The sequence below is a fragment of the Sorex fumeus genome, unplaced genomic scaffold, assembly GCF_029834395.1.
Source record: "Sorex fumeus unplaced genomic scaffold, SorFum_2.1 ptg000072l, whole genome shotgun sequence".
Classification (NCBI taxonomy): Eukaryota; Metazoa; Chordata; class Mammalia; order Eulipotyphla; family Soricidae; genus Sorex; species Sorex fumeus.
In genome coordinates, this window is record NW_026606129.1 from 40,675,299 (window position 1) to 40,793,043 (window position 117,745).

The window sequence follows — 117,745 nt, forward strand, 5'->3', positions numbered from 1 at the left end:
CTTTTAAGGCACCTGCCTTACATGTGACCTCTTCAGCCCTCATTGATCCCCTGTAGCATTTATGACCTAGCACAATCCTAGAAGTAAGCCCTGAGCACAGATGGGTGTGGCCCAAAAGCAAACAAAAAAAAGGATCATTTTCAAGGAATTGAGTTTGGGGGGCAGGGAGAAGAGTTTGGGGGGCAGGACGAATGATAGAGGGACCAGAGCAAGTAGGGGCATTTACCTTGAATGTGAGTTGGATTCCCAGAATCCCATATGTTCCCTTGAGTGCCACTAGGAGTGATTCCTGAGTGCAAAGCCAAGGGTAACCCCTGAACATCGCTTGGTGTGGCCAAAAACAAACAAAAAAAAATGATAGAGCTAAATATCCAACAACACAAATTATGAGACCCAAACTTTTAACAACCAAACTTAAAAAAGGTGTCTATCAATATGATAGGCTGCAGGTGGGAGGGTAGGAGAGGGTACCTGGCAACACTGGGTGACACTTGTGGGATCCGTGCAGGAACATTGTCTAAAACTCAATGATGAATCACTTTGTAAATCAGTGTTTTAATACAATTAAAAATTATATCATTTGTTCATCATTCAGGCTGGAGCGATAGCACAGCAGTAGGGCGTTTGCCTTGCACGCAGCCAACATGGCTGACCTGAGTTTGATTCCTCCGCCCCTCTCGGAGAGCCCGGCAAGCTACCGAGAGTATCTCGCCCGCACGGCAGAGCCTGGCAAGCTACCCGATATGCCAAACACAGTAACAACAAAGTCTCCAATGGAGACGTTACTGGGCCCGCTCAAGCAAATCGATGAACAACGGGAGGACCGTTTACCATTCACTCAAGAAAATGTGGGAAATATAAAGAAAAAAATGCCAACAAGCCTATTCTAAGAGATAAGTATCAGTGATCAGTTATCAGTGACCAGCTTCTCTTTGGTTTCATTGCTGTGGCCTGGTAGAGCCTCCAAGAGGCCACAGGCCTTGCCTCTGCACTTTAGGGACTCTGGGATGGCGCGTGTATTCAGAGCAGAGCACAGAGAGCCATAGAGAACACAGCTGCAGTGTGGCTCCAGGGTCTGCACGGCATAGTCCTTGTGCCACACACAGCTGGGGAGACAGACCTAGGATCTGCTTCTCCTCATGGGGACTCTCTGGGAATCACCAAACCAGTTACGAGTAAAGCTGATCATTCTCTCAGGGCAGGTTGGAGGCGTGTGTCTCCTCACCTTCACCTGATTTGGGTTTTGTGGTGTTCAGGGACTTACTTCTCCAGGGACTGTGAGGCAGGAGGGGAGATGGGTGTGTTGACTGGGAGTACGCAGTCTTGATAATGGTCTCTGTCCCCAGTCAGCTGGGCTATTTTGCTAGAAGTAGGTGGAGTTCTTTCAAGGACTCACCCTTAGGTCTGTTACCCATAGGACTGGTGCTGGGGGGACTGTGGGACCCAGGCCTCCCACAGGCAAAGCAGCATTCCAACCCTCTGAGCCACCTTTTGGCCCCTGAGCCTACATCTGAACCCCATAGCCCGTTATCTGCCTTTCTTTGGACCCATCTCCCCCTCCACATAACTGGGTTCTCAGGTGCAGTGAACGCTTCCTCTTCTTTATGGTTTAGTTTTCTTGGAACCATTACTAGAGAAACCCTCATCTTTCACTGTTGGAATTAGTAAGAACAAAACAGAGGACTGTAACAAAAATAAAATACAAAACGGTAAGTATTAAAGAATTAAAGTAACAGATTTTAATTCTGCTATAAATCAATGGCAAGGAAGAGAAGGAAGGTGATTTCCTCCAGATTAGACAATAAAATACATTAGTATGAGGAACTTGTTAGAGCCTGGTTTAGACAGACCAGCTGTAAGAAGACATTCAACTCAACTACTATTCAACTACAGCAAAATTAAAAATATACATGGAATTTAAATAGGCAATTCTGAAAAAAAGATACGCAAGTGACTAATAAGCATATTGAAAGATGGTAAACATCAATCATTAGGGAAATGCAAATAAAAAATCATAATGAGATACCATCTCATATTCATTAGGATGGCTCCTATTAAAACAGCACTAACAGGCCCAGGAGGATGTACTGTGTTAGGGCTCAGGCCTAGCAAGTGCCCAACTGAGGTTCAGTTCCTGGCATCACATGGTACCCTGAGCATCATCAGGTACAGTCTAGGAGTCCCATGAGCACCACAGCATTGCCTGGGTATCCGTGGTAACATGGGTCCTGAGCAGCATCACATCCTTTGCCTTTGCACTGCACTGCTGGCCAGTTAGATGAGAATAGCTGTGGGGCCACAGAACTTCCTGAACACTACTTGGGAGTACCCTGACCACCCCCAAACAGCAACAACTGTGAAACCAAGATGATGAAATAGGTAGAAACTGTGTTTATCTCCTCATGCATTGACACAAAAATCTGGATTAATTTTTACAGAAACTGACCTAAAACCCTAATGAACCAAACTCTCACAGCAAGGGACAGAAGAGGAGAAGAACCTAGACAAATTGAAGATGGGAACTACCACTGCCATGGAAGAAAGCCCACAGCAGGATGACAAATATAGTGGGGAAGAGAATTCCAAGGTGTGGAACCCAACCCTGGAGTCCGGCAAAGGGGCAACATCCCACACACGGCCACCATCTACTTAAGCTCCCACACGGCCATGATCCAGAGATCACCACTTGATCACTTAACATCCTGTTACTCATCGATTCGCTCAAGCGAGCGCCAGTAACGTCTCCATTCATCCCTGTTGCATGCTAATGTAGCCCAATGACAAGGAACACAAAGAGTCTCAAATCGATTGTTCAGAATCTTGACGAAAAAGACTGACCATCTTATAGGTGGGTGGCCATGTGATCTTTTGACTTCCCGTGGAATCCAGTCGGTAATGGCTCTAGTCCAGCAGTCATCTCCAAATCTCATTACATGTCCAGCCCATCTGATTTTCGAGACAGCGTCCCTGATCCTTGACCGTTGATGAAGGTCGGAACTTCGGATTCTTTCTCTCATTTGAGTGAAGCGTGATACTCCAAGCATAGCTCTTTCGATTCCTCTTTGGGAGACTTGAATAGCGTTCTCATCATGTTTGTGTAGGGCCCAGGTCTCTGAGGTGTTATGTTAATGCAGGAAGAACAGTGGAATCGAAGAGATGTGCCAGGAGCCGAAGGTTCTTCATCCTCTTAGCTATTTCTTCGACGTTCTTGAAGGCGTTCCAAGCCGCTCTGTTTCTCCTGCGCAACTGAGGTGCCAGGTCATTCGTCATAATGACTTCTCGACCTAGGTACACATAACTGTTGCATTCGGAGATGTTCATCCCATTGAGAATGAATGGAACGTCAGAATGAGACCATTTCTCATAAACATTGTCTTTGTTAGTTTAGCTGTAGTCTGACCCTTCCACACTCACGGTAGAAGTCGGCTAGCATTTGTGCTGCTTGGCTGATGTTTGGTGTTATAAGAATGATGTCATCAGCGAAGCGGAGGTGGTGTAGTTGCCGACCGTCTATCTTCACTCCCATTCCTTCCTATTCCAGTTATCACATGACGTTCTTGAGGGCGACATTGAAGAATTTTGGTGAAATAGTATCACCCTGCCGAACCCCTCTCTTAACATCAATGATCACCTCCTTGTAGAATGGTAAGATCCTGGTAGTGAATCCGCAATACAGCTCACGAAAGATCCTGATGTATTGACTTTGAGGCCCTGTTTGACTAGGGCCTCGATGACTGCTTCAGTCTCAACAGAATTGAAGGCCTTCTTTAAATCAATGAACATTAGACAGAGTGGCATCTTGAACTCCTGAGAAACCTCAATGAGCTTGGTTATCGTGTGGATATGGTCGATGGTGCTAATTTCTTTTCAGAAACCGGCTTGCTCGCATGGTTGTTCTTCATCTAGTATTCTACTAATCCTATTCAGGATGACTTGAGTGAACAGCTTATAGACAACAGACAACAGGCAGATCGGGCGATAGTTGCCAATGTTGTGGATTTCTCCCTTCTTGTACAGTAGTACAGTCCTGCTGGTTTTCCACTGGGACGGAACCTTGCATTCAGACAGGTAGTGTGTAAAGAGCTGAGCCAGTATATTGATGAGTACTGATGGCAGGTTCTTCATGTGTTCGGGTCTGACCTTGTCTGGAAGTGCTGTTCGATTCTTTACTGACGAAATGGTGTGTCGGATTTCAGAAGGGAGAACTTTGGGAATGACATATCCATCCTGCGGAATTTGATATGTGGGCAGGTGGACATGGCTATCAAAGAGATCTGGGTAGAAGTCATGGATAATCTTCTCCATTGCCCTTCTGGAAGATGTGATAGATCCATCAGGACATCGGAGGGCAGTCATCTTGGTCTTGTAGTTGGCAAAGGACAGGCAGGCGTTGCTAATGCTTTTCCCAGTTTCTGCCGCATCTGCCAGCACTGCTGCTCATCTCTCTTTGAGGTCTTCCTTTATTGCTTCTCTGCACTGCTTTGCAAACTCAAACGTTCATTTGTGGTTGCCTGAGGCTTGCGCCAAGCCATGTTGGCAAATGAGCTCGAGAGTTTTCAAAGACAGTCGTCTTTTTGTGGCTATTTCTCTCTTGGCATTCCTCGCACAATCATGGAGGTGCTGAACCAGTCGATCATATTCCTCGTCAATGTTATCAACAATGGCATCTTCCCATGTTTCTGCAATAGTGCCAAAGAGCTCCCAGTTGGAGGTCATTCTGGGAGTTCTCTTCTTAAACTTTGCAGCCCTTTCTCCCTGCTCTGTGAAGTAGAATTTTGTACGAAGGAGACGGTGGTCTGATCCTGTTTGGAATTTTGGGACAAGAGCGACATTGGTCAGGCAAAACTGTCGATTGAATATGATGTGGTCAATTTCGTTGTGGAACCATACACCAGGAGACTCCCATGTCCAATGTTTAGATTCAGCCTTCTGGAATTGTGAGTTACCATGGATGGTCTTGGTCGACATGATGAACTCAGATAGTCTCTCACCCTGTTCGTTCCATTCTAGGCCCTGGGTCCCGATGTGGAGTTCTTCGGCTGATCTTCTCAGTCCTATCTTGACATTAAAATCACCGACAATGATCTTGTAGAAGGTGTGGTCTTCTTTATAGAACTTCTCCAACTTCATGTAGAACTTCTTAATTTCTCCTTCATCATAATTGGATGTTGGTGCATAGACAACAAAGATAGAAACTGCCAGCAGTGAGCCACATCTATTCAAGTGTAATCATCTGATTCAGGTTGTTAGGCATTTGAATGAATCAATGTTTATGGCCAAGTTCGTATTGACAAGGACACCGACACCACTGACACCTCTTTTGTCGCATGTTCCGAGGAACAGTTCTTCTCCAGTGTCAAAAACGGCATGTGGGATTGACACCTTCTCATCTCAGTCAGACCAACGATGTCATACTTGATCTTTTGCGCTTGCACCATCAAGTCCTCAATAGATTCATCCAATGCCAGAATATGTGCATTGAAAGTACAGACAGTCATTTTTGTCCTTCTTCGTTTTGGCAGCCTAGGTCAGCCCTGAGATTTTACGAGCCTCTCCTTCCTCATCTTTTATAACATTGCCATATTGGTGGCTCTTTCAGGGTCGATTTGCTCGAGCGGGCCCAGTAACGTCTCCATTGGAGACTTTGTTGTTACTGTGTTTGGCATATCGAATACGTCACTGGGAGCTTGCCAGGCTCTGCCGTGCGGGCGAGATACTCTCGGTAGCTTGCCGGGCTCTCCGAGAGGGGCAGAGGAATCGAACTCGGGTCGGCCATGTTGGCTGCGTGCAAGGCAAACACCCTACCGCATCGCACGGCAGAGCCTGGCAAGCTCCCCGTGACGTATTTGATATGCCAGACACAGTAACAACAAAGTCTCCAATGGAGACGTTACTGGGCCCGCTCGAGCAAATTGATGATCAACGGGAGGGCCTTTACTTTTTACTTTACTTCAGGTTCAGGAGAATGGGAACCATTGTGTTTACTGGTTTTGGCATATTGAATACACCACAGGTAGCTTGCCAGGCTCTGCCATGTAGGTGGAGCACTCTCAGTAGCTTGCTAGGCTCTCCGAGAGGGATAGAGGCTTTTAGGGCGGCCTCTAATCACCCTTACAGGTGTTCCCATGCTTCAAACCATATTTCAACGCATTCAAATATGGTGCAGTAATCTTGTATTCAGTGTTTAATAATGCGTCATGTGGCTGCATTGTGGTTGCATGGTCCAGAAAGCATCCTGGAGGGCGTCCGCGGCTAGGTAGTGGAGGTAGTGAAGGTAGTGGAGGTAATGGAGGTCTGCCAGGCTGCTGGGAGCAGGCAGAGGATCTCTGCTCCTGGGTCCGTTGAGCCTGGAGTCCGAGGTCACAGAGTTCCACTTCCCTGGCTCTCAGAGATACACAAATGAATCTCAAACCAGAACATCTTGCTGCAGCAATCTCTCGAGACCCTAATGATTAAAATTTTAGAATTCCTAGAGCACGCAGCCACTCTTTATATTGTATCCATAACAAACAATACAAAACACATTGTCTAGCATTGCATTTTCAGCAGGTATGAGTGGTGGTGGAACTGGGCTCAAATATGGAAGACAACCAAAGTAGAGAGAGTATTGTGTGAATTGCCTGCCACAAAGGCAGAGGTATGTGTGGAATGGGGGCGGGGGGGATACTGAGGACTTTGGTGGTGGAAAACGTGCACTGGTGAAGGGATGGGTGTTTGATGATTATATGATCGAAGCTCGAACATGAAAGCTCTGTTACTGTACCTCACGGTGAATCAATAAAAAGGGGGAAGGGAGGATCAGTTGGCTAAAGCTTCTGCTATGCTCCTCTGGTCCTTGCCAGCCCTAGGGTGCTGGGATTCACTGCCTATCCAGGCGGAACTGAGGTCAGCCTAGGTCTCTCACCAACCTACCTTTAAATTTACCCCAGTGGAGTTCCCCAGACAGCGGTGAGTGGTAGCTGGCCACTGTAACCTTTAACCCCTTGCTCACTCAAACTTGATTAACAGGTACCCCCAATCCTCAAGATCTTAAACCACTGGTCACTGTCCAGACCTGCCAGAACTCAGTGCCACAAAAGGGGCCGGGCACTTAAGATGGAATCCTCAGGTCAGCCCAGGCATACTCAACCTTCTTAAACTTGAAGCTACAGCTGGGATCAGGCACCTGTGGCTGAAAATTTCCCCACTGGTACCCACAATGACTCAAACCCAGGTCATTGTGGGATACCTGACGTAAAGGGGAGAAGGAGGAACTCACTTACAATGAGGAATCAAGCCTGTAAAGAATTTCTAATACAACAAAGATGTGCAAAATACCTGAAGAACATAGCTCTATTGAAGAGTGCTGAAATGATGGATGGAGGAAAACACCCTTAAAGGAGAGGAAACATGATAAAATGTTTGGTAAAAGTTCAAACAGAGAGGCTGGAGCGATAGCACAGCAGATAGGGCTTTTGCCTTGCACACGGCTGACCTGGGTTCGATTCCCAGCATCCCATATGGTCCCCTGAGCACCACCAGGAGTAATTCCTGAGTGAAGAGCCAGGAGTAACCCCTGTGCATCACCGAGTGAGACTCAAAAAGCAAAAAAAAAAAAAAAAGTTCAAACAGAAAATTTTAGAGTTAAAATACTGTAGTCACTAAACTGAAAAACACAGCAGAGAGGCTCTTGTCAATAGCAGAATAGAAGAAGCCAACAACTGAGTCAATGAACTCAAAAATAAAGCAGTGGAAAATATAAAAAAAAACCAGAAAAGAGAAGAAAGAGTGAAAATCAATAAAGATAACACAAGTGTCATATAGAGCAATATCAAAAGAAATATTCACATCATAGGTGTTCCTAGGAGGAAGAGAGAGGAGGGACAGAATAGTTATATTGTGACTTGGGGGTCATATCCAGCTGTGCTCAGGAGTTACTCCCTGCTTTGTGCACAGGGATCTCTCCTGGAGATACTTAAGGGAACTGTATGGTGTCATGAACTCAAACTCTCAGGCATGCCAAGCAAGTGCTCTAACAATGAACCACATCCCCCCAATTCCAGAATTCTTATTCACAGAGATAATAGCTGAGAAGTTTCCCAAGTTGAGAAAGGAAGCCAGTTAGACACCCAGATCCAGAAAGTTCTAAGAGTTCCAAACAAGATAAACCCTAACAGATGCACATCAAGACACATCATAATCAAAATGACAAACATTAAAGAGTGAGAATCTGAGGCCAGGGAACAGGCTCAGTGGCAGATCACTGAGGCTCTGGGTTTGACACCAACACCAAAAGGGGGAAAAAAAGGAGGGGGAGGACAATTTCAATGATCTCCAACTTAGAAATAGCAAGGTAATTAAAAATTAATGAAAAGTGAAGGACAAAGGCTCCAATTTCTAATTTTCTGATATTTTCTCCTTGATATCATCACTCTATTAAGTTTAGAGAATTTGACTTCCCCTTTCTGTCTGTTGTTGCTGACTTGTGGCTGAATGCATTTGGTTGGGATAATTGTTCACACTGGGGTTGTAGTGCTCCCCAGGGGTGATATGGTGCACACATCTGAGACTGCTGAGACACCAGAAACCCCACCTGCACATGTGGGTGGCAAAGGGGATCAAACTCACGTTCTCATGCTTGTGAGACAGGAGCTTTTATTAGACACTAAACAACCCTACCCCCCCCAATAGGTTTAAAGAATTAAAAACAATTATATATTGTATTTTTAAGGTCTTTTTGTTTTGTTTTGGGGTTATATACAGCAGTGCTCAGGGATTACTCCTGGCTTTGGGCTCAGGGATCATTCCTGGCAGGGTGCAGGAGGATCATACCCATGCCAAGGATCAAACCCAGGTTGTATGCAAGGCAAGTGCCTTACTCAATATGTTATCCTTGGGTCCCTGACAAAAAATTTTAAAAGCTACAGTGTGAAGGTGCTTTGGCCAATGATTACAATCATACTTAAAACAAATGAAAAAGTCTCAGTAAAGAAAGAGGAGATGACACAAAAATTTGTAAGTCTACAACTGTACCTCACGGTGTCTCACTAATAAAAATTAAAAAATTAAGAAAAAAAAGAAAGATATGAAAATCTAAATGGAAATTTTAGAACTAAGAAAATAAATAGGAAAAAAATGTCTAGCAACACTTCTGAAAATCAGAGGCAAAGAAAAAAGTCTAGAAAACAGAGAGAAGGAACTCCTTCCCCATAAAGAAACAGTGAAATGGCTGAGAATTTCTCATCGGAAGGAAGTGATGCGTCAGTTTTCAAGTGCTGAAAGAAAACAATCTACCACTTCCTAGTCTGAACTCCAAGGCCAGGGAAATGGCTCAATGGGCTGAGGACATGCTGTATGCCCTAGACGCTGAAGTTCGAGTCCCAGGTCCACCAGCACCTCTGGGTGAAGGCCCTGAGCTCCGTCAGGAGTGGCTCAAAAAACAAAACTCAAAAATCCAGTGCCAGAGAGGTTGTAGAGCAGGTAAAGTGCTTCCTTTCCACACAGCTGACCTCTCTTCAATGCCTGAAACTTCTGGGAGTGATCCCTGAGCACAGAACCAGGAATAAATCCTGAGCCTCCAAATAAGCAAGCAAGCAAACAAGCAAGCAAGCAAGTAAAAACCCAATATCCAGTGAAAAATAGAAATGAAGAGGAAATTAAGACATCTTCAGATGAAGAAAAAGTATGAGAATTTGTCAACAACAGACTAATTCCGTTCCCCTCCCCCGCAAAAAAAAAAAACCCACTAATGGGGACCATGGGGATGACTTAGTGGCTAAAAGAGTGTGCTTTACAAGTGTGAGACCATGAGTTGGTCCTTGATATCACAGACCGTGGTTCTTCAGGTGCCACCTGAGATCTCAGCACACCAGAATATGCTGTCCACCATGAACACAACTGAAAGATGGCCAAGCACCAGAACAGGTAGTGGTACTTTTGTGCAATGTAAGTACTGCAGCAGCTTTTGAGGAGCGCACTGCCAAAATGTAGGTCAGCCATCTCCCCTCAATCATATGATCATCTAATCTTTGATAAAGGTGCAAGTAATGTGAAGTGGAGTAAGGAAAGCCTCTTTAATAAATTGTGTTGGCATCACTGGACGGCTACATGCAAAAAAATAGGCTCAAAACTCTGCCTAACACCATGTACAAAAGTAAGATCAAAATGGATTAAAGACCTCAACATCAGACCAGAAACCATAAGGTACATTGAAGATAAAGTTGGCAAAACCCTCCATGACATTGAAGCTAATGGTATCTTCAAAGATGCCACGCCACTGGCCGAGCAAGTGAAAACAGACATAGATAAATGGGACTATCTTAAACTAAGAAGCTTCTGCACCTCCAAAGAAACAGTGACCAAAATACAAAGACAGTCTACAGAATGGGAAAGGATATTCACCGAATACACATCTGACAAGGGGTTGATATCCAGGATATACAAAATACTGGTTAAACTCCACAAGAAGAAAACATCCAACCCCATCCAAAAATGGGGCAATGAAATGAACAGAAACTTTCTCAAAGAAGAAATCCGAATGGCAAAAAAGCACATGAGAAAATGCTCTACATCATTAATCATCAGGGAGATGCAGATCAAAACCACAATGAGATACCATCTCACACCTCAGAGACTGGCCCACATTCAAAAGAACAAAAGCAACCGATGCTGGCGTGGATGTGGCGAGAAAGGGACACTCCTTCACTGTTGGTGGGAATGTCCACTGGTTCAGCCCTTCTGGAAAACAGTATGGACGTTTCTCAAAAAATTAGAAATTGAGCTCCCATTTGACCCAGCAATACCACTCCTGGGAATATATCCCAGAGAGGCAAAAATGTATAATCGAAGTGACATCTGCACTTGTTTGTTCATTGCAGCACTCTTTACAATAGCCAGAAACTGGAAGAAACCTGAATGCCCAAGAACAGATGACTGGTTAAAGAAACTTTGGTACATCTACACAATGGAGTACTATGTAGCTGTTAGAAAAGATGAAGTCATGAAATTTACATACAAGTGGTACAATATGGAAAGTATCATGCTAAGCGAAATGAGTCAGAAAGAGAGGGATAGACATAGAAAGATTGCATTCATCTGGGGGATATAAAGTAACAAAATATGAGATTAATACCCAAGAATAGCTGAGATCAGCACCAGGAGGATTACTCCATAACTTAGAGGCCAGCCGGGTATCCTAGAGGAAAGGGCAGTTCAGATAGAGAAGGGAGCACCAAATAAAGGATGTTTGGAGGATCCTCCCAGGAGGGGAGATGCATGTCGAAAGTAGACTATGGACTGAACATGTTCGCCACTCAACGCCTCTTTTGCAGACCACAACACCCAAAAGGAGAGAGAGAACACAGGGGATTGCCCTGCCACAGAGACAGGGGGGGATGGGGGGATATTATCCATGGTGGTGGAAAATGGGCACTGGTGGAGGGATGGGTATCTGATCATTGTATAATCGAAACCCAAGCACAAAAAATTGTAAATCTACAACTGTACCTCATGGTGTTTCACTAATAAAAAAAAAATGTAGGTCAGCATCACAAACCAAAGTTGTGTGGTCCCCAGCGAGCAACACAGAGCACATGTGTGAGGCCCCTGGTCACTGCAAATAGCAACAATGAAAGACAAAGGAAGAGATAAAGAGTCATTTGAGTTTGGGTTTTGAGTCACACCCAGCAGTGCTCAGGGCTTGCTCTTGGCCCTGGGTTCAGGGCTCATTCCTGTTGCTCATAGGCCCATATGGGGAGTTGAGGATTGAACCTGAGTCAGCTGCATGCAAGGCAAGTTTCTTTTTTTTTCTTTTTTGGTCATACCCGGCGATGCACAGGGGTTACTCCCGGCTCATGCATTCAGGAATTACTCCTGGTGGTGCTCCGGGAACCAGATGGGATGCTGGGAATCAAATCTAGGTCGGCCGCATACAAGGCAAATGCCCTACCCACTGTACTATCACTCCAGCCCCCAAGGAAAGCTTCTTAACCCCTGCACTATCTCTTTAGCCCCGCCATAAGAGTATTTGAAACAGAAAAATAAATGATTATTTAATAAGAATCTTAGAACACCAAGAGGAAAGGACAATAGAGTGAAAAATATGGTTAGTACAATTGACTTTCATTCTCTTGAGTTTCCTAAATTCTGATAGTTTGAGGCCAAGAGCAGTCGTGGGCTTGTGTAGGTCATGTGGAGATGAGAGAAGTTGCTCTGCACAGTGGTGGTTTCTACCTCAAAGCTGCCACACAAGTGAAAAGGAGAAATGAGCTGACTGCCAGCTGGAAGAGGAACTCTGTAGACCTCCCAACTTCTTTCTTCCAAGGATCAGGGCCCATGCCGTTCAGTGTGGGTTCCCATCCTATGCACTTCGTGTAAGTCAACATATATTCCAAACTGGGAGGCTGAGGGACTGAAAGGGAAGACAGGCCGGGGTGGGGGGCGGGGTGTGGGCAGTGAGATAGTACAGCAGATAAGGTGCTTGTCTTGCTGGTGACTGACACAGGTTTGATCCCCAGCACCCCATATGTTTCCCCAAGTCCACTAAGAGTGATCCCTGAGCACAGAGCCAGGAGTAAATCCTGAGCACCACAAGGTGTGGCCCCCAAACCCAACCTGAGACTGATACTGTTGACATGAGTGAGCTAATTTGTGCTCATTCAAGGTTACACCAAGAGCACCTACTGCCTATTTACAGAGACCATCTATAATGAAATACTGCTCACAACCACCAGCGTTAAGGAGATGAAAAGATGGCTTACAATGGTTAGAGATTAGATATAGTCTAGAGGAATCCTATAAAGAGGTAGTGAAGGGAGACTTTCGAAACGTCAATAGTTCTGCTTCTCTGTTATTCTGGTGGATCAAATGGTCACATGTGTGATGAAATGGTTAAGAACTATACACACATAACGTAGGGAAGTAGAGGTCCTGGTTTTGTTTCGTTTACTTATTTTATTGGTTTTGGGGTCATACCCAGCAGTACTCGGGGTGTACTCCTGGCTCTGTGCTCCAGGTTCACTTGTGGTGGTATTTGGTGGGGGGACCACAAGTGGTTCCAAGGATCAAACCTGGGTCTGAAATGCTCAAGGCAAAGGGCTTTACCTACTGTTCTCTCTCTCTCTAGCCCCTGTATTAAATTTTGAACTCTTGTTCAGGCAAACAAAACTTTATAATCCACTGAGAACCAAAGGGGAAGTTTTTATTTCCTTCATCTGGTTTTGCAGCAAGGAACTGGGCTGTACAGTAGGTAGGAATGATGCAGCCACTGTGTGACAAGGATGACATCACGCAGCAGGCAGCTGAAACCTGTCTTTCCTGAATGAGCAGACCTGAGTCAGACATACTGCACTGTTGCTCAACCTCCATTCCCATCCTGCCTCTTTGCCCTTTTCCCACCAACTAATAAATAGCGACCATCAATTTCTGAGCACTGACAAGTCAGTTGCTAGCTAAGCAGTTCCAGGAATTTCTGAAGGCAAGTGTTACTGACTACAGGAAGCATTTATAGGGCCAGGGAGACAGCTCAAAGGGCTGGAGCATATGCTTTGCATATGGGAATCTTAGTTCCATGCTGTCTGTATTTACTCATTTCCTGAGTTCAGAAAGTGAGGGCCCCAGTTATCAGAAGATAAATATACAAATGTGATTCCTGAGTTTAGATAGCGAGAGATGCCTATATTTTAGAATGTTTCTATAAATGACCCTGATCCCCTTGGAGATTCTGATCCTCCTGCCTAAGGTTGTGAATTAAATGGGGTTGACTTTGGGGGATTTAGGAGACAACAGCATCTCTCTATACATTTTTAGACTGTCATCAAGCGGGCACCACTGAACACATGGAAAAATAGTAGAAATTCCTCAAAAAAAAAGCCTTAATTTCCTATTAAGAGTATATCTTTGACTCCACCTGGTTGACCAACTTAGCTTATCTGAAATATAGATATTAACAAAAAGATGGCCTTACAGGCTGAGGTGGGAAATGGTGTGCCTGATTTCTCTCTTGGAGTGTGTCTACTCTTCTTGACTTTCTGACTTTTTCTTGAAGACTCACCAGATGGGAAAAAAGAGGGTGGGGGTTTCCTTGCTCTTCTCTTGTGTAGGGGCCATGCTAATCTTCTCTGTATTGCTCCAATTTTAGTGTATGTGTTACCAAAGCAAAGCTCCTTGCTTTTTTTTTTTTTAAGTTTTTGGGCCACACCCAGCGATGCTCAGGGGTTATTCCTGTCTCTGTGCTCAGGAATCACTCCTGGTGATGTTTGGGGGACTATATGGGATGCTGGGGATTGAACCCGGGGGACTGTGTGCAAGGCAAATGCCCTCCCTGCTGTGCTATCATTCCAGCCCCTTCTTGCTCTTGTTGTTGTTGTTGTTGTTGTTGTTGTTGTTGTTCTTCTTCTTCTTCTTCTTCTTCTTCTTCTTCTTCTTCTTCTTCTTCTTCTTCTTCTTCTTTTTCTTCTTCTTCTTCTTCTTCTTCTTTTTCTTCCTCCTCCTCCTCCTCCTCCTCCTTCTCCTCTTCTTCCTCCTCCTCCTCCTTCTCCTCCTTTTTTTTTCTTTTTGGGTAACACCTGGCGATGCACAGGAGTTACTCCTGTCTCATGCACTCAGGAATTACTCCTGGCGGTGCTTGGGGGACCATACGGGATGCTGGGAATCAAACCCGGGTTGGCTGCGTGCAAGGCAAATGCTCTACCCTCTGTGCTATTGCTCCAGCCCCTCTTGCTCTTAAGTATCAGATTCAGAGTGTATTTAGTCGTACCTACTTCAGACTTTCTTTTTTCTTTTTGGGTCACACCAGCAATGCTCAGGGGTTACTCTTGACTCTGCACTCAGTAATTACTTCTGGCAGTGCTTGAGGGACAATATGAGATGCTGGGAATTGAACTTGGGTTGTCTGCATGCAAGGCAAACACCCTACCTGCTGTGCTATTGCTCCAGTCTCCCTACTTCTGACTTTTATGGCAGTAAAATCATACAGTATTTTTCTGTTTCTTTGTTTCTAGTAGCACTGTGTTGTAGTCACATTATTTTATATAATTATTAGACATCTCTGTTGTTGTATAACACTGACTTTTATGAATAGCTTTACATTTCTATTTTATTTGTTCCCTTTACTTGACTAATTATAATCGTGTATCTACCTCTTTCTAGAGGTATTCTTGCATATGAACTTATTCAGGAATACACCTCAGAGTGGAATTGCTTTAACTATAGGGAAGCACAAGTTTTTCTTTAATAGATAATACCAAACTGCTTCCCCTCAAAAGCTACATTGTCATTCCAATTAACAGAAGATGAATTTCTACTGTTCCTTTTCATGGTCCACATATAATATCTCTGGTTTTAAAATTTTGGTGAGGAGGAAATGGTATTTCATTTAGTTTTAAATTTCACTTTCTTGACTATTAATATAGCTGATATTTGTGTTATACCATACTTTTATGGAATCAATCTTAGTTGTTTTAAAATAATGACTGTTCACCTTACACAGTATTAAGAATATTTTCTCCTTATAGCTCAAACCATACTAAACAAATATGTATTTTACCTTAATGCAGCTTCTATATTATATTCTATATATCGACACACACGCATTATAAACTGAACATGTCTGGGGTGTTAAATGTTTTCTAACTTAATGTTTTCTTATAAACACTAATGTTTATAAGTAGTAGGTTGAAAAATACAATGTGATAAGAGTTAAGAGGTAGGTCTTTAGGAAGTAATTATGTCAAGAGGGTGGAGGCTTTTTGAATGGGATTAGTGCCCTTGGATAACCAGAAAGCTTGTTTCCTCTCTCTGCCTTCTGCCATATAAGGAGACAATAAGGATCCTGAGGTCTCTACACCAGCAGAGAGGTTCTCTTCAGATACCCAGATCTACTTAGCAACTTCATCTTGGACTTCCAAGACTCCAGAATTATGAGGGAGAAATTGCTGTTGAAGGAATCTGGTCCATAGTAACATGTAATCAGGTCTGCCTGATCAATCTGATCAATATCTACTCCCTGATTGTTTACCTTCGATAACCGCAATCCAGCTAGACACCCACTTCACTCTAATTGCGTTTAACATTTTATCACAAAATCACAAATCATCCTGTTATTTGTCAATTGCCTCAAGCAGGCCCCAGTAACGTCTCCTTCATTCTAGCCCTGAGATTATATTCAAGGCTCTTTAGGAGAATGAGACCCATCATTGTTACTGGTATTTGGCATATTGGGTACGCCATGGGGAGTTTGCCAGACTCTGCCGTGTGGGCAGGCTACATTCGGTAGCCTGCCAGTAACATTTTATAAATCATATTATTTTACTAGTCTTATGTTTTAATAATGTACTATCCCCGCAGTAATATTTGGATTTACAAAAATCCAAAAATATACAAAAGGGTGGAAACTTCCTATTCCTCTTCCTCAACAAATCAGTACCTCTGGCATTGAGGCAACTGAACTAGAAGTTAAGGCAGAGAATGTTTAGATACTCAGAAACCCCATTTTTTTTTTTTCCTGAGTGTACAGGAAGCCATGTTCCAGATTCTTTGACTTGGGCTGGGATGGACAACTGGATCTGTCCATCACTGCATAGTGAAAATTAATGCCTCCAGCCTTGGCCAGCTTTCCTGGTGTTCTCTCTTAAACCATCTTGTTTAATGCTAACGGAGGAGTCAAGAATGATGCCACCCGATAAAGAAGCTCAATTGTTTGACTGACTGCTTGGAAAAAGGGAACCAGACTCTTGGATTCTGTACTGAACTTTTACCTCTGCGAAAAATAAACTTTGGCGTATCCATCCAAATTTCTGGGTTGTTACTTCAGCTAGAGTTAATTATGCCAACATAAAGTTTATGTAGTTTAAGATGTCCCACGTAATAGTTATAAGCAAGCTATTAGTCCCCTAACGATAGACGTGTAGCTTATTTCCAGCTTTTCTCTATTATAATGCTGTTACCAACACCCTAAAGAAGAAGGATTTTAGATGCTCTAAGTTTATATGGGGTGGACTTGAAATGTACAGGCATCCACAAAACATGCTCCACTTCAGCCAGATATTTCCCATTGCTGTTCATTCAGTTTGGGGCTCACTGACCTCTCATGGCACCAGCCGGGATGAACCTGGCCACTACTCTTTGGCTCACAATCCAGTTTGATACAACACTACTTTCTGCACATACCATTTTTTGGGGGGTTTCTCTACAATAACCTCTGTGCCTACCTATTTCTGAAAGGCTCTAAGCGCCTGGCATCCTGGACATTCATTTCCTGGATCTGCCAAAGTTTCAGTTTCTCAACGGGCTCCAGAGGCCTGGCCTGGAAATACGCTTGTATCCCATGGATTTAATTAATGCCAGGCCTGAATACATGTTTCTGCAGAGCACAATTCCAGGCATGAGGCAGGAAGCATAAACCTGTGAGGCATGGGTGTGGCTCCTCTCAGAATCAAAGAGAAAGATGGGAGGGAGCAAAAGTAGCATGAGGATGCTGATGGAAGGCCCTGGGCACTCTGGTCATAGTGTGGTAGAGTAACTGTACATTAAGACCATCAATGGCAACACTTCTGTAAACATGTTACCTCAACTACATTAACAATTAAAAAGGACAACAGCAACAAGAAAAGGGGCTCTGGGGCCTGGAGAGAGAGTACAGCAGATAGGGGATGTGCCTTGCACATGGCCAACCTGGTTTGATCCCTGGAACCCCATATGGTCCCCTGGGCCTTGCCAAGAGTGATCCCTGAGCACAGAGCCAAGAGTATGCCTTGAGCACTGTGGGTGTGGTCCAAAGATCACCCCCCAAAAAGGGAGGGGCTTTGAGGGGCAACAAATTCTTACAACTTTATTTGGTCTTTTGTTGGTTTTTGGCCACATGCAGCGGTGCTCAGTGCTAACTCTTGGCTCTGTGCTCTGGGATCACTCCTGATGGGCTCAGATAATTTTATTAAAAGAGCCCATAAAACCTGAATTTTTAGAACTGTATTACAATTTTTTTGGTTTTGTGCTTAGGGGTCACTACTAGCAGGCTCAAGGGACCATATGGGTTTCTGGAGATAGAACCTGGGTTGGCTGCATGAAAGGCAAGTGCCCTACCCACTGTACTATCGTTCTAGCCTCTCACATCACACTGATTTTAGAGTGACTCTTGGATCAATCCCAATATCTATGATTTGTTTAGATGTTCTAGCTTGAGTCTGATTTTGGGAAGAAATCAAAGTTAAGACAAGGGCTCCTTTGGGAAGGTGAGGGAAACAAAGTCCAGCTCTTTAGGGAAATACACTTTCAAGAAACTTATGTAGGATTGCGTGAACACAATTTTAATTTATACACAATTTTCTTTTTTGCTTTTGCGCCACACCCTCCTGTGCTCAGGGATCACTCTTAGGTGTGCTTAGGGCCACAGTGGTGCTGGGGAATAAACCTAGGGTCCACCACTTGCAAAGCAAATACCTTACCCCCCATGTTAACCCTCTGGATGATTTAACTTCTACCAAGTCACATGTAGAAAGCCCAGGAGACAAGAAAATCATATAACTTAATTTGCAGAGCAAGTTCTGACTCAATTCAACTCTCAACTATGTGCCTGGAGAAGGTAAAATAGATCACACTGGATAATGAATGATAGTGACCCTACCCATCAAGCATCCAGGTCCATTAAGGTCTTCATTTTGTTGGGTTAATGGCAAATTTGGCTGGGGAGGGGATAGCGAGGCATGGAGAAAGGGGGTTGGAATCTGTCTGTCTATACTATTTGGCATATAATTTCAAGAGAAAGAAAACAAAACTTTCCCAAAGACTGTCCACAGTCCATCAGGCCAGTAATTCCAGGCTGAGAACCTCTGGTTTACCTGCTCCTTCTCTTGGTACAAACCTGAGAACTCTACTTTTTTTTTTCTCTTTTTGGATCACACCCGACGATGCTCAGGGGTTACTCCTGGCTGTGCACTCAGGAATCACTCCTAGTGGTGCTCGGGGGATCATATGGGATGCTGGGAATCGAACCCAGGTCAGCTGCATGCAAGGCAAACGCCCTACCGGCTGTGCTATTGCTCCAGCCCGAGAACTCTACTTTTTACCAAACAGCAGAATCCTTCCCCTTTCCTTTCCCAGGTTTCCATGTAGCTCATGACATGTTCCCTTGGAACCAGCCTTGAGTTTGCCTATCTCACTCTCAGACCTAGCCGCCCTCTCTCCCTGCAAGAAGAAAGGTGGCACAGAAGCAAGGGGCGTCACTAGTGTGCTTATATTTTGGAAACCTGCACCTCTGCTGGGGAGGGAGCAGGGGTCCTACTCTCCACTCCCTTTTTTTTTGGTGGTGGTGGGGAACTTACTTCTGGATTTGCACTCAGAAATTACTCTTGGCAGTGCTTGGCAGTGGGAGTGGGAGAAACCAATGGGATGGGGAGGATGGAACCCGGGTCGGTAGTCTGCATGCAAAGCAAACACCAGCTACCTACTGCACTATCGCTGCAGTCCTCTTTAGAGCTCCTACCTTCTGCCTACTGATACCACGCTACCTTCGCAGTATCCGGCACCCAGGCCATTTCCACTAGGCATCCTCCAAGCCCATTCGCAGCTCCTCCAATTTCAGGGCCTTCAGGGCTGGTGGCTATTCCCAGCGGCGCTTGGGCATTGAGCTTCGTACTGGTCATATCAGGGCCTCACTCCCCACCCGAACGAGGGTCACCACGGAAGAACAGCTGCCCTCAGTCCTAGCTTGGTGGACTTTCTCTCTCTCTCTCTCTCTCTCTCTCTCTCTCTCTCTCCAAGGGTCCGAATTTCCCGCATTACTTTTCTTTCTTTTTTTTCTCTCTGAATTGCTGGAGACTACAGACCCAACATGATTACCACTCAATGTCTCTTTTGCAAGCCCGCATTACTTTTCCAAATGTACCTAGGAGATCACAGGAAAATGCGAGGTCCAGGTCAAAGCCCTGGAAGCGGCCCCAAACCACGAGGTTCGAGGTTACACCCTAAAGACCCACACCGCACCCAGGGGACACCGGCAAGCCTTCCGCGGACGCACGCGGTGTCCCGTTCTCGCTCTGGCTCCCACGCCCTTCCCGGCCCCGCACTGACTTCCAAAGCGCCGGGATGCTCACGGTGGAGACGACTTCCGCCCTGCGGGGAGCGTCGCCGCGCGGTGGCCTATCGGTCGCACCGCAGCCCGGAGCCCAAGGCCTTTCGCCCCACTTGGCAGTGGACACACCCCAAGCCCTACCCAGCCGCTCCCTCCGCTTCTGCACACCCTGTCGCGCCGTCTGCACGTCTCGGAGGGGGTGACGGGGTGTGTGTGTTGGGGAAAGACGGTGTCACGCAGTGTGTGTGTGTGTGTGTGTGTGTGTGTGTGTGTGTGTGTGTGTGTGTTGGGGGAAAAAGGGTGTCACGCAGTGACGTCACCATGAAGAAAGGGGCAAAACTGAACAGCGTATTGGCAATGGGGAAAGGACCGGCGCCCCCACGCGAGCGCTCCGAGAGCCCGAGGGCGGGCCTTCTTCGTGACTGACACACGCCTCCACCTATAGCTCTTCTAATTCCTTCTCAAACAGCCCAATGAATGCGACGACGGGGGACGGTAGCGTGCTCCAGCCGGCAGCGGAGGCTCCGCCTCCTCCGCGTGGCCGCCATGCTAAGTGTGGCTCTCCCCGTCCGTGCTTCTTGGAAGGTTCTGCGTCTGACTTACCGACGGCTCTGCTGGGCTCCCGCCTAAGAACTGCCTCACGCTCACCGTCTACCAGCTCTCCCCTTCCTCAGACTTCTTGCCGGCTCGCGCGTCCCGCTGACCCTCTGCAGATGGCGGCCTCGGGGGCGGGGCCGGGGCGGGGCGTGCCCGGCGCGGTGACGTCAGCGCGCTGCGTGCCGGCAGGTGGAGGGAGAAGGGAAAGTTTGGCCCGTGCGTGGGGCGGCTGGGGTGGAGGGCGGGACAGAGGGGCTGGGCCCAGGCGAAGCTCCCCAAGCTGCCGCGGCGGAGGTCGAGGCCGGGGACCCGGAGCCGACCCGGGAGTTGCCCGACCCGGAGGAACCGGAGGCGAGGTTCTGGCCGGAGCGCCGAGCTCCCGCCGCTGTGCCGCGCCGTGACCCCGTGCCCAGGCGCCGTCCGAGCCGTGTCTGTTCCGGAGGCAGTTGGTGGGGGCGCGGCGGCGGCGGCGGCGGCGTTGGGGGTGGGGAGAGGTGCGGCGCGGAGACGAGAGGTCAGCGAGTTTGAGCTCGGGCCGAGAGCTGTGCCGCGGTCATGTCCGAGGAGCCGAGCGCCCTGCCCTGGTCCATCAACCGGGACGACTACGAGCTGCAGGAGGTGATCGGTGAGAGCGGGCGCCCGCTGGGGGCTGGGGAGGGGGTGGGCGGTGCGCGCGGTGCTCCGGGGAGGGGGGGACCCGGGCCGGGGTGGGGGGCTTTGTGGGGCGCGTGGGCGAGGCGAGGCGGGGCGGGGCGGGGTGGGGTTTCGGGGGCTCCCGAGGGAGCTTTGGGGAGAGACGCCCGTTGGAGCCCGAGCGGCCGCCGTGTCTGCGAGAAGGCGGTCCCGGCGCGCGGGGCGGTGGGGTGGGGGTGGGGGGGTCACGGCCGCCGGCTTTGCAGACCTGGGGGGCGGGGGGCGGTCGGGCGGCTCGTCAGTTCTTTCCGGGATCCGCTGGGGCGCTCCAGAGTGCGGCAGGTGAGGCCCCGGGGAGCGGAGACACAACTTCTCGCCTCTTGCAGCAGCCCACCGCCCCCTCGCCGGGCGGGTTGGGGGTGGGGGACCCGGACGACGGGGCCCCGCAGAGTGACGGGCTTCGGCAGGTTCTTGCAGGGCTCTGGGCAAGATGTTGCGATAGAGGATGTTGCCCGGGGGCGGGGGAGGGGGCGAGCGAGGGACGCGCTTTTCCTGCGACGTTGGCGTCCGCTGCGCTGGTAACGCAGAGGCAGGGAATAGGGCTTAAGAGCCACCGGGAACGAGGAAAGGCAGCAGAGGCCACGAGGAGCCCTGGACCTGTCGGAGGACCAGCCGGGGGAGAGAGGTGTCTGCTGGGCCGGATCCCGCAGCTACGCGAGGATTTGAGCACGTTTAAGTGTGGTTGGAGAGTTTCTAGTCCGATGGAGCAGATTTGAAGGGGATTCAGGAATATCAAAGCCGCCCCAAACGTGGACTCTTTAATTTTCAGAGACTTGGAGGGAAGGATGGGGGGTTGACATTCAGGGGTGTATTTGACAAGGACTCCGTGACCCAAGAAGGAAGGAACTATCCCAGCCTGCACTCAGCCCAGCTGATGGATCAGAGACCCTCTTAGAGGAAGGAGGTTGTCTGCTTTGCAGTGTCAGTATCCTTACTTAAAGTTAGTTTATAACAAAACAGTAGCTAAAAACGCCTCTGCTCTAACTTAGACTGGAAGTGTTGATTGAGCTGCTTGGTCTGTTGGAGAGAAACTTTGTTTCTGTTTTTTTCCTTTCCTTTTTACTTCTGTTTTAAGACGCAATCGATTAGATATAATCTGAAAAGTTGAGCATTTCCCCTTAGACCACTTCAAAGCCTAAGTCCTTTTTACTTGCCACATCCTTGAGGTGTGTCGGTGGAGAACCTTTTGTAGTCCCCCAGCTAAGTCTGCCTTGATTGGTTGCTTCTGGTCCCTCAATCAGACTTTGTTATGGAGGAAAGGTATTTCATGGAAGATTCCAGCGTGAGGTCCTTGAGGTCCGAGAGGTTTTTTCCTTCCTTCCTTCCTTCCTTCCTTCCCTTCCTTCCCTTCCTTCCCTTCCTTCCCTTCCTTCCCTTCCTTTCCTTCCTTCCCTTCCTTTTCTTTCTTTTCTTTCTTTCCTTTTTTTTGTGGGGTTTTGGGTCACACCCAGCGACACTCAGGGTTTACTCCTGACTCTGCACTCAGGAATTACTCCTGGTGTGCTCGGGGGGATCAGATGGGATGCGGGGATCGAAGCCAGTCAGCCATGTGCAGGGCAAACGCCCTATCCGCCCGCTGTACTCAGAGATCCAAGAGGTCTTAAGGGACTTCCCCGTCAGGATTTAGAAAAGGAATTTTGCATTCCTAAATTTGCTTTCCCTCTTGTAGGGTGTGCACCTTTCTAGGGAGAAGATGATTGGGGTCGTTCATAATCTCTTTGCTATTAAGGTGGCAGAGAGTTTCAGAGTAACAGGGGTTTAGAGATTTATAGATTTGGCGTTCAGACTTAGAGGTTATCTGTGTGTGGTTAAGAGATGATTTAGTCTTATGGGCAGCCTTACTCTTTGCTTCATTTCCAGAGTGGCTCATGGTTCATGAAAGGCTGAGGCTGGGGAAATAGCTGGAGGGGCTGTAGGCATGCTCTGCCCAGGCATCTCTATCCCAGGCACCACCGGAGATGGTCTAAAGACCAAACACTTGGCTGAGGGACTTAAAACCATAAAATTTCCTACTTAAAATATAAAATTTAGAACTGCAGAAATGGCTCAGAAGGTGAACACTTACCTTGCCTACAACTGCACATCCTCAAGACCACATATGATCACCCAAGTACTGCCGAGGATCACTCCTGAGCAGAACCAGAAGCAGGAAATTGTGATACACACATATGCATACATACACACATGTTTGTATATGTAATTTAATGATTTTTGGTGAATTTACTATTACTATGCACCAATCATCATAACCCAGTTTTAGAATATTTTCATTATTCCGGTGACATTTCTTTTTTTTTTGTTGTTGTTATTGTTGTTTTGTTTTTTGTTTTTGGGACACTTCTGGCTGTGCTCGGAGGTTACATCTTCTACTGGGCTCCGGGCTCCGGGATTACTCCTGACAGGCTCAGTGAACCATATAGGGTGTCAGGGATTGAACCTGGGTTGGCCATGTGCAAAACAAGTGGCCTTCCCACTGTACTATGGGTCTGGCCTCTGCCTTGTGTGTTTTTGGTTTTGTTCTAGTTTTTGGACTACTCTCAGCAGTGCTTAGGGGTTTACTCCTGGCCATATGCTCTAGGGATCCTCGAAGCTGGGTCTCTTGTATGCAAAGCATGTGCTCCAGCCTGTTGATTCTCCTCCAGTCTCCTTGTGCTTGCTCATAGTTAATTCCCGTTTCTGGCCCCAGGCTACTATACATCTTTTTGTTGCTATAGATTTGCTTTTTTTTTTTTTTGGACATCTGGTATATATGGGATTGTTTAAAGTGTTCTTTTGTGTTTGGCATTTCTTAACTTAATAAAACTGAGGTATAACTTAAATACTTAAATATCATATCCAGTCTACTATTTTAAGCATACAATTCTAATTTTTTGTAAATTTTCAGAGTTGTTTAATCACCACCACAATCCAATTTTAGAACATTTCCATCATTCCAAAAAGATGCCTCATGTCCATTTGCAGTCACTCCCAGTTCCCACCCCCTGCCACAGGCAACCACAAACGTACTTTCTGTTTCTATAGACTTGCCTTTTCTGGATATTTTACATAATAAAATCATAGAATATGTGTCCTGTATTTGATATCATTTACTAAGCATAATGATTTTTTGAGATTCATCCATGATGTAGTAGCCTGTATTAGTACTTTTTAATTTTTCAATTGGATGCCAGTTGTTGGGTTTACTGTTAATACTTTTGGCTCTTTGGAGTCATGCCATATGAGTGTTCACATAAAATCTTGTTTTTTTTTTTTAATTTTTTAATGAAACACTGTGAGATACAATTACAGACTTACACACTTTTGTGTAAAATCTTGGTATTAACATGTTTTTCCCCATAAGTCTATTTAGGAGTTGAATGTTGGATCATATGTTATATATCTGTTTGACATGTTTTTGGCCACACCCAGCAGTGCTTGGTAGCTGCAACTCCTTGCTAATGTGTTGCTCTGCAGCAATGCTCAGCGGATCATGTGGCAACCTTGGGTCCCAGTATTTGGTCCAGCCCTTTGAACCATCTCCCTGTCTCCCTGGCCCCACTGTGTTTAATGTTGAAAGAAACTTGCATGTTGATTTCAAAGTGACTGTGCCATTTTACATTCCTACTGGCCATTTGTGAGGGTTCCTATTTCTCCTCATTCTTCCTATCTTACCTTTTCTTTCTTTATTGTAGCTATCCTAGTGGGTATGAAGTGATACTCATTAGGGTGTTTTGTTTTGGGATCACATCAGGCAGTGCTCAAAGCTCATTCCTGGCTCTGCACTCCAGGATCACTCCAGGCAAGGCTTGGGGGGACCATATGGGATGCTGGGAATGGAACCCAAGTCCGTTGCGTGCAAGTAAGTACTTGCTGTACTGTTTCTCTGGGTCTACATTAGGATTTTAAAATTTAATTTGAGGGTCTGGAGTACAGCAGGTAGGGCATTTGCCTTACACGCGGCCAACCTGGGTTCGAGTTCCAGCATCCTATATGGTCCCCCAAGCACTGCCAGTAGTAATTCCTGAATATAGAGCCAGGAGTAAGCCCTGAACACTGCCAGGTGTGACCCAAAAAGCCAAAAAAAATTTTTTTTAATTTGAAAAAATCTGGGCCTCCCAAGTGGAACTCATGAGGTCTTGGGACCATTTCTAGGGAGTCTCAGCCAACAGGACCATCAGTTCAATGCTAGGACTTGGGGATGTTGTGTGCTGGTTGGACCCTGTGACTCTGTGGACACCAGGACCATCTGGGTGGTGATTTGGGGCCACCAGAGCTATAGCCATTGATGTCTGCGGGTCCTGTGGGATACACTGGCAATATTCTTGGGGATGAATGGGGTGGGGTGGGGGAGTAGTGTGGTGCTGGAGATACAATAGAAGTATACTAGCTCTTAGCCCTAGTTTTGTTCTGCATTTCCCTAATGACCAGTATAGTGATTTCCCTCCCACCCCCCCTCAAGTATTCACTTACTAACATTTCAGATATTGCCTTTGGTGAAATGTCTAATTCACTCTTTTGCCTTCTAGCTTGTTTGTTTTCTTAGTTGTAGGTAGAATTGTATGTGTATTTATTCATTCTGTATATGAGTTCATCTGGTGCATGATTCCAATTTTTTTTCTTATTCTATAATATCCTTTTGTGGGTGGTTTTAGGAATTGAACTCAGGGTCTTGCACAGTATCTTTTCATATTCTCTCGTCTCTGTCTCTGTCTCTTTCTTTAAAACCCCAATTCAGAGGAGGTTTAACTTAACAGACTAGAAAGAAGGGGAAAGGGCAGAAAAGTCTCCCCTGGCATTAGATTTCATATTTTTATTGATGCCTTTTGAAGCATAAAAGGTTTTTTTTTAAATTATTATTTTGATTTTCCAAGCAGTGTGGGGGACTGTATCAGTGTACTATATCTTTTGGTTCTTGGGGTCCCATGTGGTCTTAAGGATCAAACTCAGGGCCTCTGTATACAAAGAATGTACTTTAGTTCTTTGATCTATTTCCTTGACTCCACCCTTCCCATAAAAGTTTTGACTGTAAAGTTTATAATTTTGTTTGTTTTTGGGCCACACTTGGTGATGTTCAGGGCTCAGGGATGACTCCTGGCTTTGTGCTCAAGGATCACTCCTGGTGGGCTTGGGGGGACCATATGGGATGCATGGGATCGAACCTGTGTTGGTTGCATGCAAGGCAGCTGCTCTACCTGCTGGACTCTCACACTGGCCCTGTATAAGTTTTTCCTTTCATTGACTGAAGTGCATATGGTGCTAAGCCTAGGACATCTTTGTTTACGCACCCAGTATCACACATAGTTTTTCCTTATGTTCTATAATTACTGCCATATGTCTTGTTTTGTAGGTACCTTGTTTGTTTTGAATTTGTGCTTACTCCTGGCTCTGTGCTCAGGGTTCACTCTTGGAGGGCATGGGGGACTGACCAAATGGGGTGCTGGCCAGCCCAGGTCAGCTGTGTGAAAGGCAAATGCCCTCCCCATTTTACTATACTCTGGGCCCCCTTGTTTGTGTTTTTGGCTTTGGATTTCCAGTGCAGGTGCTCGGGGTCATTCCCAGTGATTCTCTGGGGGGTGTGTTCAAAATAAAATTAAAAAGCTTATTATTTATTTTTGACCACAACTTATATTCAGTATACTCCAATACTTCAGAATAAACTATAGTCAGAGAAGAGTTGTGATTTATTCAGGTTACATTCAGGTTTTTTAGGAAACAAAGGAGTGGGTCTTGGGGGGGATCATTTGGGTTTTCAATTTTTGAAAGAATCATATTTATAGGAAGTGGTGGAATGGTACCTCCTGATCAAAGCACATTTATTTGAATTGTAATTTTTTTCCCCTATGCGTGCTACTTAGTACTATAATGATTGTAGGTTAGCTGTTTCTCACATATTGTCTTGTTCTCTTTATGGCAAAATACTACAGAAAAAATATTTCTTTATATAGAGCATATGAAAAGTATCCGAATTGGGATTGAGAGGAATTTCTTTTAAATAACTGGGTACTCTTTTTTTTTTAAAGATAAGATATTAGTGGGGCTGGAGAGATAGCACAGCGGGTAGGGCATTTGCCTTGCATGTGGCCAACCCTGGTTTTGATTCCCAGCAACCCATATGGTCCCCTGAGCACCGCCTGGAGTAACTCCTGAATGCAGAGACAGGAGTAACCCCTGTGCATCGCCGGGTGTGACCCAAAAAGCAAAAAAAAAAAGAAAAAAAAAAGATATTAGTATATTCATGGCTATTTCCAAACACAAAATAAGAGCAGCCAGAATAAGGATCAGATATCTAATAAAGTGCAGCATTTTATTGTTTAATGCAAGTGATAGGTAAGATCAGTTTCTGTCTTTACAAGAAAAACATTATAACAATGTATATGGATATTAACTAGACTCATTGTGATAATCTTTGCATTATAAGCAAATGGTGGATCACTGTGTTGCACATCCTAAACCAGAAACCAACATGCTTTCTGTCAACTGTATCACAAAAACAAGAAAAAGGTTAGTTCCTAATAAAGCACTCTAGCTGTTTGTGGTAGCCTAGAGTGCAAAAATGCTTAAGTACCATAGCAGATCTCTATCTAAAAAAACCCCCAAAATACAGTAATTTTATCACATATTCCTTAATGTGAAGAAAAGGGCCGTTAATTATCAATGGAGTAGTGCCATCTTAAGCTGACTTGATGAAGATCTGAAGTTTTTAAAGTATGATTACTTATAAAAAGTGTTTAGTTTTATTATCACTATGGGTTCTTTATCATTTCAGTCTTTTGGAGCTCCTTCCTAACCCTATCCTTGTGTTCAAATCACTGTCCAGATGTTCTTCTGAACTTGACCATCTTGAAGCAGTTGCGGGTGTATGGGCTTTGGGTTAGACCTAAATTGAAACTTTACTTTTTACTAATTAATGTCAACTTTCTATTTTCAAAATGGGAGTGCCAGTACCTATGTCACTGGGGCCTTTGTGCAGATCCAGTGTAATTGTAGAAAATATTTAGCTTGTATTAAGTGCCTTATAAAGTGTTACTGGTGGAGGTTATTTTGGCCTTTCCCCCTTTTTTCTTTTGGCCACACAGGGCTTAATCCTGACTCTGTGCTCAGGACTTACTTCTGGCAGTGCTCAAAGGACCATATGGGATTCAAGAGATTGAACCTGGGTTGGCTGCATGCAAGGCAAGTGCCCTACCCTCTGCACTCATGCTCTGGCCCCTATTTTTATCATTTTATCATTAAAATCCTAGTTTTTACAATTTTTATTATTTGATATTGGCATGAAATAAAAAATATATGATTGGAAGTATTGTAATAAATACTTTATTCTACTGTGTGTAATAAATACTTTATTCCTCTGCCCCTCTTGGAGAGCCGGGCAAGCTACCAGAGTATCTTGCTTGCGAGGGAAAGCCTGGCAAGCTACCCGTGATGTATTCAATATGCCAAACAGAGTAACAACAAGCATCAAAATGGAGACGTTACTGGGCCTACTCCAGCAGATCCATGAACAACGGGAGGACAGTGTTGACTGTGTGTGTGAGTGTGTGTGTGTCTGTGTGTCCATGTCTGTGTGTCCATGTGTGCGCTCACCAGTAGTGATGTGAGGGCCATTTGGTGTTGAGCAAACCATCTGGTGTTGGGGATATAACACAGGGGCTCCCCTTTATAAAATATATGTTCCAGGCCTTGTAGCAAACATTTGTTTATTTAGGGTTTTTGCGCTGTGGTTAGTGGTGCTCAGGAGCTGTTGACTCTGTACTCAGGAGTGATCTCTGGCAGAGTTTCGGCGGCGATATATGGTGCTAGGGACTAGAATTGGGGTTGGTGTTGTTTGACCACATCTGTCTGTGCTCAGGGCTTACTCCTGGCTTTGAGCTCAGGGATCACTCCTGGTGTGGCTTAAGAGACCCTGTGTGGTCCTGGGGATCGAATCCAGTCTGCTGCAGTCAAGACAAGTGCCCTATCTGCTATTCTTATTACTCTGCCCTCTTTCAGAATTGTTCTTACTAAGGCATTGTTTCACCTAGCTCTGACACTTCAGTGAAGGTGCACTTTATTCTCTACTTCCCCACCATCTTCTCATTTTTTTTTTTTGTTTTTCACTAGGTACACATTTGATGTCTAAAGTAGTGAAGCATTTGTCCCCAAATATAGATCTTATCTCTAGCCACGACATAAATGTGGAAGATGTTATCTTCTACCAGTGAAGTGATGCTTAATGTAGGGGTTTTTGGTTTTTGGGCCACACTTGGCGATGCTCAGGGCTTAGTGAGCATCGCCAAGTGTGCTCAGCATGCCAGGGGATACCAGGGATCCAACCTGGGTTGCCTGCATGCAAGGCAAATGCCATTTCCGCTGTACTATTGCTCCAGCTCAGTTTAGTGTAGTTTTCACTCTGGAAAACTTAGCTAGTGGATATTGTGAGTTAGGCCAGCATTTGCCAACAACTCAAAAAGTGGTATCAAATGTGGGCTGGAAAGGTAGTATGTGGCCAACCTGGATTGGATCCCCAGCACCACTTATGATCCCCTGAGCACTGCTGAGAGTGACAAGTACAGGGTGTGATCCGAAAACCAAAAAGAAAGAAAAAGAGTGCTAGTGAATAGCACATTTGGCTGCACACAATGGAATACAATAGTGGCTTAATAAAATACTTCCTCTTAGATAACATGAAGTCTGGAGTGGCAGCCTGACACCCAGGTACCTTATTATTCACTCCAGCACATTTAGCATGCAATTCTGAGTGTAAAGATTGTTCCTTGGCCTCTTGATTGTGTTTCATAAAATGATACGGTACTTGGACAAAAGCACGTGGCATCTGAGTTGGCTTCCTTTCAAAGAGCTATCTTTCCTGTAAGTTTTACTCCAAGACTTCCAATTCTTATTTTGTTAGCTAGAACTATGTAATTTTGGCTATTTGCATGGAAGACTGAAATGAAGTTTTTTTTAGCTGAGCCCATTTCATTTCAACAAAATAATAAGGCCAAAGTCTCTTGTAGAGTCAGGGGTAATTGTATGTTGGTTAGGCAACTAAAAGTCTTGGCCTTGGTTTCTTTTTTAAATTAGCATTGCAAGTAAATAATTTAGCCTGACAGTAAGCAGTTAATAAAAAATAGCTTTAATCTAAAGAGGCATTGTCTACCAATGAATAGCATGGTGTTAAAACATCATTGCATTTCTTGCTTTCTTGGCACTTCTCTGTCTCATTCACTAGTTTATGACCTAATTTTATCTTGTTTATATTGCTTGTAAAATCACTAATAGCTAAATGCATGGTATTATTGTGAAGATTAAGTTAAAAAAAAAAAGAATTGTAGGACCAGAACGATCGTACAGTGGGTAGGGTGTTTGCCTTACATGCAGTTGACTCGGTTTCAATCCTTGGCATTTTGTATGGTCCCCTGAGTCCACCAGGAGTAATTTCTGAGTACAGAACCAGGAGTAAGCCCTGAGCACCCACCAAGTGTGGCCCCCAAAACAAGCAAAAATCACAAGAAACTGCTCAGGATAGGATTTTTGGTACATGTGTTATTATTGCTAAGGTAATGCTTATAAAGACAAGGCTATCTTTGTGTTTTTCTGCCTCAGGAGAGGATTTTTCTGTGTGTGTCTAGAAAAGTATATAGAACTGCTTAATTAACCAAGTCAACAAATACTTACTGAACAGCAAATATTTTCATTTATTATACGAGAGACACTATTTTGGTTGCAAGAGATACAACAGTGAATCAGATAAATTCCTGCTTTTATGGAATTAATGACCTTATGATGATGAGAAAAATAAATCAAGGATTGGTGTTGGATACTGCTAGGGATTGAAGTGAGTTTTAGGTTATTTGTTTGAGGACCAGAGAGAGAGTACAGCGGGTTGGACCTTACATACAGCTGACCTTGGTTCAATCCCTGGAATTCCAGATGGTCCTCCAAGCCCGCCAGGAGTGATTCTTGAGCAAGAGCCAGGACTTAGGTGTGGCTCAGAAACAAGTAAAAGCCAAAAAAATGATTCAATGAAATCCTCACTGAGAAAGCGACACTTGAGAGGAAGGACGTGAAAGGTGAAGAAATTAATGTAGATGTGATTATTTCCAAAGCTTGTTCCCAGCAGAGGAGCAGCGAGTGAAGAACCTGAGGTGGACGCATGTTGGGGTTTTAAGGAGTAAGTGGCTGAGAGTGGCTGGGGAGACGAGTGACAGGGAAGACTGAAGAGGAAAGTAAGCGTGGGATACATGTGTGGGCCTGGTGGCCAGTTCCTGGGAGCCCGATGAATAAGGCCAGCTCTGCATCTGGCTTGGCTTTGGCTTTGCTTTGAGTGAGTTTGAGAACCCATGCAGGGTTGGTTCTGAGCAGAAGATGAATATAATCTCGTGAAGTATTAAAAGATAATTTGGATAGTTCTGTGGAAAACAGTTTTTCGATAGTAGAAAGGTTTTCTTGGGTAAGGAGGTGGTAGGGGAAGAAGGTCGTCAGGCACTGGATATAATACTTAATTTTTATTTTTAAATTTTGTTTTGTTCCATTTGTGGGCCACCTGGTGATACTCAAGGCTTACTCCTGGCTCTGTACTCAGGGATCACTTCTGATGGTGCTGAAATCCAGGACCATATGGGGTGCTGGGAATCGAACCTGCGTCAGCCTCTTGCAAGGCAAGTGCCCAACCTGCTATACTATCTCTCTGGCCCACTGGATATAACATTTTAAAGACGGAAATTTGCCTTAGAATTAGAGTAGATTCCAGTTTTTTTGGTTTTACTTTTTGGGCGGTGGCGGGGGGCGGCGGGTGTGGGGCAGACTTTATGTGCTGTACTATTGCTCCATCCCGATTCTAAGATTTTTGTCTGGGCCATCTGGAAAGACACAGTTATCAGCCTTTCAGCTAGGGAAGCACCAGACTGAACAGGAAGAGAGGTTTCACTGCAAAACTGTCAGGCTACTTGAATAACCACTGAAAGCATATGGCAGTGTGTCTTTATTTTCCTCTTCCTATGGAGAGAATAGCATGATTTTTATAATGATGACTATTCTTGTTGTTTCCGCAATCCTAGGAGCTTTACATTTCAACAGGACTCCGTCAAGAGGTCTTATTTATAAATGGGTTTATGCAGTTTTAAATTCTTGTATTTTACCTGTGCTGGTGACAACAGTTAGTCACTGTTTAGCACGAACAGTCTCTGGTGAACTGTTTAACGGAAAATCTTAGATTATATAGTGTTGGATGGGGCTGGAGAGATAGTGCAATGGGTAAGGTGCTTGCCTTGCATCTGGCCAACCCTAGTGCCATCCCTGGCACCATATAGTCCTTTGAGTACCAAACCAGGAGTACACCTTGAGCACTGCTGGTTGGTCCCAAAACAAACGCACCCACACAAACAAAAACAGTGATAGATGGCTAAAACTTGGGGTAAAGGATCCTTAATTGACTTGGTTCATTCATTTTTTTCTTTACAGAAAGTAAAAATGCCATATTTTACTTTCTAAGTTTCTCAGTCTCAATTGGAGAGAGAAAGTCTGATTTCTTCCAACTCCCCCTCATACTTTTGGGCAGTTTTTTCCCCCACTTTGCCTCAAGAATTTGAATTATTTGAGGAGAAAGCTCTTTGCAGATGAATCCATTCTGGTATGTAATGTCCACTTACTGCAGCGGAAGAACTAAGTAGGTAAGAACAGAAGAATGTAAGAAATGTGAGCCCAGGGACTCAAGGGTGCACAGCAGTGCGACTGGTGAACGTCTGCAATGGGCTGCTTACGTCTTCCAGAATGCTGTTATGTGAGGTCAGTGCTTAGAGCAGTGGCTTTCACACTTTGACCAAACTAATCCCGGGAGATACTGTTTACAAATTTTACTATATGTTTATACTGAATTAGAAGTCTTATAAAATAATATTTACTTTCTCTATGTGTGATATATAGTTGTGTTTATAAAAATCCATGTGTTTTTTTTTTTTAACTCTAAGAACAGACTGTGTTTGCTGGTGAAACACAATCAATTGACTTGTACCTTGAAAAATTTTGTATGAAGGAACCTCCTTTAAAGAGAGTATTTATGGGACTGGAGCAATAGTACAGTGGGTAGGGCGGTTTGCTGTGCATGTGGCTGACCTGGGTTCAATCCCCGGCATCCCATATGGTTCCCCCAAGTACTGCCAGGGTAATTCCTGAGTGCAGACTCAGGAGTAACCCCTGAGCATCGCTGAGTGTGACCCAAAAAGCAAAAAAAAAAAATAATAATAATAATAAAGATTAAAAAAAAGAATATTTATTTATATTTATTTTAGGGGTGTTAGGCTACACCCAGTGGTGCTTGGGGAGCTGCTCTTGACTCTGTGCTCAGTGAATCATGCAGTGCCAGAGATCTAACTGGGACCAACTGTGAGCAAGGCGAGCTTCTTAAACCCTGTGCTGTTTCTGGCCCCAAACAGGGGGTTAACTGGTAAATTTGTATTTCTAATTCTTTATTTTAAAATTCTAATTTTTATAGGTATTTGCCTCTACTTCTTTACTAATTTTCATTTTTGTTGTTGTTTTGGTTGGGGGCCTCACCTGGCCGTGCGCAGGGGCTACTCGTGCTCTGTGTTCCTGTATTGTTCCTAGTGGTCCTTGCAGGACTCTGTGGTTATAGGGATGGATTCTGGGACTCTTGCATGCAGAGCATACACTCCAGCCCATTACTTAGTGCAGAGCCAGCAGTAACCCCTGAGCATCTCTGGCTCCTTACTTAGATTATTTAATTCTGAAGAAAAAAAAATTTTTGGCCACATGCCGTGGTCAGGGGCACCTCCTGGCACTGTACTTGGAGGTCACTTCTAGTAGTACTTGGTAGCCGTGTCGTTAGGGATGGAACTTGGGGCTACTGCAGAGATTTAGTTCTTGGCACCATCTCCCTGCCCACTTCCGTGCCCCAGCATTTTCACGAATCTGGAACAAAACTTCGTAACTTAGCAGCTCTCGTCCTTTCACCCTGCATCTGGTCCTTGGCCCCTTTGCTCTACTTTCTTATGCTCTCTGTCTCTATAGATGTTTGTATTCTGTATATTTCATATAGATGGACTCATACTATCAGTGCCTTTTGGTGTCTAACATATTAAGTTGCACGATTTTAAGAGTTGTAGTACCTACCAGTAAGCAGTTGTACCTCACTTGACAGGGCTACACTCTGGTTAGGTTATTTCCTGGTCTGGGTCTGAGGGGTGATTACAGCAGACTACTACCCTAGGCTTCCGGGTGGAGTCCATTGGGACTGCCTTCATGTATGTGGTCTGTCCTGACCTAAGTGTTGTGAAGTGACAGTATGACCATACCTTCTGGTTTGTTCTTTAGAGTTCTGTAAATCATACCAGGCAGCAGTGCTCAGAGGCACCTAGACTCAGGAGGGTACTTGGGGCAACCATGTGGTGGCAGGATTAGACCCAGGGTCTCACATGCACAGCATGTGCTGTACCATTTGAACCACATCCCTGACCCCTGGACATTAGTCTTTCTATCTGCCCAGTGTTCCACTGTGTGATTATAGATCAAGCACCACCTTTCTCAGTTCTTTCATCAACTAGTGGACATTTGGATGTTTTTCTCTGAATTTGAGCCTGGGGAATTTTACAAGAGCTTTCAAATTATAAATCTGATTTAATGGTTATAGGAGTAGGGGCCAGAGTGATAGCACAGTGGGTAGGATGTTTGCCTTGCATATGGCTGACCCTGGTTCAATCTCTGGCATCCTGAATAGTCCCCCAAGCACGACCAGGAGTAATTCCTGAGTGCAGAGCCAGGAGTAATTCCTGAGTATTGCTGAGTGTAACCCAAAAAGCAAAAAAAAAAAAAAGAAAAAAGTTATAAGAGTATTGGTTTATCTACTGTATCTTTTTTTTTTCTTTTTGGGTCACACCTGGTGATGCACAGGGGTTACTCCTTGCTCTGCACTCAGGAATTACTTCTGGCGGTGCTCAGGGGGACCATATGGGATGCTGGGAATTGAACACGGGTTGACTGCGTGCAAGGTAAACGCCCTACCCACTGTGCTGTTGCTCCTGTATTTTAGTGAAAATTCAGTGAATTATTTTCAAATAATTGGTCCTTTTTCCTCTCATGTTGATGAATGATAAGCAAAAGTTGTTAGAGTATTCTCTTACAAACTTGAGGAAAAAGTCTCATACAAAAAAGTTAACTAAAAAAGTTTGCTGGAAAATTAGAAATTGAGCTCCCATTTAACCCACCAATACCACTGCTGGTAATATATCCCAGAGAGGCAAACAAGTATAGTAGAAATGACATCTGCACTTGTATGTTCATAGCTGCACTGTTTACAATAGCCAAAATCTGGAAAAAACTGGAGTGCTCAAGAACAGATGACTGGTTAAACTTTGGTACATCTACACAATGGAATACTATGCAGCTATTAGAAAAGATGAAGTCATGAAATTTGCGTATAAGTGGATCAGCATGGAAAGTATCATGTTAAGTGAAATGAGTCAGAAAGAGAGGGCCAGATATATAAAGATTGCACTCATCTGTGGAATATAAAGTAACAATAGGAGACGAACACCCAAGAGTAATAGAGATAAGGACCAGGAGGTTTGCCCTAAGGCTTGGAAGCTGGCCTCACATGCTAGGGGAAAAGGCAGCTCAGACAGAGAAGGGAACACCAAGTAAAGGGTCCTGGGAGGACCCACTCGGGTTGGGAGCTGCCAAAAATAGACTATAGACCGAACACGATGGCCACTCAATACCTCTATAGCAAACTACAACACCCAAAAGGAGAGAGAGAACAAAAGTAAGTGCCCTGCCACAGAGGCGGGGTGGGGAGGGGGTAGGTGGGGGGTGAGTAGGATACTGGGATCATTGGTGGTGGAGAATGGGCACTGGTGGAGGGATGGGTGTCATTGTATGACTGAAACACAAACACAAAAGAACAACTTCAAATGAAAAAGAAAAAAAATAAAGAAGTTTGCTGATTCAGGGATATAGCTCAAGGTTAGAGTGCTTGTCTTGCATGTGTGAGGCCCTGATTTTGAGCCTGAGCACAGACAAAACAAAGGGAAGGGGGCGATATGTGTGTCTTTAGTATATCTACAATGTTTTGCAGCTATCACCTAATTCCAGAGTATTTTTGTCACCCCGAAAGAAACCATTTGCCCATAAAGCAGTACCTTTTCCTTCTTCTCTTCTCCCAGCCCCAGACAACCCACTCGTCTATTATCTTCCAAACTGCCATGCAGTATATAGTCTTATGATTGCTTTATTTAATTTCGTACAATGTGACATTTATCAACATTGCTCTTTGGGGGCTGGAGCAATAGCACAGTGGGTAGGGCATTTGCCTTGCATGTGGCCAGCCTGGATTCAATCACCAGCACCACACATAGCCCCCCACTACCCACCAGGAGTAAGCCCTGAGTACTGCCATGTTGGCTAATGACTCTCACGCTGACCTCTAATTTAAATTATTTTTGACTCTTTTTGACCACACCTTGTGCTCAAGGATTATTCCCAGCTCTGTGTTCCCGGTGGTGCTTGCAGGACAAGACAGTGCCAGTTTGAGCTATCTACCAGGGTCTGCACTGTCTTCCTTGCCCTGTAACACTCACAGGCTTCAAGGATTAGGACATGGACTTTGTGGTGAGGGATGGTAGTGGCTGTTATTCTACCTTACCAGTAGTCATAGAACTTTTTTTAGTATCCCACTGCTTGTTGAGGCTCTGTTCTTTTTTTTCCCCCCTTATGTCTGTCTCTTATTTAGACAGGAGTCCTTCAAGTTTTTTTTCCATGTCACCCCTTTTACCCAAAAAAGTTTTGTGTGCTATGTAGGTATATAAAATAGGTCTACAAATCACTGTCACCGTCCTCCCGTTGTTCATCGATTTGCTCGAGCGGACCCAGTAACGTCTTCATCGTGAGACTTTGTTGTTACTGTGTTTGGCATATTGAATACATCACGGGTAGCTTGCCAGGCTTTGCCAGGCTTTGCTGTGCGGGCGAGATACTCTAGGTAGCTTGCCAGGCTCTCTGAGAGGGACAGAGGAATCGAACTCGGGTCGGCCATGTTGGCTGCATGCAAGGCAAATGCCCTACCCGCTGTGCTATCGCTCTAGCCCAGGTCTACAAATGAAATACTGATAATAAATTATAAAGAAATAAGTTACAAAGAATTTTATTCAAGGGGCCTGAGCAGATAGGGAGCTTGCCTTGCATGCCACTGTCCCGGGTTCGATCCCCAGCAATTCCATATGGTTCCCTGAGCACTGCCAGGAGTGATACCTGAGTTCAGAGCTAGGAGTAAGCCCTGAGCATTGCTGAGTGTGTCCCTCACCTAAAATAAAAACAAAATATTTTTTATGTGGGGTTCACAACCCACAGTTTAAGAAGGTAAGATTTAGATGGAATAAACTACTATTTGTGGTTTCACTTTTATTATGTCATCTCTACTGCTGTCCAGCAAACTTCTTTGTGAAATTGATTGTTTTAACTGTATTATTTCCATTTGATACCTTGAAAAGAAAAAAAGCCTTTTCCACTTTGGAGAAGCCCATGCCCACGTTCTCTCTTGAACATACTCTCTTTTTCTCTCCCATCACATTACTATAAGTAAATTTTTAAAAATAAAACTTTTGCTCCCCTACCCGCCAAATAAAAAGACATCCCCCATTTTTCCTTTTGGATCACACCAGGCTGTACTCAGGGATCACTCCTGGTAGGGCTCAAGAGGCTCTGTGGGGTGCCTGGGATGGAACTCGGGTCAGCCACATGTAAGGCAAGCGCCCTGCGGTTAGTGCTGTATCTCCAGCTCTTCTGTAATGTTGGGGCTCAAATCTAGGGCTCCTCCATGGGAGCAGTGCGCCCATTGCACTAAGCTATATCCCTGGCCTTTATAACTTTGTTTTGTTGGGATTTTCTTTTTATATGTTTATATGTTTGTTTTGGGCCCACACCCAGCAGTGTTCAGGGTGGCACACAGTTCTGGGGATTGAATTCGGGCCCCTGCATGCACAGCACACACACTACTTCAGTACCTCCTGTCTGCCTTCCTCTAAAACAATTTATTAAAGAAAATTCTTAAGTGTTGTTGTTGAAGCATTTTTGCAATAGGTACTTGAACTTTTTTTTTTGACAATTCCAGCATGTGAGTGATTTTGGTGGTCATCAGCATAGTTATCTTTTCTTACTCCAGTACATCTGTCCTGATAGTTCTCGTGGCATGACTTTATTATTTGTATCCTGAGTACTTACTGTAAGGAAACCCTTGATCCTGTTCAAGTCTTCCAATGTATCTGGCAGTTCGCCTATTTGTGTTTAGTGTCTAGTTCTCTGCCTCCCTTTTCTGTGAGCTGTGATTCAGGTGGTAGTTTAGTTTACAGAGCTTTTGCAGTGTTCTCTTTAACTTTGTTCTCCTGGCAGTGCTGAAGCTTCTCTTGATGTTTACAAGTGCTACCAGGGCCAGCTTGTGGGTGTGGACTCCCAGTTCTACTGCTGCTCAGGGCAGATGGGCTGGACATGGCTGCCGGTGTTGATTTTTTCTCTGCCGTGAATCTGGCCTGCTGCTGTGAGTGGTGTGTGATGGAGACTCAGCTGCTGCCGCCACTGTGGGTTGGACCCCCTCCTGACTGGGGAAGCTTGTTCTCTCCGTCTCTGCTGAACTCCTCTTTCCCTAGCCCCTCACCAGAAAGCAAGACTTTTTCCCTTTGTTTATCTGCTTTCTGTCCCTGCTGTTGGGTGGAGACCCTTCTGGAGTTTAATGAAGGCATATGGAGGTAAAGGAAAAACCCACTGAACGTACCGTGGTACATTTCTTCTCCCTCTTCTCCTGAGATTCCTGTCTAGCCTACCTCTTTTCTGCTGTGTTCATAATTTCATGAGTGTCTTATCTTATTTCTAGGGTATTTAATGGTATTAAGGAGAGAAGAATAGGGAAATGTTAACTTTTACCATTCTTGAGAATGGAAACCCTAGCAATTTAGGTTTTGTGTTATTTTTGTTGGCCATTGTATGAAATTGTCAGGTCTTTTGCTTTCACTGATAAATCAGTACTTTTTTTAGAGTGTTTCTCTGCAGTTTGATAATGCTAGGAGTGCTTCTCTGTATCTGTTGTTGAGTATATGTATAAAATAAGGATTCTTCTTTTGCTTAAATTGTGTTGAAGTTAAAATTGTCATGTTTTATTTATTCACCTATTATTTTTTGCATTTTTAGGGAGTGGAGCAACTGCTGTGGTCCAAGCAGCTTATTGTGCCCCTAAGAAGGAGAAAGTTGCAATCAAAAGGATAAACCTTGAGAAATGTCAGACTAGCATGGATGAACTCCTGGTATGCAGAGCTTAATTTCTTATGTCCTTTCTATTTTCCTTCCTCTTTAGAGTGAAAGTAACCTGAAGATTTAGTATTGTAATTATATGTTTTCCTTTTTATGGGCTAATTTACTGTAGAATCCATTTGTGTTTATAAATACAAATTAATATAGTTTTCAATATGTATGTCATGGTTCAAGTAGACCACGCATTATTTTACCTATTCTCTGGAGTTGGACAGTTACCTAGTTTCCTCACTTTTATTGTTGCAAACAGTGGCTACTTGTTTCTCTCTTTTTCTTTTGACACACTCAGTGATGCTCAGGGGCTACTTCTGGCTCAGTGCCGAAATGCAGGAGTGCAGGCAGGATCATATGGTATTGGAGTTGAATCTGGGATTCCCCTTGAGCTGTCTTCCCAACCCTGCTCTCTTTTCTTAAGTTAGTCCCATGCAGTTGTCATTTCTGGGTCCAGTGGAATATCTTTCAGAAGACTACCAGCCTCCTGGGACCGTGGGACCAATCTGCATTCTGACCATTGAACATGATGGGTGACAGAGTAAGCCCAACTGCACTGGCATCTCGAAAGGTTGGGAGGGAAGAAGAATACCAACGGTGCTTTGTGGCATTGCAGCCTAGTTAAGCAAGGGTGGTTTATACATCTTTATACTCCATGACAGGTAGAGCAATTCTAGGTATTTAGCACAGCAAGAGAAAGGATAGGGTTTCAAATCATAAATTTTTCATCCTCAGAGGCCAAAGAGCAATCATCAGCACATGATTTACCAGTGGGGGATCCGGGTTTGATCCCTGGCACTGCAGGTCCCCTAAGCACTGCTAGAGTGTTCCTGAGCGCAGAGCCGGAAGAAACTTCCTCGCACTCCAGGTGTTTATTTGTGTTTGTTTGGAGGCCACACCCAGCAGTTCTCGGAGCTTACGCCTGGCTGTCCACTCAGGGATCACTCCTGACAGCTCAAGGGACCATATGGGTTGTTGGATAAGTGCAAGACAAATACCCTAGCTGATGTACTCTCGCTCCCCAAACTCCCCCAGTTTTTTAAATTTGGCTTTTGGGGGCATACTGTCTGTGTTTAGGGGTTACTCCTGGCTCTGCACTTAGGAATTGTTCCTGGCGGTGCTTGGGGACCATATGGGAAGTTAGGGAACAAACCCCACTCAGCAGTGTGCAAGGCAAGCTCCCACTGTACTATCACCGTGGCCCATCCCCCAGTTTTTAAATCCTTAATTTATTTGGCTTAATTGCAAAAGGTATCACCTTTGTATCACTCGTTTTTGAATATTGTTATCTGCAGTAGAAATATGAGCTAACAATGTCTTTTTCTTTTTTAATTTAGTCACCATAAAATTACAAAGTTAGGGCTGGAGCAATAGCACAGCGGGTAGGGCGTTTGCCTTGCACGCGGCCGACCTGGGTTCAATTCCCAGCATCCCATATAGTCCCCTGAGCACTGCCAGGGGTAATTCCTGAGCGCAGAGCCAGGAGTAACCCCTGTGCACCACCGGGTATTACCCAAAAAAAAAGCAAAAAAAAAAATTACAAAGTTATTCATGATTGGGTGTCAGGCATACAATATTTCAACGCCAGTCTCTTCACAGTGTCCACTTCTCTCCTCTAATGCACTCCCCAGCCCCATTTGCCTCCCACACACCCACCAGTCTGCTCTATAAGAGGCTTTAAAATATGTGTATTTTTGTATTGTTATTTCCAGTTCTGTTGCTGGTAGGGTTTCATGCACAACTCTTTACCATCTTTCAGCACCTTTTCTTCCTGGTTGAATGCCTCTCTCATGTTCTTTTCCCCCCATTGTCTTTGGGCATTTTTTTATTCCATCATTAATATTATAATTTTTTAAAAGTAATTTTCCCTAAGGTCATGTGTAGCCAGTGAGAGAAAGCAGGAATTAGAACTGGGACAATCTGATTATCTAAAACTTTTTTCCCCTGGTGACTCAGAATAGATTTAATAGGAATATTGTAAAGATAGATGAAGATCTTATTTATTATATTATTTACGGTAGAAGTTTTTTTTTTTTTAAAAAAACAATATTCATAAGATGATAGTAGCAAGTGTCTTTTGGAAGTGGGGGTGGCATTCCTGGCAGTACTCAGGGCTGACTCCTCATTGATTCTGTAGTTCTGTGCTCACGGATAACTCCTGGGGGACCATAGGATGTGCAAGGGCTTAAACTGAGGCCAAATAAATGCAACTGAAATGTACTTGTATCCTCGAAAATCTCTCTAGAGATAGGGATTAGCCCCACTTCATAAATGAGAGAAGTGGATCTAAGTGACAGTCTGGATTAAAGAATTGCATCTTTCTGATACAGGCCTCTAGTTTTCTACTTTATATAGATTAACAGAATTATCATAATCTTGGTTTAAAAGATTAACTCTTTAAAAAAGTTATTTTTTTAAAGTTACATTGTTTAGAAGGAACAACTCTTGTCAAATATCATTTGACATTATTGATTTGCTTGTTTTGGTGCACATCTAATTTGGTACTTGGCGGGCACACCTGGTGGTGCTAGGGAGATAGAACCCAGACTCTGTGAGTGCAAGCGTCAGGCTCTAGAGATGGCACACTTGGCTGTGGTGCTCGCTGGGGTTTTCCCTTTTAGTCATGGTGCTCGCCTGGGTCTGGTGTGGTGGGAAAGTGCTCCCAGCATTTGAGTTCACTGACAGCACAGCTTCCTGAACCGGAGTGGACTCATGCTCTTGGGCCGAGTGCTCGGAACCGCTCAGCTCTCTGCCTGGGCCTCCACTGAATTTCCCAGATGTGGTATTCTGAGGCAGTAGTAAGCATACGGAAAAAATGCAAAAGCAGTTAAGTTAGTTCCCATGTGGTGTTCACACAACTTCTTCTTCTTCTTCTTCTTCTTCTTTTTTTTTTTTTTTTTTTTTTTTTTTGCTTTTTGGGTCCACCTGGCGATTCACAAGGGTTACTCCGAGCTCTGCACTCAGGAATTACCCCTGGTGGTGCTCAGGGGACCATAGGGGAAGCTGGGAATTGAACCCAGGTTGGCCGCGTGCAAGGCAATGCCCTACCCGCTGTGCTATTGCTCCATCCCCCCACACAATTTCCGATAGTAACATAGCCACAGTACATTTATCAAAACTGAGAAATAAGCTGTAATTTTTCAGGCCACCATCATTTCTCTCCCAGATCTGGGAAAATCTTTTAAATGGTCTTTGCCTGTTGTCTTGCCTGCTTTCTTTTCTTTTTTGCTTTTTTGGTCACACCTGGCGATGCTCAGGGGTTACTCCTGGCTCATGCACTCAGGAATCACTCCTGGTGGTGCTCGGGGGACCATATGGGATGCTGGGAATCGAACCTGTGTTGGCCATGTTGGCTGCATGCAAGGCAAACGCCCTACCCGCTGTGCTATCGCTCCAGCCCCTGCCAGGGTGATTTTTATGAAAATGTGTACAGTAAACTTTCAATGTCTTGCCATTGCTCTTGGGTAAAAGTGTAAATTTTGGAACAAAAGATTTTGTGTTTGGACCCATGGAATTTAGGATATTATACCCAGTAATTAAACAATTGCCACACATTAAAACCTGCTTGTTTTTTTCTATTTCAGGGTCAGTGAAGTAAACTCTGATTTATCACTCCAATTTTATTTTTTTTATAATATGCCTCTTTGGTGAAATCATGTAGCAATATACTTTTTATATAAAACTATTCTGTTTTACAAAGGACATCTTTTTATGACATCTTATTATCTCATTCCTACTTTGGACAAACTTGCAGGCTATCGAATGTAGCCTGCCCACAGGGCAGAGTCTGGCAAACTCCCCATGGCGTACCAAATATGCCAAATACCAGTAACAATGATGGGTCTCATTCTCCCAAAGAGCCTTGAATATAATCTCAGGGCTAGGATGAAAGAGACGTTACTGGGGCCTGCTCGAGGCAATCGACGAATAACAAATTAGTGCCTATGTTATTTCTGTTTATTTGTAAAGTATTTTTTGGGGTCACACCCTGTATTGCTTAGGGGTCACTCCTGACTCAGGAACCACTCCTGGTGGTGCTCAGGGTGGTGCTTGCAGGATGCTGGATTTTGAACCTGGGTGGGGAGTGTGCAAGGCAAGTGCCCTTCCCACTGTAGTGTTGCTCCGGCCCCAGTGTTTGTATTTCTTCTTCACCATTGTGGTCATGCACTGGTAAATACCTGTTTGAAAGCCTAAACTACTAAAATTAGGGTGACTCATTGTGTCCTGAAGTATGCCTCTTGTATTTTCTCCTCTCTCCTCTTCCTCCACACCTCTCGTTCCTTCTCTCTTCCCTCTCTTTGGTGATTATATGTGCATGCCTCTTATCTTGTACTGCTCCAGTTTCTTCACATCATGTGCAACTAAAGCCAATTTAGCTCCTCTGTGAAGACTGACAATTACGCTCCTGTTTTGGTATTGGTATATTGTGGGCTGTGATGCTAAGATCTAGTGGGAGTTTGGACGCCAAAAGAAAGATACCTAATTCAGCCTGGGGAACAGGAAATAAATGATATTTCAGCTGAACTCAGAAGGAAGAATTGGCATTTTTTGGCTAGGTGAAGATAAGGAGAGAGTATTTTAAGGCAGAGGCAATAATATGACTAAATGTCCAGGCATTTCAATGAGATGGAACAAGTAAGCAAGGCCCTGATGACACAGGACTTCAAAAGGCTTATGTGATCAGGGCTTAGCACGTCACATCTAATTTAAATTAATAAGCAGAGTAGTCCTCGGCTTACGGCTCAGATTTCTTTTTGGATTTAGTTTACTATCTTGCCATGTTTCAGTAAATTTTTCTTTAGAGCAAGAATTGTTAATTGTCTCACCAAAAAAATGGGATGCAACAATATCTTGAAGCAGGGGAAACTAATCCACAAACAAAAGCATCCCCTGTTTATTAGTAATTATCTTTTATGTCTGTAAAACCAGATTTCCCAAGATGGTTCATCAAGGGCACCTTGAACTAAAAATGTGTCCCAATGGAGGCCTCTGTGATGCTGTGCCAGGCTGTGATAAATACTGCGTGTTCTAGTTTCAGAGATGGCTAATTAGTAAGAGCAGGGGAGTCAGAATGGACTGAGAGAACCTGGGGTTTACCTTTGAACCATTCTTGAAGAGGTCAGAACCTAGGAGGTCCCATAATTAATTAGACTGAAACAGTATCTTAGGATTTCCCAAGCTGGATTTACTAACTGTTAGTATTGTTAGACTTGCATGTAATGAATTATTGTTTTCTCTTTGCAGAAAGAAATTCAAGCCATGAGCCAGTGTCATCATCCTAATATTGTGTCTTACTACACATCTTTTGTGGTAAAAGATGAGCTGTGGCTAGTTATGAAACTGCTAAGTGGAGGTGGGTATTGTACAATGAAATGTTGACTGCCACGGGCTGGAAAATAAACCTGTTTTCTCTTCTGGTTTGGTTTGAGGAGATCCTGAGAATACAGTGTCTGCTAAAGATACTGCTGTATGAGCTGAGATAGGTTTTGGACATTGCGTGTGGTTGTCATGTGTTTTATTTTGTACATTTATTTTGGGGACTACTCCTCGTGATTCTTGGCCACTCACATCAACTGGTCGTTCTAGGGCCTCCAGGTCGCACCCAGCCGAGCTTGGGAGGCCAGGCCAGGCATGCACCCTGGAGCATGCTCTCCCTCGTCCTGTCATGGCTTTGAAGTCTCTCTCTAGTCTACACTGGTTTCCTCCCACTGCTTTTCTTCCTTCACATAAACTTGTTTATTTATTTATTGTTTTTGGTCTCACACCCAGCATTGCTGAGAGACTGCTCCTGGCTATGCTTAGGACTATGAGATGCTGGGAATTGCTGTTGGGCCCTTTTCTGCCTCCCCCTCCACCCCCCTTTTTTTTTTTTAATTAATTGTATCACTGTGAAATATTCTAAATGCTTTTCATGGGCTCCAGCCCTTTGAACTCTCTTCCTAGCCTTTATTATTATTATTATTATTGTTATTATTATTATTTGTGGTGCTAGGGATAGAATTCAGGGTCTCACACCTGCAAAGGCAAGCATTCTACCACTGAGTCTTATACCCAGTGACATAAACTGGTTGACATCTTTTGATAAACTGTTCACATTCTAGGTGCATACTGTGATTTCTTCTTGGTGATGTTTAACTTGATTTAAATTCTAAATTTTCTTGAAAATTGGAAAGTAGACCTGAAGAACTGATTGAACTTGTTAAAATATTTTTTTGGAGAAGATTTTTTTGTTTTATTTCATTTGGGTTTTGGACTGCACCTGGTGGTGCTTAGGTGCTCTACCTGGCTCTGCTCAGGAGTGCTTGAAGAGGCAGTGTGTGTGCTCAGCAATTTGGATGCAAGGCACGTGGCTTATCCCGTATACTATCTCACTGGTCCTGGACAAGGGTATCTCATAGGTGATGTTGTGTACTGCATATTGTATCACACCATGAAGTGTTTTCTCTTTTTTAAATAGATAATAAAAGATCTTATCTTTAATAGTGGATGTTAATGTAGATTGCTTAATATGACAATCAGGTCTCTTCATGGAAAAGTTTTTTTCTTTTGCAACTAACAGTTAATCTGTTATGATCCTTTGGCACTGTGAATATATAATTTCCCTTAAGTTTTTCATCAAATCGTTTTAGCATTCATTAACAGCCCTTCTTTACCCTCAGGAATTTTTACCCCCAGGAATTGCAAAATTGTGATTTTTCTTGTTGCAGTCTGTTACCTTTATAAAGTAACATTCTTACAGGAACTTTGTCTTATTAACTGGGGGTTTTTGCTTAATCTATGCTGTAGTTTCTATGGGGAAAAAAAACTTGATAAACAATAAACATTTCATTCTTTTTCTAAGGGAGAATTTTCAGATCAAAGAATTTGTTAAATAATAATCTCCACTGGTAGCAAGGGGAGACAGTGCACCTCGCACCCCTCTCCGCCCCCCACACACACACATAAGAAGGCTTCTGTTATTCAGACTCAGGGGCCCCTCCTCGATAAGAAGGCTTCTGTTATTTAGACTCAGGGATTTTTGTCTTTTAGTTAGCTTCTATTCTTTTGGTGCTCTGGATAATTTTGTTAGTGGCAGTTACTTTTAAGAGTCCTCTTCTCCTCTTCTGTCCTTTTTGACGTGAATTCCTCATCCGTATTAGATTACTTACTTGCTTTTTTGTTCAAGATCTTTCTTTTTTGGCCTACCTGGTGCTGCGTAGGGGCTCCTCCCAGCTTGGTGCTCTGGCCTGTGTACTACTGGTTTGATGCTCAGGAAACAGTCTTGGTGGTGCTGAGGGAACCATTAGGTGCTGGGATTGAACCTGGGGCTTCCTCATGCAGATCACGTGCTCAGCCCATTGAGCTCTCTACCCAGGCTTGATTCCAGATTCCACAGACTCAAAGTTATATTGCTTTTCCTAGACCCAACATGATCTAGAACTTGAGGGAGATCTGATAGTTTTATAGGAAAGGATATTTAACAGGTATAATGGTGGTTGGTGTGTTCATTGTCACTGTGTTGTTGGTGCTTTTAGTTGAGAGGACTTGGGAATCCAGTATATTAAAATGAGATGCTTGGGACCTGGAAGACTGCTCAATCGCGTCACACATGTGCCACACATGAGGAGGCCACGGGGTGAAGCCGTGGTGCTGCCGCATGCACTGAGATGACCCTGACAGCCACCCCTCGCCCCTTTCTTAGTTCACCTGTGCGGGGGAAAGGATCAAAGTAAACGGTGACTCAGCATTTGTCTTTTCTGTTCTGGCTTTAGAAATTTCTTTAAAATCATGGGGCCAGGGTGATCATACAGCAGGTAGGGGGTTTGCCTTGCATGCGGCCTACCGGGGTCTGATCCTGGCATCCCATATGGTCCCCCAAGCCCGTCAGGAGTAATTTCTGAGTGCAGAGTCAAGAGTAACCCCCACACTGCCAGGTGTGGCCACCAGTTCCCCAAAATATAGAGAGAAATATGTAAAGGGCTGGAGGGATAGTACAGCAGGTAGGGCTTTTGCCTTGCATTTGGCTGGCCTGGATTTGATCCCTGGTACCCCATATGGTCCCCCAAGCCTGCCAGGAGTGATCCATGAGTGCAAAGCCAGAAGCAAGCCCTGACACAGCCGAATGTGGCCTCCAAACAAAGAGAAAATTAATCAGAAACTTCTTTAAAATCATACTTGAGCTTCTTTTCTAACACAGAAAATCTTTGTCCCTCATATAGGGATTTAGGTGCTTTTTCCTGCAATATATATATAATTATTTATACTTTAGTGTTTGGCATAAGATTCATTGTTGGTTGCTGATAGTCGCATGTGTAGAATAGATCGCATTTTTGGTCCTGAAGGCCCTTGACATGTAGTAAATCAAATCTTTTGCCAAGCATGAACTGGATTATAGAGCGGGTAGGGAGGAACCCCCAACCTCACCATCTCTGCACTGCTTGGTTTCCCTTGGTGTGCATATTTGTTTGTGAGCATGATTTTCCATTTTAAAATATAAAGTTAAAGGAAAGAGAATTCATGTTTGTTTACTTTGCAGTTTCAAGATTTATTATTTAGTTTTTATTTTTACTTTTTGGGGGGGGGCTGGGGAAGGGGGAGTCATACCCAGCATTGCTCAGGGGTTACTCCTGGCTCTGTACTCAGGGATCACCCCTGGCAGCATCAGGGGCCCATATGGGGTACTGGGGTTGGAACCTAGGTTGGCCACATGCAAAGCAAATACCCTACCGTGGTACTATTGCTTGAGCCCCATTTTGTTTTTAGTTCTCACAGGGCCGCTCTCAGTGATGCTCTGTGCAGTGTGAAGGAGGAGGTAGGCTGTGCATGGAGTGCTGGGCTCCAGCTCATACATAGGCGAGGCACATGCTCTTCAAGTTGAGCTGTCACCCGGGCCCTTTTCATGGCATCCTATTTGCCATGCTGACATGCTATTTTATTTTATTTTTTCCTTTTTGGGTCACACCCGGCGATGCAGAGGGGTTACTCCTGGCTCTTCACTCAGGAATTACTCCTGACGGTGCTTGGGGGACCATATGGGATGCTAGGAATCGAACCCAGGTCGGCCACGTGCCAGGCAAACGCCCTACCCGCTGTGCTATCGCTCCAGCCCCAAATATTGCTATTTTAATACCTTACCTAATTGGATGCATAACTTCCCATGGGCTTTGGAATTCAATTTCATTTTCCTTTTTAACAGTGGTGTGTTTTTTGCAAACTATTTCAGCTCTGTAAAACTATTTACTTGTGTGCTTCTAAATGAGGATCACAGGTATGGAGAGCCATAAAGGTTGTGCAGAGCATCCACTGCCATGCTGACATGCAGTAGGTACACAAGAACCTTTGTCCTGCATGTAGCCATCCCTTGTTATTTGACGATCCCCAGTGTAGCCAGAATCACCTTTTTGTTCCAGCTCCATTTGTGACAGAGTGAAGACACTGGTTGCTTGGTTGAAGGCCCTGTTCATGTGATGGTTGGAAGCCTTGCTAACACCATCCACCTTTCACGGTGGTGGTCAAGCCTAGTCTTCCAGATGGACAGACATGGGAACACTATGCAACACTGTATATTTTGTTATTCATCACCTATGGCATCATAATACTTGTAATTTACAAATAACTATGCAGTTTTCATACTGTGCTAACATATTCTGTAATTTATAGGAAAAACTGACTTAGTTCCCTAATCTGTACCTATATTTCCATATCTTTCCATAGCAAAATGACTTTATTTTACTTAATTGTTTATTGGTTTTGGGGCCACACTTGGCAGTGCTCAGGGGTTACTCCTGGCTCTACACTCTTGGAGGTGCTTGGAGGACCACAGGGGAAGCCGGAGATTGAGCCCGGGTTGGCTGTTAACCAACCAACTGTTACTATTGCTCTGGTTCCCCAGAATGACTTTTAAGAAGAGTCCTCCTTCCTTTCAGGTGGACAGACGCCCTGGTAACAGAAGGGACAGGGCATATAGCTGGGTAGGATGTTTTTCAATTGTAGTTTTTTGTTCCAGCTTGTGTTTCTGGGGACAGTGAACCTAGCACTCAGCACATTTCCTGGAGGTTAATTTTCAAATGTTTTCCAGACATCAACTTTTAAAAAACTTATTATTCCCATGTGTCAATGTGATCTTATATTTAAAGCTTTTAAAATACTAGAAATTTTGCATTTTCTTTCTGGCTGCATCAATAGTACACACAGCAGACAGGGCACGTGCCTTGCATGCAGCCGATTCAGGTTTGTGTCCCAGGTTTGTGTCAGGCATCGCTTGTGTCTCCTGAGCGCAGAGTGAGGAGTAAGCCCCGAACACTGAGGGGTGTGAGTCAAAAAAAATTACGTTTTTTTTTTAAAGATAAAAGAAATCTTTTGCAGTTGCAAAATAAACATTCAAGCTGAAGAGATATACTAAACACATCAAATAATATGTAGCAAAATAAAAGCTTGAACAACTTTCACATTTCTTTGAAATAGGAAGAAACTGTGTCAAGATTTCTGACTCCGTTAGACTTCCATTCACCAAATTCTTACTGATCATCAATTCATCATTGAATCAAATCATTGGTTCCTTGCTCTTATTGGCTTTGTAACTAAGAAGGAAAAGTTGCAATTAAATAATTAGATGTGTGCAGCGGGCTGTGAAGAGAAGTATCAGGTGCCATGGGAACAGGCACCAGGGGATCCTCACCTTATTGAAGGAGGCTGGGTGCAGTGGGGTACCAGCCTTCCCTCAGGAGGCCATGCTCAGCTGAGACCTGAGGAGTTAGGTGTTAACTAATTCCCTGAAACCAGATGTGGGAGTTGGTTCATCTAGCATGAGAGAGGTGATCCAGATACTGTGCGGGTGACACGGATCTGGAGGCAGGATGGAAGAGTGTGATATGGCTTAGGGCTGGCAGGGAATCAGAGGAACTGAGAAGACAGAACCGTTGATGAGCAGGGGCTCCTTTTAAGGAACAAAAAATGATAAGAATTAGAAATATCTATATCAAAATAGACGAATATGTTATCTTTCACATCAACTTTTTTTGAGTCAAAATACTTAAAAGCATATTTTTATTTAGAAACATTATACTGATGTAGAATTTAATAAGCTAATAATTAATGAATTGTAGCTGTCACTCTTAAACCCATCAACCAGCTAAACATCACAGTTAAATTTTTAAGCTTGGGGGTTGGGGCGAGAGTTCAAAGGGCTGGAGCCGAGGCTTTGTGTGCAGGAGCCCTGGGTTTGACCCCCAGCAGTGTGTGGTATTCCAGACCCCACTAGGAGCCACCCCTGAGCGCCAAGCCAGGCATAGCCTCCTAGTCCCATTGGAGGTGACCTCCAAGCCAAAATAAATAAACAGGATAAAATTCTGTCAATGTTAAGGTGCTTCCTTATGTTGTGATTTTTCTTTTAAATTTTTTCTTCCTTTTCTTTCTTTTTTTTGGGGGGGGGGGGTGATTTTTCCTTGGCTAATTAAAAAGTGTTACTGAATGTTGGAATTTGCTTGAAAGGAAACTCCAGGTAAACTTAAAGGAATCTAGGTAAGGTAAGGTAAAGGCCCTCCCATTGATCGTCGATTTGCTTGAGCGGGCCCAGTAACGTCTCCATTGGAGACTTTTGTTGTTACTGTGTTTGGCATATCGAATACTCTCGGTAGCTTGCCAGGCATTCAAAGTGCAGGCCCTCCTGGAAATGGATTACTTTATCTTTACTTATGAAAGAATGAAATTTTCAGAGCATGAATAGGTAATACCCATGATGTTAAAAATTCAAACACAAAATTGGATTTGATAAGAAAAAACAAATCTTCTTAGATTTGTTGTACTAAATTATGTTAATAGTATGCAACACACACATACACACATACCTTTAAACACCACTAAAGTGCTAATCTTGGATGCTATGTAATTTTGTAATTCTGGAATCTTGACAGAAGTAGGATGTTAGGTGAAAACTTTAAAAGTCACAATGAATTGTCATCATTGGTTGATAATTGTGCAGTCGTACCTGTTTATTAATTGTGGCAAAATGTTAATTAGGGGAGAAAAATAAAGGGAACTTGGCATGAGGTAACTGCACCAACTTCTCACATTTTAATATAAGTATAAAACGATTCTTAATAAGGCACTCAAAGCAAAGGAATCTAATTTTTAAAAATTAAAAACACATTTTTTGGAGGTGGGGGTGGGGAACTATACCTGGCAGTGCTCAGGACTTACTCCTGGTTCTGTACTCAGGAATTACTCCTGGCAGTGCTCAAGGGATCACATGGGGTGCAGGAGGTCAAACCCTGGTCAGTGGTGTGCAAGGCAAGCGCTCTACCCACTGTACTATCACTTCCCCTGCTCCCGATTAGAAATACTTCTGATTTAAATAGCTGTTTCTTGATTGATTAGCGTTAAGCTACAGAGTAAGGTTTTTAGAAAACAAGATATCGAAGAAAGTTCCGAGGTGCCAGTGAGATAGCTCAGAGAAGTGTTTCTTTGGAGTGTGTGCTTTGTATGTGGGAACACTTGGTTCAGTCTCCAGCATGCATGATCCCCTGAGCAACACTGGCAATGGCCCTTCTGAGTGGAAAAGTGAAATTGCTGTCGTGCTTTAAGGGTTCCATGAATAAGTTGGTTGTTCAGGGTTGCTTTCAGTTTTGTATCTGTGAGGTAATCGTTATGGGACTCGCTTGATCTAAGTAAGCAAGACACAGGTGAAACATCTGGTTCTACTAGCAGCCAACTTTAGATGTTTAAGTAGTAGCGACGGGTGTTTGTTGGTCTGAAATGGGATACTCAGAATCCTCCTGTGTCTTCAGGAATCAAAATAAGCATTAGTGGCTAAAGATTGATTTAATGTTGGTAAAAATACTCAAAACTAAAATGAATGACTTACTTTTGGATTCTTCTATTGTCTTTTTTTTTTTTCTTTTTGGGTCATACCCTGCGATGCACAAGGGTTACTCCTTTCCTTGCTATGCACTCAGGAATTACTCCTGGTGGTGCTCAGGGGACCATATGGGATGCTGGGAATTGAAGCCAGGTCAGCTGTGTGTAAGGCAAACACCCTACTCGCTGTATTATCTCTCTATTTCTTATTGTCTTATACCAGCCGCTTCACTATTCCTTCAGTATACTTTTAATATTCAGTGATAATTTTGTGGACAGTAATAATTTTGCATTGCTTTCTGAATGTACTGTTCTGTGGTTTTTGAAGGGGCTTAGAAATGACTCCAAATCTATTTACATTTTAACTGATGGCTTTGTTAACAAAAATTATATGAAATCCGCCTTGTTTTTCATTAATTTAAGTGTTTTACATCATTTGCTTTCACTTTAAGAGATCCTTGAATTTCACTGGACAGCCTTTATTGAAGAAGACTAGGTGGCAAAAATGCTTTTGAAAATGCAGTTGCTTAGTCCCATCACATATTTTGAATGATAGCCTATAACGTCTGGCAGCTGTTTTTTTTTATTGATTGGCTGAATGATAATCTTCATGTGTTAAAGATTATTCTTGTAGGACTGGAGTGACAGTACAGTGGGTAGGGCTGTCGGCTTGCACACGGTCAGTCTGGGTTTGATTCCCAGCACTCCTGTGGTCCCTGACCACTGCTGGCTGATGCCTGATTACCTCTGGATGTGGCCCAAAAGACCAAAATAACTGCTCAGTTCTGTATCTTGAATATTCTTTGGCATAATTACTAAAATAATAAAAAGTGTTGAAAACTTAATTTCCAGTAGTAATTTTTCTATTTTAGATGTTCCTTAAATTATAAACATGTAACCTAATTGGCTTTCATAGAGATGCTGTCTTCTTACTAAGTAGTTCCCTGCAAGAGTTGGATTTCTCAGAAGAACAAAGCATTTCGCCTGGCTGTGTAATTGCTTTTCTTTGGGGATTATTATGTGATTGATTCAACTAAGCTGAACAAAACTTTTCCCTTAGGTCTCCCCCTTTATGGATCACAGTCTTGTAAATCCCAGTAATTAGAGAGGGGAAATGTGATAATGTTTAAGAAAATCAAGTTTGTAGATTTTAAGTGGGAGCTAAATTAAATGTGTGTTCAGTTTTTCTGTTTTTATGGTTACATCTAGACCACTTCTTTCTATTTGGAAGTGCATAGTTTTTCTTTCTACATTTGTGAAATAAAAGCATCCCCAAGGACAACTTTTCAGCAAGTGTGTATGTGTGGTTGTTAAATTTAGTTACAATCATTGAGACTTTCCCCAAAAATTGGACATCCAGTCTTTTTAGTATAGTCTTGTTTCAGATTTCTTGAAACAATTCTAATATTGGAGATTGTTCTGCTTTTGTTTTATGATCTATGGGGCTTAGGCCATCAGAAATCTTAGAAATCTCTCACAGGTATTTTTAAAAAATTTTATTTTTTATTAGTGAAACACCATGAGGTACAGTTGTAGACTTACAAACTTTTGTGCTTGGATTTCAGTTATACAATGATCGAGTATCTATCCCTTCAACAGTGCCCATTCTCTACCACCAGTGAACCCAGTAGCCCTCCCCCCCTCCCCCCCACCCTGCCCCAACTCTGTGGCAGGGCATTCCCTTTTGTTCTCCCTTTCCTTTAGGGTGTTGTGGTTTTTGGGCCATATTCGGTGATGCTCACGGTTTACTCCAGGCTCTTTACCCAGGGGTATTGCTTGGATTGAACCTGAGTTGTCTGTGTGCCAGGCAAGCACCATACCTGTTATACTATTTCTCTGGTCCCTCTCATAGGCATTTTCTTACCATAATCATCAGTTATGGGAATCTGCGTTCTCTAATTTTTATTGCTTTATGTCTGAATCTTTAATAGTAATCTTTCCCATCTGGGAGAGAATGAACTTGATATGTAAAGCTGCTGCTTAAAGAGAGAGGCTTTTAAAAATCCTTTTTATTATAGCTTTTTTTGCCTTACCTATTAATCATTATTTGGGGGGCAGTATCCAGAGGGGCTTGGTGGCTACTCCTGGCCATGTGCTCTGTGCTTGGGGTCCCTTTTGGCGGTACTCAGACACCAGTAGGTGTTGGGGATCCAGCCCCTGCCTCCCATAGGCAAAAGCCAGTATTCAACCCTTTAAACCATCTTGTGGGCTCTTTTTATTGCTTAAGCCCCCACATAATTTTGTTTTGTTTTGGAGTCATACCTGGTTGTGTTCAGAGCTTACTCCTGGTAGGGCTTGGGGGGGACCATATGGGGTGCCAGGGATGAAATCCAGCCCTGCCTGCTGTACTATCACTCCAGCCCCATTAAATGTTTTCTTATGTAACCAATTTGTTCTTTCCCCTACCATCAAATTCATAAAAAGTTCTACTTACAACATTTTTATTTCAAAACGATTGTGAATTATATAGAATGCATTAAAAACTCACAGGAAACATGTCTTTTCTGTTCTCAGGTTCTGTTCTGGATATAATTAAATACATTGTGGCAAAGGGAGAGCACAAAAGTGGAGTCCTAGATGAGCCTACCATTGCTACGATACTTAAAGAAGTGCTGGAGGGGTTGGAATACCTGCACAAAAATGGACAGATTCACAGGTGTGTAAGCGTCAAAGCATTCTCTTTTGGATATGCAGGACCAGGAGGAAAACTCAGTGAAGCACATTATATCTCCTCCAGTATCTTGAGTCTGGCAGAGCACTGGACTTCCTTTTTGGTGGGAGTGGTAGGGTCTTTCTGAGGAAAGTCAAAGAGAAGAATATTTCCTGTATTACTTGATAACTTGGAGGGTAGAGCATTGTCAGGATGCCCATGTAGTCCTCTGAAATAGAAATTTTTTAATTGGCAAGCAGATCCTTGGGTTTTGTTCGGTCTGCCCCTTCCTGCTGTAAGAGTTCAGCTAATAGTGCAGGGAGGAGGCAGTGACTTTCTAATCAGAGGACATCATCTGTATAGTGACGGCTTTGGACGTCTGACAGTAAGTATACTGTGAAACGTAGGCTAAGATGTAGTCTTACCTAGTTGGCATGTCAGAGCTTTGGAAGCTAAAAAGCTGATCAGACTGAAAGTCAGCAATTCTTCTCATATCTATTAGGAATCGAGGTCATAGGATAGAGTGATACCTTCACAATTAGACAGGTCCATAGAGAATTACAGCTCACTGTAGCAAAAGCTCAGGGGCAGAGCCAATCCTGGGGCTGAAAAACCTAAACTAACTGATGTGCTGGGGGTGTGACTTAGCAGAAGAGCAAAAAGACACCTGGCATGCGTGTGTCCCTGATTTTGATCTTGGCACCACAAAATAAAAGAGTTTCTCAAGTACCTTTATCTGTAATTGACACATTACTGAGGGGCTGTCCTGAATGAGTTTGAGAATGGAAAGTTCTAAAGGGCCCTGTAATTGAGAGAGAGAAGTGGGGGTAGGGGGTAGAATAGAGGAGAACGCAGGAGAGAGGAGGAGAGGGGAGTGAGAGAAAGCTTTGGGAGCCTCACCTGACAATGCTCAGGGGCTACTCCCACCAGATGCTTGGTAGTCACTCCCAGGAGTGTTTCAAGGACCATGCAGTGCTTGGGATCAAACCTGGACCTCCTGTGTGCATTGCATATGTACTGGCCCTTTGAGCTATTTGCCTGACCCAGGACTGGTAGATTTTTATGTTTTATATCTATAACTTCTTGACTAGTTTCTCAGAGTGAAGATCAGAAATATTCCCCTCTCACTTTTGAAATAAGCCCTGAGCATTCTGTTCTCCTTACCCAGAACCTGCTCTTTAGCTTGTGTGTCCTTAATAATCATGATTTCAGAGAAACTTCCTCACTTGGAGAAAATTAAATACTTAAACCTAACCCTTTCAAGCCTTTCTGTCTCACTGCAACAGGAACTGGAAAGCATTTGTTGAGGTGACAGCCAAGAAATTCAGGCTCACTGTATGGTCATACTTAATCATGGAGTTCCTTCTACCCCCTTGACCGTCATGTCAGTAGGACTTCTGTATAACGTTAGGGTTACACAACTTTAAGAAATTATTTAGGGTCTGGAGATAGAGTACCTGAGAGAAGGTTCTTGCCTTGCATGCAAGTGACTCAGTTTAATCCCTGGCAACACGTGGCTCCCTGAACATCATCAGGTCCAGCTCTGGAGAATCCCAGCACCCCTGATGTGACCCTGGAGCTCCCAGGTACCACTGGGCTCACCTGAGCAATCTCCAGCACTGCATGCCCAAGCCGTGCCACATCCCCAGGCATGAACATTGAATAGCCACTTCATTTGGCCAAGAATCACCAGTGGTGATCTTGAGGTCACTACTGTAAGTAGTAACTCTTACTTGTAAGTAGTAACTTTTACTGTAAGCAGTGATTCTTGAGATCTCCTGTGAGGTATCCCTCCCAGTGCCCCCCCCTCACACACACCCCCAAAAAGAGGGTAAAATAAAAAAGAAAATATATTTAGGGGCTGGAAAGTGAACTTGGTGGAGTTGAGCACAGGTTCTGCATGCAGTAAATTTGGGTTTGATCACCAGCACCACATGATCCCTGGAGTTCTGCCAGGAGCAACCACATGGTACAGAATTAGGAGTGGCAAGACCAAAACCAAACCAATATTTGTGGCTGGAGTGATAGCACAGTGGGTAGGGCGTTTGCCTTGCACGTGACCTACCCGGGTTTGATTCCCAGCATCTCATATGGTCCCCTGAGCACTGCCAGCAGGAATTCCTAAGTGCATGAACCAGGAGTAACCCTTGTGCATCACCAGGTGTGATCCAAAAAGAAAAAAAAAAACCTATACAAAAAGACGAAAAAGACTTTCTCAGAAAAATAATAGTTGAGGGAATTTGTCCTGTTGTTCATCGATTTGCTCGAGCAGGCCCAGTAATGTCTCCATTTTGAGACTTGTCCGACCTGAGTTCAATTCCTCTGCCCCTCTCAGAGAGCCTGGCAAGCTACTGAGAGTATCTTGCCCTCTCGGCAAAAGCCTGGCAAGCTACTCGTGACATATTTGATATGCCAAACACAGTAACAGTTGTCACAATGGAGACGTTACTGGGCCCGCTCGAGCAAATCGATGAACAATGGGAGGACAGTGACAGTGACAGTGACAGAGGGAATTTGTCATTGGTAGACCTGTTTTGTAAGAAATGTTAAGACAGGGTACAGGGGGTGATGGGGCACTCACCTTACATGTGTGGGGCTCGAGGGTCAGTTCCCAGGTACTAAGTTATAACTACTGAGTGTGGTTCAAAACTCGCAACACATAAAGCAACAGATTCTACAGTGTTTGAAAAAAGGGGAAGAAATGTTAAAATCTTGAGAGAAGAAAATTATATTAGAAGCTCAAATCAATGTATGACTGAGTTTTAAAGAACCATATGGTAATAAAATGAGATGCTTTTCTTACTAAGAGTGGATTTAGGGGCCAGGAGGTAGTATAGTGACCTGCCCAAGTTCTTTTCCTGGAAGGATATGGTCCCTGGAGCCTTGCTGGGAGTATCCCTGGGATCCGAGAGCCCACAGGTTGGCCCAGGCATCCTCGGCACTGTGCATCCTTGGGCCCTGGTGCTGACCCAACGCACTGGTGGGCTGGGCACTGGTAGAGCTGGTCTAATAATTATCTCCATCTCTAGCATGTTTTTCTCTTTAAAGATTTTTTTGATTTTAAATTTTGGGCCACACCCTCTGTGCTCAGTAGTAACTCCTGGCTCTGCACTCAGGAATTATTTCTGGCAGGGCCCCGGGGACCAAGTGGGATGCTGGGGATTGAACCAGGGTTGGCTGTATGCAGGGCCTCTGCAATTTACTTATGTAAATAAAGTAGTATGCTGTGTAATAGATAAACTTTTAGTTTCAAAAGGGAAGCATGAATTGATTATCTGGAGGATTCATCAGGAAATGTTGTCATTCAAAGTGCAGGCCCTCCTGGAAATGGATTACTTTATCTTTACTTATGAAAGAATGAAATTTTCAGAGCATGAATAGGTAATACCGATGATGTTAAAAATTCAAACACAAAATTGGATTTGATAAGAAAAAACAAATCTTCTTAGATTTGTTGTACTAAATTATGTTAATAGTATGCAACACACACACACACACACATACCTTTAAACACCACTAAAGTGCTGATCTTGGATGCTATGTAATTTTGTAATTCTGGAATCTTGACAGAAGTAGGATATTAGGTGAAAACTTTAAAAGTCACAATGAATTGTCATCATTAGTTGATAATTGTGCAGTCGTACCTGTTCATTAATTGTGGCAAAATGTTAATTAGGGGGGAAAAATAAAGGGAACTTGGCATAAGGTAACTGTACCAACTTCTCACATTTTAATATAAGTATAAAACGATTCTTAATAAGGCATTCAAAGCAAAACCAAACTTAAAAACCTGTTTGGGACTGGAGAAGAGCTCACAGACTGAGTGCATGCTTTGTGTGAGGGAGGCCTACGTTTGATCCCTGGGACCACTGGGGGCAACCCCTGAGCACAGAGCCAGGAGTAGTTGCCAACCATTGCTCAGTGATTGCCTTGCCCAAAATAAAGCAAAATATTGCTTTCCTCAAAAGTTTAGTACCCTGTTCCAGGAGAGACCGTTCCACTATTTGCTTGTGACACTTTTGAGATAGGTTTTGTGTGTGTGTGTACGTGCGTGTATGAGTATGCATGTGTATGCAGGGATGAGGCAGTATAAACAATGCATTCTTTCCTTTGTCTCTTGATTTTGAAAGAAACTGAAATGTAACTTTCACTTTCTCTATACACACGCATATGCATACACACACGGATATATATATGCACATATATATATACACACACACACATATACATCACGATCACGATCATTCTGTTGTTTGTCAATTGCCTCGAGCAGGCACCAAGTAACGTCTCCTCCTTCCTAGCCCTGAGATTTTAAAAGAGCCATGTTCAATGCTCTTTCAGGGCTAGGAGAATGAGACCTATTGTTACTGGTCTTTGGCATATTGAGTACGACACGGGAAGTTTGCCAGACTCTGCCGTACGGGCAGGATACTTTGGGTAGCCTGCTGGGTTCTCCAGAGTAAGAACTAGATAATAAGATGTCAGTTCCGGGAGCTGGGTTTTATAGTCTCTGGGTCTTGGCCGTCGATGGGACCACCTGGCGCCGGCACCAGCTGGTCGGTGTAACGCCTACCTACTGGAAGATGGGGGATCTGGGTGGAGAAGGCCCAGTCCCAAACTTGAGCAGCTTGGGGATCTTAGCCCTGGGACCCACTGGCCTGTGTACCTCTGCCAGTTCTTTCATGCGTGTGAAGAGTGGTCTCAGCAAGGTTGTGGCTGGTTCTGGAGGTCTTTGACTGCCGGGGCTCTGCTCAGGGCAGGGAGGGAAACTCAACCCGCCCCCCTCCAAGGGGCCCAGCGAGGACAGCCAGGCGCGGGGGCAGGAGACTCTGCGCTGTTCTCTTCCGGGACCTGGGTTTTATAGTTTCTGGGTCTTGGCCGTTGATGGGATTACCTGGCGCCGGGGGCACTTGGTGGGTGTGACCCCTGCTGACAGGAAGATGGAGGATCTGGGTGGAGGATGCTCAGCCCCGATCAGAGCAGGCTTGGAGATCTCAGCCCCGGGACCCGCATGCCTTTGTTCCTCTGCTGGTGCTTTCATGCTTGTGGAGAGTGGTCTCAGCAAGGTTGTGGCTGGTTCTGGAGGTCTTCAGCTGTCGGGGCTCTGCTCAGAGCGGGGAGGGAAACTCAACCCGCCCCCCTACAAGGGACCCCGGTGAGGACAGCCAGGCATGGGGGCAGGAGATTCTCTATACATATGTATAGGTGTATGGGGTGTAGATGTGTGTGTGTGTGTATAATTTATATAGTTTATATATATAAAATTTATATATATATAATGAGAGAGAGAGAGAGAGAGAGAGAGAAAGAGAAAGTAGAGAAGGAGAAAAACATAGACTATTTGGAGGCTGGATGATAAGCCCATTAGGCTGGAGCTTATCGTTTACCTACAGGAGCCCCCAGATTTGATCCCAAATACTATATAGATCACCCAGTCCTCCAGGAATGGAAGCATTGTTGAGTGTGATCCATAAACCAAAATAAAACCAAAATTATTTAGGTTGAGATTGTTACATATTAATATATTCACTAGTGTTAATATTAAATAAGCAATGCCACAATTCAGCTGGTCTTTTTGGGGGTGGGAATTGAGAGGTGAGATAATGAGGAGGGGGAAATAAAGGTTTACGTCACTTATTGGATTGATGAACTGAGTATTCTGTTCTACAGAAGGACTTGAGAAGGGTCCTATATGTATATGTGTGTATATATACATACATATTTTTTTGTTTTGTTTTTTGTTTAGGGGCTATACTGAAAGTTTTTAGGGCTTACATAAAATAACAAAATAGGAGACTAACACCCAAGAATAGCCGAGATAAGTACCAGGAGGATTACTCTATGGCTTTGAGGACAGCCACACACGCTAGGGGAAAAGGCAACTCAGATAGAGAAGGGAGCACCAAATAAAGGTGTTAGGAGGTTCCTCTCAGGATGGGAAATGCGTGATGCGAGTAGACTATAGTCCGAACAAGATTGCCACTCAATGTCTCTTTTGCAAACCACAGCACTCAAAAGGAGAGAGATAACAAAAGGGAATGCCCTGCCACTGTGGTAGGGTGGATGGGGGAAGTGGGGTGGGAGGGATACTGGGACTGGTGGTGGTGGAGAATGGGACTGGTGGAGGGATGGGTATTCGATCATTGTATAACTGAAACCCAAGCACAAAAATTTGTAAGTCTATAACTGTACCTCATGGTGTTTCACTAATTAAAAAAAAAGTTTTTAGGGCTTATTCCTGGCTAAGTACTCAGAGATCACTCCTTTCAGGGCTTAGGGGCCCATATCGAGTGCTGGGGATTGAACTCGCGTTGACCATTTGTCTTCTCTTTAGTGACATAGTGGCAGATGAATCTCTGATAGACCTCCTAATCCTAAATTATGTGAGTGCAGATAATATAAAAATGTAGTAAGATAAGAGCCTAGATATAACCCAGTAAAATGAGAGTGATGGCACCAGAGTGATAGTACAGCATATAGGGCACTTGCCTTGCATATGGCTGACCCGGGCTCAGTCCTTGGAACCCTTCCTAGTCCCCCCAAGAGTGTTCTACCAGGAGTGATCCCTGAGGACAGAGCCAGAGTAAGCCCTGAGAACTGCCGGGTGTGGCACCAAACCCATCCCATCCAAAAAGAAAAAGAATGATGTATACTAACTAAAAAACAGAGGAGGAAGTGACTAAATATATGAATATTTTTATTTTGCGGATATTACTCCAGATGAGCTCACTAAAGGGACTTGAGTACTACTGGTTGACTCAGCTGAATGATCTTTGTCAGAGAGGGAAGAGATTGTTCTCAGTTTTCTCCTGTCTGCAGTGTCCTGAGCCAGACACGTTAGGTTTGTTGGGAGGATCATGCAGTCTTCATTCTCAGGCAGTCTCTGGTAAAAAGATCCTAAGAATTGCTTTGATACAAATAAAGTAGAAAGTAGTCACACAATTTCTACTGTGGTGTATGTTCAGGCAAGTGTTGTACCCTATGTAAGTGATGCTGCTCATCAGTTAGGGGACTGTTGCTCATTGTTCACCAGAGAATGATTTTCTGGGCCCACGTGGAAGACTTGAGGTTGGGCCTGGGCAGGCATGGGTGGGTTAGGCTCTTCGCTGCAGACAAGGCTCTCGGGAGCTAGCGAGGCTTTTCTTTCTTGGCTATTTTCTAGAACTGGATCTTTGCTTAATAGGCTATATTTATTTTTAGTCATAAAATTTGGATGGGTGGGGGGCAACTACAGCAGCATTCAGGGTCCACTCTTGGCAGTGCCTAGTGGACCATAAGTCACCACATCTGGTATCAAACTGGGATTGGCTACATGCAAGGCAAGCTCCTTATTCCCTTACTATCCTGCCTCATTTTAAAATGCTGATTATATATTAGGGTTTAGAGAATATATATACCTGCACGGCAAAGCCTAGCAAGTTCCCCGTGGCGCATTCTATATGCCAAACACAGTAACAACAAGTCTCACAATGGAGATGTTACTGGGCCCACTGGAGCAAATCAGTGAACAGCGGGAGGATAGTGCTACAGTGTTACAGTGTATATATATATATAATATATATATATTATATATAAGATGTCATAAAAAAAGGTTCTGATAAGATTTATGACATCTTATTGTCTCATTCCTACTTTGGACAAACTTGCAGGCTATCGAATGTAGCCTGCCCACAGGGCAGAGTCTGGCAAACTCCCTGTGGCGTACCAAATATGCCAAATACCAGTAACAATGATGGGTCTCATTCTCCTAAAGAGCCTTGAATATAATCTCAGGGCTAGGATGAAAGAGACGTTACTGGGGCCTGCTCAAGGCAATCGACGAATAACAGGATGATGAAATGAAATGAAAATTGTTGTTTTGTTTAGGGGCTATACCGAAAGTTTTCAGGGCTTATTCTTGGCTATGTACTCAGGGGTCACTCCTGTCAGGGCTTAGGGGCCCATATTGGGTGCTGGGGATTGAACTCGGGTTGACCATTTTCATGATAAATACCTTACCCATCGTACTGTTTCTCTGGTTTGAAGAAATGTAATTTATGAAAGCTAAAGGATTTTCTAGATTGCCTGATACAGTAGTCTTCTGGATAGTGTAAGATGCTATATCTCACTATAGCTTTTTATTTAGGACATTTGGATGTTAGTACAGAGTACTAATAATTTGAATTTATTCTGTTGGCCTTCGTGCCCTTTCATGCAACATAGAGCATAGAAATATTGCCGTTGTGGTAAATGTAGTAAATAATTGCTATTAATTGTGTGACTCCAAAAATCGATTCTTTTTTAAATATGTAATTTTTTCTTTCTTACAGAGATGTGAAAGCTGGAAATATTCTTCTTGGAGAAGATGGCTCAGTGCAGATTGCAGGTAACAATATTTGTTTTTATTCCTGTGTACTTGTCAGTAAAGTCACACTGCTTTTATGTTTTCTTAGTCTTGCTCCTGTTCCCTGGACCAGCTTTAAGTACTTTGTCGCCACATCCCTGCTGCACCCCAGGAGTCCTCTAGTCTTTTCTCCTTATTTTCACCTGAGATGTTTCTCTAACCATTGATCATTCCCTTCCAGTGATCTATCACTCATTCTCATTAGGGCCTTCTGCTATGGATTCTCAGAACACTTAGTACTTTACTTTGAAGGAAAGCGGTCAAGAAATCGCATTGTGGTTCAGAGTAAATATTTGATAGAGAGGTAATACAGAACTGTTTCTGTCCTAGAGAAATGGGAGGTTTGTCATTTGGATGAGACCTCTCTGCAAGGTGGAGGACACTGTGGGCATATTCAGTGCTGAAGACTTGGAAGTCTATGCCTGCCAAATGTGGCTATCTGGATGGGGCACCCCCTCCTCCAGGCTGTGGTCCTGGAATGCCTGCGCTTAGGTTGGTCTCACACTGCTGTGGGTCCACAAAAGGTCAGGTGTCTCATAGGAAGAAGATGATCACCCCAAATTAAATTATTTTATCACCTTTTAGAAGTTCATTGAGGTCCATATCATCATGCCCTGAGGTAAGGAAATGTTTTGGTGGTACCATATAAAGCTCTGACATAAAGGAGAAGATATTTGACTCCTTTAAAAGCAGCAACATATATTCATATAATGAGGAGCAAATGGCTTTTCATCAGTAAAATGGCAAGCCATAGAATAGAGAAGATATCTGCTGCCTGAGTAACTAACAGAGGGCTCAAATTTAGAATCTATAAGAAGCTCAATAAGGAAAACTCAGAATAAAATGGACAAAAGAGGGCTCAGTTATGGAGCCTATGCTTTGTATGTCTGTGGCCCTGGGTTTGATCCTGCCAGCAACCAGACCAAAAAAAAAAAAGAAAAAAGGGAGGAGGCAGAAGATTGGTATAGGAGCTTCCAAATGACACATTACATATAAATATAATGAAAGGTGTTCAAAGTCATCGGGAATCCCTTCAAAGTAATTCTGTGATTCTACTTTAGGCTGACTGACAGGTCAAACATCTGACTTGTCCACTTGTCAGTGTGGGTGTGGAACAAGGAAATCTCTGGTACTCATAATCATTGGCATAACCATTAATTTGTTTATTTATATTTTGGGCCACACCTGGCAGTTCTCAGGAGCTATTCCTGACACTGTGCCCAGGGGACCATGCGATGCTGGGGATTGAACCCTGGACTTTTGCATGCAAAGCATGCACTCCAGCCCTTTGAGCTGTCTCTCAGGTGCCATTTTACTGACAATGCAGATATGCATACTCTACAACTTTGCTAGACATACAGCTAGAGGAGCTCTGCTTATTTGTGTATTAGTGCTCATAACCATTAAATATTTGATATAATCTTTATTATAATATCCTTTATCAAAAAATAAATGAATTGTAATTTCTATGTTTGAATACTCTTAAGTTATATAAATGAATAGAATCACAGCTATCTATGAAGTCATTAAAAGAACAGAGTAAAAGATACATAAACCGAATATATAAGGTGATAAAAATGTAATATATATTTTATATATATTTTATATATAAGATTTATAAAGTGAACTTAGATGAGTTCAAAACCAGGCATGATTATATGATATTATTTAGGGAGACACACTTGGGTGATAAAGACTTAATGAAGAAAGGATTCTTAAAAGACACCAGATAGGAATCTGCCTTTGCACCTAGACAGAAATCGGATTGGCAGAATCTGATAATGACCTGTTTAGAGCTCAGCAGTCTGTGGAAGACATGCCAACATCAGGGAAAGGCGAGGCTGGTAAATGTGGTTGATTTTTGAGTCAGTTTCAGCTTTTATCAGTACCTGCTGCCCACCCTCCTCTTCTCAGTCAGGTGGCAGGTATCTGGTTTTGGAGCAGCTGACAACGTCTGACAGGAGTCGTGGTAGCCAAATAAGACTTTGTCCTCCAAGTATCAGTAATCTGTGCTATGACCACTGATTGTTGCTTTTGATGACAGAGGTGCAGACGAAGAAGCCACAGCCTTGGTTGTTTTGCCTCCTTCCCCTCTTCAGAGTGACTTCCGGGGGACCTAATAAAAGGCCTGCACTTTTTTCTTTCTCTTCATTTTTCTCCTCTTCCCTTTTTCGGAACCAGACGTTAAAGACTAGCACACTAAAAAAATAACTTCCGATACAGGGATAAAATGGAAAGTGACTACCCATGACCATCAAAAAGGAACAGAAAAGACCTGAGAAGACCTTAAGTTTATGCTCAGGTAATGCTTGGTACAGAGACAACGTTCAGAACAAAACTTCAAATCCAAAACAACCTTTACCAAAACCTAGCAGACTCTGAAGAATTAATAGAATCTCAGAGTTACCCCATTATTAATTTCTAATGTCTGATTAAAAAAAAAGATACAACATACAGTGAAACAGGAAAGTATAGTTTATTGGAAAGAAATAATATGCCTTTAAAAAGACCCAGTATCTGGTCTCCTAAACAAAGAATTTAAAACTGGTCTTAAATATGATACTTAAAGAACTAAAGGAAGACATGGAGAAAATTAAGGAAACTATGAACAAAATGAAACCAATAGTAAAGGGAGAAAATTCAAAAGGGAATTCTGGAGCTTGAAATCATAATAACTTGTGCCGTGAAATGCAAACTTCACACAAAGGAATTAAAATGTCGATTTGAGCTGGTAGAAGACAGAATCAGAGAACTTGAAGAAAGAATGACGGATATCATCAAGTCTGAGCAATCACAGGGAAAAAGATTAAAGTGAACAACAGCCAAAGAAACTAACCCAAAGACTGTCAAGCAGAACATCATACATACTTCATGAGTCTCACAAAGGAAAAGTCAAGGGAGTGGGGCTAAAAAGAATGTGAAAACTTAATTTTGTCTATAATGACAAAATTTGATGGTTTGGCGCAACAATTATGAACACCCAAAGAGATAAGTGATGAACTCAAAAGAGACCCACATTGTAGTGACTTTTATTTTTTTCATATGCTTATTACTGAACTAGCCTGCTAGTGCAAGAAGCATGCAAAGAGAAAAATATATCCTAATAAAAATATGCCCCATGTTAGTGGTGTTTTCTGCACAGTATGGCAAGATGGTAGAATTCTGATATGGCATTACTATGTGTGTCATCTCATATGACTCCTTCTAAACCTGGCCTGGTTCTTCTCCAATGTCTTCTCTTGGAGTTGTACTTGATTTAATTTTCACTTCTCATACAAATCCACTGGGGAATGGGACAATTCTGCTTTCATTTCTTGGCCAGGAATCACTTGATCTAAAATTTTTTTTGTGAAAAGACATGGTGAGAGTAAGAGCCAGTTGCACAGAACATGATGGATAGCAGAGAACAAGAGTGAGGTATAATTAAAAATAAACAAATAAATGAAACACAAAGAGAAAAACTCTAAAGGAGCAGGAGAAAAACAACTCGCATTCAAGGAATCCTCAGTATTGTTATCAGCATATTTCTCATCAGATGCTTTGGAGTCCTAGAAGCATTGGACTGGTGTGTTCGAAGTGCTAAAAGGAAAAATAATTATTAACCAAGAATCCTGTGTTCAGCATAACTGGCTTCAAAAACGAGGGAGATACCAAAGACATTTACATCTAAAAGCTGAGGGAGTTTGTTGCCACTAGACCTGCCCTGCAAGAAATACCAAGGGATTCCTGCAAGTGACATGAAAGGATACTAGACACTAGTCTGAAGCAGTCTGAAGAAGTGAAGATCTCAATAAAGGTAAACGTATGGGCAAGTATAAAAGCTAGTGTTGCTGCAGCAATGATTTGTAACTGCTCTCTTGTTACCTACCTGTCTAAGGGGTCTAAGACATTAAAACAATTATTGAACTAGAAATTAATATAATTTTGGTTTATAACCCCTTATTTTTCTGCATACTTTGAGAGGCTAATGTATTTCAAAGAATTATTGTTGGCTTCAGGGCACATGTTGTATTTATTAATATGTAATTCTCCAACCCTCGCCCCCCATTCCCCTGACGCCGATATCCAAATGGGGTAGGAAGAGAGTTAAAGGAACAGTTGTTGTATGTTATTGAAGTTAAGCTGGTATAGATTCAAAATAGTGTTAGTGCCAGAGAGAGAGCTTGGTGGGCTCTAGTGCATGCTTTATGTGCTGGAGGCCTGGACTTGATCCCCAGCACCATGTGGTCTCCCAAGTACCACTTGCAGCCACTCCTGAGCACTGAGCCACGAGATGTCCAGAGCACTGCCAGTTAAGACACAAAAACCAAACAAAATAAATAGTTTATAACTTAATAATGGTGTCATCCTGATAACCACAAAGAAAATTGCTGTGCAAAGGGAAATGTGAACATCAACAAAACACAAAATATAGTAAAGGAATCACAAAGAAGCTATAAGGCATATAGAGGGGGAAAAGACAAAGTGAGGAGCCAGAAAGATAGTGCAGCAGGTGGGGTGTTTGCCTTGCATGGGGCCGATTTGGGTTCTGTCCCTAGCACACCAAATGGTCCCTGAACCCACCAGGAATAAGCCCTGGGCACCATTGGGTATGGCCCCAAATCACAAAAACAAGACTAAAACAGATCCTCACAAAGTGAAGGAAGACCCTCCTTCTCAGTAATGACTTTAATGGATTAAACTCACCAATCAAAAACTCAAAATGAATAAAAGCACATGGTCCAGTGCCAGAGAGAGCACAAGAGTGCGTAACAGGTGTTAATGCACTTACCTTGCACACGGCTGACCCCAGTTCAGTCCTGGCATATGGTTCCTAAGAACCCTGTGGTGATCCCTGAGGGCGGAGGCAGAAGTAAACCCTGAGCACTGCCAGGTGTGGCCCCCAAACCAAACCAAACCAACCCCCACATGATCCAATATATGGTCTATAAGAGACTCAAATTCCAGAGACAGGAAAGAATGGAAAGGAGGTACTGGATGTAAATAGTGAAGGAGAGCAGGAATGGCTGTACTGCTATTAAATGCAGCAGACTTATCAAAATTTTAAAAGTTACGAAGAAGCACATTACATTTTTAAATTTTGAGTGCTCAGGTTGGAACCCAGAAATCATATTTGGGAGGCATTCACCCTTCCTCTAACTACATCCTGGGTTCAAGTGTTAAGAATTAATAAAAGGTTCAGTGCAGCAAGATTATATACTGATAAAATATATAAAGTAAAACCCAACAGAACTAAAGGGAGAAACAAACTCCACTGTAGTAGGTGGAGACATTCAAAGTTAATGATGGATTGAACAACCAAAAAGAAGAAAAAGAGATTGAAGACTTCAGTAGCTGATACCAACTAGATCATACGGACACATACAGAATGCCGTACCCCACAGCAATACACATTTTCTAAGTGCGTATGTCAGGTACACTTTTCCAGGTTAGACCATTTGTTAGTTCACAAACCAAATCAGTATACTTAAAAATAGATATTACGCAGATTATCTTCTAATCACCGTGTACTAATATTAGAAATCAATAATAGAAGTAAACCTAGAAACTTTACAAAATTTTGGAGGTTGAACAATGCATTTAACCACTGGCTTACAGAAGACCTCACAAAGAAAATTAGAATATACCTCTAAACAAATGAAAGTGAAAATAGCAATCAAAACTTAAGGGACACAGGAACAAATGGATAGCTATAAACACATTAAAATGCAATAAAGAGGGGGACCAGAGAATTAGTTCAGTGGGTAGGTGCTTGCCTTGCATGCGGTAGACCTGGGTTCATTCCCTGGCAACCCTTATGGTCCCTTGAGCCCTGCCAGGAGTGATCCCTGAGCACAGAGCCAGGAGTAAGTCCTCAGCCCTGTCAGGTTGCCAGGTCCCCAAGGAAAAAGAGGACCCTGGAATGTGAGTCAGTGGTAGAACACCTGCATTCCAAGTGTGAGGCCACAAGTTTGATCCATGGCACCTCCCCACATGGTCAACTCCTGGCACACTCTAGCAAAGTGTGTGACTCCTGGCTTTCTCCAATCATGTGCATGAGCATTGCAAAGAGTATGTGTAACTCCTGGAGCACTTCACCTAGTGTGCACCTTGTGTGTAATACGTAATATCACCTAGATATTACCCTACATCTCAGTAATTGTAACAAGGGAAGGGGAGAAAAGAAAGAAAATATGTTAAAGGATGAAACTGAACTAAACATAGAAGGAAGGAAATAGAGATTAGATTTGACATAAATCAGAAATGAAAGAAATGAAAAATAGAAATCATTGAAATCAAAAGTTGGTTCTTTGAAAACCTTGACAAACTTTTAAGTAGATTGAATTGACTAAGGAGAAAGGAGTGAAAGCTAAAATTAGGATGGAAGACGGGAATGTTAGTACTGATTATACAGAAATTAAAAGGATTATACAAGCACACTAGGAGCAGTAGAACTCCAGCAAGTTGAATGATGTAGACAGAGTGTACAAATTCCTTGAACCACAAAGCCTACCAAGACTGAATCACAAGTAAATAGCGTTTGATCTACAACTATTAAGATTGAATCAGTAATCAAAATCACTTGCCAGAAGAAAAGTCCTGGATCTGAGGACTTTGTTGATGAATTCTACCGAACATTTAACAACTAACAACCTCCTCAGATTTTTCAGAAATTTGAAGAAGGAGGGAATGCTTCCTAGCACTTTGTAAAAGACTTTCATGACCACGATACCAAAGAAAGATAGAGACATCCAGGGAAACTTCAGAACGATCTCCTGTATGGACTTTTTATGCAAAAATTCTTAGCAAAATAGTAGTGAATAAAAACCAGGAGAAGTGGCTTATACACAATGATCAAATAGGCTCCCCCCTCCCCCTCTTTGTTGTGAGAGCATATGAAAACTGACATGGTAACAGATCATATTAGTAGAATGAGTGGGGTAAAAACCCACATGATCATCTCAGTAAATGTTTAAAAGCATTTGAGAAAATTCACACCTTTTCCTGACAAAAATATACAGCAAATTAGGAGAGAAGGAAGCATCCTCAAGGATATTCCTTGAGCAACTTCCTCAAATAACTAAAAACCGTATTTGAAAGCCCACAGTGAATATCATGATCTTTCATCAAAGGGAAAACTTTCCTCTAAGACCAGAAACAGAGCAAAGAGCTTTATTTGTGTTACTTATGCTCATTCATCACAGTACTGGAAATTCTAATTAGGAAGAAGTACAATTATCTTTTGTTTTCAGGTGGCATGATGTTATTTTTTTTTTTAGAAAACTCAAAACATTTCACACACTCAACAAAATGATTTGTACTAAGAAATTGGATCAACAAAGCAGGTTACAAAAGTACCACACAGAAGTCATTTTTTTTTTCTTAAACTAACAAAAAACTATCTGGAAGGAAATTATAAAAACAATTACATTTATAAATAATACCCCCCAAGAAAAATCAATAATTAAGAGTCAACTTAATCAAGAGGGTAAAATGACGTGTACAACGAAAAGTGAAAAACATTGCTGATAAGAAATGAAGGAAAACACATTCCATGTTCATGAACTGGAAAACTTAATGTTAAAATGTCAATACTACCCAATGTATTCTGTATAAATTTGGTGCAATCCTTTTCAAAATCCCACTTTTTTTATGTTGTTTTTTTTTAAATTGGCGGTCCACACCTGCTGATTCCCAGAGCAGGTCTCTGGGACCTACATGTGTTGCTAGAGGTGAAACCCAGGTTCATCATGTGCAAGCCTGTAGTACCTCTCTGACCCATACATTGTTTAATTTTTTATTATTTGGAGGCTCAGAGGTGGTGGTGCCTCAGGCCCTTCTAGTAGTGCTGAAGCCCAGTTGTGCCAGGGTCCCATCAGAACTGCATCAGGTGGTGTTGACAATTGTGTTCTGCCACTTGAATGAGAGCCTGCAGCAGTTGTTTTAACAAATAGTTTTGATAAAGGCTAGTATTTTCTTGGAAAAATAATGAATGTGGATGGACTACCATCTAATGCCATCTATAAAATGAACTCAAAATGAATATATAAATGCAAAACCTGAAATAGAACTTTTAGGAGGGGGCTGGAGAGGTAGCTCACCAGGCTGGTGCACACATGTTGCATGCTGGGTCCCAGGTTTAATCCCTAGCACTGCATGGTCTTCCTGAGCACTGTTTGGAGCAAATCCTGAGCACAGAACCAGGAGTAGCCTCTGAGCACAGCCGGGTCTGGCCCTGAAATGAATGACTGAATAAAGGAAGACTGACTCTTTCTTAGAAGGAAATAATACATCAAGAGAGTAACGTTTAATTTGTCAATGATTTCTTGCCAAAGACATAGGGAGAAAAATAAAAAATAGAGAAAATGGGTCTTAAAACAATAAAAACATTTGTGCATCAAAATACTTTGACATTGAATCAAAAGGCAGCCCACAGAGTGTGAGAAAAAAAAAAAAGACAGATCTTTACTAATAGGGGACTAATACCCAGAATCCATAAAAGAACTCCTGAAACTAAGTCTGAGAAATAATCCATTAAAATTTGACTTAACATTTCTCCAGGGACTGGAGTGATAGTACAGTGGGCAGAACAGTTGCCTTGCATGTGGCCAACCTGGATTTGTTCCCCAGCATCTCATATGGTCACCCTAGCACTGCCAGGAGTAATTCCTGAGTGCAGAGGTAGGAGTAACGCCTGAGTATCGCTGGGTATGGCCCCCAAAATCTCCCCCCAAAAATATACATTTCTCCAGTGAATAAAAATTATCAGAAAGTACATGAAGAGATGTTCAGGATCAAAAATTACCAGGGAAATGCACATCAAAATTACAGTGAGGTTTATCAGAATGATAAAATTAAGAAATGGCTCATTTTGGTGAGGATATGACAAAATCAGAATTCTTGTGTCTTGTTGGTTGGAAATTAAAGTGGGATAGCTGCTGTGGAAAGCAGTCTTGACAGTCTCCCAAACAGTTAAAACTAAGATTACCACACGATCCAGCAGGTCTTCTGAAAATTAAGGGCAGGATCTGGAAGAACTGTTTACACATATCCACTGTCAAAGCAGCATTGGTCCTAATGGCTAAAACGTGGAAGTGATCCAGATGTCTGTTGCCAGATGATTGTATAAGAAAAATGTGGCATAGACATAAACATAGAATATTTTCAGCCATGCAAAGGAGATTCTGACAATATATTGTTAATTGGGTGAATCCTGAGAATATTATGCTAATGAAATAAGCCAGAGACAACAAGACAAATCCTCCAAAATGCATTTTATCTATAGTATTTTATATAGTCAAAATCATAGAGATAGAAAATAGGATGTTTATCAGACCCTGAGGAATATAGGCAAGGTAGAATTATTGTTTAATGATACAGCATTTCTGGGAGGACTAAAAGAATACATTGAAACTGGAGGAAAACTGGGGGTTCTCTTGGGGGTAAAAAAATAATGAAATATGATGCTGGTGACACCTTAATTTAGTCAAGATGCTCAACAGAAGAGAAAGTGTCATGTTGTTTGGAATAAGGACCATCAATAACTAATTATATTATTTTCCTATTCATTTGATCTTAGTTACTCTACTTCTAATACCTTGTTGTCCTACTCTATTGCAGACTTTGGGGTTAGTGCCTTTTTAGCAACCGGTGGCGATATTACCCGAAATAAAGTCCGGAAGACTTTTGTGGGCACACCTTGCTGGATGGCACCTGAAGTTATGGAACAGGTACTGTGTTTTTATCTTTTTCAAGTGATGTAAGGTTTGCTTACAAAAATATAAAAGTATATTTGATTGAAACTCTGAACTTATACCAGAGACTACCTAAAGAATAGAATAAGGTTGTTTTAGCAGCCAGGAGATAACACAGAGTGTTGCAGTATACGGTGTGCTTGAGACCCAGTTGATCCCCGACACCATATGCCAACCTTAGCACCCACCAGGACTCTGGCAGCCTCCACACTGCTGGGCATTGAACTACCAGCCCAGAGGCCACATGACCAAGGATTTCTGGGGACGACCCTGGACCCCCACACATTATTTGGTGGGGCTCCCCTCAGGAAAAAAAATATTTGGGAGATAGTGCTATAGACTAGAACCGATGCGCTGCATGCAAGGGACCCGGGTTTGGTTCCTGGCACTGCGCAGTTCCTCTGAGTACCACCAGGAGTCACCCAGAAGCAACAAACGGGCGTAGTCCTTGGAACATTTCCAAACGTGGCTCCAAAGCAAAACAGAAATTTGTCTTCACAGTAATGATTTTAATAATATGCTTCTTAGTACGGATGAAATAACTTGATGTTTTTACCTGTAGTTTCATTGCTCTGATTCTTGAAGGACTCGTTTCCTCCCTGCCCTGTTTCCATGTGCCCTGAATGCAGTCTGGTGGCATGTTGGTTCTGGTTTCTTTTACTTTACCTTCCTTGGTGGCAAATTTTTTTTCTTTTTGGGTCACACTCAGTGATGCTCAGGGGTTACTCCTGGCTCTGCACTCAGGAATTACTCCTGGTGGTGCTTGGGGAACTATAAGGGATGCCGAGGAGTAAACTCAGGTCAGCTGCATGCAAGGCAGACACCCTCCCACTGTACTATCGCTGCAGCCCCACTTGGCGGCATTTTCATCTGTCCATGACTCCCATCTTGCTCCCTGCCCCAGCCTTCCTGGTGGAGCTGCCGCCTCCCCTTGGTCAGGCTGTTTCTCTGGCTTTCCCTCTGCAAGCCACTGACACTTTTCCAGACCTTGTTCTTGACTCATGACTGCACCTGCTTGCTAAATCTTCTCATCTTTGCATACCTGCCAGTGGTTTCTAAATCATTTCCAATCCAGTCTTGTTTGTTAAGCCGCCAGAGATATTTTCAACTTTTCATATGAATGTTTTACATGAATGTTTTACAGAAATATCAAATTCAGTAGGCAGAACAGAATTTGTTTTTTGCCGCGTTACAGATCCTGTATCACCGCTTTGAGGGCTGAATTCTCACCATCAGGTTAGGGTGGTGTCTGAGCACACGGCACCTATCAGCTAGGCTAATGAGAAAGCCACACTTTCTCTCTTGCCTACATAGCACGGGGTGAAGGCCCTACAAGGCGTGCAGTGCTGCACCCGGCAGGGCAGTGGAGAAACTTGATGTGAAGGACAGGCCCAAGATAGATCATCCTGGTGCCCTGCTGAGGCTGAGATGGGCCTGATTAAATGAGTCAGTGCTTGAATATAGGATTAGGATACCCTAGATGGTGCTCAGGAGGCCCTGGGGGCCCACCAGCGAGTGCTTCTCAGCTGGTGGTTCATTGCAAGGGCCTGAGGATGCTGCTTGTGCCCTAAGGTACTGGAGGTTACTCACCCCATCCCTCAGCAGTGCCTGGGGTCCTCCAGGGCTACTGTACAGTTCACAGGGAACCACATGGGGACGATTAGGTGCATGCTGTCCTATCTCATGGCCCCCATATAAAATATTTTAGTGAATAGCAACTCTTAGCAATCTCCCCATAATTTGTGAATAATTGGGTTGTGGGTCTTTTCACTATTAATAGTTGTATTATTTAGCTTTTGACTGCTCTGCCCCCAACCCCTTTTTTGGGTAGGGCATCCGAGGACACTTGTGGTGCTCAGGGATCACAGGGGCCATTTGGTGCTGGGAATGAAAGCCAGGGCCTTGCATGTGCAAGATGTACTCTACCATTCGAGCCATACCCCAGCCCTCGGTTACTTGGTTTTGTTTTGGGGCTACATTGACAGTGCTCAGGGATCACTCCCAGTGGGCTCAGGGGACCCTGTGTGGGGCCTGGGATTGAACCTGGGTCAGCTGCATGCGAAGCAAATGCCTTCCCTTCTGTACTATTGCTCTAGCCCAGCCCTTGGCTACTTTAAAAAGTGCTTTTAGGGACCCAAACAAGTTAGGGTAGAGGCCCTGCTTCACCTGCAAGTTTCCAGGTTTTATTTCTGTCACCATTGCCTCCCTTCCCCCCCTTCCAAAAAGTACTGTGGTATGGTAAAAGTAGTCACATATGTCTTTTTGTTATTACAGGTTCGAGGTTATGATTTCAAAGCTGACATCTGGAGTTTCGGGATCACGGCAATTGAACTGGCCACAGGGGCAGCTCCTTACCATAAATATCCGCCAATGAAGGTGAGGCCCTGGTACTCTGCTCATGGCTCAGGTCCTCTGGAAAGCCCTTTTTATTTGATAGGCTTTTTATTGTTGCTGTTGCTGTTGCTGCTTCAAGGGTCACAGTTGTGGATCTTGGGCAGTTGTGTGGTTCTAGGTATCAAGCCCAGGGCATCACACATGCAAGGCATGTACTCTCCACTTGATTCACATCTTCAACTTCTCACTTTTCATTCTTTTTTGAGGGGAGAGGAGGGTGGGGGCACAGCTGGTGTTACTTGTGGACTACTCCTGGCTCAGTGCTCCAGGGTTGCTCCCAGAGATGCTTGGGGTCTGTGTGGTACTGGGTATTGAACCCGTGTCTCATGGCATGCAAAACATGTGCTCCAGCCTGTTGAGCTATTTCCCAGCCTCATTTATCTTTCTTAATCATAATGTTCTACCTTGTATTCTTTCTAACTCCTATAGCAATTAAAACTTCGTGTACTAGATATTTGGCATTGAATGACGTTACGTTGTGGTTGGCCTTTTCTATAGTGTCCTCCATCTACTGGTTCTGTTCCTTGTTGGAGATCAGGGTGTGATGTTTAATGTGTGTGCATCACAGTAACCTGTGTCAGGAAGCCTCTATAGGGATGGTGATCTTTTCTACTAAATTAGGCTCTTGGAAGTGGTACATGTCAATAGCTTTCCGTAGCTAAATCTATTTGTTACTTATCTGTGCCAAGCACTGTTTTAAGTGTTGTCATTTATTAAATAATCTGTGCAGAGAAGTATTTTCTGCCACACATACGAGTATTCTTATTATTACTGACCAATGTGCAAATAAAATTGTGTGGTGAGACACTTGGCAGCTTTATTAAAAGGCTGTTGATTCTGTCCTTGATTTAGTTTTTGCCTAAAATGCAGTTGCTAATCCTGTCGTCAACATTAATAACAGAATGATATATTTTTTTAAAATGTGAAGCACTCTGATTTACAATACATTCATGCATTCAGCACAGTGCACACCCTCCGCCAGTGTTCACTTCTCTCCATCACTGTCTCAGGGTTTGTCCCCTTAGCCTCCAACCTACCCCCAGTACGTTTAGTTCTGTGCAGAATGAGAATTTTGTGTTTTAAGATGGTACTGCCAGTACTGTTGGTAACCATTTGTATCTTGCACATGTGTGATCCCCCTTTAAAAAAAAATTCTTATTGAATATCCATGAGATAGACCATTACAAAGCTGTTAATTGCTTTTCACTCATACAGTGATCCAACATCCATCCCTCCACCAGTGTACATTTTCCACCACCAGTGTCCCCAGTATCCCTCCTCTACCCCGCAATCCCACTCTTTTCCCTGCTTCTATGGCAGGTTCCCTCTTACTTTCTCTCTCTACTTATGGGCATTATGGTTTGTAATACAGATAATAAGAGTCCATCATGATTGGTCCTTTACTTTCAGCACACATCTCCCATCCTGAGCGATCCCTCCAGCTGTCATTGACTTAGTGATCTCTTCTCTGTCCCAGCTGCCTTCTCCCCCAGCTCATGAGGCAGGCTTCCAACTGTGGAGCAATCTTTCTGGCCCTGTCTCTACTGGGTGTTGGTCTCATATTATGATATTTTATCTTCCACAGTATGAGTGTAGTCATTTTATGTCTGTCCCTCTCTTTCTGATTATTTCACAGCATGATATGCTCCATGACCATCCACTTATAAGCAAACTTCATGACTTCATCTTTCCTAACATTTGCATAATATTCCATTGTGTAGATGTACTAACGTTTCTTTAAACAGTCATCTATTCTCGGGCACTCAGGTTGTTTCCAGATTCTGGCTATTGTAAACAGTGCTGCAATGAACATACAGGTGCAGATGTCATTTCTACTGTGCTCTTTTGCACCCTCAGGCTATATTCTGAGAAATGGTATTGTGGGGTCATATGGAAAATCAGTTTCTAGTTTTTTAAGGTATGCCCATATTGTTTTCCAAAAAGGCTGGACCATTCAGCATTCCCACCAACAATGAAAGAGAGTTCCTTTCTCCCCACATCCACGTCAGCACTGGTTGTTCTTGTTCTTTTTTGATGTGTGCCAGTCTCTGTGGTGTGAGAAGATATCTCATTGTTGTTTTGATTTGCATCTCCCTGATGATTAGTTGAGCAATTTTTCGTGTGCCTTTGGCCATTTGTATTTCTTTTTTGTTTCTCTCTCCTTTTATGCATTATGGTTTGCAATACTAAGAGGTCATCATGTTTGTTTAGGGCAGCTAGCATTTTTATCAGGAAGGTAAGGCTGGAGTAGCTTTTTTAACTGGGGGCAGCTTTGGGATGTTGATGTGACTGCCGAGGCTTCTGGACGTACAGGGAGGTAGGGGAGGTAGCTCATCCCAACCCAGAGAAAGCCTGGAGATTTCAGTCACAAAATGCGCATACCTGAATTTTCTCCTGTGGGCCAGGAAAAGATATTACAGCAGGTGAAATTTTGTATGTGACTGACCCAGATTTGATCACCAGCACTTAATATGGTCCCCTGAGCTCTGCCAGAAGCAGTCCCTAAGCACAGAGTGAGGAGTAAGCCCTGAGCACCACTGGTGGTGCACCAAAACAGACATACCAACAATGTAGGGGCTCTGGAAGAGCTCCTGCCTTGCAGATATGAAACTGCAGGTTCAGTCCCCAGAACCACCTCACATGCCAAGTATGATACCAATGGGACAGCAAAATGTGTGATTTCCAGTACACGACAACCAAATGTATGGGAGCACCACATCTAAAGTATGTGACCTCTGGTGAGCACTGCAACTCTCCTACGAGCACTATAAGCAAGACATTAGACATTGCTAGCAAGTTTGTACAAACCCAATCATCACTAGCCAAGGGAAGGAGAAGAGACAGACGAATCTATAGTATAGTGAGAAATAAAGTCATAGGATATTATAATAAGCCTTTCTATATTTTCAAATTCAAAATACATGTATATTGTTAGTGTATGTTTGATTATGTGAAAGACAAGTTTTATTCCAGAATCGTGCTTTTCCTCCTGGGAGAAAGTAGATATTCTCAAGATTTGGAAGGGTTGGGGCTGGAGTGATAGCACAGCGGGTAGGGCGTTTGCCTTGCATGCGGCTGACCTGGGTCCGATTCCTAGCATCCCATATGGTCCCCTGAGCTACCTCCAGGAGTAATTCCTGAGTGCAGAGCCAGGAGTAACCCCTGTGCACCTGTGCATTGCCAGGTGTGACCCCAAAAGCCCCCTCCCCCAAAAAAAAAGATTTGGAAGGGCTTTTTTTTTTTCCTTTTTATAACTTTGAGATGGGAGGCTATTTAGTAACCTAAAGAAATGCATTTTCTGAGGGTCAGGGAAATTTAGGACACATCCAACAGTGCTCAAGGACTACTTCTGGCTTAGTGCACGAGGATTTATGTAGTCAGTGCTGGGGATTCAAACTGGGGTTAGCAGGATGCATGGCAAGCTCCTTAACCCCCATATGATCTCTCTGGCTTCAGAAATGAATTCGTTTTTAAAGTAGTATAGGGAAGAAGATAAGATTTAGTTGGTGATTCTTGCAATTGCAGTTATATGCAAACCTGTTAGCTCACAAAGAAATACTGCTACCACTCTGATTCCATTTTAGTAAGTACAAATGCAGTAAAATTGAATCTGAAAAGCAAGTAATTTTTCATAATACCACATTTTAGTTTTGTTTCATTTAAACTTGTGTTTAGAAACAACATGCTTTTATTTTTTAATGAAAGGCATAAAAAAATTAAAAAAACACAGAATCCCAAATGCAATATTGTGACCTTCATTTCTTAGGAGACCCATGCACCAATCCGGTAGGCTGTGGTGAAAGTCAAGAGAGATAGTGGATGGACAAATAAGGACTAGATTGTCAGTTACTGCAGAAGTAGAAAGAATGAGAACTGAAAGGCGGGCCAGCATTTCTTTTTTAATTTTTTGTGCCTATGAGACACCCCTGGGCACAGAACCAAACGTAGTCCCAAAGCTCCATTGGTGTGGCCCCAAAACCAAAAGAAAAAATGTAATTATATGCTGGGAAGTTATCTGTATTGCACATGTTAGCTACAATATCTAATTTCATTGAATTTCATTGAATCTTTGGAAATGTCCTTTTTGTTCTTACAGGTTTTAATGCTGACACTGCAGAATGATCCTCCTTCTTTGGAAACTGGTATTCAAGATAAAGAAATGCTGAAAAAATATGGAAAATCATTTAGAAAAATGATTTCATTGTGCCTTCAAAAGGATCCAGAAAAAAGGTAAAAGTATGAGATAAAGCTTTCTTGTCTCTTTATCTGATATTCCTCCACCCCTCTCGGAGAGCCCGGCAAGCTACCGAGAGTATCTTGCCTGCACGACAAAGCCTGGCAAGCTACCCGTGACATACTCGATATGCCAAACACAGTAACAACAAAGTCTCAAAATGGAGACGTTACTGGGCCCGCTCGAGCTAATCGATGAACAACGGGAGGACAGTGACAGTGACAGAAACCGTTACATCAAGATTTTAGGGTTTTTGGCTTTTTTTTCCTTTTTTCTTTTGGATCATACCTGGCAATGCTCAGGGGTTACTCCTGGCTCTTCATTAAAAAATTACTCCTGGCGGTTGGAGGGGGTGGGTGAGACACCTCCCACCCCAAGGGACCCAGCCCCAGCAGCTGAAAACCTCCAAAATGCAACTGCCGCCATGATCATGGCCGCTATCCACTTGCTCTGGCTGAATCCCACCCACGAGTGAACCTATTCCTGGACTGCACAGCCGCAGACACTTCATAGGACAGTCCCTACCCATACTGCAAGAGTACTGTACCACATTTGATAGGGATCAAAGTAGGCAGCCAATCTTAGAGGGAAATTTTATGTAAAAGCACACAAGGCTCAACCTTTAATAACATGTTAGTGATCTCTTATAGAAGGGCTTTATGGTCCCTGGCTGAAATACAACAATCTTCAAACTCTTTCCTCTAAGGATACTTTTTTGTAGTATTCTCAGCAGTTTTTCCATAACAAACAATACAAAGTATATTATTTCGGTTCTTCTTTGGGACAGGGATTGGAGTTCGGGATGGAAAATTCAAAATACGGTGGTGGGACGGTGTAATGATGGTGGGATTGATATTTGAATATTAAATGTAATCAAATATTGTGAACTACTTTATAACAAAAAAATTTAAAAAATAAAGGGACTGGTCCTTTTGGAAAACAGTATGGATGATTCTCAAAAAATGAGAAATTGAGCTCCCATTTGACCCAGCAATACCACTCCTGGGAATATATCCTGGAGAGAGAAAAAAGTATAGTCGAAATGACATCTGCACTTCTGTGTTTATTGCTGCACTGTTCACAGTAGCCAAAATTTGGAAAAAAACTTGAGTGCCTGAGAACAGATGACTGGTTAAAGAAACTTTGGTACATCTACACAATGGAATACTATGCAGCTGTTAGAAAAGATGAAGTCATGAAATTTATATACAAGTGGTTCTAAATGGAAAGTATCATGCTAAGTAAAATGAGCCAGAAAGAGAGGGACAGACATAGAAAGACTGCACTCATCTGGGGAATATAATGCAACAGAATGGGAGCCAAAAACCCAGGAATAGTTGAGATAAGTACCAGGAGGTCTGCTCCAGGGCTTGGAAGCCGGCAGCATAGCACACGGTGGGGGAAAGGAAGCTCAGATAAAGAAGGAAACACCAAGTGAAGGTTGTTTGGAGGACTCACTTGTGATGCAAGATGTGTGCTGAAAGTAGACTGAAACACGATGGCCACTTAATACCTCTATTGTAAACTACAACACCCTAAAGGAAAGAGTGAGCAAAAGGGAATGCCCTGCCACAGAGGTGGGGTGGGGTTGGGGGAGGGGATGGGGTGTGGGGGTGGGAGGGCTACTAGGATCATTGGTAGTGGAGAATGGGGACTGGTGGAGGGATGGCTACTCCATCATTGTATAACTGAAACCCAAGCACGAAAGTTTGTAAGTCTACAACTGTATCTCATGGTGTTTCACTAATAAAAAAAAATTAAAAATAAAGGAGGTGAAATGATAGCACAGTGGGTAGGGCATTTGCTTTGTATGCGGCCAACTGGGTTTGATTCCCAGCATCCCATATGGTTCCCTGAGCACCGCCAGGAGTAATTCCTGAGTGCAGAGCCAGGAGTAACCCCTGTGCATTGCTGGGTGTGACCCAAAAAGGAAAAAAAAAGATGTACTAAAACAAAAAAAAAATAGCACCTTTGATTTAAAAAAAATTACTCCTGGCAGTACCGGGGGACCATATGGGATGCTGTGGTGTGGCCCCAAAACCAAAAGAAAAGAAAAAAATGTGATTATATGCTGGGAGGTTATCTGTATTGCACATATTAGCTACAATATCTAATTTTATTGAATCTTTGGAAATGTGCATTTTATTCTTTCTGGTTTTAATGCTGATACTGCAGAATGATCCTCCTTCTTTGGAAACTGGGTCAGCCATATGCAAGGCAAATGCCCTACCCCTGTAATATTGCTCCAGCCCCTGCATCAAGTCTTAAGCATTATATTACTAAAGTCCAGTCCTGAACAGCTTTGTAAGGGTCTATCTCATAGTGATTAAATAAAAAAGTTAAAAAATTAAAAAATAAATGTATTTTATTGAGATTTTTGAAAAGAGAAAAATGCATGAGAAACTGTCATCCATAATCAAAAACTGTGATACAAAAGCAACTTATTATTACATCTCCTATAGATCACAGCTATTAAAATATTGGATATTTCTCATTATTGTCTATGGAGAAAATATAAAGTTTTAGTTTTGAAAATTGAAGAAAAAAAGAATCATACGCACACTGTTTGCGGGGATAAATATTCAGAACTTCAGAAAAATAATGGAGATTATTATCCTAGATTGAGAACAAATAAATTTATCCAGATTCCTAAATTTTGTTTTGTTTTGTTTTGGGGTCACACCCAGTGGTGCTCAGGGGTTACGCTTGGCTCTGTGCTCGGGAATTAAATGGGACGCCAGGGCTTGAACCTGGTTTGGGTAAATGCAGGGCAACCATAGCTTTGCTATACTCTCTAGTCCCAATAATTGCTTTAATGAATGTTTATTATTTAAATACTGTAACAAATACAGTCATATAGCTAGTTTAGCAGTATCCTTGCTAATTTCTTAGAATTATGAAACTGTATGCTTTAAATTCTGTATTGATAAAATGCCAGGTTTTTGGACAGAGATCATTCCAACAGGCTGGAGCACGCACTTTGCTTGTGAGCATTCAGGAGGCCTGGGTTTCGTGCCTTCTGCCTCATTTTCCCCCGACCACTGGTTGGAGCACTCCATGAGCACTAAATTAGGAGTATCTTCCCCTGAACACCAGTTGTGGGGCCCTAGAACAAATCAAAAAAGCCAAATTAGTATGAATTTTCAGTTTTCTCTTAAGAGTTAAAATGAAACAAACTTTGGCGCATATGCTGCCCAAGCCTACGTGCTGCTTGCGCCCATGTGGCCGAGCACATGTGGCAGCTGAGCACATGTGTCGCCCGCATCTCCCCTCTTGAGATGTGTACTTTCATGTTTTCGAGTCTAATGCTGGTATATGTGTAGAGGCTCTCTCCGCCCTTGGAGAAGCCCGCGTTCTCTCTTGAGTATGTTACTTTCTCTCACCCTCTCCCCCTCCACACCTTAAAAATCCTCCAAATAAAATCTGTTTATTTCAAAGAAAAAAGAATGAAACAAACTTTCATGTTATTTATCATTTTAATTACAAGTTAACCCTTTATCTTTTAATTGGAATTATAGTAATTGAACCAAAACTCAAAAGAGCTTGTCAGTACTAAACAAGTTAGATCGCAAGCAAGAACACTTATAAAAGATACACACACACACACACACACACACACACACACACACGTGTATGTACATGACCAAGAATGTCAACTAAGCTTTTTTTGTTCCACACCTGTGGCACTCAGAGTGCACTGCTGTGTCTGTGCTCAGGGATTATTCCTGGCACAGCTCAGGGGACCGCAAGGGGTGCTGGGAATTGAACCTGGATCAGTGTTGTATAAGGCAGGAGCCCTGCTCATTGTACTATCTCCTCAGCCCCCGCAAACAAGATTTTTATCTATCTTTATAAATTCAGAAGAATCATAAGAATCATAGAACATTGTGATTATTGCAAAAAAGAATTTCAGTGCTATCTAATCTTGGAGGTGGAACTAGAATTCAGAATTCCTCTTTCTTAACTGAGGAATCTGTTCTATGTCTAAGTCTGTTTAACATAAATTTGATTTGGCCCTTAAACAGTAAACACTCTTTAAATTTGTTTTCTCTAAAGATCAACAGAAGCGAAAGAGTTTAGTTGACTCTGTCATGTCGTTAGTAATTAGTCACGTCATTAGTAATTTAATCCTGTTTTTTTAGTGATAGGGGCCTCAGATTTTACTTTGGAAATACTGAAACAGGTAAGAAAAATCATCTACTTAAGTTCAAGGTCCGAAATTTTAGAGCATTTGCTATTTCGGATAAAGTTTACAGGAAAAATAAGGAACTCTTTGTTTTGCCAAGTTAGTTGACTCAAATTACAAAATTACCTTGTAACAACACTATATAAATCTTACAGGAATAGACAAAACAAATCCAGAAATAAGTTTGCAATAGAGGAAGATCTTCAAGTACTAGCAATAAATTATTAGAGGAAACTATATATTAGGGAGGAACTGACAGGAACTAGTCCTGTGTCTGCCATTAGTGGGATGGCACTCATTCCAGTAATCTGCTAAGTTGAATGTTTAACTTTCACATAAACCCTGGAAATAATATCCGTAGTAATAGATTATACCAGAAGAACATACATGATAGCACAGTGGGTAGGGCATTTGCCTTGCACGTGGCCAACCTGGCTAACCCAGGTTCGATTCCTCTACCCCTCTCGGAGAGCCCGGCAAGCTGCTGAGAGTATCTCTCCCCCATGGCAAAGCCTGGCAAGCTCCCTGTGACGTATTCGATATGCCAAACACAGTAACAAGTCTGACACTGGAGACGTTACTGGGCCTGCTTGAGCAAATTGATGAACAACGGGAGGACAGTGACAGTAATAGATTAGACCAGAAAAACATAAACTCTAGCTACCATCGCAAAGACTCCATAGAAATATCCTCCTGAATTATCCAGCCATCTGATGTGGACTTTCTGCAGATTTAACAGTCTTAATTTACGCTATTTGTATTATTCAGGAACCAACAGGATCAGGTAGTTAGTGAAAACTACTGCTTTGCCAGTAGTTTTTTTTTTGGACAGAAGCAGTTGCCAAACTGCACTGTTGGAATGCCTTCAAAATCCAGACCACGAGATTCCTGCACATAATGTCCACTGAAGAAGGGGTCACAACTCAAGATTACAGAGCTCAGTGAAATGTGACACCATGAGTTAGAATCAGCAGCTAGAGCTACAGGAAGGTAATGATCCATGAATGTTTGATCAGTCAGAAACAAAGTAACGTGATTAGGATCATAAAAGAAAAAATCAGAACCACAGGAATAGGACTATGACCCCAAAACACAAGTACCAAGTAGGAATTTTAAATTAGTAATTAAAATTAAAAAACATGATCATTTGCCTTCTTGAATAGTTAGGCTAGATTTAGTAACTTTTGATGAATGGAGTATGAGAAAGGAAAAATAGCAACTGTGGAGTGAGAAAATCTGGCAGAGACCTCCCTTAGCAACTGTTCTCTGCTACCACCATCAGTGAGACTTGCTGATAGGCACTCCTGAGAGAGTACTGAGAAAGGCACTCGCTTCTCCCTCCCATCACTAACTCCTATGTATGATGAGAAAGCATCAGACTAACCCCCATTTAGGGATAGGCAGTGAACTTTCTGACCGGAACTCCTTAAAGGGTCAAGGAAAAGGAAAGACTGGCAAAGGGTCATAAGTGAGAAGACTCTTAAGGAAACATGAAAGGTTCCACACAGCACAGTGTCCTTGGTTAGACCCTGGAACTGAAAGACCAGAAAACATAAAGGGTGTTCATGGGGGAATGATGTGTATGTGCATATGTGTGTGCAAGGAGTGGGGGTAAGGGTCCAGTAGTTAATTCCGTGGTTTAGTTGGTAGTAGTGTACTGAGTTAATATTTTTAGTTACATTTTTAGTAATTATACTAGGACTAATATTAAGAGAAACTGGTGGTGGTTATATACGAATTCTATATGAGCTCGTCTCTTTTGTTGAGTTGGAAACCATTTAAAAATAAGACCTTTTTTAAAAAGAAAATGATTTGGGGCTCTTCCAAAATGTAAAATTAAAATTCTGTCTTGTTTAGAACATTTTTTTTTAATTTTTAAAAAAATTTTTTAGTGAAACACCATGAGGTACAGTTGTGGACAAGTTTTTGTGCTTGGGTTTCAGTGATCGAGTACCCATCCCTCCACCAGTGCCCATTCTCCACCACCAGTGATCCCCGTATCCCTCCCACCTCCCCCCAACACCCCGCCCCATTACTCCCATCCCCCCCTCTGTGGCAGGGCATTTGAGGAACCCCTCTTAGCCCAGACTGACCAGTTCCCAAAGGCAAAGTACTGGCTTAGGCTGTGGCTTCAGGAAGACTATCCAAGAGAGAACCAGGAAGCAGTCTGGGTGCTCTGAACAGGCCTGAGGCTCTCTCCAGAGCATATCCAGGGCCTTGCAGTGTCTTCACACCACAGAGAGACTGGGTCATGTTTTCACAAACCTGAGCCCTGAGACCTTTGAAGGAGAATCGGGGAAAGGACATTTTCCCAGGGCTGCCCGGAGCCTGGTCCTGTGCATTTACTGTCAGTGGCTCTCAGGGAAGGATCCAGCTGTCTCCCTGTGTTTGACGTTCAGGGTCCTGGTGGGCACATGCAGGTGGTGTCAGGGATCATACTTGGGGCCTCATGCCTGCATGGCAGGTGCTCTGGCCATCCACCAAGCCCTCCCAGGGCTGTTGTGAGTGAAGATGAGCCCCCTCACATTTCCGACGTTTCACTGAGGGAGGGTCTCCCGTGTCTGCGGGCACCGACTTCCGCATCCTCAGTGGCATTTGCTTCGTTTGTTTAGGACATTTTAAAGAAAATTTTGAGGGGCTGAAGTGATAGTATGGTGTAGGGCATTTGCCTTGCATGCGGCTTACCTGGGTTTGATCCCCAGCATCCCATATAGTCCCCTGAGCAACACCAGGAGTAATTCTTGAGTGCAGAGCCAGGAGTAACCCCTGAGCATCACCTGGTGTGAACCAGAAAGCTGTCCACTGTCCACTGTCCTCCCGTTGTTCATTGATTTGCTCGAGCGGGCCCAGTAACGTCTCTATTGGAGACTTTGTTGTTACTGTATTTGGCATATCGAATACATCACGGGTAGCTTGCCAGGCTCTGCCGTGCGGGCGAGATACTCTCGGTAGCTTGCCGGGCTCTCTGAGAGGGGTGGAGGAATCGAACTCGGGTCAGCCATGTTGGCTGCGTGCAAGGCAAACGCCCTACCACTGTGCTATCGCTCCAGAAAGCTAAAAAAAGAAAAAGAAAATTTTGAATGGGCTATTCAGATAGCCAATAAAATTGAGATTTTTTTCACTTTTTCTATTCAATGATATACCGAATTTATATAACATTTTGCTTTTAAAAAGCAGGATAAGAACGGAGGCATATATTGAGTTTTTGCATTTTGCTATGTAAGAAACTACGTCTGTTTTTGCAGATGGAAAAGTCCATAGTATAGTTGAATTAACTTTATTACTTCTCTTTTCTGGTTTGTAGACCTACAGCAGCAGAATTATTAAGGCACAAATTTTTTCAAAAAGCAAAGGTAAGAGAGTCTGTCTTTTGATTTTATGTGTTTTTTATGATGTCTCAATTAACCTAGATTCGGTTCAGTACTCAAAAGTTCCATTTTCTTGAAGTGATACTATTTTGAAAAATAATAGTTTGTGAAATAATTTCCAAGGGCACTATGCAGTCTTAGTAATTAGGGTATGCTTTAGAATCAGTAAATGTGTTTTTCTTTTGGACAAATTACCATCAGGTTAGACTTATAATCTGTGAGATATACTGAACTCTCATCTCAAGCTTTATGACTGAGTTTGTAAACATCTCATTTTCTGGTGATATCAAATAAGTGAGATGTTACTGTAGTTGGAAATGTGGGACCATGATAGTAAGGCCAGCTGTCACAGGTGACATTCATCTGCTGCCTTCCTGCTCTGTCACATCTATGCGGCCATGGGCTCTTGTTCGAGAGGCCCATTCAGAATTGAAGATGAACACTTTTCTCAGCATCATTATAAAACAGCAACTATGTCACCTTTAATTGTGAGTATTTCTGAAGTCTTTAAGGAGAAAATCTTGTTTTCTTCTCTAGAACAAAGAATTTCTTCAAGAAAAAATACTGCAGAGAGCGCCAACCATTTCTGAAAGAGCTAAAAAGGTAAATGGAGATTAACTTAGATTTCTTGGAAATTAGAGATTTACTTTTACATCTTGCAAGTACATGTTAATTAATACTTTATTAACAAGATGAGCTGTTTATTAACTTTATTAACTCCTTTCCTTTCAGTTCTCTCATTAGCATCCTTTGGTATATTAGTTCAGCATATATCATGTATATTGCTATATTCCTGTATCCCTAATGTTATTCACTGGGATACAAAAAATATGATAGACAGCTAATGAATTGCAAGTTTAAAAATTAAAAAGAGCCAGGATGTGACTCATATGTGGAACCCTGAGTTTGGTCCCTACATCCCACGCTGCTCCCTGGATGGATCCCTTTAGAGCAACAAACCACCAAAAATAAAACAAAACAATATACATTGAAAATCTAGCAGAGCACGGTCTTCTTTATTTTGGGATTATTTTATGTAATCCTTTTCTATTGTTTCAATGTCTTGATGCATAAAACCATGGGTTAAATCTTTGAACTATCATTTCATCTGAGAAGAATTTTTGTGATGTTCGAATGTAGAGTACAAAGTAGAAGAAAAGTTAATGGTTGTGATTAGACGTAACAGAGATTGTGTAGCGAGCAAGTGAAGACTGAAAAATAGGAATTTGTATGAAAGATTTTAGTGGGAAAATATGATTTTATCTTAGTATTCTGAAATAAGAGAGGATTGGTTTTCTCTCTAGTATCAGTCATGACTATAATCCACATTTCTGTTCTTCATGGGCAGGTTCGGAGAGTCCCGGGTTCCAGTGGCCGTCTTCATAAGACAGAGGATGGAGGCTGGGAGTGGAGTGATGATGAATTTGATGAGGAAAGTGAGGAAGGGAAAGCAGCAATTTCACAACTCAGGGTAAGTTTTGTTGAACTGCTTTGACTAGAGCTCTTTTTGTCTTGGAGCCTTTGGAGAATGCTATATTCTGTGATTTTGCTTATTGAACTAGTTAAGATAGAACACAGGCATGAGTGACAAATTTTCTTGAATAACTTAATAATAGGAGCCTAATTAAAATTTTTCAGAGTTTTTAAAATCTATTTTTTATTGAGTCACTGTGAGATATACAAATACAAAGTTATTCATGATTGAGTTTCAGTCACACAATGTTCTAACATCCATCCTTAGACCAGTGCACGTTACCTGTGTCCCCAATTTCTCTCCCACTCTCCTCCCCACCCAGCCTAATTAATTTAATGTGGAAAAGTAGATGGGAACATCTTGATTGTGGTAATATTTCACTGTATCACTGTCATTCTGTTGGTCATCGATTGCCTCGAGCAGGCCCCAGTAACGTCTCCTTCGTCCTAGCCCTGAGATTTTAAAAAGTGCCACATTCGAGGCTCTTTCAGGGTCAGGAGAATGAGACCCATCATTGTTACTGGTGTTTGGCATATTGAATATGCCAGGGGGAGTTTGCCAGACTCTGCCGTGTGGGCAGGATACTTTTGGTAGTCCGTCAGGTTCTCCAGAGTAAGACCTAGAAAATAAGATACTGTGCAGCCATTCACAGCCGCATGGTTCTGGAAGCAGGGTTTTATAACCTCTGGGTCTTGGCCGTTGATGGAATTACACGACGCCAGGGCAGTTGGTGGGTGTGATGCCTGGAAGATGGGGGATCTGGGTGGAGAGGCCCCAGTCCCAATTTGAGCAGGCTTGGAGATTTACACCCCGGGTCCCGCACACCTGGGTTCCTCGGCCAGTTCCTTCATGCGTGAGGCTCGTCTGAATGTGTGGAGAGTGGTCTTTAGCATGGCTGCAGCTGGAACCGGAGGTCTTCAGCTGCCGGGACTCTGCTCGGGGTGGAGAGGGAAACTCAACCTACCCTCCTCCAAGGGGCCCCAGTGAGGACAGCCAGGCGTGGAGGCAGGAGACTCTGCGCTGTTCTCTTCCAGGAGCAGGGTTTTATAGTCTCTGGGTCTTGGCTGTTGATGGGATTACACGGCGCGGGGGCGGGGAGGGGGCAGTTGGTGGGTGTGATGCCTGGAAGATAGGGGATCTGGGTGGAGGAGGCTCCAGTCCCAATCCGCTCGTGGTAATATTTAGGCTGTATAAAAATAACCCAAATCCAGAAATGAAAATTTCTGTGTTTGAGATGAAAATATATCTAATAGGATCAATGACTGACCAGATAATGCAAAAGGAAAGATAAGTGTACTTGCAGGCCACTTAAACAGTAGAAACTTTTATCCTGAAGTCTGCTAATCTACCCACAGTCTAGAGTAGAATGGGGGAGGAAGATACAGATCATAGCCTTCACAGGTCATGACCTTTTCTTGTGGGATAAGTTGTAGTATATATCTATCACTCAATCACTTAACTTCCCGTTAGTCGTCGATTTGCCCAAGCGGGCGCCAGTAACGTCTCCATTTGTCCCTGTATAAAGGCCTCCGCTCTTTCGCGCGCGCCTCCGGGCCGCGGCAGCCGGGGACCCGTCGAGCACCCCCGAGCCCCCCTCCCCTCCCCCCGGCTGTACCATGGTCACCCCCTGCCTCAGCAGCCCGTTGAGCCCCGCCTCCCGACTCGGGAGGCGGGACGACGAACAGAACCTGCGGGCGCCAGTGAAGAAGAGCCGGCGCCCGCGCCTCCGGAGGAAGCAGCCGCTGCAGCCGCTGCAGCCTTGCCAGCTCCCGGGAGACTCGGGCGTCTGCGACCTCTTGGAGTCCCCCAGCTCCGGCTCGGAAGGCGCAGACAGCCCCGCGGCGTCCGCGGCGCGAGCCTGCTGCAGCCGCCTGCCCGGCCCTGCCCAGCCGTTGGTGCAGCTCGACCTCCAGACCTTCCGCGACTACGGTCAGAGCTGCTACGCCTTCCGCAGGGCGCGGGAGAGCCAGTTCCACCCGCGGGAGTCGCTGGCGCGGCAGCCACAAGTAACGGCTGAGTCCCGCTGTAAGCTGCTCAGCTGGCTCATCCCGGTGCACCGTCAGTTTGGCCTCTCCTTCGAGTCGCTGTGTCTGACCGTGAACACTCTGGACCGCTTCTTTACCACCACACCTGTGGCTGCAGATTGCAGATTGCTTTCCATATATCTATATTCACTTTCAAAATAAAAATCTTTGGATTCTGTGTCTAAGCTATATTCCCAGCCCTTCTACCTGCTTTTAGGATCCACTGCGCACTAACACTTATAAATCTTAGCAGTAGTAAACATTGATGTTGTTTATGAAATGTGCTTTTTTGCGGGGGGAAGCAAAAAAGTTTTTGTCAGTAAAACTTACTTGGAAAGATGTGAGGGGACTGAAAGAGAAGAAGTACTGTTCATGAGGTTCTCCAGAATGGAAAGGCAAAGAGGCATAGACAAGCAAGCAAGATAGGTGTTCCTGGGAGAACACGGGCTTAAAGCGCAAGCTTGAAATGACATTTTTGAGTGTACTTCTTTTTGCTTTCTTTTTTGCTTTTTGGGACACACCCGACAGTACTCAGGGATTACTTGGGGGATCGTATAGGATGTTGGGAACTGAACCTTTTGCCGGCCATGCGTAAGGCAAACGCCCTACCTGCTGTGCTATTGCTCCAACCCGAAGTATGCTTCTTTTGAAGAACTAAGTTATAAAGATTTTACCAGAAAAACCTGGCAAACATTTATGAAGCTCTAGGCTAGAGGAGACAGTACAGATAAGACATTTTCCTCGAATGTGGTCGCTTTGACCATAGTTTTCAGGACCTGGCACCATATATGGGGTCACTCCTGAGCACAGAGCCAGAAATAGCCCCTGAGAACTGCCAGGTATGGCCCCCAAGCTCAAAACGCAATGTAAAAGCCAGAAACTGTTTATTAAGCTCTAACCCTGGAAACCTCTGCAGCTAATCTGCACATTTGTTTGTTGATGATTATAATTTTCTCTGGTGCTCAGGCCTCCTATCAAAGGACTCGGGAGACTGTGCACCGGGAGTCTCAGCCCGGCTCCTGTGTGCAGAGCATGCTCTCTGCCCTCTGGTCTCTCCCCACCTGCCTGGGGTGTGCTGCCTTACAAACAGGAGACAGTTTTCTTTTCTTTGCTTTTTCATGATTCCTCTGAATTGGTGATCTCTTGTAATGTAACATTCAAGTGACCAGGGGGAGCTAGAGTTACATTGACTTTGTGATCTGTTGTGTTTTACGGATGATATTAATTCTTCCACTGCTCAGCAAAGTAATTGAAAAGATAAAGATGTTCTGTCAGTGTCTGATTATTATTAACTCTGCAAGAGAAGTATATAAAGTGATGATTCTGAATACTTAGTAGCTTTTTAGTACCCTAATACACAGGTACAACATAGGAACTTAGAGACTTTGTTCACAGAGTATCTTTCTATATTTATCATGTCATCCCGTGTTTCTCTTGTCCCTTAAACCATCTTTGATAACATAAATAAGAGTTTTTTAAATTAAGAGAGGGTCAGAGCGAAGGAACAGCAGGCAGGGCATTTTTCTTGTCTGTGGCCAACCTTGGTTCAATCCCTGGCATCCCACATGGTCCCGAGCACTGCCAGGAGTGATTCATGAATGCAGAGCCAGGAGTAACCCCGAATCCCGGGGCATCACAGGGTGTGGTCCCAAAACAAGCAAAATCTTTTCTCTCTCCTTTTTGTTGTTGTTGTTGTTGTTGTAAGATTCACCAGTCTTTTCTTCTGTAGTATCTAACAAGTTTTTAATCTTATCTAGACTATTTTTCATTTCAGTTATAGTAATAGTCTAGAAGCTTGATTTGGTGTTTAAATTTTTTATTTACTTTTTCATTTCCATGTCTCCAACTTTTAAAAATATGTAATATAATTACAATAACTATGTTAATGTCTTTGTGAATTCTAACATCCATGACAGTTCTGGAAAGTTTTGTTTGACTCTTCTCATTATGACCTAGAGAGTGTTTCTCTGAATGGAGGAGTTAGATCTATGAGGCAGAGAGACTACGGTCAATATAGTTCATAGAGTTCCGGGGAGAGGGAGCTACAAAGAGAGGAAGCCTTAGAGATTGACATTGCCCTTTTGAGTAGTTAGCAGAATAGTTATCGATGATGTGTGAAAAACTACCTGAGACTAGGAATCAGTGTCCATGCTTACACAAATGCAGGAAGCACCATTTCCACCAGCCAGACTAGGAACAACTTAGAATCAACCAATTAATAAAGAGCAGCAAAACAGGAACATCAGGCATACCTTAGGGTCAGGTGGTGATCACTAATGCCTTTTCCTGCTAAAATGTAAGGTCTCCTTGAAACAATGACTGATTCCAGAGTTTACACGGGGAAAAATAATCAGATCTGTCTGGAATACCCCATTTTATCAGGAAGAAATTTTTTATTAAAAAAGACTATATTTCAGGAGTCTGCTTGAATGGATTCCCATTGTCCAGTTAGGGATACCCTTAAATCACAATTGTTAATTGCGGTAATAAATTACAGCAGTTCATTCTTTTTTTTTGGGGGGGGGGGAGGTCATACCTGCCAATGCTCAATAGTTACTCCTGGCTTTGCACTCAGGATTTACTCTTGGTGGTACTCGGGGAACTATATGGGATGCTGGGGATCGAACCCAGGTCAGCCGAATGCAAAGCAAATGCCCTACCTTCTGTACTATCCCTCCAGCCACAGTAGTTCATTCTTAACCAGGACTTTGCAGTTTCAGTTACTCCTAAAAATCGCATATCACTTAATCACTTAACTTCCCGTTAGTTGTCGATTTGCTCGAGCGGGCGCCAGTAACGTCTCCATTTGTCCCTGTCGCGTGCTAGTGTAGCCCAATGGCATCTGTTCGCTCTGGGAACATGAAGAGCCTCAAACTGATCATTCATGATCTTCATGAAGAACTCTGACCATCCGGTAGGTGGGCGGCCACCTGGTCTTTTGACATCCCGTGGAATCCAGTCAGTAACAGCTCTCGTCCAGCGGTCGTCTTTAAATCTCATTACGTGACCAGCCCATCTGATTTTTGACACCTTGGCAAATGAGACAGCGTCCCTGATTCTCGATCGTCGACGGATGTCGGAACTCCGGATTTTTTCTCTCATTTGAGTGAAACGTGATATTCCAAGCATAGCTCTTTCTATTCTTCTTTGGGAGACCTGAATAGCGTTCTCATCCTGTTTGCGTAGGGCCCAGGTCTCTGAGGCATATGTTAATGCAGCAAGAACAGTGGAATCAAAGAGATGTGTCCGGAGCCGGAGGTTCTTCGTCCTCTTAGCTATTTCTTCGATGTTCTTGAAGGCGTTCCAAGCCGCTCTCTTCCTCCTGCGCAGCTCGGGTGCCAGGTCATTTGTCATGTTGACTTCTCGACCTAGGTACACATAGCTGTTGCATTCGGAGATGGTCATTCCGCTGAGAGCGAATGGGGCATCAGGAACGAAGCTGTTTCTCATAAACATTGTCTTCGTAAGATTCAGCTGTAGTCCTACCTTTCCACACTCACGGTCAAAGTCGGCCAGCATTTGTGCCGCTTGGCTGATGTTTGGTGTTATTAAAACAATGTCATCAGCAAAGCGGAGGTGGTGTAATTGCCGACCATCTATCTTCACTCCCATTCCTTCCCATTCCAGTCGTCGCATGATGTTCTCGAGGGTGGCACTGAAGAGTTTCGGTGAAATGGTATCACCCTGCCGAACCCCTCTCCTGACATCAACGATTACTTCTTTGTAGAATGGTGAGATCCTGGTAGTGAATCCGCAATACAGCTCACGGAGGATCTTGATGTATTGGGCTTGAATGCCCTGATTGGCTAGGGCTTCAATGACCACTTCCGTCTCAACAGGCCTTCTTTAAATCAATGAACGTTAAACAGAGCGGCATCTTGAACTCCCGAGAAACCTCAATGAGTTTGGTTATTGTGTGGATATGGTCGATGGTGCTGAATCCTTTGCGGAACCCGGCTTGCTTGCATGGTTGTCCTTCATCTAGTGTTCTGCCAATCCTATTTAGGATGACTCGAGTGAACAACTTGTAGATGACAGACAATAGGCAGATCGGGTGATGGTTGCCAATGTCATGGATGTCTCCCTTCTTGAACAGTAGTACAGTCCTGCTGGTTTTCCATTGGGACGGAACCTTGCATTCAGACAGGTAGCGAGTGAAGAGAGAAAAATCGCATATACACAATACATTTTGAGAGAGACAGAATGGGAAATTGAAAGGGTGTGTGTATTTATATAACTTCCTTCAGGGAAAAAAATGTATGTAGGGGCTAGTACAGCAGGTAGGACACTTACCTTGGCACTCTCTGACCTGGGATTGATCCTCAGCGTCCCATAAGGTTCCCTGAGCATTCATTAACAGGAGTGTTTCCTGAGTGCAGAGCCAGGAGTGATCCTTGAGTATTGCTAGGGCTTACCCAAAAACTGAAAAAAGGGGGGGTAGGGGATTAGGGAGGGATGATAGGAGGGAACCCTGGAACACTGGTGCTGGGAAATGTACACTGGTAGAGGGATGATTGTTGGAACACTGTATGACTGAAACCTAATCATGAACAGCTTTGTAAGGGTCTTGCAGTGGTTCAATTGAAAAAATAAAAGGATATGTGGAATTACAAATTGTTTACAAATTATTTTTGAGTTCTGGCAAAAAGGTGGGAACAGACTACCCTCTTATAAGGGGGAACTATCATATGAATTACTTTTAAAAAAAATAAAAACAGAATCTGTGAGTCCATATCTATAATAGGTTCATAATATAGAAATACCTAAGGGCCAGAGTGGTAGTACAGTGAGTAGGGCATTTGTTGTGCTCATGGCCAATCCAGGGTCCATCCATAGCATTTCATGTGGTCCCCTGAACTCCACCAGTAGTGATCCCTGAGCACAGAGCCAAGAGTAAGCCCTGAGTACCACCAATCTGGTCCAAAAACCAAAAAAAATTAACAAAACAAGCCCATGAATAGATATATGAATATATAAATATTACATAATGGGTACTAAATAAGTGCTATCTTGGCAGATATGAAGGAGTGTTAGAGGTAGAACATCATTTTATAGCCACCATAAAGCAGTTATAAAAATTAAATGAGGTCCGGAGTGATAGTACAGTGGGTAGGGCATTTGCCTTGCATGCGGCCAACCGAGTTTGATCCGTGGCATCACATGTGGTTCCCTGACCACCACCAGGAGTGACTCCTTAGAGTAGGCCATAAGTAAGCCTTGGACATAACCAGGTGTTGATCCAAAACAAAATAAAAACAAACACAGAAGATTAGAGTAGGCAGGGTCATCATGGGCTGCTAAATGTAGCAAGATATTTTGATGAGTAGGATTTCTACATAGTTGTTTTGGTTTGGTTTGGTTTGGTTTGGGGTCACACCTGGTGATGCTTAGGGGTCACTCCTGGCTCTGCATTTAATAATCACTTCTGGCGTTTCTCAGGGGACCATATGGGCTGCTGTTGATTGAACCTGGGTCAACTGCTTGCAATGCAAACGCAATGCCCTACCCACTGTGCTATCACTCCAATCCAGGATTTTGACATAGTTTTAAAATGCTTCTCCACAGACTGCCTATGAGATGTAAGAGGGAAAAGTTATTGTTATATACTAGAGAAACCAGAAAATGCCCTGATTACATTGTTAAAATTAACATCACCAGTGAGAGGGTCAAATAACTGGGTGTTCTGTAGGATGCGGACATTGGGAGACACAATTCACTCTGTAGGATTCCAGCTGGGAATTTGTGTCTTTCTAATCTGAAGAAAAATTAGGTAAACTGAAGATGAGAAGTATTAAAGTGGGAAAGGGAACTTTAGTTTTCAAAATTCTTACAGTTCGGAGATAAAAGTCAAAAGTGTCAATGACAACTAACTGTAATACATAGCTGCAGACTAGAAGAAAGTAAGTAGAAAAACTAAATTATGGACAATAACTTAGATTAAAAGTTTTGCATCATTTTTAAACTTCCTGAAGTTGTTAATTACAGACCGAAGCTTTGAAAGAATATCCCTGTTCTTTAATAAATTAACGTTAAATTTGTACAGGTCAGATTACAGTTAATTTTTCAGTTTTAGTTCTGAAAAATTTCGTTTTCTCAATCAAAAAACACATAGTCTAGGACTGGAACAATAGCACAGCAAGGTAGGGTGTTTGCCTTGTACGTGGCTAACCCAGGTTTGATTCCCAGAATCCCATATGGTCCCCTGAGCACTGACAGGAGTGATTCCTGAGTGCAAAGCCAAGAATAACCCTTGAGCATAACCAGGTGTGACCCAAGAAGCAAAAAAAAAAAAAGCACATAATCAAGTACAAAATAAAATTAATGCAATATATTTTAGATGCAGAGTTGAAAGCTTGTTTATGTAAATGAGAATAGATATATATATTTAGTGATATGAATTTATTTACATAGATTAAAATATGGCAATCAGTCCTCACAAATTGACTTTTATTGGTTTATTTTCTGATAATTCCATTTGCCACTCCTTTAACTTTCATTGGAGCAAGCATGAATTAAAATTTTTATGTGCCTGATCAGTAGGCAAATCAGGGATGGAAGGAAAATGGACAAAATGGTGGGTGGAACGCACACTGGTGGTGGGATTTGTGTTGGAGTGCTGTGGGCCTGGAACAGCTGGACGACGAACAGCTTTGTCAATCATCATGTTTTAATAAAAATAAAATATAAAAAATTTCAAAGCATGTATCAGTGTTATAATCCTCAAAGAGGTGATGGATGATTAGCTTGACGGTGTTGAGTTTTACCTTTGTTCTGGAATCTGATATTCCAGGACATAGGATATCATGAACATGTCATGTAGACGGAATTGTACTTTGTGAAATGTGACTTTCCAGTGAAAATGAATGAAATGAATGAAATGGAGTTAACCAGCATTTCAACATTCCATGCAGCGTGGAACTGACTATAAGCAATTTGAATTTTGAATTAACAGGTCTTCTTTTTGGTATTTCTTTCAGTCTCCCCGAGTGAAAGAGTCATTATCAAATTCTGAGGTAAGTAGTTGCAGTTAGAGAATCTTTGAAGTGTATGTGCTTTTTGTTTGGTTTTAAGGGGAAGCATATTTGTTGGTATGTATCTGAATGGGAATGAGAATTTGTGCCTGCTGAGTGTTATCTGTGATTGTCCTGGGCTTGGACAGGCCCTTGCAGTAAGTTTTGTTGCCGTTGCACTCGTTTAGAAGTTGTCCTAATGGATATTCTTCATGAATTGCTTTTTTGGCATGGTTAATTAAAAGTAGTCTTTTTGCATTAAACTTTCTAGAAGTTTATCATAATCCATCTTTCCTTTTTTAATTTGATTTTATTTCTAATCTCTTACTTTATTTTGTTTTCATTTTGGGAGGACCTCCCAGGCAGAGTTCAGGGAGACTCTCCTGGCTGTACTTGATAAGTCTGGCTGGATGAGTCAGTGCTAGTGTCCAAGTATTTGCCTGGCATCTGCCCGACCCCAGTTTGGTCCCCAGTACCACATATGCTTCCTAAATACCACCAAACAGAACATCGCCAGTGCCCAAGGATGCAGTGGTGCTTGGACCCTGGAGCGCCAGGGACCAGAGGGCCACAACCTGCACTGCTCGGGTCATCCCGTCTGCTCCTGGTGGTGCTGATGATCAAAGTGTGGTCCCACGCCTACAAAACATGCCCCCTGGCCCGTGTAGTGTTTCCTCAAACCTGTAGCCTCCTCTTCAGTCAGATTGATTCTGTTGCCTGTCATTTCTGTGTCAGTGGGCTCAGTAGTCTTCTGAGTGGGATCCTGTTAGATCGTGCCTCCTGCTTGGTCCCTGCAGAAAAGCCCTTCTGTGGGGGCGCTGATGTGCATGCCTCTGCCTCTGAGCAGCCTGCTCTCCACTGCCCTGCATCACTTCCACCATGGGTTCATCTGAGCTTCTCTCTGCTTCTCTAAACCATTTTCTCTTGCTCCTGTGCCTAATCTAATTAGTACATTCAGCGATGCTATTTTGATGGACAAAGGGATAGAATTGTTCGATAGTAATAGTTAAAAATAAATGTCATAGGAACTGGATGGAGAAGACATCTGGATGCTTGCCTTGCGCAAGGCTGACCTGGGTTCAATTCCCAGCACTACATATGATCCCCTGAACTCTACCAAGAATAAGTCCTGAGCTTTGCTGGTCGTAACTCCCCGAAAACAAAATGGGGTAGAGAAAAAAAATGGCTCTTCTGGAGAAGAAAATTAGTTACTACTATACCACATGAGTGAAACTCTTAAGAATTAGACTTTTTGTTTTTTGTTATTTTGGTTTTGGGCATTTGTCCTTTTTTTAAAGAAAAATTTTGGGTCACACCAGTGATGCTCAGAGGTTATTCCTGGCTCTGCACACAGGAATTACTCCTGGTGGTGCTTGGGGGACCATACGGGATGCCAGGGATTGAACCCGGGTCGGCTGTGTGCAAGGCAAATGCCCTACCCGCTGTACTATCGCTCTGGCCCAGCATTTGTGTTTTCTTGTTGTTTTTATGTCTTTTGGGGGGTCACACCCAGCTGTGTTTAGAGTTTACTCCTGGGTTTCTTGCATCCCTTTACACTCAGTTTAATTAGCACTGTGTTTGTCTGTGTTTTTTGTTAAAGCTCTTTCCTACAACTGAACCAGTGGGTACCTTACTTAAAGTTCCAGAACAAATTCCTGCTCGTCTACCTCAACCAGCTGGGCAGATTCCTGCACAGCCAACTCAAGTCTCTGTCCCACCCCCTGCGGAGCCAGCAAAAACAACTCAGGTAAAGCAGGGATGTGCATCTTGGTAGATAGGGAAAAAATGGAGATTATATGGAACGCAAGCCAGTATAATATGGTTGATGACATGGTAGACTTTGAGATTCTTTTATTGGACTTACTTGGACTTAAAAAAAAATACAAAACAAGACAGCTGGGGCTCGAGCAATAGCACAGTGGAGAGGGTGTTTGCCTTGCATGCAGCCAACCTGGTTTTGATCCCTGGCATCCCATATGGTTCCCTGAGCACTGCCAGGAGTCATTCCTGAGTGCAGAGCCAGGAGTAACCCCTGAGCATCGCTGGGTGTGACCCAACAAAACAAAAACAAGATAGCCATGAAAATATTCTAAGCATCAAAAAGTTTTAGACTGGTCTCCACTGGCTCTTTATGAGATGGTTACACTTTGGCTTCAGGTGCAGCTGGTAGAGTCCAACCAGAGAGTAGAATTGTCAGGTACTCTGTTCACTAATGTATAATGTGTGTCTACATATGTTTGGGGGCTAGAACAGAGTGCCTCTTTGATCTATGCAAAACAGCACTTCTACCACTTAGCTAGAGCCCCGGCCGCAGCTGGTACTGAGTAATGTTGCTTTAATGACACCCTGGTCAGCCCATACTCAATGATTCCGTGAGGGTGGATTTCGTTAAAATGAGTCAGTAATCTGCAGGCCCCTTTCTCAGGCACAGATGTGCTTGGGTCAGTCAGAGTTCGCTGGAGGCAGCAGAGGGGGGTGAGTGGGGTCCCCATTGTGACTCCCCCTCAGGCCTCACACACTGCCTGAAGCTTACGGCTTTACCCAGGGTTAGGGCAAGAGTTCCACGTCTGTTTGTTGAACTGTAGATACATACTAAAGCTCTCTCTTTCCCCGTGACACTTTAGATGGAAAGCAGAGGAATGGGAGTCCGGCCCAGGCTTCACCCTGGCTTCTGCCTCTAGAGGCCGCCACTTACTCTGCTTTCCCTTGGTCCTCACTTACACTGAGAAGATAATTGTCATAGGAAAGCTGATGGAAAGGTGGTTGGGTCTGTTTTCTAAACAACTTAACTATGAATGCCCTCAATAAGCAAATGATGGCTGTAGTTTTCAAGAAGTGTGAGTTTAGCCATCCAAAGACCCAGAGCCTCCAGTTTGTGTGGATTTAGTGGGGTAGCTGGCAGATTGGCGTCCGACTTGTATGTTTCGCCCCGGGAGAGAACAGAGGGTCTAAATGATACAAAAGTTAAATGTGACTCTGTGGAATTTATATGGGTTTGAGAATGATCTTTCTAATTGTGTTTGACTCAGGCTGATATTCAGCTCCTGTTGCTGCCTGGGGGTGCATGCACCCCCGTAGCAGGGATTATCCTAGGGGCCAGGATGGCCTCACAGAGATGAAGAAAACTTGCTGGCCCGTGGATGGTTCCGAGGCAGATCGCTGTCTCCACCACACTTAAGATTCCAGGCAATGACTTTATACCTTTCGATGCTTTTTAGGCTCCGTCTTTAGGAGCAAGCTCACAAGAAACCAAGATCCCCATTAGTCTAGTTCTAAGATTAAGGTAAGTAAGCTCTTCCCTTCATTATTTGAGTACTTTGAATGTGCTGTGTTCTCTTTGGCAGTCACCTTTTCTGTCAGTGCTCCAGAGCATCTTCATAGCACCCAGTACTGTGTGCTTGCCTCAGAGGAAAATAGTGACTGTGAGTCCCTGGGTGGGGATAGGTTCTGTGACTATGTAACTTGCTCTCTCTCCTAGCAGTGATGAAAAAAGAGAAAGAGAGAGAGAGAGAGAGAATAGGAGAGGAGAGAGTGTACCGTGCCGAGTAATGGAGGAATAGCCTGTCAAGTAAGTCACAGTAGGGGTGTAGGACAGATGAATCTTGTCACTGGGATCATCTCAGTATTGAGTGCTATTAAGGTTCAGACTGAAGTGCTTTCTGATTGGGAGTCGTCAGGTTAAGGATCCAACAACTATTTTAACAGTGAAAGGAGAACTTCCAAGTGTAGTTTTGGTTTCTTTTTTTTCTTTTACAGCAAGTATTCTGAGTTTTGATGGTTCTGGTGGGGACATGGAAAGGCCTTGGCAGATGGCTTGCTAGAAGTGCTCTCAGAGCCATCTGTCATTTTCTTCTTTCCCTTTGTAGCTTGTTAGATTGGGATTCCAGAGCTTTCTTGCGAGAGCAACTATAATTGTAGTTATGATCTAAATAACTACTTTGATCTCTTTCTACTTATAAATGTGTTTGATCAAAGTAAAGTCTTAACTGGACTCAAAGTGCTTCAGCACATTCTTTGCACTCAGAACACTTGGGATCAGTCCCCACCCTGCATTTGGTGACCCCCAAGCACAGAGTTAGGAGTTACCCTCTCAAACCACCAAGGCTGGCCCCCACACCCACACACCTCCTCCCTCAGCGTGTGCACACACAAACACACACCTTTCCAAAAAATTCTTCATCTGAGAGGCTAAGGGGAGGGTTTTGTTTTGATTTGAGTTGGTTTGTTTTTGCTGGCTATGTTCAGAGCTTTCTTCTGACTCTGCACTCAGGAATTACTCCTTGAAGTGATCAGGAGGCCATATGGGGTACAGGGGATAGAATCTGGGCAAACAAGGCAAATGGACTTAACACTCTACTATCACTCTGGCCAGTTTTTTGTTTTTTGTTTTTTTAACTACTACTGATCTTTGATTTTTGTTGTATTTTGGGTTAATCCTGGTGGTCTTAGGCAGACCACGTAGCCAGAGATGGCATGGACCCAGGCCTCACATATGTAAGGATTGCATTCCAGTCTTTTGAGCCATCACCCTGGCCACTCTTACTAACATTTTTTAAAAGACTACTCAGTTATCGGGGCTGGAGCGATAGCACAGCAGGTAGGGCGTTTGCCTTGCATACGTCGACCCAAGTTCGATTCCCAGCATCCCATATGGTCCCCCGAGCTCCGCCAGGAGTAATTCCTGAGTGCAGAGCTAGGAGTAACCACTGAGCATCACCAGGTGTGACCCAAAAAGCAAAAAAAAAAAAAAAAAAAGTTATCAATTCTTTGTTCCAAGTATGAATTCCTAGTTATTTTCTCAGTAAGACCATAATTAGAGATAGATACAGCATTAGCTATTTTGAGAATGCTTTGGCTTTATCAGTGGAAGCAATTCAAATTACATCCTTAAATATGAAGAAATAAGTTTTGACTACTCTTCCTTTTCAGATGTCCTTCTGTTTCACCTGGTCTTAGTTCTGACTGACTAGAATGTTTTGGCTGTATTTTATTTTTCATTACATACCTTTTCTTATGTATTTATTTTTTTATTTTGCTTATGGCGCCACACCCAGTGATGCTTAGGGACTACTTCCAACTCTGCACTCAGTAATCACTCCTGGTGGTGCTTGGGGGACCACATCAGATGGTGGGAATTGTAGCTGGGTCAACTGCTTGCGAGGCAAATGCCCTACCTGCTGTACTATTGTTCTGGCTCCTCTTTTTTTTTTTTCTCCCTTCTTGTTTTGGGGCCACGTTCAGTGGTACTCAGTGTCCCCAAAGCAAGCAGACTGCTCCCTGCTCTCTGTGTGGGCATCATTTGTTTCAGTGTTTGGGGGACCATGTAATGCTTGGGATCAAACCCAGGCCTTCTGTATTCAAAGTGTGAACTCCATCTTTTAAAGCTTTGTTTGGCTTCTCCATGGTAGGAGCCTAATTTGCATGTGTGAGGGTTCCGGTTCCATTGCTGGCAACTGCTCCTTACGCCGCACAACCCCAAATCCAACACCTCCACCCCTGGCTCTCAAATTTTTTGTTTTGAAATCTTAGAGTAGTTAATAGTATAAAAATTCTGTGTAACACGTGCTTTAGGGAAGGGAAGAAGATACTTCTGATAGTCTTTTGAAAGAATAATGTTTTAATGGACTGTGTCCCCAACACTTTGGGAAGAGGAGATGAGAGTCTTAGTTCTCACTAATGAAGACTCTGAAATTAAATTCCTGGAAGCAGTGATAACACCATTTAATTCAGTGATAAGAATAATTCCATTATAAATGACATTAGTGCCATATGTTGCCTTTGAAAGCATTGTGGTTGGCATGCCAGTCAATCACTAAAATGATGCTGAATATTCAGTGTTAATTTTATTCAGTGGATTAAACAACTAGTAAACAGACAGTGCATAGTACACTATTAGCTGTTGGGAAGAATATGGAGAAATGAGGAAATAAACATTTCCTTGGTAATCAGGTTTATGTTGGAAGTTGTTTGCATTATGTCTCTAACATAGCTAGGTACCAATTTGGGGTAATAGGTAATGCAGAAGGGGAGGGTAATGTACGAGTGCAATGAGCAATTAGTGTAGATAGCGTTGGGGCAGTTTGTATTGGAATTGGGTAAGTACATTTAAGCATAAATTCAGTAACCTCCTCAGTGTATCCTTCAAGTCAGTCAATGGATTTGGGTCCCAAGAGATGGTACGTGGCTTCTTTGGACACAGGGTTCTGATTTCCTCACCTTCAGCAGAGACTCCGAGCAGCTTGTTTATCTCAGTCCCTAAGGTGGTGAGCGCCATTGGAACTGCCCCTTGCCAATCAGCGTAGTTGACTCTCTGGAGCCATGTCCCCAGAATGCAGCCAGTTCCTTTAAGCCCTAGTTAAAAAGTGCTTCTAAAGTTTTGCCTTATTGTGTCACTCTGTGTATTCTTTACTATCAGCCTCTGAGCTACGGGATCTGGGAGAACATTGTGCCTTTTATTCTCTTTAGTCCACCGAGGCTGACCCAGTGGTAGGCCAGAGGAGCCTTGGTGAAAGTAGGGATAAAGCTGCAGAGGTCATCTCACATTACCTTCCTGTCTTCGTACAGATTTTCCTTAGTTTTATTATAATCTTATTAGTGATGATAAATATGGGAATGGGCATGTAAGAGTCATCTCAAAGGTATAAATTTTTATATTGATCGGTTGATGGTGTTGCTCCGATTATCACTCAAGGTCTGTGTTGTCGACTCATTTGGGCAGATTTGAGCAGAGGGGGTAGAGGTGTGGTTTTGTGAATATACATTGGTGGAATGTTTATGCATGGATTCATAACCTTATTTTTTATGTTTTCTTTCATAGGAATTCAAAAAAAGAATTAAATGATATTCGATTTGACTTTACTCCTGGGAGAGGTGAGGCTCTGCATACAAAATAACTTTTCACTTGTAATCAATGAAATGTTTTATTATGTTTTTAAAAATGTTACCAGTTCAAAGGTTTATGGGTTTTTTCTTTGGGTGAGGGGGAGAATCTTACTTCAGTAAAATGCAATTTATTGCGCTAGGGAGATAGCTCAAAAGACTGAAGCAGGTGCTTTGCCTGTTGGACACTGGATTCAGTCTCCTGAGCACTATTGGGGTGGCCCCCAAAAGACAATTTATAAGTTGCTAACTTCATTTATAAAACCTCGTCCAATACAGACAGGTGCTGATGAGTATAGCTCTGATGTACAGCTTGTGAAGACATTTCTTAAGCATTATCTTGTTAAATTTTCAAAGTACCTTAAATAACTTAAGTAAAGATGATTTATCCCCCACTGTTCAACAGTAAAGTGACTTGTTGCATTTGCAAAGCTGGAAGGAGGTGTAAGCTGGAGTTCAGTTCCAGTTTTATGAGACAACGGTTCTCACTCCTCACCAAACACGCAGAAGAAACAAGATGGGGAGTCTAGTACCCCCAGACTGCAACCAAGCACCATCTCTCATGGACTCTGGGCACAAGCTGGGCATGCGTGAAAAGATTGCGATTTGTTCTTAGGCTTCAGACTAAAGCACTCTTCTAGAGGTCTTTGGTTACATCATGTCTCAGGATCTCATAAGCCTCAACCAGAGTAGGATTGCCTCAACAGGAGATTCCTCGGCACCTGTGCATTGGCTCTCTGCCAGCAAGCTCCTGGCACCTGTCTAACCGTTATTTGGAACGTTCTTTACCTTGAGCTGGTGTTTGCGCTCAGACTGATAAGAGACTCTGCCCTCTAGCTAGTTCTATGAGTTTCTTACATGAGATAATTCCATTGGTAAGAAAAACCTTTCATGTTGGGGGAAGGCCCATCTGTCTTCTTTGGTCTGTGAATTTGCATCTAGCTGGGATCTGTGCTGACTCGGAAAAGTTGCAGGGACATGTGTGACAAGAAACAGCACCTTTCTCTTTGTCCTTGCAGATACAGCGGAGGGTGTCTCTCAGGAACTCATTTCTGCTGGCCTGGTTGATGGAAGGGATTTAGTAATAGGTAACTACTCTGTGCCCTGACCTTGCTCTTTGGCCCTAGAACTAAGTCTGGTGGTTCTCAGGATGCATCTTGACTTTGCTAAAGTAATATTTCCTTACCAAAACAATAGTCTCACTTCTGAGTTTGCTTGTGACCACTGAGGATAGTGCATGAAGTCTCTGGGAATCCTTGGTAGAAGTGAAATTAGAAGTTACAGCAGGTTTGGTCATATCAGAGCCGTTTCGGAGGATGAACTCTGCCAACATCATCTTTGGATTTAAGTCCTAGGAAAAACAGGAAGCAAAGGGGCAGTAAGACCAGAGGCACATGGCCACTGCAGGACTCAGGCTTCGCTTCCCAGAGTAGGAGGCATCACCCCCAGGAGGGCACAGCACCCATGGGGCAAGGGAGGGGTGCTTTTTGTTCCCTTAAAGAAGGTAGGTTTCCAGGGAGATACTGAGTGATAGATGATTGATTTTTCTGAAAGGGGACAGTAGGCCAGAGAAACTTGGGAACCTCAGGTCTAAGGCAGGTCAGCACAATTTTCTGTAAAGGATCAGAAAGTAATGCAGCTTTGTGTACCTTGTTCTGCTCTGGCGTCTGAAAATTACCGTTTACCCACAAACAGGAGGGAGACAGAGCACAGCCCCTCGTTTGCTGACTCCCAGGCTAGGGCCACCCACGCATGGGCAAATCATTCCTTTTCTACTTGTGAGTCTGTCTGGGCAGTGATTCAGGGTTTATTTGCGCTACTTGGAGAAAAGTTTAAAAATGACTTTCAGGGGTAGGGTATGGCTCATAAGCGGAGGGCAGAACTTTCTTCTCTGAGAGGCTCTGGGTTTGAACCTGGGCACCGCGGCACACATAGCTACTCACTCACCCCAAGTTTCAGGCTGTTGTCTTTGAAAGACATTTCCACTGGGGGACTGATTGATTATCTCCCTGCTTTAAGTTTGATTGTACGTGGAAGATCCCAAACTACCTTTAAAGTTTTAAAATTTTGGTTGAAAGTGGATTTACTTAGCTTCTCATTACTCTTTCTATTTCTGTGATTACAGTGGCAGCTAATTTGCAGAAAATTGTGGAAGAACCTCAGTCAAATCGATCTGTCACTTTCAAACTGGTATTCATCCCATCCCCTTGTTAAACCATCTCACTTTTTGTACGCCAGCAGCCTCTGTAGATCATATTCCTTGAGTGATAAGAATGTTAAAACATTGTAGTTGTTCACTGAGCTCCCCCGCCTCAAGCTCCTGGGCTGACCTTTCTCTTGGAATGGGCTCCCTTTCTTTGCTCCCTTCAAGGAAACCACCTATCCCAGGCTCTTGATGATTCTCACAGACAGTGTTAGCCTTTCGTTTGACTTGGCCTTTATACTGAGCCCTGTTTTTCGGGACAAGACACATCTATCACCTGTTTGTAAACTAAGGCCCTGTTGCCTAACACTCTCCTTCCTACGGTCCCGCTAATAGTTTTAAGTGCTATACATTTGTCGGTAGGTACCTACAACTTCTTGTTTTGTTTGCTTCTTAGGCATCTGGTGTCGAAGGTTCAGATATTCCTGATGATGGTAAACTAATAGGATTTGCCCAGCTCAGCATCAGCTAAACCGGCCCTGAAAGAGGCGGCTCGCGGAGACTCCACACACGCGTCTCTCTTTTGCTTCTGTTGGCTTCAACCCACTACTGCCAAAGAACCCAGCAACATGCCTCCCAGCAAAGAGCTTTAGAGGTCTTTCTTTACGTCTCTCCTGCCATCCACCCCTGTTTTTCCCCACAGGGAAAGGAAAGTTGGATCACCGGTGGCCGGCACCCCGAGAATTCCGTTAGTAAACTGCCTGTGTCCTCCGCCTTCGTCCATCCACGCCATGGCCCTGTGCTTGGCCCCAGGAGACAGCACTGTCCTCTTGTTGCAGTGACGGCTGGCACGAGAGGCAAAGGAGCAGCTCCATGGACTCTCACCTCCTGTCCCTTTTCCCTCCCTGGCCAGTGGGAGCATCTGGGCATGTCTCCACTGCTGAAGTAGCTGTTAGAATCTAGAAACCCAGAGAGTTTGAATTTAGTGGGATTTTTTTTTTTTTTGTAGTGAGGAAGATGGTTTGTTTAGGTTTTTTGGGTGGGTTGGTTTGGTTTTTTTTTTTTGCCTCTGATGTGAATTCTAACAACATTTGTTAGGAAAAAGCACAACCTCAGATAGAGGCAACCAAAACCATATTCTTGTTTTGTTCGTGATTATTTCTAGGCGTTTTGCTGGAGCTGCTCTCAGGCACCCCTCATCTTTGCTCCCTCTCAGAAGGGGCGCTAGCCTTAACTTCAGCTGGTGCAAAACATCTGACTGTGGTCACACTTCAGCCCCTGGTTCTTTTACGGGGGTACTTTGGACTGTTTTTAGAGAAAAACATCAAGTTTCTAAAACATTAATTTTCCCAGAGGTGGTTCTTGAACAACAACAAAAATCATATCTCATATTATTGTGCAAGTATTTATTTTCAAATCTAAAGCAAATTTAATTGGAGAAAAAGTGCTCCTTGATCCTCCCGTGAAAATCAGTTTGCCTGGCCTCCACATCATGAGGAGAAATGCAAGGTTGAAATTCTACAGCAATAAAGGAGACTCAAACTGGCCCAGAGGCCTGCCTTCTGCCCCTCTCTGCACTGACCCTTCGGAGGGGCCACACTTCCACACTGCACGGGACCCAGGATGGAAAGTGAAACCACATGTGCCGTGACCTTTCGGATTTATGAATGGACAGTGTTCATTTGATTTTCTACAGAAATAATATAAACGATTCTTTCGGTTAAAAAAGTGCACTCATAATGCAATATGTGAATAATCAGTGGGGTTGATTTTTTTTCTCTTCCTACTGTTTCACAATCAAAACTTTGTTTAACAGGCTTTGTATATGAAAGGGATACTCAATTTGGCCTTAAAACAACCCTTGGAGGGACCCTGTGCCCATGAAGAGAGGAGAGTTGCCTCTTAGAGAAATATTCCAGCCCTTTCCATCATGGTTGGTTTGTGAATAACAAGATTACTGTACCCATTTCTTAAAACCGCTGAGTATCTCTGGAAGCTTTCCCCACACTGACTTGCCATGTTCTGTTTTGTTTTGTTTTGTTGTTGTTTCTTCTGAGTAGTTTTAGATGTGGGTTTTCTTTACCTGCCCTGTCTGCAAAGGCTTGTAGGGAACAAGAGTGGATGCTAGCAAGGATGGGGGTTGAGTCTGGGATGGGAATGGGGAGGAATGTGGATTAGAGAGTCTGAGCCTGGTGAAGAAAGAAGGTTGAGGTGCTTGCTGGAAAGATCTTAGCTTTTTTTTTTTTTTTTTGAGGGGGTTGGTAGGGGTAAGGACAGGGAGATGGGAATTAGGTGTGAAAAAGAGATAGGTATTTTTTTGGGGGGGGCACCACATTTTATTGGTTTGCTTTAGAGTCAGACAAGCCTGTCCTAATCTCACTTAGGAATCCAGGGGGGTAGTGTTGCCGTGTTCTAGCTTTCCTTTGGGGCGTGGTCTGACACCCAGACTGGGGGAATGCAGCGGCCCATCCCTTGCTGAGTATCTCCAATGGCCATTACCCTGGGGTTGCAGTGGGGCAGTTGACGGGCACAGTGCTGGACGTGAGCTGGGACTTTTCTCTTTCTTGTCCGTTTTTTTTTCTTTTTTTTTTTTTTTTGCTCTGCTGGGAGTTAGGAGTCAGACACCAAGCCCAGAACAGTGTTAATTCTTCTGTGTGACTTGTGGTGGACTCTCTTTGCTGGCTTGTGTAGTGGTCTAAGAAATAAGAGAAACTGCCCACGTGGCAGCGTGTGGGCTGGTGAGAAGCTCCCGCCTCTCCCAGAGTGATGGTTCAGGACTGTCCCAAGGTACCCGGCACCCTCAGGTGCTGGGAGAGGGACTGATTTAGCACAAGGTAATGTGCCAATGCTGTTTATGAAACGTACGGTCTTTCTTCATGACTAATAGGTTTGTTGGTTTTTTGCTTAAGTTTTGAACCAAATCCTAGAGCCAGCTGATACTGTTGGATAATCTGGACAATAAAATAATGGTGTATCAATAAAGGGAGGTTCCTCCTCATGACTTACGCTAGATTATGGAAGATGTAAAATATTTGACTTTTTTTCTCCTTTTTTTTTTTGAACTTTGTATTTTCCTGCATGTTTCCCTCATTTGTAACCAATAAAGAGTAAATTGTCCACGATGGTGTAAAGATTCTTTAATGGCTGTTGGTGGAAAGCAATGGGAAATGGATCAGGGAGTCACACGTAACTTAAAATTTTTGTGAAAATAGAGAAAAACCTGGGCCAGTTAGAGTTCAACAGGCCAATTGCGCGCTTTGCATGTGGACCCAGGCCCATCAGTCCCCAGAAACAAGTTTGTAAAAGTTTCTCTCCACATCACATGGTGTGACCTCCAAGCTCGGAGATGGGAATAGCCCCTGAGTGCCATGGATATCAACAAGCAATACCCCTCCTCCTCCTCAAAAAAAAAAAAACAACCTAAAAAAACCAAGGCATACATAAACTTTAAAAAGTTTATATAGATCTGCAAATTATCTAAACTAGCGGGGCTGGAGCAATAGCACAGTGGGTAGGGCATTTGCCTTGCACGAGGCTGACTCAGGTTCAATTCCCAGCATCCCATATGGTCCCCCGAGCACCGCTAGGAGTAAATTCCTGCGTGCAAGAGCCAGGAGTAACCTCTGAACTCCTGTTCATTACTGGGTGTGACCCAAAAAGCAAAAGCAAAAAAAAAAAAAGAGAAATACTGGTGTCCAAGGAGTGAATGCTGCCTGGAGCTAAGTGAGAACAGAGCAGCCTCCAAGCGTGTGTTCACCAGGCCCTGAGTTCAGTGCTCAGCACTGAAAAAAAAATTTCTAGACTAGCATTTAATCTCTTTAATTGTGTTAAGGGATCTGCAGTCAAGGCCAGATTTGAGCCCTTGGTAGTCCCTTCTGGAAAGTTCAGAGCAAGGCTGAACTTAATGTAGGGGTTTAGATTAGATTCTGGGTCCTTTCTTTGGGTCCTTTACCTATCTGGATAAATAATCTCTCTGGCCATAATTCCTGCCTTCTAAAAGATGGCCTTTGAGCCAGGAGAGGAGTGCTTGTGGGTTCTGGTATTTCATGGTGCAATTCTTAGAGCCTTGGAATTGATAAGCAGGTTATGTAAGTGGACTCTGACTCCTGTGGGGACAGATAGGAAGTACTCAACACTCAAAAGTGACACGTGTGCCGGGGAAAGCAAGCCTGTGTGAGGAGAACATCAATCTCAGATGTCCTCAACATGCCTGACTCCTCAGCTGTCTCTTCCCAGGAGAGTGCTCAGTGCAACAGTTCTTAAATTCCTCCTGTGCATCTGTTCATCTGTGTACCCGAAATTGACAGAAAGCGCAGAGAATTCCCAATACCTGCTGACTCAGACCTGCGTGGCCTTCTGCCTGCCAACATGTTGTACCAAGTGGTTCAGTTTGTTACAATCTCTCTGCATCACATCATCATAACCCAAAGTCCATAGTTTACATTTGGTTCACAATTGTGGCACATTCTGTTTGGACAAATGTCTAATGATATCTCCACCAATACAGTACACAGAATAATTTCTGTGCCCTAAAATCCTCAGTGATTATTGACACCTTTCTCCCTTTACTCCCTGTCAATTAGTGAACTTTTTAGAGTCTTCACAGTTGCCTTTCCCAGAAAGTCATGTATTTTTTTCCCCCAGATATATTTAGAAATTTAGTATGTACATTGCATAACAATTTCCTTGACTCGGTAATATGCATTTAAAGTCTCCATATTTGTTATGGGTTGATAACTTTTATTTTTTGGTCATGAACCCAATTTTGGGATGTAGCCATTTATCCATTCTCCGCCTAGTCACTTCTAATCTTGGAAAGCTTACAAATGTTGTGTGAACATGAGTTTTCAGCTCCTTTGGGTCAATAACAGGAACCTTATTAGAAACTGGAGGGGAAGAGTATATCTAGAATAGTCATGACTGAAATGTGTGCTGCCTCCAAAGAAAAACCAACTGCTGGTCAGAGAGCTAGTATAGGGGCTAAGGCAGTTTCCTTGCATTCACCCAAGTTAAGCACAGAACTGGGAGTAAACCCTTAGTACTTGCAGCAGCTACAATCAGCGTGTCCATCCCATTTTCCTTCCCACCCCTGGGTGAATGGGGGAATACCTGTCACCCTACATCTTTGCCAGCATTTGGTGTTAACAGCATGCTGTATTTGGGCCACACCCAGCAGTACTCGGGGCTTACTCCTGGCAGGGGTTGGGGGTTCCTATGTAGTGCCAGGGATGGAACCTGGGTCAGCTGCATGCAAGGCAAGTGCTCTACCTGCTGTACTCTCTTCTCCAGCCTCTCAGGAATGTAGTTACTGCTGTAAATTCTCACCACTTTTACTGCTTCTCACAAATGTAATAAGATGCTTTTATTTTCACTGTGTTTCAAAAACTTTAAAATTTCCCTTGAGATTTCCTTTGGCTCCAACTGTTAGTAAGCTGTGTTTGTTTAATTTGTAAGTATTTTGAAATTTTTTCCATCTCCACAGTGGGCTAGGAACAGATATTTTAATATTTTGTTCTTTCAAGTTTGTTAAGTGTGAGCCCAAGATAAATACTAATTATGCTACGTCTGGGTGAAGTAATCTATAGATGTCAGGGTTTTTTTTTTTTTCTTTTTGGGTCACACCCGGCGATGCGCAGGGGTTACTCCTGCCTCTGCACTCAGGAATCACTCCTGGTGGTGCTCGGGGGACCATATGGAATGCTGGGAATCCAACCCAGGTCCGCTGCATGCAAGGCAAACGCCCTACCCATTGTACTATCACTCCAGCCACTATAGATGTCAGTTTTATCTGGTTAATAGACATATGGTTTAGTTCAATTTTGTATTTAAGATTTTCTGTGTTGGACCTGCCCAATTCTGATCAATTCTGAGGGATGTTGAGATTTCTGGCTATAATGGTAAATACATCTCTATCCTTGCTGTTCTCGTTATGCATATACATATGCATGTATATATATTCACTTAATGTGTATATTATCATTCATATATATATTACCTGGAGTGATAGCACAGCGGTAGGGCATTTGCCTTGCACGCAGCCAACATGGCCGACCCAAGTTCAATTCTTCCGCCCCTCTCGGAGAGCCGGGCAAGCTACCAGGAGTATCTTGCCCGCACGGCAGAGCCTGGCAAGCTACCTGTGATGTATTCGATATGCCAAACACAGTAACAACAAAGTCTCCAATGGAGATGTTACTGGGCCCGCTCGAGCAAATCGATGAACAACGGGAGGACAGTGACAGTGACAGTGATATATATTACCATTCATATGTGTAATATACCAAACACAGTAACAACAAAGTCTCCAATGGAGACGTTACTGGGCCCGCTCGAGCAAATCGATGAACAGCGGGAGGACCATGACCGTGACATATGTATATAGTAATGTACACATTTGGCTGGAGCAATAGCACAGCAGGTAGGGCCTTTGCCTTGCACGCGACCGACATGGCCGACCCAAATTTGATTCCTCCACCCAAAGAGCCCAGCAAGCTACCGAGAGTATCCACACAGCAAAGCCTGGCAAGCTACTCATGACTTATTCGATATACCAAACACAGTAACAAGTCTCAGTGTTACTGGGCCCGCTCGAGCAAATCGATGAACAACAGGAGGACAGTGACAGTGACAGTGACAGATTAGGTGAATGCACATTAAGAATTTTTGTATTGGGCCGGAGTGATAGTACAGTAGGTAGGGCATTTGCCTTGCACGTGGCTGAACTGAGTTCTATCCCCGGCATCTTATATGGTCCCCCAAGCACCACCAGGAGTAATTCCTGAGTGCAAAGCCAGGACTAACCCCTGAGCATCGCAGGATGTGACTCAAAAAGGAAAAAAAAAAAGATTGTTTTCCTGGAAAATTAACTCCTGTATGATTAGAGCCCTTCTTTATTTCTGTTTTCTTGTTCTTTCTGAAAGTAATGTAATTACTCTTGCTTTCTTTTGATTATAGCTAGCTTTAATTCTAGAACTAGCTTCTGTTTAGGTATATCTTCCTTCATCCACGTACTTTAAATCTGTGTGTCTTGGGGCTGGAGTGATAGCACAGCGGGTAGGGCGTTTGCCTTGCACGCAGTCAACATGGCCAACACAGGTTCGATTCCCAGCATCCCATATGGTCCCCTGAGCACCGCCAGGAGCAATTCCTCAGTGCATGAGCCAGGAGTAACCCCTGAGCATCGCCGGGTGTGACCCAAAAAGCAAAAAAAAGAAAAAAATCTGTGTGTCTTTATATTTAAGTGAACTTCTAGTAAATTTATAGGTTATTTTTGGGGGGGGGGGGGGGGAAATTGTTGTACAGATACAGCCCAGCAACCTTTTGCCTGATGTTTCAAAAATGTTGAAATTTATTTATTTAAATTTTTTATTGAATATCCATGAGATAGACTATTACAAAGCCATTAGTGATTTTAAATCAATCCCAACACACACCCATTCCTCTACCCGTGTACATTTCTCATCACCAATGTCCCCTGTTTCCTTCCCGTTATCCCCCAACATCCCACCCCCACCCCCATCATCCTTCTAAGCCAAGAACTTCTTTCTCTCTCTCCTTTTCTTTTGGTGCATTATTGTTTGCAATACAGATACTAAGAGGCCATTGTGTTCGTTCAGGGCATTCAGTACTTCTATTGGGAAGGTAAGGCTGGAATAGCTTTTTAATTGGGTAACAGCTTTGGGGTATGGACGTGACTGCTGAGGCTTCTGGAAGTACAGGGAGGTTGGGGGAGGTAGCCCATCCTGACCCCATGAAAGCCTGGCGATTTCAGTCACAAAACCCACATACCCAAATTTACAGCAGAATATATCTCCATGAGGACCGTCCTGAGATGGTGGAGTCAGTTGGGGGGCATGATGGTGCTTTTGGATTATGGAAACAAGTGACTGCCAGGGCCTCTGCTTGGGCGGGCACCAGGCTGACCCTCCCCTCTCCAATTTACCCTGGTTTGTTTAGCCTTGCATGGGTCTGAGATTAACTGCGACTTTTAGTTATGGGTCACCGAAGCAAGGCCAATAAATGAATTTGTATAGCTGAGCTGGAGGTGGTTTGTGTGCCTAGCTCCCACATACCTAACTTTTGGACATTTGAGTTTTTCTGGAAAGTTGGTCCTGATTTGTTGGGGTCTGATCAGAAACACAGTGGCAATTTTGGGGTATCAGAAAACCTGAAGGCACCATTAGGCTGCTGATGCTGGTACAGGTTGACCTGCTGGCTGCACTGTACTTCCAGAATGTTGAAATTTGAAATGGAGGTCTGCTAAGATAGTACAGTGAGTAAGGTTCTTTCCTTGCATGTGTCTGGTCTGGGTTCAATCCCTGGCACTCCATTTAGTGAGTGATCTCTGAGTTCAGAGCTGGGAGTAAGTCCTGAGCACAGCCAGACATGACCCAAAAACAACAACAAAAGACACCTGAGCAAATGGAAACACAGACCAGAAAGACTTATGGAGGCAGAAGGACCAACAGACAGAAGACAAAGAAAGGACAAAGAGTGATTAGCAACAAGTGAAATCTGTGTTCCTAGACTGTTGGACATCAGGTGCGGCTCAGCCTCATCCCAATTTAAATTTAAAGCGAATGTTGATGTAGATGGATTGATGACAACCAATTTGTCCCTACTATTGCCCTTGCTCTTCCTTTGTCTTTCACTCTTTGTCTGACTTTTTCAGTTTTAATTGAGAATGTTATGATTTTTTTTTAGCATCTCACTTTAACTTTTTAATTAAAAAATTATATATGCTCAGGAGACCATATGGGATGCTAGGGATTGAACCCTGGTCGGTTGTGTGCAAGTCAAGCACCCTACCCGTTGTACTATCTCTTCTTCAGCCCCTAAAAATATTTTTCAGTAGGTGTAAAACTTCACATTACTAAGGGCCTGGGGGCCATTCCTGATGATGTCCAGCCCAGCAAAGCAAACCTAACAGTTCTGTATTTGGGGACCACCAGGTTTATATCCTGCAGTGCTAGAGGGCTTAACCCCAGCTGGGTGCACAGGGGTCACTCCTGGAGCTGTTCAGGGAATTGTAGCACTGGGGATCAAGCTCGGGGCTTTACAGGTGCTCAGTGCGTGCATCCAAGTGTGAGCTGTGCCCCCACAGCTCAGTTTTTATTTTCCGCTTTTTAGTATTTGCAGTAGTTGCCCTGTATCCTTAACAACTAATTTAAGACTAATTTGAGCATGTTTTCAAAGAACATTAGACCATTTGCAGGTAGTACTGTGTAATTTAAAAAAAAAACAACAACTTACTTGATTTCTCCTTGCATTTCTTTGTGTGGTCTGGAATCTTACCCCAAGCATGGAAGGGGTCCTTAGAGACCAGCTCATTTAAGCTTATCCTTTACACTGGTGTAGAAAAGTGGAGCCCAAGGAGGTCACAGGGATGGATTCAGGGTCAGCGGCCAGAGCCTAAGTTCCCTACCTCTTTTCTCCAACTCCCTGGGCTACTTGGAGCTGAAGGAAGCAGCTGACCCTGACTGAGGGGCCAGTGAAGGCTGAGCATTGCTGGTGGCCATCCCAGTCAGGACAGTACAAGGGCCTCTTCTCTTGGCAGTTTGATCAAGTGACGCTGAGAATGAGAACTTGCCAGAAGACTGGAGAGGAAGGAGATAGCCAGGCTTAGTGCTGAGGTGATGGGAGCTGGACAGAGAAGAAAGTGTTCATGCCACCACCCCTCCTCGTCCGTTCGGCCAGCATGACTGTCCAACCCACAGACATGAGCAACTTCCCAGCGACTGTGCCCATCAGTGGGCCAGATACGGACATCTTCCCTGGTCACCCTGCACCAGCTCATATATGCTAAAGGGCAGCAGTGTTCTATCTCTCTCGCTGCCCATGTTTGGTGGTCCCTGCTTTCCCCACCCCTGGGAGGCCGATGGCGATGGGCAGGACGAGGGCCAGGCTGGTCTGTGTTAATTGCAGTTTATTCTAATCTCCTCTCCGTTCTTCTCTGATTCTCCTTCTTCTCTCTCTCTGGATCCCCCAGCCCACTCTTACAGCCTTGTTTATATAGAAATCATGTAGGATGGGGATACAAAGGTGGGACTGAACATTAACCAATCAACAAAGGTAAGAGGAATTCCATTCAGGGTGTGTTGTTTTCTTCTTTCCCCAACTAGTAATCCACTTAAATGGTTGTGATATTCTAATATTTCTAGCAGTGTCATTTTGTATGAGCACAGTAAGAGATACCAAGCTTAAAGTTTGGTTCTTCCTGAGGACATTTCACTATATATTCCAGACCACAGTCCTCAGGCAGGTTAGTCTTCCGAACCCCAGCAGGGTCCTTATTCGGTTACCTCTTTTGGGTCATCACAGAGTTTGTCCATGACCATGCTCTTGACTTACAAGTATTGTTCTGCTTTGGCCTGGCCCATTTCGATGCCAGGGTATCTCATAGCTTGCCTTGGGTCTATTCAGTCCCTCATCGGGACCCTGCTTTTGGGGTGCTAGGAATTAAGGACAACTGAGGCTTAAGTTGAGAAAGCAGATGTCTAGGAGTGACTATTATTCGGAGTCAACTCCCAAGTTACAAAAGCATAATATTAACTGTCTTCCTGTGTCCATACAAAAAGGACATTGCTTTGCCACAGAGGCAGGGTGGGATGGGAGGGATGGGGGGTGGGAGGGATACTGGGACCCATGGTGGTGGAAAATGGGCACTGGTAGAGGGATGGGTACTTGATCATTGTATAACTGAAACCCAAGCACAAAAATTTGTAAGTCTACAACTGTACCTCAGGGTGTCTCACTAATAAATTTTTTTAAAAAAAGTAAACTATAAAAAGATGGAGAAAAGCAATATTTAATTTACAATACAAGTTCAGAGTCCTTAGAA

The 117,745-nt window shown here is 43.4% G+C and overlaps 1 protein-coding gene and 2 pseudogenes across 1 annotated transcript; 1 reads left to right on the top strand and 2 right to left on the bottom strand.

Moving 5' to 3' along the window:
• Positions 1–14,038: 14,038 nt before the first annotated feature.
• On the bottom strand, positions 14,039–14,136 carry LOC130037939 (uncharacterized; annotated as a pseudogene).
• A 6,760-nt stretch (positions 14,137–20,896) lies between these two features.
• Positions 20,897–109,132, top strand: OXSR1 (oxidative stress responsive kinase 1). The gene is made up of 18 exons (XM_056129506.1): positions 20,897–21,266; positions 39,482–39,594; positions 44,837–44,945; positions 54,941–55,082; positions 63,386–63,441; positions 73,060–73,169; positions 75,468–75,569; positions 79,684–79,817; positions 87,312–87,360; positions 87,913–87,978; positions 88,724–88,846; positions 97,851–97,886; positions 99,484–99,630; positions 101,102–101,166; positions 104,701–104,753; positions 105,782–105,850; positions 106,888–106,952; positions 107,363–109,132. The coding sequence occupies exons 1-18, from the start codon at positions 21,197–21,199 to the stop codon at positions 107,435–107,437; spliced, it is 1,584 nt and encodes a 527-aa protein (XP_055985481.1). The 5' UTR covers positions 20,897–21,196; the 3' UTR covers positions 107,438–109,132.
• Positions 66,650–66,850, bottom strand: LOC130037401 (60S ribosomal protein L39-like; annotated as a pseudogene).
• Positions 109,133–117,745: the final 8,613 nt, after the last annotated feature.

What these genes read in the sequence shown, in the direction of transcription:
- OXSR1 (XM_056129506.1), top strand. Translation starts at nt 21,197, where the DNA reads ATGTCCGAGGAGCCGAGCGCCCTGCCCTGGTCCATCAACCGGGACGAC. An exon ending in CGAGCTGCAGGAGGTGATCG is followed by an intron (nt 21,267 to 39,481) that starts GTGAGAGCGGGC and finishes TTGCATTTTTAG; the next exon opens with GGAGTGGAGCAACTGCTGTG. An exon ending in TTTCTGAAAGAGCTAAAAAG is followed by an intron (nt 87,979 to 88,723) that starts GTAAATGGAGAT and finishes CTTCATGGGCAG; the next exon opens with GTTCGGAGAGTCCCGGGTTC.